The 130,017-nt window shown below is 37.4% G+C and overlaps 2 protein-coding genes, 3 long non-coding RNA genes and 1 other non-coding gene across 10 annotated transcripts; 4 read left to right on the top strand and 2 right to left on the bottom strand.

Annotated features, from left to right (window-relative positions):
• The first annotated feature begins 18,121 nt into the window (after nt 1-18,121).
• On the top strand, nt 18,122-20,132 carry LOC101744086 (carboxypeptidase Q). The gene is made up of 3 exons (XM_004927908.4): nt 18,122-18,491; nt 18,611-18,740; nt 19,000-20,132. Exons 1-3 carry the CDS (start codon nt 18,295-18,297, stop codon nt 20,089-20,091), a joined length of 1,419 nt encoding a protein of 472 aa, XP_004927965.1. The 5' UTR covers nt 18,122-18,294; the 3' UTR covers nt 20,092-20,132.
• Nucleotides 20,133-24,048: 3,916 nt separating this feature from the next.
• On the top strand, nt 24,049-27,994 carry LOC134199940 (uncharacterized). The gene is made up of 2 exons (XR_009974631.1): nt 24,049-24,234; nt 27,044-27,994. It is a non-coding gene; the product is annotated as an uncharacterized LOC134199940 (long non-coding RNA).
• Nucleotides 27,995-37,000: 9,006 nt separating this feature from the next.
• LOC134199955 (uncharacterized) lies at nt 37,001-37,516 on the bottom strand. Its single transcript, XR_009974651.1, has 3 exons — nt 37,378-37,516; nt 37,254-37,301; nt 37,001-37,137 (listed from the first exon to the last, which is right to left on the bottom strand). It is a non-coding gene; the product is annotated as an uncharacterized LOC134199955 (long non-coding RNA).
• Nucleotides 37,105-106,739, top strand: LOC101744227 (uncharacterized). Of its 4 annotated transcripts, none has more exons than XM_062671739.1 (7): nt 37,105-37,359; nt 57,964-58,062; nt 68,442-68,529; nt 86,620-86,705; nt 90,360-90,467; nt 104,387-104,446; nt 105,252-106,739. In XM_062671739.1, exons 2-7 carry the CDS (start codon nt 57,964-57,966, stop codon nt 105,336-105,338), a joined length of 528 nt encoding a protein of 175 aa, XP_062527723.1. In that variant the 5' UTR covers nt 37,105-37,359; the 3' UTR covers nt 105,339-106,739. The 4 variants fall into 4 exon arrangements, with proteins under 4 accessions (XP_062527723.1, XP_062527722.1, XP_004927966.1 ...); XM_004927909.5 differs by lacking the exon at nt 37,105-37,359 and adding an exon at nt 53,521-53,682; XM_062671738.1 differs by lacking the exons at nt 104,387-104,446; nt 105,252-106,739 and adding an exon at nt 99,547-100,202.
• LOC119629444 (U6 spliceosomal RNA) lies at nt 103,126-103,231 on the bottom strand. Its single transcript, XR_005245427.1, has one exon. It is a non-coding gene; the product is annotated as a U6 spliceosomal RNA (small nuclear RNA).
• Nucleotides 106,740-126,116: 19,377 nt separating the features above from the next.
• On the top strand, nt 126,117-127,592 carry LOC101744369 (uncharacterized). 2 transcript variants are annotated; one of them, XR_009974639.1, is made up of 3 exons: nt 126,128-126,329; nt 126,410-126,583; nt 127,335-127,592. It is a non-coding gene; the product is annotated as an uncharacterized LOC101744369 (long non-coding RNA). The 2 variants fall into 2 exon arrangements; XR_002430768.3 differs by having other exon boundaries at nt 126,117-126,583.
• The last annotated feature ends 2,425 nt before the right edge of the window (nt 127,593-130,017 follow it).

The following is a 130,017-nucleotide window of genomic DNA, read 5'->3' as shown; positions in this document are numbered from 1 at the left end:
GTGCACAATGCTAATATTTTTTTAAAATAATGCATTAAAGATACATTAAATCAATAAAAATAACATTACACACACTACATACCATGTATTTGACGCACACACCTATGCATACTATTTATTGTCAAACTTTTGTTCTTGACGTCTGTGGTCAAATTGAGAATAGATTAAAATTAAATATTGTTTGTCTTTATTAATATTTTTTTGTAGTGTAGCCTTGACGAAATTTGTGATTATAGAAGTATAAAATACAATCATAATACAGTGTACAAACTTACAATTCCAATTAATTATAGTCGAATTTCGACTACTGCAGGACCTCTAGTTTAGATAGATGTGTCAACTCTTTCGTTCGCAAAGAGATGTAAACTTTATTTCTGATTGATAAAAATAAATTAACGCATTGTTAAAATCTCGCCGTCTATTATCGCAAACACTATGAATTATTTGACAAGTTAGAAAATATTCTTCTCCTTTTTCTCCACCTTATCCCACTAGGTGGGGTCGGCACAGCGAATTTTTCTCTTACATTCTTTTATATCAACCGTCAACTCAACACTCACTCCTCTCTCTCTCATATCGTCATTCATACACTCCATCTATGTCTTCTTCTGTCGACCTCTTCGCCCTCTACCTTGCACTACCATTTCCATACATCCATCATACATCCATTCCATGCATGCAAAAGTCAGGAAATATTATAGATTATTATTAATATTCTTTAATGTGGGTAGGAGCAGACAAATCTGTCTACCGTATTTTTAATACTACCAAGGGAACTCGAAGGCTTGTCCCCACAAATGTACGCTAACAGCATCAACAGCTTTTTTTAGAGCACTGAAAATTCACTGTTTTTATTAGGTCTACGATTCAAGAAGACCAGTATACACTATGCACAATAAACAATGAACAATTCGATTGATTTTACTGATGATCCTAGACGTATTTTGTAAGCCAATTAAAGAACTTTTATTTTTTCTTTTTACTGGTGGTAGGTCCTCTTGTGAGTCCGCGTGGGTGGGTACCACCACCCTGCCTATTTCTGCCGTGAAGCAGTAATGCGTTTGGGTTTGAAGGGTGGGGCAGCCGTTGTAACTATACTTGAAACCTTAGAACTTGTATCTCAAGGTGGGTGGCGCATTTACGCTGTGGATGTCTATGGGCTCCAGTAACCACTTAACACCAGGTGGGCTGTGAGCTCGTCCACCCGTCTAAGTAATAAAAAAAAAATAAAAAAAATATTGCATGTATAGGTGGTGGAAGTCAGTCGAGAACATTTGTTAAGTACGTATTTCATTAGAAAAATTGGTACCCGCCTGCGGGATTCGAACACCGTTGCATCGCTCGATACGATTGCATCGGACGTCTTATCTTTTAGGCCACGACGACTTCTTTCTATTATCAAAGTAGCTTAGTTTTATAGCTACTCCATTGTTCGAAGGTAATGTATATTCACGGCTCGGTTAGTTAATTCTAATGAAGTCTGTTACAGGGCAAAGGTCCTTATCGATTACTTTGATTTATTCTGCATAAAATAATCTGGCCTAATGAATTTTGGTGAGTTATTACTAAATTAAATTATATATTCAAAGCTGGGGTCGTAGTTGGAGCGGTTTTTAATTCCATCAACTGAAAATCCGTGACATAGTTAACGTAACGAACATAGATTTAAAAGTTTCGTAGCGGTGTTGTGTTTTTACCACGAAGCTAACATGAATGAAAAAAAATCGGTTGTCTGTAAATTCGGTTTACTGACGATAGTTGAACGTGACAACGTCATAAGAAAATACTGATGGAATGGTTTCATTTTTCAATTATCGCAATTATCGTTGCTATAAACAATTGACACCACATTCACTTTTCACTGAACTTCATACTTGACGAAAACATGTGAATGTATTATTGCATAGCAGCTGTCCACGCGGATGCATCGCTCACTCAAGTAGGAGAGAGACAGATGTCTAACGCTGCCGAACGCGGAGACCGATTGTGCCTCTTTGTCGCTCGTTGCGCGCTCTCGCTTGCACTTCAAGCCATAAATGGAACGCCTCAGAGTGTGGTAACGCCGCATGAGTCATGTTTTTTCGTGCGTGCAGCCGGCTCCATCGAATTATAAGACGTTGTCACGTCAAAAAGCGTAGAATGCTTTTTAAGATATTATCAAAATGATCTATATCAATATTTTACGTATATCTGTCAATAAAATATTTAACTATTGACACCGCGCACGCTTTTTTTACAATAAATTAATTTTTTAATTTTTAGTTAGATTTTCTATAAAAGCGTGTTTCTCAGTTTTTCTATTAACTTTTTTTTTAAATTAATTTTACAGCACTACAAGAAAAAATCATCACATACTCATAGCTATAAAAATAAGCTACATGCTATGAAAACATCGTTATCTTTCGAACAATTTCATTGTAATAATAGGATAAAAAATTGATTCCCCTACTAATTTATTTAAAAAAATATTTACCGGTTTTTTTATTACAAAATCGTTTAATTAAATGAATACCATTAAATTGTTACAATACGTTGATTATAATTGGAGCAACACCAAAACCTTTATTATTATTTTCATTTCAAATTATAAGACGTTGTATATTTACTTTGGGAATTGTGTAACACACGCATGTAGATGTTAGCACAAACCAGGTGTGCGAAATCGCGGCCTTATGAATATATGGAATACGAAAGCAAATATTTGATTACTAAACCTTACATGTTAGGGGTGAATCGTCTTGTTTCCATAACCCTAAAGTACTTGAATGTTCGCAAATATAACAAGTCGCACAACTTGTGAAGCCTGTTCATAATATATTTCCGTCACTGGAGTAGAGTTCATCCGTACTACCTGGAGCCACTGCGGTCATCCATAGTGCGTTTCCAGAGATCTTTTTTGCCACGTAACATCCGGCTATGGAATGAGCTCCCCACCATGGTGTTTCCCGAGGGTTATGACATGTCCTTCTTCAAACGAGACTTGTGGAGATTATTAAGCGGTATGCAGCGGTTTGGCTCTGCCCCTGGCATTGCTGAAGTCCCTGGGCGACGGTAACCACTCACCATCATGTGGGCCGTATGCTCGTCTGCCTACATGGGCAATAAAAAAATAAATAATAATATATGTATGTATCTAGAATTTTTACTTTCTTATTTTCTTAAAACTATATAAATATGAAATTCAAGTAAAAGTTCTTAATTTTTATTTGTTCGCTTTTGCAAATCGGACTTGATTGATGACGCGACTAGGAAAGGGAACCAACCGGTGCATCTCATATTTTGCAAGTGTGGTGGTCTAGCAAGGATAAACGCGAACATTTCAAGGCAGCAGCTTTCAAACTTACAAGTCGTCGTGGTTTTAAGGATAAGACGCCCGGTGCATTCGTATCAAGCGATGTGGTTGTGCCGGTGTTCTAATTCATAAAAGATCCTTCATGGTCAAAATTTCGAGAAAGTAATCTATATATTAATACGTGAAGCAAAAACTTTATATCCCTTTTTATGAAAATTGCGCGGACGGAGAAGTATGAAATTTTCCACAGTTATATAGAATATAGAGAAGAAGTGCACAATACTAATATTTTTTTAAAATAATGCATTAAAGATACATTAAATCAATAAAGAAAACATTATACACACTACATACCATGTATTTGACGCACACACGCATGCATACTATTAACTGTCAAACTTTTGTTCTTGACGTCTGTTGTAAAATTGAGAATAGATTAAATACTGTTTGTCTTTGTTAATATTTTTTATAGTGTAGTCTTGGCGAAATTTGTGATTATAGAAGTATAAAATATAATCATAATAGTGTACAAACTTACAATTCCAATTAATTATAGTCGAATTTCGACTACTGCGGGACCACTAGTAGGGATTAAAGTATGAAATTGCCGTTTTATTGTAATAGGTACTTCGAATTGACATAGAACCATCATGGTTTGAAATTTTTAAGTGTAACTTTTTTCAAATTGTACCTATGAGGTTCTTCTTTTAAAAAATGTGCAACATTGACTATGTATCGACTTTCAGTTGTTATGTTTATTCAGCTTAGACTTAGAACGATGGATACTTCGAAAATTCGAGTGATTTTTTAATACGAATTCCGACGCGGAGCTAACGCTGCAGAAACAGCTCGCAATATCAAGGTTGCGTTTAGAGAGGGGACTGCTAATGAACACACCGTGCCATTTTGGTTTAAACGCTTTCGTGGTGGAAATTTTGATTTGAAGAACGAACCACGTGGAAGTCCGCTTACACATGTGAATAACAATGAATTGAAAGAGATGTTAGAAGTCGATCCTTCCAACCAACACCTTACCTTACCTTACCAACAATATAGAATCACTTGCGTCAAATCAATAAAAAAAATGTATAAAAAATGAGTGCTTCATGATTTGACTGATCTGCACAAAAAAAAAATGCGTGTTGAAACTTGTGATGCCTTGTTGAATCGATACAGAAATGAAGGAATATTGGATCGAATTGTGGCATGCGATGAAAAATAGATTCTTTACAATAACCGTAAGCGACAAATGCAATGGCTGACCCCAGGTCAAACGCCGCAACAGTGTCCTAAAGCAAAGCTTACCAATAAAAAGGTAATGGTATCTGTTTGGTGGTCTCAGCATGGTGTTATTCACTATAGCTTTCTCCGATCTGGTCAAGCAATAACGGTAGAGGTCTACTGTGCCGAACTCCGAACAATGATAGCAAAACTTGCAGTGAAGCAGCCCCTACTCATGAATCGATCTTCACCATTATTACTCCATGATAACGCGAGAGCTCATACAGCACGAGAAACCGTTTTAACTTTACTGGAACTGCAATTACAAACCATTCGTCACCCTCCATTTTCGTCAGACCTTGCTCCAACGGACTACCATTAATTTCGTGATTTGGACAATTTTCTCCGTGATAAAAAGTGTTCTTCCCAGGAGGCAGTACAAAATGCTTTCACACAGTTTGTAGAATCAAGATTACCGGAGTTCTATCGCAAAGACATAAATGACCTTCCTATTAGATAACAGCAATGTAAAGATAATAATGGTAGATATTTTGATGAAATTTGATAACCCACAGCAGTGTATGTAAACGGTATTTGAGCAAGCATTCAAGACTCTGGGTCAAACAAAGAGGAACTTATAAAGTTTTTGTTATTATAGTTACATGGTCTACATTATTTGAAAATACAGAAAAACGAATAAAATGTGATATTATCTTCTTTTTTTTTATTGCCCAGATGAGTGGACGAGCTCACAGCCCACCCGGTGCTAAGTGGTTACTGGAGCCCATAGACATCTACAACGTAAATGCGCCACCCACATTGAGATATAAGTTCTAAGGTCTCATGTTTTAGTTACAACGGCTACCCCACCCTTCAAACCGAAACGCATTACTGCTTCACGGCAGAAATAGGCAGGGCGGTGGTACCCACCCGCGCGGACTCACCAGAGGTCCTACCGCCAGTATGTTAAAGGTTTTTAATTTTCCAGTTCAAATCGGCCTTTTCATACTTTAATCCCTAATATCTGTTGAGTTCCACAAGTAGCAGGATAAAATACCATGACAAACGCAAAGTATGTCCAAATATACACATTTGTTTTTAAAGCTCGCGTGCCATATCGAAATTGCAATATATATTAGCACGATGAGATAATGTATTTATTGACACTAGTTATCCCACAGTAGTCGAAATTCGACTATAATTAATTGAAATTATAAGTTTGAACATTATTATGAATCTATTCTCAAAGATTATTATACTTCTATAATCACAGATTTCGACTACGCTATAGACAAATAAATATAAAGATAAACAATACCTATTAACCTATTCTCAATTTGACCACAGACTTTAAACAATATCAAACTTTGATAATAAACAAAGAGTATAATAATATATATTACATATGTGTGTGTATGTCAAATATATGGCAGTGTGTGTAATGTTTTCTTTATTGATTTAATGTATTATTAAAGTATAATTTAAAAAAAATAATAGCATTCTGCACTCCTCCTCTATATTCTCTATGAGTGTGGGAAATTTCATACTTCTCCGTGCGCGCAATTTTCATAAAAAGGGGTACAAAGTTTTTGCTTCACGTATTAATATATAGATAAAATAACAATTTATGTCTCTCTAAGTAAATGAAAGCAGTCTCAGCCGTAATTATAGTATCGTGTATTAATTACTGGCAATTAATTATGTAGCCAATATTATTACTATACGGGTGCTCCTAGCTATTATACTAATTGATTTATTGAAAATTTTACTGTCGTATGTAAATTGTTTTTCAATAATAAAAGTGAATAAAAAAACAGTGATAGAATTCTCATTGAACATTTTATATAGTAAATGACTAGGCGTTCTAAAAATCTAGTTAAGAAGACGCAATAAACAGTGTTATTTATGTTCTAGATGATTATTAAATGGTCACTGACCGTAATAATCGCGCGGTCGGTTGCAAAAGTACCCTGATGATTCAGAATTAAAAACGATAAATTGTAGTTAAATTATAACGAAATTAAATTAAAAAAATAGTCTTATCAGAAGCTTACTCACGATGGTCACAAATTGTTTGTCAAACAATATGATTCATTAAAATAATTTGTAATTCACATTAATGAAACGATATCATAAACAATGTGAGTAGCAAACATAGAGTTTGTGAATTAGTAATTGTACATACCTATATTTTATGTTTGAATAAGAATTACTCATGTTGTATAGTTATATAACAATTGCATGCGATGATAACTTTCATTTAATAATTATTTATTTGCTTAGATTGATGGACGAGCTCACAGCCCACCTGGTGTTAAGTGGTTACTGGAGCCCATAGACATCTACAACGGAATTGCGCCACCCTTCAAACCGAAACGCATTACTGGTTCACGGCAGAAATAGGCGGGGTGGTGGTACCTACCCGTGTGGACTCATTAGTGGTCCTTCCACCAGTAAAAAATAAATACATATTAAATAAATTGAAACACAAGTTATTACGTTTTTGCACGGTATTTAAAGTTTACTTGAAGTGTGTATTTGATACATTTCGCGGTAGCCATGATATTTATCTTGTGACTTGTGGGACTGAATAAATAGTTGTTCTAGATTTTGAACCTAGACGATCTTTCAGTGAGCGGTTACTCTTCAACTCTAAAACAAAGCTTGCAAAGACGTTCAGATATCCTTAGACTTAAACAGTGGCACTCAACCTTTTTTACTCGGTGACCCGCTGACGCTGACGCACTCTTTACAAATTCGCGACAACCATACTTACTTATATGCAACATCTTGATACCGAAAATGAAAATAGTTTAAACTACTTACTCTATTAAATAAATACGTGGATAGAGATACTACATACAGTACCTAAGCGTAATGATTAAACGATAGGGAACGATACGATATCCATTAAAATGAAAGGCCTCTAAATTTGCATGCAGATGTTACTCGACACTTTTAATGACTAATGCGAAATGAATGTCTTAAAGTATCGAGGCAGATCGTGATGAAATTAACATAGCATAGATGATTTCAAAAAACTTAATTGCGTTTGTTATTTTTTGTCTTCAGCCTTTTTATACCCACTGCTGGGCATAGGCCTCCCCTTTTTTTATGACATAATGTTCGATCGCCCATCATTCTCATCCACATCCACCCCACCGTCCTCAATATGTCATCGGTCTACCGTGCCATAGGTCTTCCGGCACCTCTACGATCTAATCTTGGCCTCTTCTGTTATCTTCTTTCGCTTCTATCGCTTTCTAATGGTCCAGTCCAACCCAATTTCAGTTTATTTTTTTATTTTTTATTACTTAGGTGGTCTACCCACCCGGCTCACCTGACCTTAAGTGGTCACCGGAGCCCATAGACATCTACGACGTAAATGCCGCGCCACCTATCTTGAGACATGAGATCAAAGGTCTTAGTTTTACAACAGTACAACGGCTTTTTTTTTTCGACTGCGGTCTCAAGGAATTTTAGGGCCTACCACACTAAACAACTCCCCTGCACACTTACACCCGACGTCGGATCTCCGTCCAGGGTCAGAACCCAGTCAGAGTAGGGGGTTCCCGCGGTCAACACTATAACCAGATACGCGGTGCCACCCCGAGGACGCCCGACCGACGGGTCGTCGAGGCGATAGTCGACGACCAATGACGCCGGTCACCGCGGTGCGGCAGCCCTGTGGGGCTGCTCGGGCGGTGCCGCTGGTGTTCCGGGATACCCTGCTGGGCCAGAAGCAGGCTGCCGGGTCGGAACGCGATACACCGCCGACCGGGTTGCTCTTTCAAAGTATGTTTGGCGACGACAGCGACGACGACAATGCGGAACGTAATGGCGATTCTTCTTCTTCTTTATGCTCTTATGCCACATTCTGGAGGATCGGCGCAGTATGTCTTCTATTTTCATTCAGGCCTAACATATGTAATCTGTGGTCTCCCACCCTTTTCTCTTATTTCTTCTTTCATACAATCCATCCAAGTCTTAAACTTAATCACGATTAAAGGTAAAATTAATAGCATCTCCAAGAAAACTTTCTCGGGATTTATCTCGTATTATTTCAACGCCCAAAAGTTTTCTTTTACAAAAATAACGAATACTTTAGTCCTCACGGCACCCACTCGACTGAGTTTATATTCGATTGTCTAAGAATAGCAGCCATTAAGAGGCTATTACAGAGCTTTTATTGCCAAATGTATTTACTACTTAACAAGGTAAGTTTTTTCGCATTAAAATATTCGTTTCTTTTTTTTTGTTTTATTGTTTAGACGAGTGAAGGGGCTCACGGCTTGAAGTCGTCGTGGCCTAAAGGATAAGACGTCCGGTGCATTCGTGTTAAAGCGATGCACCGGTGTTCGAATCTCAGGCGGGTACCTATTTTTCTAATGAAATACGTACTCAACAAATGTTCACGATTGACTTCCACGGTGAAGGAATAACATCGTGTAATAAAAATCAAACCCACAAAATTATAATTTGCGTAATTACTGGTGGTAGGACCTCTTGTGAGTCCGCGCGGGTAGGTACCACCACCCTGCCTATTTCTGCCGTGAAGAAGTAATGCGTTTCGGTTTGAAGGGTAGGGCAGCCGTTGTAACTATACTTGAGACCTTAGAGCTTATATCTCAAGGTGGGTGGCGCATTTACGTTGTAGATGTCTATGGGCTCCAGTAACCACTTAACACCAGGTGGGCTGTGAGCTCGACCACCCATCTAAGCAATAATTTTTTTTTAAAAAACTTTAGGTTTAGTTGTTCCCGAAGACCATAGATGCCAGCAATGTAAATGTCACTACCTCAAGACACGAGCTCTAAGTTTCAATTCTATAGCACATATAGCCTGCTCTTTAAGCCGCAACACTGGTTCGCGGCAGAACTAGGCAGTGCGGACTCGCGAGACGCCTTACCTCAAGTAATTTCATAGTTTAAACAAAAAAAAAACTTATTGCTTTCATGGGTAGACGAGCTCACAGCCCACCTGGTGTTAAGTGGTTACCGGAGCCCACAGGCATGTACAACGTAAATGCGCCACGCACCTTGAGATACAAGTTCTAAGGTCTCATTTTAGTTACAACGGCTGCCCCACCCTTCAAACCGAAACGCATAACTGCTTCACGGCAGAAACAGGCAGGGCGTTGGTACCTGACCTTTGCGGATTCACAAGAGGTCCTACCACCAGTAAAACTCACTTTTGTTTACTGAAATTAAAATAGGTACTATTTAAACTATTTCTCTTGTAGCGTGATGAAAAAAAGGGTCCGAATCTATGTTTAGCTTTTAGCAATGTTTTGCGAGTAAACAGTAAAACAGTTGACAGATTTAAATCTTATCAAGACTTTATCGACGTTTTGTAGATCAGTTGGTACGTGAACACGGAACACGGAACCAGCGAACAATGTCTTATTTATTACTGCAGACATATCCGACGTTGCTCTTTTCATATCGCCTCCAATGATAAAGTTTATCTTACTTTCACGTTTATAAACTATCTTTATACGAAATACGGTACCCATGCAGAAAGGAAATTCGTTGCTAACCTGTATTCAGGGTTGACTTTCAAGATAAAGGAAATATATCATGTAACTAGTTTTTGCCCGCGACTCCGTCCGTGTGGAACAGTCACTTTGGCATAACGCTAAATTTTATTCCCATTTTATTTACGTAGAAAGTGAAAATTCATTTAAATTATAGAATGTTAAGGAACTTTATTGGTGCTCCACTTGTCTTACCGTGATGTTATATAAGCCTATATAGCCTTCCTCTTTTTTTTTTTTTTTCTCCTACCTATGCTGATAGCCTTGTGAGGCTATTTCAGCTTCACCCTAACGTGTGTAGGTGAGCTCAGGGGCTCAAATCGGAGAGTTGCTAACACTGACCCTAGCAAGAGCAGTGCTTCGCAGAATCTACCGCCGGATCGGAAACGCGACCCACTGAGAAGATCCGGCGAGAAACTCAGTGGGCTGTGTCTATGGGTTAATTCGCTCGTCGAGCCCTTCGTCGCAAGCAACGGGTTCGACGAGGACGGTGACCGGTGGCCTTCCTCAATAAATGGGTTATCTAACACTGAAATAATTTTTCAAATCGCACCAGTATTTCCTGAGATTAGCGCATTCAAACAAACAAACTCTTCAGCTTTATAATATTAGTATAAGTAATATTAGATAATCAAACATAAATATAAGTTTATAACAATATAACAAATAAATGGTAAGTTTAGAGTGTTAACTATGACTGTGGAAGGCTATAGAGGAAAAGGTAGACCTAAAAAGAAATGGATGGATTGCGTGACAGAGCGTGTGTAAGAGAGGAGTGAGCGAAGAAATGGTATATGACAGAGGAGTATGGAAGGAGAAAACAATATGTTGCGCCGATCCTAGGTGACTGGGAGAAGGGCAGGAGAATGAACAATAAAATTATTAGACAAAAAAGTGACTAGTTAAAAACGTGAGATTAAATTCTTACAAAACCTATTTAAAATTACAATTAGATAACGACTTAAAAATAATCTTTGGAAGTCAATACAGTAATCATTTTTTAATTGACAGACAAATAAATAAAAAATTTAAACCTTTGCGAAAGTGACATAAAAAGTAAAGAAGAATAAATTTTACGACTAGAAAAAAAATAAAAGAATAAAAAATGTTACTTATTCGTTTAGTATTTCCATTCCAATTGCATTTCTCAAATACCGAAAGCAACTTATCCAAATACATCTGTTAGTTGAAATTGATTTGAAGAAATAAACAAGTTTATTCTGTTTCTTAAGCATCACATTTCTTTATTTCATTTATTGAGAACTTCTTATGAAATTTAAAGCAATTAAATTATTGTTTGCGACGTAGGTAGCTGGTGTTCGTTATATGCCACTCTTACTAGATTTTCAATGTCTTCAACTAACATTTTTAGAGTATTGACGCTTATTCAGGTATTGGTCTAAAATAAAAATTATAGTCAACTTCCTTTCTTATTAGATCTCCTATGTTATCTAAAAATTGTGTTTTTCTAATTTATATATACATTCAGTTCTCCTTGGGCAAAGCATGCTAATATATTAGTTAACAGAAAGAAAAAAGGCTAGCAATTGCGATGTATACGTGCTAAGTATTTTATAAAATTTTATAAAGTAGTTTTATCCTAAATGATTTCATTCTGAACTATCATCCATCGACTGTCTATGAATGTCATCTACATCGATATAAAAATCCTAGAGCTAGTCAGGCTTCAAAAGTATTAATCGACCCAATAAACGAATCAAAATAATCGACTTTTCTTACTTTCCTGATATATTTCCAAGCAAGTGAACTAGCTGATTACGACCGAACTTAGCTTTAAATGCGTCTTTAACACATTAACACGGCTCCCCGAAAAATTATGCCAAAAGTTTTTGTTACTTCAGAACAAACTTGTTAAAACAAGCGCCACTAATCTCCGAAACTAAGGGCTGCTACAAGCCTCATTAACCCTACACATGTATGATGTGAAGTACTATGAATTAAATTCAGTGAACATTTTACGTCTGTGAACATTATTGAATCTGACATTTCTCAGATAAACAAATCAATTGCTTATAGTAAATATTATAATAAAATGGACATTTTTTCAGTTCTTATAATAGTCATTTAACTATCCATAAATAAGCAGACGATCTGACTGCCCACCCAATGTTAAGCGTCTATCGCAGCTCATTGAGCCCAAGACAAATTTGTCGCACATTAAGTGAGATTAAAAAAAAAAGATTGGGTCTCAGTTTTTTGAAAAACGGTGATCGACTTAGATACGATGTTGAAGGTTTATCGATGCTCATCAGCAAAGTCATTATAATTGTGTTCTCTTAGAGTATATTATTACATTATCTCTTAAAATGATATCTGTTCTGATCTCCTCAGGTGTATATAAAATTCTCGCATTAGTGTTAAAAATAATATAATTATAAACATTCTAACAAAATTCAAAAGATTTAAAATAATGATTAAAATGAAGACTTCGTGGCCTAAAGGTTATGACGTCCGGTACATTCGTGTCTAGTGATGCACCGGTGTTCGAATCCCGCCGGCGGGTACCAATTTTTCTAATGAAATACGTACTTAACAAATGTTCACGATTGACTTTCACGGTGAAGGAATAACATCGTGTAATAAAAACCAAACCCGCAAAATTATAATTTGCGTAATTACTGATGGTAGGACCTCTTGGCGGGCATCATGGCGGGGTCGCTGCAGGACCTACAAGAAATGGTGCACAGCCTTAATACTGCATCCCAACGGGTTGGCCTCGGAATGAACTTGGATAAAACCAAGGTAATGTTTAACGGAAACGTCATTCCGAGACCAATCGATGTTGACGGTACACCTCTCGAAGTTGTTCAAGAGTATGTCTACCTGGGACAGACCCTACAACTAGGTAGAAACAACTTTGAGAAGGAAGTGACCAGAAGGATTCAGTTGGGCTGGGCAGCGTTCGGGAAGTTTCGTCAGGTCTTTTCGTCGCCCGTACCACAATTTCTGAAGACAAAGGTCTATAATCAGTGCGTCCTACCCGTGCTTACCTATGGAGCCGAAACGTGGACACTGACTGTGCGACTAGTCCACCAACTAAAAGTTACTCAGCGAGCTATGGAGCGAGCTATGCTTGGTTTGTCATTGCGAGACCGAATACACAATGAGGTCATTCGGGCAAAAACCAAAGTGATCGATATAGCTCGCAGGTAAGCTGAAGTGGCAGTGGGCTGGTCACATATGTCGCAGAACCGATAACCGTTGGGGTAGACGTGTTCTGGAGTGGAGACCGCGAACCGGCAAACTTAGTGTAGGATGCCCTTCTGCTAGATGGAGCGACGACCTGCGCAAGGCAGCTGGCAGTAACTGGATGCGTAGAACCGAAGATCGGGTTGAGTGGCGAGCTTTGGGGGAGGCCTATGTACAGCAGTGGACTGCCGCAGGCTGATGATGATGATGATGAGGACCTCTTGTGAGTCCGCACGGGTAGGTACCACCACCCTGCCTATTTCTGCCGTGAAGTAGTAATGCTTTTCGGTTTGAAAGGCGGAGCAGCCGTTGTAATCATACTGAGACCTAAGAACTTATATCTCAAGGTGGGTGGGGCATTTACGTTGTAGATGTCCATGGGCTCCGGTAACCACTTAACTCTAGGTGGGCCGTGAGCTCATCCACCCATCTATGCAATAGAAAAATAATGTTAAAGACACATTAGTAGGTAAATTTTAAATTATTAACAAAAGACCATATTTTGAATTGCACTATATCAACATCGGCTACATGAGATGTAGAATACATTAACACATTTATCATGAATCATGTTTTCGAATAATTAGCCATTTCGTTTGATTTTACTTTGCGACTCAGTTGGATCTTTCAAAGATTTGACACTACGAGTATTACAACTAGAACTATTTACCAAAAATGACAATCACCTAAATGTTTAAAAAGAGGCGTCTCTTAAAGCAAAATACAATTTTGTCAGTAAAACAAAATACAGCGTAAATATTTCAAATTAATTTCATAAAATGTTATGATTCACCGACCCACGTAATGTTCATAATAGCCGATTCTATCTCAGCTAACGGGTTAGATGACATATTATGGCAATTATACGGAAAATCTGACTAATGTAATAACATTATCGTCACTGTAATTAAAATAATTTTTAACCGATTTAGAAATAAGGCGGTTCACTGTTGTTGTGTGTTCACCTCAGAAGTTTTATTACCTCTACGTGAACTGATTTTGATCATTATTTTTGATATTCGAAAGCTGGTGTTTTTCATGTGGTCCCAATTACATTTCACGAAGATCTGACCACTATTTTTTGAACTATCTTTAATAATGCACATTTGTAGGCAGCGGCTTAGTTCTGTTCTTGCATTGCTGATGTCTATGGGCGATTGTAACCACTCACCATCACGTGCGTCGTGTGCTCGTCTGCCTACAAGGGAAATTAAAATATAAAAATAAAACTTGACACCGACTACATTAATGATATTTTCATTTTTATTTGTTGGAATTCGATTTTCTTTTGGGTTAACAGAAAAAACTGTATTTATGAACAGATGTATATTTTAGTACTAAATTGTTTTCGCGTATCACACAAATTAATTACACAGTTTCAAAATTTGCAGGATCCGCTTCGAGTTTACTTCCAGTTATTTGTTGTTTGTGGATTATGCTCGTAGCTTTGTTCTCGTTTAGCCGACATGTTTATATTGGGTCGTAAATTTAGTAATTACGACGAAAAATTTTCATTGAACCCGTGTTAATTTAATTACGGATTAAACTTAAAAATAACCTAACTAGAATATGTTTGATATAATGACCTAACTTAAAGTATTATCGAAATGATGCTCGAATCATCTTTCTTAACGACTTTTTACTTTTAATTAGATCACAATTTTTTGGAACTGTGCCGTAAGGGAAATTGGTATACAACAATGCGCTTCCTCTCGAGATCATGACCATTACTAACCGGTGCGCATTCCAGTTAAGGGTTCGGCGAATGCTCTTAGAAAAGTTAGCGGAATCGTCATGAACTTATTACGATGAAGTTATTTGTTAAGAGAATTTATTAATATATTCCTTTTAATATTGTATAAGCTATTATATGTATGTATATATATTGTGTATGTATTTGTAATTATTAATTTCATTGCACCTACCACTATTTACTCTGCACTACCTTTGGTTGACTGGTAGAGGATGCCTTAGGCATTAAGTCCGCCAATCTTAATTTTACACGAAATGTAATAAATAAATAAATGCTCGGTCTCATATATTATTTGACGTTTTTTATAGCCCTTTAATTATGCTGATGAACACGGGCGATAAGATGTTGAGCTATCATTGAAGCTTGTGGTATCAGGGGTACGGCTGAGGTGGAACTTGCGGCTTAAGTAAGTACGGCTGAGGCGTTTCGGTTTGAAGGGTGGGGCAGCCGTTGTAACTATACTTGAGACCTTAGAACTTGTATCTCAAGGTGGGTGGCGCATGTACGTCGTAGATGTCTATGGGCTCCAGTAACCACTTAACACCAGGTGGGCTGTGAGCTCGTCCACCCATCTAAGCAATAACTTTCAAACCTCGTTTGAAGACGAGCATTTCATTGCGCTCAAGTAACACGCACAAACAGTTCCTCAGAGAACTCCCAAACTATTTTCGTCGAACGATGTGTTCCTATTTGGAGTTGGAATGCTTGTTTTTAAATCTTCATGTTTCAAATTCGCTGATATTTATGGACTCTATTAATTATTAAGCTTGGATTTTGAATGATTGCTGGATCATTACAGTATTCCCACTACACTTCCTTGCGTAAGAGGAGAATGGCCATACCCTTTTTTCACTTGTAAAATGGATTGACAAGCACTTTTATCAGAACAAAAACCGTGAATACGCCTTATGATTATTAATTGCTATGAAATTATAAAACTTGCACCGCTAGATTCAAAGGTGAATAACTATTTCAAGCAGTCTTTAGAGTGACAATTCAAATAAACTTAGCGTCGAAGTAATATAAGCACATTAGTAAGAGTAACGTCATCTATCGCCGAATAGGCGAACGAATATCTAAGGTTCTAGTAGCACCTAGAACGCTCGAGAAGTATAACGCCATATATTGTCAGAGAGCGGAAACACAATACTAGAGATGTGTGGAATATTCTCGATAATTCTAGGGATATTACCCGAAGCGAAACAGCGAACGGATCGCGATGATTGGCACTTTGGGAAATTTTCTGCACATAATCATAATCAGAGAGCATGCGCGCGCGAATCCTTTCAATAATTATAATTTTATATTATGGCGATAGTCACCACGGTGAAAATAATTTGGGAAAATACGCAAAAAAAAGACGTGATTTATTTGATTTATTAAAACGTTTTTTACGATCACCAAAGATATCGTTACAAGAAACCCGATCACACAAAATACATAAAAAAAAGGAGGCGCTTAAAGTATGTACGCAAAAGTGAAAATAAAATAAATAACAAAGATAAGGGACATAATGGGTATTCTCTCTGAACGTAATAAAAAATACGAGCCGCAACTCGAAAGTTGATAAAGGAATTACATTATAAAAGGGAAACTTGACAAGAAAGCAAAAATTGGCCCCAAAATAGCTGATTAGCAGAATCATAACCTTTCCATTCAATATAATCGTTTAATATCTAATCTATAATATCTAAGCGCTTTCTCTATTTCCTTTCCTACGTCGTATACTTATATTTCCTGTACGCACGTGTGGCTCCACGACTAGGTGCCATAATTCTATAAACAATACAGTCAATCTATCTATCTATATCTATATATATTATATAAAAATGAATTTCTTTTCGTTAGTCTCGCTAAAACTCGAGAACGACTGGACCGATTTGGTCTTGATTTATTTGTGGAAGTCCAGAGAAGGTTTAAAAGGTAAATAAATATGAAAATGCTGGGAATTAAATAAAAATAACAATTTTGTTTTTCCTTTGATGTGTCCCCCGTCGGACGGATTCCTTTTGTTTGTTTTAAGTTTATTTTATACAAAAGTTTAGGTATTTTATTTATCGATTGAGGCACTAGTTGTTTGTTTGTTTGTGTTTAATTCTATTTTGTATTAATTTTATATTTTAGAATTTTGTTAGGACGTAACATCTTTTTTTTTTTTTTTTTTATTGCTTTGATGTGTGGACGAGCTCACAGCCCACCTGGTGTTAAATGGTTACTGGAGCCCATAGACATCTACAACGTAAATGCGCCACACACCTTGAGATATAGTTCTAAGGTCTCAGTATTGTCACAACGGCTGCCCCACCCTTCAAACCGAAACGCATTACTTCTTCACGGCAGAAATAGGCGGGGCGGTGGTACCTACCCGTGCGAACTCACAAGAGGTCCTACCACCAGTAATTACGCAAATTATAATTTTGCGGGTTTGATTTTTATTGCACGATGTTATTCCTTCACCGTGGAAGTCAATCGTGAACATTTGTTGAGTACGTATTTCATTAGAAAAATTGGTACCCGCCAAAAGCCAAAGGTGGCCATTTCGAATAGAATATTTTTTAATTTTTGCTGAGATTAGTAAATATGTAGGTATAAATTTTAATAATATTACATTACTTCATAAAAACAATGCATTTTCATTTGTAACAGAACTTATGGCTGGATTAGGTAGACGAACATTTGGGTAACGAATGGGGGATGTTGATCATTATCATCCCTCATTAGTTATCTTTATGGGGATGGTGAGACAAAGAACCGACTTTAAAATAATAATTTGGTATTGTGGTGTGTGACATTAAAATCATTAAAAAGACTGAACACGACTAAATAAGAAGTCAATTCTTTAATATGTTAAATATTAACATATTGTAAAAGTTTTGAATGTAAATTTTATTGCGGACCTAAATTGAATTTTTTACAAATTCAATTGTGAACTAACGAAAATCAATTTACTTGATTGCCGCTTGAACTTTAGAATTATACGCTTCGAAAACAGAGTTTATACTCATATTTATTCTCTTCAAAGATTTTATCGACTGTAAAAAGCCGTCAAGTGAAATAACAATTCAAATTTCACGAATGCTGATAAGATACGTCTAGTAATTCTATGCGCAATGTCCTCACCAAACTCTCACTATTATCAAACGTCTATCAAAACTTAAGTCGAGTATTGTAGACAAGCGTTTTAGAGATGCTGGTATTGTCACCGATCGATAAGATAGAAGCGCTATATAAAGATTGCAGATCATCGCAGCCTCTCAATGCCTCATAGGCATCTGACGGAAAATGAATTTCCTCTCAGTAATTCTATTCTCTTTGAGTTTAAGTGTGTGCTTAGCCAAACAACTACCGAAGCACGAAGATAAATGCCATAATTTACTGGGCGATGAATTGATCGCTGAGATATTGTCTTACGAGAAAGTTAAAGACGAAATTTTAAACTATGTCTTACAAGGTGATTTTAAAGGTCAAACCTATGATCAGTGAGTACTTACTAACATGATGATTTATTTGAATTTTTTTTACAATCCTATGAGCCTAATAATAAAACGAATTGAATACCATTTTTAAAGTTACAATATAGAAGTGTTTGTTTTTGCAGATTGGCCAAATTTGTTGATAAGTTCGGGGCCCGACCTTCGGGATCTGAAGTATTGGAACGTTCAATTGATTATATGATCGAGTTGACTCGGGAAGAAGATATAAATGATATTGTTACTGAAGAATTAGAAGTGAGTGAAAATTTATTTTCTTTATGCTTATACAGAACTGATTTTAATATTATTTCATTTCAATAAATAAATCTTAACTACATTTTACAATCTATCAAGCCATAGAGTAATTAGACAATGGACGGAAAGTTCCTTCTTATCTGTGAAAGCAATTCAATATTTTGAGACACCATTTTAAAAACAAAGCTTTTAGGATAAGAATAAAACAATATTGATGTTACGAAGGCTTGATTTTTTAAACTTCGTTTTGTATCAACAGGTTCCTCATTGGGTCAGAGGTGAAGAAAAAATAACAATGCTCGAACCTAGAGTCAAAGACATAAGTTTGCTGGGTTTAGGACGCAGTGCAAGTACTCCACCAGAAGGGATTACTGCCGAAGTTATAGTATTCGAGAATTACGATCAATTAGACAAAGCCCTCGATGAAGATGTCAGAGGAAAGATAGTTTTATACGACCCAATTTTCACAACGTACAGTGAAACAAATCAATACAGAACGCAGGGTGCTACTAAAGCTGCCGCCAAAGGGGCCGTTGCTTCGTTGGTGAGATCCATAGCGCCTTTTTCTATAAATTCCCCTCACACCGGATCGCAGACATACGGCGATGAAGCGAATAAAATTCCCACAGCAGCTATCACTTTAGAAGACGCCGATCTTATACGAAGAATGTACGATCGAGGCGAAAATATTGTATTGAACATCAAAATGAGTTCAACACTTGACACAAAAGTATCAAGAAATACTATAATTGATCTGAAAGGGAGTGTTCATCCTGAGAAATTAGTAATCGTCTCAGGTCATATTGATAGCTGGGATGTTGGACAAGGAGCCATGGATGACGGCGGTGGCCTATTCATTAGCTGGGCAGCTCCGGTCATTTTGAAACGATTGAACCTTATACCAAAAAGGACTGTTAGATCCATTTTCTGGACAGCAGAAGAATTAGGCTTGGTTGGCGCATACGCTTATGAAGAAGCTCACCGAAACGAAAGTCACAATATTAATTTTATTATGGAGTCTGATGAAGGTACTTTTGCTCCGTTAGGTTTGATCGTGGCAGGAACTGATAAAGCCAGGTGCATCGTTGCGGAAGTACTTAAGCTGTTCGAATCTATAAATGCTTCAACTTTAATTGAAGACGATAGCCCTGGTTCTGATATAAGTGTTATTATAAAAACAGGAATCCCTGGAGCAAGCCTTCACAATGAAAATGAAAAATATTTTTGGTTCCATCACACAGAAGGCGATACAATGAACGTAGAAAGCCCTGAAGAGCTCGATCTCGGAGCAGCTTTTTGGACAGCGGTAGCTTATATTATAGCTGATATTTCTGTAGACATCCCTCGCTAATCACTTTTGTAAAAAAAATATTAAAATATTCTTACACTTTACATTATATTTTTTTATACGTATGAGAATCTTTTATCCACGCTTCATTTTCTTCAAAAGACGCCCACGGGACATTGGATTTTTGATCACGATGGAAAATATTATACATATATTTTCAGCACTACGGGGACTAAAGGAGTCTAAATGATGCGATCCACCTTACGATAAGAGTCTTAAATTGTGTTATCGTCCCCAGCTATTATAATAAAAATAAAAGTTTAGCTCTCCGGAAAATGTTCCCTAGAGGGCGAGAAGTGAAGAAAAATCTATAAGTCGGCGTGAATCGCTAACAAAAAACAAAAGCCAATCAATTGATCACACAACAATGAGGTTGGCTATTCAAAGGCAACACCTTAATTTTAATGATTACGTAGAATTAGAATTTTTCCGATACCCGTGTTTTCTCACAATCGATTTAAATAGAAGCCCCGTTTTTATTAATATATCCGTAAAATAATAAGGTCTGCATTTCAATTTGAAGTTTGAAGAGTTCCAGTAAAATGTTATTATGATCTCTAAATCATTAAGATAATAAATATTCAACTCGTATGTTTTAATTAGAAACTACTTTTATTCTGTCCTGGTCACTTTGAGTCACTATTGCTATTTCCTTATAGCATCTAATCTCTTTTATGAACGTATAGGCTGACGATCATACCGCCCTGATATTGAATGATCACCGTCGCTCATGTACATCAGTAATGCCGCGAAGCAAATGACTACTATTCTTTAAAAAAATGCAATGGAATAGCGGGACTTAGATCTTTTAGAGAATTTCTTGTCAACACTTTCATACATAAGAGATACATATTTCATCCCCAATAGTACATTAATAGGGAAGGAAGACATCGATTTTCTTTTATTAGATTGTTCATTTTAGATATTGTTTTAAGCTTGAGCGCAAACTAAATGACACCAGCTCCTAATTAAATTATTTCAGAAACGATGTCCTCCATAAGTAGGATTTAAATGGAAATTAAAGGCCGTGGGTGAATTTTATATTTTTTCACTTATTTAAGATGCGAAAACGTGATCTCGAGTCCTTCCTGGTCTTGAGTGGTTAACATAGCCCCTAAATAGTAATGTGTTTCGGTTGGAAGGGTGGGGCAACGATTGGACTGTAAAAAATGAGACTGACCTATAATAACCGAATTAGTAGTATATTAAAGACAATAAAGAATAGGTACAAAACTTTTAGTTATCTTATTTTTAGACAATATGGAATCTTAAATATTTACAAAACCTAAAGAAGTCTTAGCACAGCATGTAAAGCAAATTAAATGAAAGACTCGAACTAAAGAATCCCAGTTTTTCTTATTAGCCAGGTGTATTTATTCGAAGATTTGCTGTATTTTCTTTGTTCAGAACACAAAAGCCACTTGTACAAAGGAAATGTCACAATGAGAAGCCCACGAATTTTAACAATACCAGTCCTGTTTCAATCATTGTTTCTTCTAAAAGCGGCAATTATATAATAAAATATAAGATTTTTCATAATGAAGATGAAAATGCTTTTAATTGGGAATCAATTTGATGTTTCGTCAAACGAAAACTAACTATTATCTTATCCAAGGAATTATCGCTATCCAAAGAATTACCATCTCCAATATTTTAAAATTTCCAAGATTATTATTGTAAAAATAGGTGTATTTAAAAACTGTAATGGGAGCAGAAATTTAGCTGAGAATTTTCTTAATAAATATTCCGTTATTCTTCTTATATTTTTTGTAGTGTCTCTTTTGAGGACTTCCAGCATTTTAGACGCCAACTTGTGTTCCCTCTTCGACGACTCCAGTTTTGGATGTCGCTGGAAACATCGACTACGAGAATCCCAATAGTCATGGAACCTTACTGGAATCATCATTATCATGATTTATATCCTATTTTGGTCCAATGTTGGATTTGCCTCTCCTTAGACAGGCTACGTGACCCAATCTTGCGCCTCTGCTCTTTCCATCCACCGCCCGCTATTCTGCGTAATTATTTAGTTTGCTACTGGGCGTCCTAAAACACTACGTTTATTGGACCGCGGTTCCCACTCCCTAGCTCGTCTACTCCGCGGGTTCTTCGACAGCTATGACTGGCCTATTGCCACTTCAGATTGCTTATTTATGTGTTGAGCTATCCCGGTAGCTTTGATTCTCTGACGAATGACTTCGTTCCGGATATGTATTCTTATTGAATGTTAGGCATTATTAAAATCCCTTGTCCGTTTATGTCAAATTGTATGACAGCCGAGTAAGATCAACACCAACATCAAATGAGCAAATTTTTTAACATATAAATCAGTATTATATTAACAACTAGCAACCGGCCCTCGCTTCGCTTCGGAAACATTAAATTTTATTATTGATAGCTGAGTCCCGCGATGTTACCCGCGGTTATTGTCGAACCGCGGGTGAAGCCGCGGGGTGAAGCTAGTCTAGTAAAAGTAGCCTAAGTTACTCCTTATATCATCAGCTACAGCTACCTATCAGTGAAAGTCCCGTCAAAATCAGTCCAGCCGTTCCAGAGATTAGCCGGAACAGACAGACAGACAGACAATAATTGTAAAAAAAATTATTTTGGTGTATGTACCGTATATACCTAGTCAGGTCATAAATTCTGTCACATGTTTAATGTAAAATAATTGAAACAAGTTTATTCATTATGTAACCATTCATATACCAAAATGAACTTAACAAAACATAGATTCTTATGACACTAAAGTTTATTCAAAATGACCTCCGTGATTTTGAATACAGGCCTTCAATCTGCGCGACCAGTCGTCTATCGCAGCACGAACGAGGTCCATGTCAATATCGGCGGCTGCCTTAATCAAGGATGTCTTGAGTGACTCCGAATTGGGATGAGGCTTTGAGCACGCCTTTTCCTCCAAGTGTTGCCATATCTTGTAATCTAACGGATTCAAATCTGGACTGGAGGAGGGCCAGTCTTCGTGTCGGATGAAGTCGATTGCACGCGCCGCCAGCCAGCCTTGTGTGCTCTTCGCTCTATGAGCCGGCGCCGAATCTTGTTGGAATACCCAGTGCCTGTTATTGAACATGGTATTAGAAACAGGTTTCACAAGGTTCATCAGGACTGTATTTTGATACACAACTGCATTCGTTTTTACACCTTTCTTACAAAAATGTACCTCTGTTAAGCCCCAATAAGAAACTCCCAACCATACCATGAGCAAGGATAGAAAATGACCTCGTTGGACACGCGGAATACGGTTGCTCGCTTCTTCACTATTGTGTGCGTACACCTTATCATTTTGTTTGTTGTAGCTCTCTTCTACGGTAAAAATTTTTTCATCCGAATAAAGAATTTCCCGATATTTTTTTCCCGCGTACCGCTTCAACAAAGCGCGGCATCTCTTCGGTCTCACGTCCATTAGACGAGTATTCAAACGATGTCCTGTTTTTCTTCGATATGCCTGAAGCCCTAAGTCTTCATTTAACACCCTTTTCACCGTGGTCCTGCTTAACCCCATCTGAAGGGCCAACAGTTTCTGCTTACGTTTGGGATTTCTTTGAATTCGCGCCTTCACAGCTTTTATCACTGCTGGAGTCCTAACAGACCGAGGGCGACCACTTCTTGACCTGTCATCTACACTAGAGTCTTCATTGTATCGTCCGATGGTACGATAAACGAATCTTTTGGTTATATTAAAATTTTTCAGTATGTTAAAAATTTGAATTGGCGCGTAACCGCAACGATGCAACGCAATAACTGCAACACGGTCTTCTTTAAGCGTCCACTCCATATTTAAAAACGAGTAAAATTCTAAAAGTATACATTTTTATTTTCATGAACAATTCGAAATTCGAATTCAATAAACTTTTTTGTGGCCAGCATTCTAAAAGAAAAGTTTTTACTCTGTGACAATACTTATGACCTGACTAGGTATATTCATATGCATGTAGTAAAAAGAGGCTATTTCAATATTACAAACAAACACTCCAATTTTATTTATATGTATAGATTAAGTTTTTACAGGAAAATCCGTGGTATCAAAATGATGATGATGATACAGGAAAACGTATATAATGATTTGTCATATTAAAGAATATCGCATTTGCGTTTGTTGGCGGTTATTGGCTTGTCGTATTTACCAAGGTGAGTATTCGATCTATATTATCCTAATCAACTATAAATGAGTCATAATTATTTAAAAATGTTGTGTTAGTGTTTTTTAAGGGAAAATTTTCATTGAAACCCCTTACGGGGAACTCCTATATCTATATCTTATCTGTCTATGTCGCAAAGCAACATGGCTTCCTAGTTTGAATGCAAGACTAGAGTTCCTTGCTGTATAATTTCATACTTTGACTTTTATGCTATATTAGTATCACAATGTCAAATGTTTTAATGTGTTTTAAGCATTTAAAGTCACCAGTGAAACCCAGGCACGTTCAACAGTGATCTCTGCTCTCAATCAGATACCTAACTTTTTTTTTTCTCGTTTCCATTGTACATAATTATATGACTGCACAAAAAAGTATTAATGACTTGTACATACAAAACGTTGTTTTTGAGATTTTATTTTTATTTTGTTGTTTATTTTGTTACACAGGGAAACCCCCCAAAGTTTTGCTTGTGTAAAATGCATCGAAATAATAAAATGAATCAATATCTAGTATCATGGCGAGTGGTGAATATGATTAAAACTACTTTTACTGTTTACCTCTTTTAGCGCTGAGCTTATTTTCATATATTTTGCGTAAATTGCTATAGGATTTTTGAGAAAAAGTATCTCGTAAAAAACTTTAACTTAAGAAAATACAAAAATCAATGATAAATTTTCACAGCAATTTTTTTTTAAATGTGTGTTTATTAATACTAGAGGTCCCGCAGTAGTCGAAATTCAACTATAATTAATTGGAATTGTAAGTTTGTACACTATTATGATTGTATTTTATACTTCTATAATCCCAAATTTCACCAAGAATAGACTATAAAAAATATTAACATAGACAAACAATAGTTAATCTCAATTTGACAACAGACGTCAAGCTTGACAATAAATAGTATGCATGCGTGTGTGCGTCAAATACATGGTAGTAGTGTGTGTAATGTTTTCTTTATTGATTTAATGTATCTGTTGCGTTGTAGTGAATAAGAGTGGACTGTATTATTAGTTTGATATTTTTATATATCTATAAGTGACAAGTTAAAGAATTTAAAATTAATGACTATAAGAAATAAGAAACAGATGTGTCGCCCTTGACGGCTGGAAATGGAAAGGGGTAAAGCGTAATAGCGGACGTCGCTCGTTGACACCTTTGACGTTCCGAATTCAAACAGTATCTTTCATGCATTATTTAAAAAAAAAATTAGCATTGTGCACTTCTTCTCTATATTCTCTATAAGTGTGGAAAATTTCATATTCCTCCGTCCGCGCAATTTTCGTAAAAAGGGATACAAAGTTTTTGCTTTACGTATTAATATATAGATATTAATAATGGTTATAATTAGTAACGTTATACAAGTACATACGCGCGCTTAGACACTTCCGTACAGGTTGATACCTAATACTTATAATCAAACTGCGCAAATAGTCGGTATTCCGACGTTCCGCATTTTATACGCATCAATAGAGAGTCGATATATCGACAGTTCGCGCTCAATGGGTTAATCTCGCGTTTTTATTGTAGTTTTATTATTTCTGAAGTTTCGAAGCTTCGTGGGAAAGAGTAGTCCGTGCCCACGAAGACTGTAATGTATTCGGAAAGAAGCTTCGTGTCTTTGAAGTCGTCGTGGCCTAACGGATAAGACGTCCGGTGCATTCGTACCTAGCGATGCACTAGTGTTCGAATCCCGCTGACGGGTACCAATTTTTCTAATGAAATACGTACTTAACAAATGTTCACGATTGACCTCCATGGTGATGGAATAACATCGTGTAATAAAAATCAAACCCGCAAAATTATAATTTGCGTAAGTAATTATCACCAGTAATGGTGGTAGTATCTCTTGTGAGTCCGCACGGGTAGGTACCACCACCCTGCCTATTTCTGCCGTGAAGCACTAATTAATCCAAGACTCTCTCTTTCCAACTTTAATAAAGAAATTGTCTTCTTCTTAGCCGCATACTTCGTTCTGAAGGTCGTGTCCTTGAAATGCCTTCGTAGCTCTTTGCACAATCATCTTCCATTTCATTCGGCTTTCGGATTCCCTCAGGGTGGTCCATCGGAGAGTCCAGTGAGTGTGGTTACTTGGTCTGACCAACGGCTTGGTGACCGACCGGGTGTCTTTTTCCTTCTACCTTGCTCACCGAAACCAATTTTTCAAGGTTGTCTGGTTGTCCGTCTAGCAATGTGATCAAAGTAATTTTGGTCAAGCCAACCAAACCAAAGACTAAAGGCTTTGGAATGAGCTCCCCTCCACGGTGTTTCCCCAGCACTATGACATGTCCTTCTTCAAACGAGGTTTGTGGAGAGAACTTAATGGTAGGTAGCGGCTTGGCTCTGCGACTGGTATTGCGGAAGTCCATGGGCGACGGTAACTACTCACCATCAGGTGGGCCGTGTAATCATATGTGTGCAAGGGCAATAAAAAAAAGTAGTTAAGACATTTTTTGGTAACAGATCGTAGACAGTCTAGTTTTTTTTATTTTTTTTATTGCTTCAATGTGTGGACGAGCTCACAGTCCACCTGGTGTGCAGTGGTTACTAGAGCCCATAGACATCTACAATGTAAATGCGCCACCCACCTTGAGATATAAGTTCTAAGATCTTAGTATAGTTACAACGGCTGCCCCACCCTTCAAACCGAAACGCATTACTGTTTCACGGCGGAAATAGGCAGGGTGGTGGTACCTACCTGCGCGGACTCACAAGAGGTCCTACCAACGTCTCAGTCTTGTTTTTACGTTCTTACGATCAGGAGATTACAACTGTACCTGTGTTTTTTTGTTTTGTTCCAGATGCAGTATGTAACCTTGTTGACATTATTTGGCGTAGCGCTTCAAGCGTCGCTGGGATGTGTACAAGATGAACAGGGAGTACTTAACGACAGCAATGACGGACAACCAAAAAACTTAATAGATTTTCTCGTAGCACCAGTAATACAGAGAGAAAAACGCGCCAGCATTCACGAATTAGTACAATGCCCGATAGGTTATGATATAATAATATCAAATGATACCTTAACTTGCATAGAAAATGACGGTCTTGTTTAGTACCGAAGTATTAAAATAGACCGTGTCCTGTAGAACAAATAAAAACGGTTAATGTAAGAAAATTTAAAGATTTGAAAAAAAAAGTATTATATTCGACTTCAATAGTGTTTTTTTTTATTGCTTAGATGGGTGGACGAGCTCACAGCCCACCTGATGTTAAGTGGTTACTGGAGCCCATAGACATCCACAACGCAAATGCGCCACCCACCTTGAGACATAAGTTCTAAGGTCTTAAGTATAGTTACAACGGCTGCCCTACCCTTCAAACCGAAACGCATTACTGCTTCACGGCAGAAATAGGCAGGTTGGTGGTACCTACCCGCTCGGACTCACAAATATATTAACTAGATTCCGATTTGAAATTCTAAAATATTTATTGGCATTTTAGTTGAGACGCATACCATAGAAAACGCATAGTTTAAAATAAGCGTTTTTCACGTATTTAGTAACACATCTACATTATAAAACAATCAAACCACGATAGTATTAGTAGTTTATCGAACAACAAACAAACTATGTTTTTTTTTATCGTATGTGTATATGCGCACAAAAACTACAAAAAAAAAAGAAATCGGTCAACGAGCACTACTGCAACTGCACCGACACTTCTCTCGCAGCAACCTTACGCACAACCCCTGTGTACCTGTATATTGTCACGGCCGTTATTTGAAATATAATTTAGAAGGAAAAATAAAATATTCATTTCGTTTGTACACCACTGCTTGCCTCCTCTTCCTCGCCAACAGTATGCTTACAATTTGTGACAACGTTAAAATAGCAACCGAAGAGCAACTCAGCTCGGATTTTAAGATTTACGTTTAAGGCTTTAAGATTTAAGTTTACGATTCAAGCCAAGTCCTCACGCCGCATAGTGTAAGTGCTCGTTAGTACGCTGTCCATTTACTTCTCGGTGTTTTAAGTTAGAAGGTAAATGGTCAGCAAAAATACGATTCAAATAAAGACGTAAAACTATTATAAATATAAATTCTGCCTCAGTGTTGGTTTTAATGTAATGTAATTGAATTTACACACATCAAAGTTTTTCTAGATATCAGGCAACAATGATATTTTATAATATGTAAAAAGAAGCAGATATGTTTCAAGCGCACGTCAAGTGAAGACTCGAAAACAGGCCAATTGGGACGTTTCGTCTTTAGTCGCGTCTAAACAAATGCAATAATAATATAACAAGTGCAATCGTTCCAATTATAGCTATCTCTTTTACTCACGCGCTTATCCCATCTTTTGTACTTTTCATTAATGCTACTTGTCAACATGTGTGTGCACTATATCGGCAGGTATGTAGATATATCCGTACACGGCGTGAATACATTGACAAGTCGAAAATGCATACTTTTCAGGGCAGCCATTTTTAAGTTTACATATTATTGGTAAATCTATTTTCTTATCCTTTTATATAATTTTTATGCGTATTTAAGTAATTTCATCGGAATTTTTACACAATGTAAATATAATAATCAATTTACGTTTTAATCAAGAAAAAAATGACATATCAAGTTGCTCACCGACGACTTGTCAATTTATTCACCTAAGCAATTTATTAAAATCCGAGAAAAGTAATAAGATTGTTTACATAAGAGATTTAAAAAAAATACATAAATATGTAATAGCCATTTGATGGTGGTTGGATGGTGAGATGGGATGGGATGTGATGGGATGGTATGGACATGTGAGACCTTAGAACTTATATCTCAAGGTGGGTGGCGCATTTACGATGTAGATGTCCATGGGCTCCAGTAACCACTTAACACCAGGTGGGCTGTGAGCTCGTCCACCCATCTTTTTTTTTTTTTTTTTTTATTTTTTTTTTTTTTTTTTTATGATTGACAGTTTACTGGTGGCCCGAAGGCCTTTCCAGTTTCACCAGGACAGGTGGGCGAGCAAAGGCTCAGCCAAGAGGGGTGGGATTTGCTAACAACTGCCCGAGCGCCTCCGAAGGAGACCTAACAACTCAAGAGCAATTGTTTCGCGAATGAATCTACTACCGGATCGGAATCGCGACCCGCTGAGAAGATCCGGCGAGAAACTCAGCGGGCTGATGCATGGGTTAGGTTGCACGTCGACCTCTTTGTCGAGTTCGACGAGTACGGTTACCGGGGTCCCTAAGCCTGCCCCTAGTATTAGAGCTGAAGGCATCTAATGCAAAGGTTATTGGATCTGATGGATCCGTAAGGACGTGTCTAGGGCGTCGACGGTGACTGGCTCCTGCATGATCAGGATTCGGGGAGTAGTCAGCGGCGGCAACGATAAGGCGATTATCATGACGCATAGCCTTATCGAAGTATCGTTCCGACGCTGACTTCATGTATTTCCGAATTGATTCGAGGCCCAGGTCGTCGTGTAGGTCAACGTTCCTCACGAACCACGGAGCCCCGACAGCTAACCTGCAAAAGCGGGATTGTAGGGATTGGAGGGTGTCTATGTGTGTGCGGGCCGCGTGAGCGAACACCACACTCGCGTAAGTCATGACGGGCCTTATGCAAGTTTTGTAAAGTGTCACCTTGTTCCGAAGGGACATTTTACTCCGCTTACAGATCATGGGGTAGAGTCTACCGAGAATAAACGCGGCACGGTCACGGACTGATTTTATATGCGGGCGGAATGTCATCGATGCATCCAGGGTAACGCCCAGGTACTTGACCTTCCTGGCCCAGGGTATGGGTTGTCTAAAGAGAGTAATCGGGGGTGTGAGATTCCTCCTCCTAATCCGGGAGGAAATCCGTGTGGAGCTTCCCCTCTGAAATAGCACCGCAGTACTCTTCGATGGGTTGATGTCTATGCGCCATTTTCGGAACCACTGTCCTAGGGCTAGGGCTGCGCTCTGAAGCTTCTTCGCGATTAGGGACTTATTTCTACTAGAATAGTAAACAGTCGTGTCGTCGGCGAATAAAGCTAAATGGGTCGGCGGCGACCGGGGAATATCGTTGACGAATAAGCTAAATAGGAGGGGTGAGAGGACAGAGCCTTGCGGGACTCCAGCTGTGAGAGGTCGTGGGGAGGAGCGGGTTCCCTCGACTCGATATCGAAAAGAGCGGTTCGACAAGAAGTCCCGTATGATGAGCACGAGACTATCCGGCACGCCCATGTTGAATAGTTTGAAAATCAAACCATTGTGCCAGACTTTGTCGAACGCTTTTGCGACGTCGAAGAAGAGAGCTCCTGTGTATAGCGGTTTTGGTCGATTAAGCCCCACAAGAATGTGCTCCGTGAGGCGGTGCACCTGTTGAACGCATGAGTGATTTGTACGGAATCCGAATTGTTCATCGATGAGAATGCCCTTAGATGAGACGAAGTCTCTGAGGCGTTTGTAGAGCAGACGCTCATACAGTTTGCCTAGAGACATGAGGAGGCTAATCGGGCGGTAGCTCGTCGGATGATTTTTTGGTTTACCGGGTTTATGTATGCCGATAACGTCCGCTTCTTTCCACACCGCGGGAAAGATACAGTTCGCCATAGCGGCATTGAAAATAGATGCCAACATCACGATGAGTTGGACGGGTAGAAGTTTAATAACGCGGTTAGATATACCGTCGGAACCGGGAGCCTTGCGAGGACGTAGGTCTTTGATCAAGTCTTTAACTTCCATCGGGGTGACGGGTGGTAACGCATCCGAGGGTGGCAAGGAGGCTCTGCGTTCTACCTCACTGTCTACTAATTCTACATGAACAGGGTCCACGGATTGAGTGCTGGGCGTGCACTGGGTTTGCAATGTATCGGCCAGCAGCTCTGCTTTTTCGTCATCATCGAACGCGGCGAGTCGGCCTGAGGGGCCTACGAGGGGGGGCATAGTTACTACCGTATCCGATTTGAGAGTACCAGCTAAGCGGTAGTAAGACCTTTGGGAGGGCGCGAGTCCTTCTAAGAAATCAGACCATCTGGCATCTCGGACTTCGGCGATGCGAGACTTTACGTCGCGTTGTAGGGCACGCATTCGAATACGATTTTCCGCGGTAGGATACCTGTCGTAGGCGCGTATCGAGGCGTTCTTAGCTCTAAGGAGTTCCCTAATATCGTCGGACAATTTGAAGCGGTGAAGGAAGTCCTCCGCTACAACTTGTTTCGATGACCTATCTAATGTCGACGTGATGTGTGACGTTAAGATGTCTATGGCTTCAGCGGTATCCTGAGGAGACGGGGTAGAGTCCGGGTTAAACGGGAGCGATGGTGGATCAGATTCAGCCAGGCTGATGCCCAGCGTGTGCCAATCCACCACAGTCCTCGTGACGGGAACGGAGTCGGGAGCGCGACCGAGCTTCATAACGACGGGACGGTGGTCTGAATCTAACTCTGAAACTACTTCGATCGAGTGTAAGCTCAGAGTTACGTTTTTTAATAACGCTATGTCGAGTATATCCGGGCGATGCGCGATATTTAGCGGGTAGTGAGTCGGTGTTAGCGGAGCGACGATATCGAAGACGAGATCATCGACTAACGCGTCAAGCCGCCTGCCATTCGGGGTTGTGGTGTGTGAGTTCCACCTGATGTGTTTACAATTTAGGTCGCCCGCCAGAATGACAGAGCTTCCCATGCCGAGCAGCGCCTCGATATCACTGCTTAGAACGATCTTATCCGGTGGAAGATAAACGGACGCGATAACGATCGGCGCGTGTCCCGTCAGTGAGATTCGGCACACTGATGCTTCGATATTAGCGAGTCCACCCATCTACGCAATAACAAAAATGTGCTGAGACGAAATGAAAATGAGGTTGGTGTTAACTATAAATGTGGAAGGATATAGAGGAAGAGGTAGACCTAAGATGAAATGGATGGATTGCGTGAAAGACAATATGTGTAAGGGTGAGCGAAGAAAAGCTATATGATAGAGGAGTATGGAAGGAGAAAACAAGTTGCGCCGACCCCAGGTGACTGGGAGAAGGGCAGAAGAATGATGATGTAATAATAAGCCATTTGAATTGATCAATCTCAAACTAAAACCCAAAACTTGTACTTAATTTTATTTTTTATTGATTAAAAGAAACTGAAATTATTCTGCTTCTGGAATTACTATTATATTATTCTTTCTGTTCTTTTCCGTTTCCGTCTAAATCAGGGTCTTCAGTATCTAAGTCGTGGCATTTTTTGGTGGGTTGTCAGTCTTTATGTTTTTATAAAAATCGGGAAATGCTGTGTCTATTAAAGGTAATAAATCCACCAAATTCTTCTCTTTTCTGTACTTATTGGCAAGATGTCTTTGGAGACAACTTCTATCTGGACGTTATATACGTTATGTCTATATTATATTTGCTCCTTTTCTGAAAGTTGATTACCTTAAAAGAGCTTTCACTGTCAAATCTATCTTGAAACGTATTTCTCCAATGGGTTTTTTGTATTGCAGCCATTTTACAGTTTGCCGCAAGAATTTATCTTCGGAACTGTCTTTTTTAAATCGTGAATGGCTCCATTTTCGAACTTAATATAGGAAATTTTCGCACTTAATTGGTACAATGGCATATGCGTTAATAATCTTACAAGATCTTATGAGTTGCACCCACTCATTAAAATAGATAGTTAATTTTAAGTCGCCTTTTCTGTTTGGTTCTCTCAATCAAGGCATGATCCAAATCACACATCATGTGAATCACAATCCAAGAAACTTGTGATTAATAGTTTCTAGCGTTGGATACACATGAAGTAAATATATGAACATCATTGCACCCGTATTATTTTTGTTTTGGCCTCCACATGTATCTGAATAAAATGTGACCTGTAAAACTTTTGAATCTGAAGAAAATGCCACAGACACGACGCGATTTCACGAGCACCGATGGTTTCGTCCTACATGTAACATGTAGCCTTATTAGTTGCTAAATCATGGATTGTGAGATTGTAGGACCATAGCGGTCGTTTATAAAAAGAAACAGAAATTTTAAGATAGGGGGTGGGTAAGCACTGCTGAAGATCATATGTATATGTTCGACTGGATAAGTTGCACTTTGCTTCATCTTTATCCTTTCTTTTTTCTGAATATTATTATGCTTTTTCATGCCGGTAATAACTTTACAACCGAATATGTATAGTCGCGAACACAATTATGGGCTATGTGAATAATTGATCATCTAAAGGTATTCTGTTAGTTCATTTAATTATGTGGCGTAAATAACTTAACGTGTTGAGTTAATTAAATAAATAACACTAATATGTTTAGATATATCTAAATGTCATTATGTTCTTGTTGGAAACAGAGTTGTTTAGTAATTCACAAGTGCGATATCCCAAAAATACGTGAGAGAATCGAGTTACTCATTTATTCCCCATATAAAACAAGTAATCTGGACGACAATTCTGCTATAACTTAAAATTTGATATTAGTCGACTTGTCAAGTTATTCACGCCGTGTACGGATATATGGCGCGATCAGATTTGAAGAGTCAGTTACTATGAAGATAACATATCTGTTGTATAAAAAATCATTGTCACACAAGAATCAAATTTAGTTACAAATGATGGCATTCAAATTCTATCTTTAAAATCCTAGTTAAACATTATTAGAGTAACATATTCTGTTGTTAAATAAATATAAAATAATTATGTCAATATTATTGTTAAGTTGTATCATTTTCTGACTATTAGCAAAATTATAAATGTACAATAAAGAAATATAGTTTCATTACAAATCTAAATTATATATATAAAAATGAATTGCTGTTCGTTAGCCTCGCTAAAACTCGAGAACGGCTGGACCGATTTAGCTTATTTTGGTCTTGAATTATTTGTGGAACTCCAGAGAAGGTTTAAAAAGTAGAAAAATATGAAAATGCTCGGAATTAAATAAAAATAACAATTTTGTTTTTCCTTTGATGTGTCCCCCGTCGGACGGATTCCTTTTGTTTGTTTTAAGTTTATTTTATACAAAAGTTTAGGTCTTTTATTTATCGATTGAGGCACTACGAAGTCTGCCGGGTCAGCTAGTATAGAAGTAAAAATTCGAATACTCATTATATCATAGTGATCATAATCAATATATTAAACTACACAACGCTCGAGAAGTACAACGCCATCTGTTGTCAGATAGCGGAAACACAATACTCGATTTGTGTGGAATGTTCTCGATAATTATAGGGATGTGGTATTGGCTATAAAAGCGTTGCAGAGATGGCACGCAGTGAGTCAGTAATCGAAACTACTCGAAGCGAAACAGCGAACGGATCACCTGAAGCGAAACGAAAGAAGTGAATTGAGAATTTTAAAGTGTTTGTTGAGTGTTTTAAGTGTTCTAAGTGATAATACAGTGTTAATTTGTACTTCGGTAGTTTTTTTTTTATTTACCCCGAACCCCAGCGCGTAACAGTACTTAACTGTAGGCAGTTGCTTGACTCTGCTCCTGACATTGCTGACGTGTATGGGCGACAGTCACCGCTCAGCAACGGGTGGGCCATATGCCTGTCCGCCTACAAGGGCATTAAAAATATATTTAGAAACGAATCAGACGCCTTGCCTTGTTGGTGAATATTACGTAGAAATATTGCAATACATTGATAAACACGAATCAAGCTAATAGACTCGTTTCAAAAATATTTATTGCTCTGTAAGACTTAGTTTTAGGATTAACTTATGTATACGGTTGTGTTACAGTATTTAGCTTGCACCGTTTCTATGAACAATATCTTACCCTTTATTTTACTCACCTTTAAAATCTTGCCGGCTTTTTATTAAGACAATAGGGATTAGAATTAAAACAAAACGAGAATCGGGCAATTGTCGACGAAAATAAAGATATTATCGGGCTTAGAAGTTTCGTTAGAACGAAATCGAGTGTAAAGTGGAGTAGATATAGAAGGGGACTATTGTTAGAGCAGCCGGCGTCCAGTGATAAGAAGTTATAGCCCCGTATAATTGGTATCTCCGAAGCGAGCACTGAACAATTGGTGCTTTAAGCATAATCTTTAAAAAAATCGCCGAATTGTGTGTTGAATGTTTTGAAGTACGACATTATCGCGTGGGCCTTTTATCTTGAATCCGTGCTTATTAATATGAATTATTTTACATGTCTGTATTAATACTTATTATTATATACAATATTACTGTATCTTTGATACTGGTGCCTTCTTATAAACTTACATAACGGTTAAAGGTAAAACAATGAAGGGTTGTCAGAACGCATTAACTTTACAATATAACTGCTGTCACCCACCTTAAAACATAAGGTCGAACACTCAATTAAATTGAAGATTTATCTACTCTACCTATGGTATCGGAGCTTGTTCACAACTAGAATTTCAGATGCTATACAACAAATATTCTTACCGGTAGGCGGTAGGACCTCTTGTGAGTCCGCATGGGTAGGCACAACCACCCCGCCGATTTCTGCCGTGAAGCAGTAATGCGTTTCGGTTTGAAGGGCGGGGCAGCCGTTTTAACTATGCTGAGTCCTTAGAACTTATATCTCAAGGTGGGCGGCGCATTTACGTTGTAGATGTCTATTGGCTCCAGTAACCACTTAACACCAGGTGGGCACATAAGCAATAAAAAAAAAAGATAGTGCTTACATCACTTCCTATCCTTATAAAACAAAGCGCGAATCGTTATCATCATTTGGCAATGCAAGGCTTACTGCTCGACTACTAAAAAACCTACAGTTGGCCAACATACATACGTCATTCTGAATACACGCCGCACCTAGTTTCAAACAAAAACTTTTTTTCTCAATTGGGACAATGACGGACAGATATTTTCTGAAGAAACTTGTTCAAGGTGCTCTTTTAGATCTTTTAGTAACTAGAATTTCAGAGCTTTATCGAGCTAGAGTCTAGTCAACCCCGAGACAGGCTTTATTTTCTCTTGAAGTATTAGAAATCTAAGATAGGCAATATGTTAAGAGTAAGTTTTCTTAGACAAATATTTTTAATTTGAAACTATTACCTACATAAAAATGCTACTTGCCGTAAGATCTATAAAATGTAACAAGCTTAAACTAGACAATAACATATTAAGGTACACAAAATTGTAACTAGGAACATAACTGAAAAATAAATAAATAAAACCTTGCAAAAATAATACAGCAAATATATGAACGGTATCAAAAGAAACAAGAACACGTTCAATGATGCTCCAACATGATAAAACTTGATCACATTTGAACCGTACCAACTTCAAACAAACCCGAGCTCAACCGAATACTTTATAAATATTTCATAACGTGTTTATTCGATTTTCATTGAATCGAAATTTTCCGACACTGGACAACATTCTCGACAAAGAACGTCCTTGGGGCTTATATTCAAGCTGAACATTAAGGAGAACGGATATTCTTGTTTAAAATTCTAGAGAATGAATAAAAGATTTAGGGTTTATTAAGCAGGGTGAACGATCGTTGTCAAGTCGTACTTTCAGCTATAGGCTGATACTTGATTCAGTAAAACTTCGTTCTGTTATAAATGGTTCCCGTATACAATAGTGCTAAGGAACCCCATTACAAATCACAAAGTCAGCAGTTTTATAATCTCTTTATAATTACTCGTATAATTCAAGTCAGTTTGAAACCATCATCCGCGCGCGTGACACTTGCCCTAAATTGAGCCCAATTTATTGTAATTTAATTAAATAAACCTATTTTTCCTTAATTTCATTTTTTAAAAAGGCCTTCGGCCAAATCCCTATAACAATTTGGTGGCAGCGGTGGGATACCGAAGGTTAAGGTATCCCTGGGACGTCTCCGTCCGGGCTCATTAATTAGTGAAAAACTAAAAGTGAAAACTAAAGTGACTTTGCCGCGAGTGTCAAGAAGTGCATCAAACTCATATCCATCTCAATTCCAATAATTAAGAAGAATTTCGTGCTCAAATACGCCGCATTATCCTGGCGAACACTTAGTCTCGACCCTGAAAAAATAAAATATACCAGTTTCCTGAAAAACGTATTATTTAAAAACGAAAGTAGCTTGCTTTCGTCTTGTTACGCGTTACGCTCCTGAAAAGAAAATAATTATCAAACCTACCTGTTGTTCCTGTGGAAAATCTGCGAGTCCTAAGGCGTGTGGCGTTTCCTGAAAGAAAACAAGGTGAACCAGTCATGTTCCTATACCTCTGTTGCTGCGTGATCCTGTAAGTGAATTTATTTACCAATTTACTCCATAGTGAAAGTGCATATCAATATCAGTTGAAAATAATCAAGTGCGTAATTAAAGTGAATCATCGTGACTGAAAATCTGTGTTTGACGAATTGAAGAATTAGAAATAATATAAAAGAAAATAATTTTAATAATATTAATCATAAGTTGCCAATATTGTTTTTAACATTATATTCTCACGGGTCAATTCTTAGAATTATACTTGTCACTCACCACACCTGCATTAACTACTCAACGCTATCTGTGTATCAAGTTACTTAGGTGGCTGCCTATTACACCGTATAGTATCATTGTTCACTATATTTTATTCTATTTCATTTGTGTGTATTAATTACTTTTAGCTATGTCTCAAAAAGAGTCTCAATTTAAACTAGAAAAAACCGATAACGTAACGATTGCTATATTATTTAAATTTATTAAACCATTTGACGGAACACGCGAGAAATTAAATTCGTTTCTTTCTAACTGTAGTAATGCCATTGAATTAGCGTCAGAACCACAACAAGAAATTCTTTTTAAATTTATATTATCACAACTAGAGGGAAAAGCCGAAATAGCCTGTTCAATAAAAGAATTCAGTAGCTGGGACCAGTTACGTGATTTTCTAAAGACACAATTTGGGGAAAGAAAGCATTACGCCCATTTATTAACCGATTTGCAAGAATGCCGTCAAGGCATTAGTGAACCCGTCAGCCAATTTTCTCTACGCCTAGAAACTTGCCTCTCAAAATTATTAACAGAAGTAACCTTATCCAATAAAAAGAAGTCTGAGTTTAGCGGCCGCGTAGCAGCCATGGAAGACTTAGCTCTTCATACATTTTTACTCGGCCTTAAGCCTGAAATTTCTAATTTAGTCAGAGGTAAAAATCCATTAAACCTCAACGAAGCTATTAATTTAGCAATTGCCGAGGAGAAAATATTAAATTTATTTAACAAACGTAACCCTTCCATGCCACAACGCCAGTCCCCAAAACCCTTCCAAATCTCCAAACCTCCCAACTTCAACGGAAATCCTAGGCCTCAACCTCAAATACAGAGACCTTACAATCAAAGCAACCAAGGTCTGTACTGTCGTTACTGCAAAACCCAAGGCCACACAATCGACACCTGTAAAAAACGTGAATACAATAATAATCGATTCAAAATACCTCAACCCTATTTTCAACAACGTCCAATTCAAGAAAACTTTAAACCTAATCCTGCTCGCGTAAACTGTTTAGTTGACGAAAATTATACCTACGATGATTTCGAGCCGCAACCATCATCTAGCACAGATTATGCACAAGATAATCTTAATCAGAATTTAAACGAATAAGGGACTCACGAAGGTGTCTCGTGAGGCCCAAACCGCAACTTCAAGCTAACTGTAACGATAAAGACACCTTTTCTATATCCAAGGACCACATGGGTAATCAGCCCCGAGCAAGTGTCCATAATTCAATTCCCAAGGACCACACGGGTAACCAGCCCCAAACAAGTGTCCATAATTCAATTTCCAAGGACCACACGGGTAACCAGCCCCAAACAAGTGTCCGTAATTCAATTTCCAAAGACCACACGGGTAACCAGCCCCAAACAAGTGTCCGTAATTCAATTTCCAAAGACCACACGGGTAACCAGCCCCAAGCAAGTGTCTACATTCATCCAATATCAAAACACAAACGCAATATCATTGAAAATACAATTACAAAACAAAACGAAAGTAAAATTTATGAACTATCTTGTATTTCTAGTAAAATATCCTTACCCCATGTACTTGTTTCGACATCTATATCCTTCAAGCCGCTTACTTTCCTTGTTGACACTGGATCCTCCGTATGCCTCATAAAAAAAACATCTATTCAATCATTTTCACACATAAATCTCATAAATAATATAATTAAATTAAAAGGTATAGATAGTACGGAAGACCCCGTACCTACTTTGGGTAGTTTTGATCTTAAACTTATATTTGGAAAAGAATCAATTCCTTTCACTTTTCACGTAATAGACAAAATAGATTTACCCTATGACGGAATAATAGGCACAGATTTACTCACCCGTTTTCAGTGCTCTATAGATTACAATCGCCAAATTCTCTACTTAAATAAAAATAAAATTAAACTCAATTTCACGGATCCCACTTACCAAATTCCGCCTCGCTCAGAGGTAACTGTTGAGTGCTCAGTTACAAATCCTGAGCTAAGAGAAGGTCTCATTCTTGATCAACACGTAAGTGATACACTTTATATTGCTAATTGCTTAGTGAAGGTAAAAAATAACAATCGCGTAAATCTTACTGTCTTAAATACCTCTGAAAAACCTGCTATTATAAATTCTAAACTTCAACTTACTCTACTTCCAGTTGACTATGAACTCTGTAAGTCGCAAATCACAACTAAAACCTGCTTAGATAGAACTAATGATGTCCTTAAATTATTACGCGTATCACACTTAAATAGCGAAGAAAGTGAAGCCCTTTACGATATGTGCTCTAAATATTCTGATATATTTCACCTCCCTGATGACTTACTCACCTCGACTGACGCCATCCAACATGAGATTAGAACTTCTTCCGATCAACCTATTAATGTCAAATCCTATCGATTTCCTGAGATTCATAAACAAGAAGTAAACTCACAAATACAAAAAATGCTCGACCAAAAAATCATACAACCTTCTCTATCTTCTTGGTCCTCGCCTATATGGATTGTCCCAAAAAAGACCGATGCCTCTGGTCAAAAGAAATGGCGGATTGTAATTGATTATAGGAAACTTAACGATATTACTATTGGTGAAACTTACCCCATACCTAACATTGTCGAAATTCTTGACCAATTAGGAAACTCAAAGTACTTCACAACATTAGATCTCGCTTCTGGCTTTCATCAGATAACAATGAATCAAAAAGACGCTTGCAAAACCGCGTTTAGTGTCCCTCAAGGACACTTTGAATTTACAAGGATGCCCTTTGGCCTAAAAAATGCCCCATCAACTTTTCAGCGCTTAATGAACAATGTGCTCACTGGCCTACAAGGTGAGCGCTGTTTTGTGTATTTAGACGATATTGTGTCTTATTCTCATGACCTTAAAACTCACATTGAAAACCTCGGTGCAATATTCGATAGACTACGTAAATTTAACCTAAAATTACAGCCAGACAAATGTGAATTTCTACGAAAAGAAGTCGGCTACCTAGGTCATATAATTAGCGAGGAAGGACTAAAACCAGACCCTAATAAAATAAAATCCGTTAAAGAGTTTCCAATCCCAAAATCCCCCAAGGACATTAAATCCTTTTTAGGACTAATATCATACTATAGACGCTTTATCCCAGAGTTCTCCAAACTATCAAAACCACTCACATCCCTCTTGAAAAAGGATGCATCTTTTCTTTGGACCAACGAACAACAATTAGCTTTCGAAACGCTCAAAGATAAACTCATTACCTCTCCTGTATTAATATACCCAGATTTTACTAAACCATTCAACCTTACTTGCGATGCATCGAACTATGCAATATCAGCTATCCTTTCGCAAGGTCCTATAGGTAAAGACCGCCCTGTAGCCTATGCATCCAGAACACTAAATAAATGTGAAATTAACTATAGCACAACCGAAAAGGAGTTGCTAGCTATAGTTTGGGGCTGCAATTCTTTTAGACCGTATTTATTTGGTCGTAAGTTCATCATAGTAACAGATCATCGTCCACTAAAATGGCTATTTAACCATACTGATCCAAGTAGCAAACTACAACGTTGGCGTCTCCAACTACAAGAATTTGAATACGAAATTATATATAGAAAAGGCAAATTAAATTCAGCAGCTGACGCTCTATCTCGTTATCCCGTTAATCCTGTCTATACCGAAAATCCTGAAAACTTAAATGAAAATGAACTGATTGATCTGGGTCCATTAGACATCAGTCCGTTTAATGACGAAGTCCCTGATTTTACGCCTCTAAGTCCAAGTCCTAACAATTTACCTGATACTCTGCTCCAACCAGAAATTGTACCTGAAATCACTGATCAAAATCCAATAATAGAAAATGAACCCCAACCTTCTAGTAGTCAAGCTCCTATTCTACAACAACCTAATACTTTAATAAGCCCCCATAACTTACCTGATCTCGACGACACCTATACTAAATTCTTAAAAACTCCTTCAAGCTTTAAATACGATACAGCCATTTTTGAACATAATGATAGTATAATAAAAAGCCAACACAAAACTATCGTAATACCTGCATCCCTTGATTTAGATGAGTCAATTCCCTATGTTCAAGAAATCTTATTAAATTCACCAGATTCAGAATCATTCACGAATTCAGAGAAAACCTTACTTTCCTACAAAAACCTTTTACTTAATGATAAAAACTATTACTTTCTATTTATAAAGGTACATCACTTTGATAATTGCACCTACAGTGACATTTTTGAGTCATTAAAAGCCCTTAGAAACCATTTAATAACCATGAATGAAACTATCGATAAAATAAGCATCACTGACTTCAAGAACCCGTTCGATAAACATATTTATATAAAAATCTACAACATACTTGCTCACTTATTCCATAATACCGGTATCCAAATACACATTTATAGGAATAAAATATACTATCCTTGCCCTACCGAAGTCCAAAAAATTCTCCGCGAAAATCATGACTTACCTGTCGCCGGACACCTCGGTTCTAGTAGAATGTTCAATAAAATCCGGGAACAATTCTATTGGAAGAACATGCGTAGTGAAATAGAAAATTATGTTAAAAACTGTAATCAATGTCAAACTAATAAAGCGCTCAGGAAAATCAACCGTGCACCAATGCAGATAACGACCACCTCAACAGCTCCCTTCGAAAGATTGTCCCTAGATATAGTTGGTCCTCTCCCCGAATCCGGTACAGCAAAAATTAAATACATCCTTACCCTTCAAGACGATCTGACTAAATATTCTGTAGCTTATCCCATTCGCAGTACTACCGCTGAAGAAACCAGCGATTGTCTGATTCACTTTATTTCCTTATTTGGCATTCCCAAAACCATCTTAACCGACCAGGGTTCAAATTTTACTTCTGAAATGTTTAAAGAAACATGCAAATTCTTAAAAATTAAACAGCTCTGGTCGTCTCCCTATCACCCACAGACGCAAGGTGCATTAGAAAGGAGCCACTCTACATTGAAAGAGTATTTGAAATCCTACGTATCCGAAAACCAGGACAACTGGCCAAGATATGTATATACAGCCATGTTGGCATATAATACTGCAACCCATTCAACAACAAATTATACGCCTTACGAGTTAATTTTCGGTCACAAACCCGTTCTTCCAAACTCCATTTATGAACCAGCTCCAAATGCAACTTACCCTGATTATATTCGAATGCTGCAACATCGCCTTAAAGTCACTAGAGAACAAGCTACTAAACATACACTGAAATCTAAAGAGTCTTCCAAGGCCCGCTACGACGCCCACACTCGCCCAGTAACTTGTCATATTGGCGACTACGTTTATTTGAAAAATCACCTCAGAATGCGCAAGGCTCTTTCACCTATCTGGAAGGGTCCTTATAAAATAATTAAATTAAACGGTAGGAATAGTTTAACCTTATTAATAAATAGGCGTCATGTAATTCATCACTATGATGAAATAAAACTAGCACGCCGATGTAATGCATGAAATTATTATTATATATGTTTAATAAGTGTTTAATAGATAACTAACTATATTTAATACATAACTATAGTAAGATACGTATATTAAGATTTAGTATAGTTATTATTCCTTTACAGTTCCTTGTCTTCAGCACACGAAACATTCATTGAACCCTCAATGAATACATCTGGTATATACTTTGACCCTATCGGGTCACTCAAAATAATAGACGGACATCTTAGTGTAATAGTTCCTGTAGATATTTCTTACATACAACCACACATTATAAATCTGAACGGTGTGATAGGCAGTTCAAAATTTCTGTGTAGGCAAAGTGCTCTCTACTCCAATGTCGAATGTTTAAACTTACACCAGCCGTTATCAATAAGATATAATGACATAGTTCGCGACTTTGAATCAATATCACACTTAATCGAAATTAGAACTAAAAGGTCGGCCTGGTTTGGTGGAGTCGGTACTTTGTCCAAACATCTGTTCGGTACAATGGACGAAAACGATGCCATACGTTATAGTAATGCCATTCAAGTTATAGAAAAAGACCAAACTAAATTATCTAAATTAATCAAACAAAATATTTTGGTAACTACATCAACCATCTCTTCTTTTAAAGATACTTTAAATAAAATCAATATCAATGAACAACAGCTAAACAGTGCAATTGATACTCTAATGCATGCACAACAAAATTCCACATTACTTTCCGACAATCTACTTCAAAGGTCAAAACTTAACGAAATATTGAACGTTCTAGAGAGCAGTTTGTTAACACTATCGTTTAAATTACAAGATATTATTAACGCAATTATGTTCAGCAAGTCAAATATTTTATATCCGTCTATAATAACCCCGAAACAATTGTTTTCAGAGCTTGTAGACAATTATAGATTTTTGGCTGATTATCACCAATTCCCCATAAGTTTGTCATTAGATAATATTTATACACTAATGAATGTATCTGAAATCGCTACCTATTATAATAACAATAAAATTGTATTTGTTCTAAAAGTACCACTTGTCGATTCAAAAGATTATCACTTATACCATAGTATTCCATATCCAGTCATTATTTCTAACAAAACATACGCAACTATCATTCCATCAACTAAATATATCGCCATCACTAGAAATAGAAATCATTATTGTAAGTTGAATAGTTTAATTAGTTGTAAGGTAATATATAATTTAAACTACATTTGTGAAAACATAGATGCCTATTCCAGTTCTAGATCCCCGATCTGCGAATCGGAAATTATTTCTAAAGCCTTAAACTCTGTACCTAATGTTTGTAAAACTAATTTTCTGGGAGGTCATTTAGATATTTTGCAACCACTGTCCAATAATAGGTGGGTCTTTGTAATTACAGAACCTTATAAACTCTCCATAGATTGTCAAGACCAACCCAGTACAGAGATAATAATAGTAGGTACAGGCATCATTAACCTTCCCATACATTGTGTAGCATTTTATAAAGATTCAAGGTTAATACCAAAATATTCAAAGATAATAAAATTTCAACCAATTATTGTAAATTTCAACCTTTTAAACGACTCTTGCTGTAATTCTGTAACTCTATACAAAACTAAATTGCCTTTATTAAATTTATCTAATTTTAACCTTGATTCTATCACCTCCCAACAACATACACAGATAAATAATATTATAAAAAGTTTAGATACGATTAATGAAAAGCCGCATATTGTTCTATACGGCGAATATTATTCATATACAACCATAATTATTTCTATTATAGTTATTATTTTTATTTTAGCTCTTTTTTATAATGTTGTAAAATCGGGCACTTGTCACCGTCTTTTAAAATTCAAAACTAAATTAAATATTGAAAAAACCGAAGAATTATCGGAAGTCGCCGCCGTCTCCCTTAGTGTGCCAAAACTCCGTACATCTTTTTCCTAAACTTAACCCTTTTGGGGTAAGTTTACTCTCGGCCCCGGGGCTGTTATAAATGGTTCCCGTATACAATAGTGCTAAGGAACCCCATTACAAATCACAAAGTCAGCAGTTTTATAATCTCTTTATAATTACTCGTATAATTCAAGTCAGTTTGAAACCATCATCCGCGCGCGTGACACTTGCCCTAAATTGAGCCCAATTTATTGTAATTTAATTAAATAAACCTATTTTTCCTTAATTTCATTTTTTAAAAAGGCCTTCGGCCAAATCCCTATAACAGTTCGTAATAAATTAAAAAACAAAATCCAAATTGTTTAATTGTTTTTTCATATACTTAGTCTGGTCATAAATACTGTTACAATTAAAAATAAACAAAATATTATATTTGAATTTGGAATCTGTCATTTTTATATCATTGCTCATTGAGTTTTCTCATTTTGGCGCCAATACATTGTACAATATTGGCAGTGAAAATTTTTCTCATGGAAAGAGTGCGTGCTTCTATTGATAACTGGCCTCAACGTTCAAAGGACTGTATTGCCGCCAATGGAGACCACTTCGAATAAACTTTTTATACTTTAAATTGTTTTATATTTATGTATTAAACTAACACACTGTAAAAGTAATAAATGTTATTTGCAATAGAATTTTTTTTTCCTTTGTCTCAGTATTTATGGCAAGACTAGGTATATATAATATATAACTATAGCTGAGTATAACCTCTTGTGAATCCGCACGAGTAGGGTGCGGACTATTTCTGCCGTGAAGCAGTAATGCGTTTCGGTTTGCAGGGTGGGGCGGCGGCTGTAAGACCTTAGAACTGATATCTCAAGGTGGGTGGCGGCATTTGCTTTGTAGATGTCTATAGGCTCCGGTAACTACTTAACACCAGATGGGCTGTGAGCTAATCCATCCATCTAAGCAATAAAAAATAGTATGTGAGCGGCTAGTGGAACAGAAAACCATTTAAATGGGCTTCAGGAAACTTTGCAAAAAACACGATAACCTTATCGCGTACACACTATTAGTCACTATTAGTTTGGGAGCTCATGCGATAAACTAGTTGGCGCTATACACGATCTCTACTGATTTTTGGGAAGTAAAAAGTTTTTCTATCAGGTAAATGGTCGTCCGAATGTAATATACTTAGAAATTTACGTCTTCACACGTTCGGGATTGGTGTGGTTAAACTCAACAAACAGATCAAGCGGCAGTCTTTCAGAGTCTTCGATTATTGATCGAAGTTCAGAGTCCGTATGTTGTCTGAAATTCATAAATTTTTGTCGTGTTTGGAAAAAATCTTCCGACTTACTTCGTCTATTTAGGAAAATGGAGATCCGAGATTTTCTTACAATGTTGCTATCTGTGACACCTGAAGCTCAGCAATATATTTCAGATGATACTTATTTATTGTATGACGTTTAAGAAATGTTTATGCAGTATAACTATTGATAAACTGTTCATTGGAATGTTTCAATATTAAATTGAAAAAGAGTTTTTAATTGCTTCTATAGGTGTGCGGTAGTAGCTTGTATTATAGAACACAAGATATTTAACATATATTTGAATCGCACTAATGGCATTTTCGAAATATCTTTGCATGCTCCCCTCCACGGTGTTTCCCGAGCGCTATGACATGTCCTTCTTCAAACGAGGCTTGTGGAGAGTATTAAGCGGTAAGCAGCGGCTTGGATCTGCCCCTGGCATTGCTGAAGTCCATGGGCGACGGTAACTACTCACCATCAGGTGGGCCGTATGCTCGTCTGCCTACAAGGGCAATAAAAAAAAAGCAATACCTAAATACAATCTTAAAGGAACTTAACAGCTCTCAAAGGTTGTCGTCAACAATGCGGTCCAGGACTATCCGATATTGTGGACACGTATCGTGATGGCCAGCAGAGTCTAACGAGAAACTTGTTGCTCAGGGTAGAGTCAGTGGTAAAAGACCTCGAACCCCATGCACCTGACCGATCATGTAAAAAACCTTATAAAAACCCCACATAACGAGTGCGTACGCCAAGCCTCAGTTTGTGAATTATGGAGAATAGCTGTGAAGGCTACAATAAACAAGGTTTCCTCATAACCACAATTGCTCTGCCAGGAGTAACTGACTATGATGATGATGATGATGATATAAATAAAAGTTCTGAAGAAAAACATTCTATCGATCAAACTCAAGTGCTAAGTGGAAGATCTTTCTTTGTCGATGACTCTAAAGGTGATGTTGGATTTACATAAAATGAAGAATCATGAAACAAAATGAAAAAGTTGAAAAATGAAAAAAGACGAAGTTCGTCAAAACGGGTAAACGTTCATTCAGAATCAAAAAAATCCAGTGTTTTTCTTGTCTCAGCAGACGAACCTACATTGCTCTTAAGGAAGGAGGATTCAATACAATATGAGTCCTGGGCTCCAGAGATATACGTCATCGTAAGACGAAGTTTTAATGAAATATTCAAAACATCCATCCCTTGAGTAAATGATTTCATTCATAAACCAAACTAATATATATTCAAATAATGTTCTCAGATTCAGATCGTGGACATAATTTTACTACGAGTTTGAATGCCAAGGTCGTGTTGTGGATGAGAATAAAAAAAAATGTATTCATATATTTGATTAGATTTTCGCGAGTCGTATGCCTGCGTCTAAGTAATATTTGTGGTTAATCTTGTTTATTCAGAGTCAGTATCTTTTTTAAAGATGTTTCTTATTCATGATCTCTAAGTAATTGTTCTTGTATCGTTTATGCATTTTCAATAAAAGCGAACTAAATTGCAGTTTGTTAGCGTTTTGAGCGTAAAATGTTAAAATATCGATCCATCCCAGAGTAGCAGGAGCGAATGAAGATATTGTACAAATGTGCTGAAAGTATTATACAGTAATTATATATCGACGCTTGAAAAGCAAACGTGACTAAGAGACAAGGATGTATATTAAATATATGTATGTGTATAATAAAAATCTTACATTTATTTCCGTTATCTGGTACCTGTAACACAAGTTCTTTACGAACTTACCACGGGACCAGTTAATGTGGCGTGATTGTTTTAAAAAAAAAAAATGCGTGAACTTTACAGTAGACTAATTTAAAGTTCAAATACCTGAAAAAAATTATATTTTAACGAATATAGCTGTGGATTGAATTGATTTTAATAGACCTAGAAATATATTTTTTTTGCGCATCGAATATGGTTATTACCTATCATTTATGTATAAAGCAGAGTTATTGTCGCTTAGTCACGTTTGCCTTTCACGCGTCGATATGTATAATATTACTGATAAGCCTAAGCCTTCCTAAGCTTTAAATGGGAAGCTTTAATATAAAACGTCGGGCTTCTTCCTTTAAAAACGACAAAATTCGAACACGTATACAAAATAAAATTACGTGTACGTTTTTTTTAAGCCATAAATTCCATTACAGGAAATGCTATTTCTCCCTTTGAGAATGAATGAAAATGATAACCATTTCATACAAGCGTTCATTCCTTATTTTACTTCCATTAGGGTAGAATTGCCAAAAGTCGTTGCTTATAATCACACACACACACACACACACACACATAATGACCTTAAATGATAACACCTAATGATCTCTCAACACTAGTCCGCAGCATCTGTTCACGACTTAACCTAACCTAATCTATCTTAAGAAGGAGGGAGCCTGGAGATCAGTAATACAGGTTTTTGAACCTAGTACAGACTTCAGCTCTTTCAAAGGCTTACAAAATAAATTATAAGGTAATTTCCATTTGTATTCGCACTATACCTCTAAGAGAGAAATAAATAAATTATTATTATTATTATTCTTGTATTGTGTTTCTCGAAATACTTAAGATATTTCGGTATAATGAAGATCACGGGCCTATGCCAAGTGAGCTTCATTTTCTACTTGCAGAATATTTAAGTCTTCCTGCATGAATTGACGGACTATACGGCATGTGTTTAATATTGCGGCTTTTTGTATGGTCATGTACGCGTTTTCTGCTATGTCTAATATTTTTAAAGATTGGAGTAGGTGTTTAGGTATAACGCCTGTACTGGATAGCACCAGAGGTACAATGTAGGCTTTGTTCATTTTCCAGATTCTTAAAATTTCTTCCTTTAATTCTGTATATTTATTTACTTTTTCAGCTATTGATTTCTGTATATTATTGGTGTTAGGAACTGCTATGTCTATTATATGCACTACTTTATTTATTTTATCAATTAGAGTTATATCTGGCCTATTATTGTGTATACTTTTGTCAGTTATTATGGCTCTGCCGAAGTACATCTTGTGCGTGGCGCCCTCCAGCACAGGTTTTGGGGTGTATTGGTAATATGGTTTCAGTGTGCTTTCTAATAATTTATATTTCAGAGCTAACCTTTGGTGAACTATGTGAGCTACCTGATTGTGCCTATGTGTGTAATCGGTTTGTGTGAGTGTTAGTATTATTATTATTATAATATATCCTTATAATATAAGATGTATCAATTTCCTTAATTTGAAGTCTGTAACCTCAGCGGCTTAGTCTCTGCTTCGATAAATCACTTAGTCTGTCTGGACAAGAATATTTATAGTATAGTTTTTTTCATTCCCTTCCTTTTCCGACATTTCCAATACTAAAGATTTTGTGATCATATCATTTCAAGAAAAAGTATAAAACTTCAGTGCTTAGCTTCCCTAGAAGGCGATCTCATGCATCACTCAGTTTAGAGGTAGCTTCTGTTATGCATGCAGTGAATTTTTTGTCAAAAACAAGAGGCCAAACAAATTAAACTTATTCACTAACCACGATATAATAAAACGCATTTGAAACCTGTGTTCCCCTCCATTTGGAAATAATGGTACACAGAGAAAAAAGTTTGAAGCTCTTTGAAGAACATTATGTGTATGTTTTTGGGGATTACTAATGACTAACAACAAAATCTGTAGTCCCTTTTATACTTATTGCTCGAAATATTTTTTTAAGTTCCAACAATTCCCGGGAGCTAAAGCACGGTTCGCGGTTTTGTTAGTGTATCTGATGATACAATGAAATTCCGTTCTTTTCTGTTACGAGGCTTTATTTTATATTTGTACAATAACTTGTTTAGAGATGTTTAGTTTTGTATTTTTGATAAATTAAATGAAGTATGTAAAGAAGCAAGAAAGTTGGTTAAATTGAATGAAGAAGGTAGGTAAAGAAGCGGAGATTACTCCCCCGTAAAAAATTTCAAGAGACAGATTATATTTAAATTACAGAGTAGTTAGCTTAATATGGATTATAGACGACATGAAGATACGACAAAGGCGTTAACAATTTGCATTAACCGTTCGAAAGAGACAAAATGATACAGTTGCGGTAAACATCAGACAAAGACAAAATTATGTGAACGAAATACGAAAGAATGGAAATCAGTATTGTCCGCCCACCCCAAAAATATATCAGTAATGTGTTTAAAAATATTGAAAGTTTAAAAATGTACCAAAAAATACCAGAATATGAAAGGATACAAAAAAAAACTAAATTAGTTTTACGGAGCTTAAATTATACCAATTTGGTACTGAATATCCTAAAAACGGTCACACTGGTGATATTGCTCGGTAGACCGACGGTCCGAATGTCGTTGTTCGAAACTTCTATATATGCAAGTTTATCTTGAAAATGCCGTGAACGAGATTCAGGCATCTGTCAAATATCTTGCGTTGCATGATAGCTACCCGCCACAGGGACTACCAAGTGAATAAAGCAGCTCATAGCGAGGAAATAGCTTTAGTAATAAGAACGCTTGTACCGCCCTGTATTCCGGAACGTTTAATGTCATTTATAAAAGTTTGTAGCTGGAGGTATTTAAAGAACCAAATGCTCCGGGAAGCTAAATTATATTGGACATCTTACGTCGCCACATCGCAACTGTACCATAATAATATTATTTATTGGGTTTTCCACAATTCTATCAAATATGAAGAGCTGCATAATTTTGTTGCATTACTGCATAAAGCGAATAATTAAAGACCAATCGTCATTACTAAATCAGTCGTAAGCTCATTTTAATTTTAATTTTTATGAACTGGATAAAACAAGTGACCGCCTCTTCGATCCTTGGAGTATTTTGTGTAATTTTCGTGTCATTTACACTTTATCTCTTATACAGCGCTAAGATGAATTTTGTAATTGTATTTTAAGGTAATGTATTTATCTAGATAATCATCACCGCCTATTGTACAAATGTATTTGCTTGTTGACTGTTTTCTGATGTTAATTGTGTTTTGGTGTGTAATAAAGTATTTTCTCTCTTCTCTCACTCTCTTTCTCATTTCCCATTATATAAGTTCTGGTCTTCGCTAAATCGTTACATTTAGAAAAACGTGTGAAGTCTATTTTGATACTTCTCCCGATACAGATACCATCTATCTATCTACAGATACCATCGTTAGCAAGGCTCTTTTGCGTATGTAATCGCCAATGTCGCCCACTCGTAAATTAGGATCCAACCCGCAGATGAGACACACCCGAGTCAAGCTACGGTCAAGGTGACAGGTTTGACGCGGAGCAAATATTTTCCAGCCACTCTACCTCACACTTAGAACTTATTGGTGTGTTCATTCCGAAGTACTAGGACCATAAATATTTATTATAGTTATACGTTTGAACATTATTATGGTTCTATTGTCAAAAACTATACTTCTTTAATCACAGTTTTAGCCACTATAGGCAAATAATATTAAAAACAAACGGTATTAATCTATTCTCAGTTAGACCACAGACTTTTACAATAAACAAAAGAGTATATATGCGTGTGTGTGTCAAATACATGGTAGCGTGCGTAATGTCTTTTTTATTGATGTAATTTGTATGCGTAATTAAAAAAAAAATTAACATTCTGCACTCCTTCTCTATATTCTCTATAAGTGTGAGAAATTTCATACTCCTCCGATCACGCGATTTTCGTAAAAATGTGTACAAAGTTTTGCTTCACGTATTAATATATAGATTACCGCAATTCGTAAACATGCAATATAGTTGCAATTCATCATCATCAGCCTTTATCTGCCCACTGTTGGACATAGGCCTTCCCCAATGCCTTCCACAAAATGCGGTCCTCCGCCTTCCGCATCCAACGACTTCCCGCCGTGCGCACTAAGTCGTCGGTCCACCTGGTTGGAGGACGCCCCACGCTCCTGTTCCTGGGTACGACGTTAAACTTCCTAGTTGCCAACCCGCATGCCCAGCGTAGTGACTTAAGGGCACAAACCTCCCAATGACAGGATACAGAATGGGTTGCAATTCACGAGGACTCCCAACGCACGCAAGCAAATTAGCTTCGGAATTTCATTGATTTACTAGAATTTTGTTCTAAAGTTCAGACTCGGCTCAACTAACTTCGAACGATTCATAAAGCAGATTCGAACGTTCCGAAAGATAAACGAATCAATGAATATTTTATTCACTGAATTTTAAAGTAATCCGAAGTCAATTTCGATATTCGATTTTATTACGACGGAGTTTTGACTAAGTCTCTAATGACAGAGAGAAGTTTTCGATTTTGTTGATTACCATAAACTAATACTTTAACCGACTTCGAATGAAAAAGAACTACTGGTGGTAGGACCTTTTGTGAGTCCGCACGGGTACCACCGCCCTGCCTATATCTGCCGTGAAGCAGCAATGCGTTTGGGTTTGAAGGGTAGGGCAGCCGTGGTAACTATACTGATACCTTAGAACTTATATCTCAAGGTGGGTGGCGCATTTACGTTGTAGATGTCCATGGGCTCCAATAACCACTTAACACCGGGTGGACTGTGAGCTCGTCCACCCATCTAAACAATAAAAAAAAAAGGCTTCTCAATTCGAGACCTTGGTTTTTCTGGATAAACGACAAAGGGAATAACTTCTACCGAGCGGATGAAATTGCTCGGTAGACCGACGCTCCGAATTTTATTATTGTTCGGAACTTGTATAAATGTAAGCTTATCATGAAAATATCGAGCTCACAGCCCACTTGGTGTTGTGGTTACTGGAGCCCATAGACATCCATAACGTAAATGCGCCACCCACCTTGAGATATAAGTTCTGAGGTCACAAATAAGTTACAATGGCTGCCCCACCCTTCAAACCGAAACGCATTATTGCTTCACGGCAGAAATAGGCAGGATGGTTGTACCCACTCGCGCGGACTCACAAGAGGTCCTAGCGCCAGTAATCTGATTGACTGTCCAGCATAAATAAGTTCTTCTGACTATCTACAACAATCTAATAGGCGTCTATCATAGCCAATTAATAACAATGAATCGATACTGAATTTACTCCAATTTACCGATGAAACTAGCAATTACTTCCGACATTAGATTATAATATGATATATCCGAGTATGAATGTGAAATATTAAATAATATATACTATTAAATATGACCAAGTCTAAGGCATTTATACCGTATGAACTTGAAATTTTCTAATAAGTGTAATATCTAGTAGCATCACTAGTAATTTCCAGTAATGAATACTTGACCTTTATGTCCGAATCATATTTCGTTCAAATAAGTATTCCGTAGTAGAATCTACGAACAATTCGCTACGGTCTTCGTAGTGGGCACATATTGAAAACTAGCTCAGTCTTCGCGCGTCGCCGCCTACGAGCGGACGTCTTTTCTTTCAAAAGAAAATTTAATGAAAAATTACGTCTCAAATGTTGTGTAAAACTTGTTTTTTTTTTAAAATCATGCAGTTTTATTCAAAATCGGTGGCTGGTGTAGAACACTAAATTAAAGGTGATATTTAAATAGAGTAATCTTTAGTTCCTAGTTTTAATTAGAAAAGTATGTATGCAGTTTTTAATAATAGAGAAATTGGTTTATTTGTTTTTCCGAGATTAGCTGACATTCATACAATTTAATAAGCCATAATGTTGACCAAACTCAAAGAAGGAGATCATGCTAACTTTTTTTTGTGAGACATCTTTTTCTAATTATTTATTTTTACGAATTAATTTAAAAACATTTAAAAATACCATGAATATAGTACTAGAATTGGAATCAATTATTGGAAAAAAATACAACTATCATAAGTCATGTCGAAGTCGCAATTACATTAGAATTGCTATTCTTACCGCATCGGATAATTGTTCCCTCATGAAATGAAAACAAAATTGTTTTTTTTGTGAAATCAAATGTCCTGTATTTTATTAATAAATGCAGTTTAAAGTATGCTAAGCTTTGTTTATACGTATTGAAAGAAATAAAAAATAAAAATACATAAATAAACATTTTATGTAACTATTTTATGTGCCTAAACAGAGGACGTTTAAGATATTCAATAGTTTTTTCACAGTGATTAGGTTTCACAGAGTATACATTTTTTTAACAGTATCTCTCTACTACACTATATTATATATAATTATAGTTTAATAGACATGTCCACTACAGTGTGTTTTGTTGGTTAAAAGAAAATATAAATAAATTCGCAGGCATTCATAATCGAAAAAAAAAAAAAAAACTGTGTTTTATTGCTATTCGAATTAAAATCTAGAATACAATATATCTCAAAGCTGACCAAGCCATATCCCTCACTGATTTCAGAGGGCTTTAAATAAAATGTGGCATTACAACAATCAAGTGTATAGTGAAATAAATTGAATATTTATTTCAGCTTCAATCTCATGTATACGAGTATAATAAAAGTTATTGAATGTCAAATTTATTTCAATTGGATTTTCCAAAAGAAAGTTAAAGTTTGTCTGACTAAACTGACTAACAAACTGACTAAACGAAAGGCTGTTTTAAATGAGTATCTTTTTTAAGCAGCAGAAGTCGTCGTGACCTAAAGGGTTAAAAGGTTGAGCGATGCACCGGTGTTCGAATCCCAGGCGGGTACCAATTTTTCTAATGAAATACGTACTCAACAAAAGTTCACTATTGACTTACACGGTGAAAGAATAACATCGTGTAATAAAAACCAAACCCGTAAAATTTAAATTTGCGTAATTACTGGTGGTAAGACCTCTTGTGAACCCGCATGGGTAGATACCACCAACCTGCCTATTTCTGGCGTGAAGCAGCAATGCGTTTCGATTTGAAGGGTGGGGCAACCGTTGCAACTATACTTGAGACCTTAGAACTTATGTCTCAAGGTGGGTGGCGCATTTACGTTATAGGTGTCTATGGGCTCCAGTAACCACAACACCAAGTGGGCTGTGAACTCGTCCACCCATGTAAGCAATAACAAAACACAAATGTATTATTAAAACTACAATAATCGAAATAATACGAAGAGACCGCGAAAGAGAGCTTCATACCCAAAAAGTATCATAAAATATACTATATAGGTAATCACTAACTTATTAACTTTACTACTTAATGAAAGAGTAACTGAACTTTTTCTCGGATCTTGTTGAAAGGCTAAAAAGGGTCCACAAAAAAAAAACATAATCGTTTATCGAAATTAAAAGCATTTGTAGACCAAAATATCTTTCATCGCAGTTCATATTTGAAAGTCACCCAGTAAGTTACAAAGTAAACACAGATATCAATCAATGATAATAGATAAGAGTTGTGATTAACTATGTATACTTTTTCTCGTAATCAGCTCGATACATCATTTCAGTAATCCTGACTTAGTTTGAATGCTCATTATTACGTTTCCTTTTTCGCGGCTCTGTACACTATCGACTATTATTAAATGAGTTCTGGCCTATCCTATATCCTATGCTATATAAACCAGAAATGTCAAATCTCTGATAATAACCCATAAGACAATTGTTTAAAAAATGTATACCACTTCCGAGTGATTGTACAGTTATGTGATTAATGATTGAAAAACAGAAATTAATGGCTAACACTCACGTGAGGCTTAACTGTACTATATGCGTGAATGTTATTTGGTAACTATTTCAACAAATAATGTATTTTTACGGCATATGCGGATCAATGTGCTTGCGGCCTATCTTGTGTGGTGGATTTATTGAAGTTATACATTAAAAGTATAGCTAAAATCTCAATTATTAATTGTGTATATTACGACCGACCCACTCATCAAAATGGAAAGCCTATTTGCCGGCCGAAATAGGCAGAATGTTGGTCTCTACGCTAACAAGATAGTACCAAATCGTCCGTGACCACGAAAATCTGTAAAGTAATCGACATTGGAAACAAAATGATGGCAATGAAAAACGCGAAATTAATCCTTTAAAAATTGTTTAATTCGTGTATTATATTAAACATTATTACAAGCCCCCATAAATCGATAGCTGTGCATATCTTCTCCCCAAGATTCAATATAATGACGAGTCCTGCGCTCCCGGCGCTGAGGATGCGCCTTGTTCTTTTAATTCTGATAAATAATGTACATAACTCCTACGAATAAATTATTTATTCCTAGCATAACTCTAATATTTATTCAGTACTAGCTGACCCGGCAGACTTCGAAGTGCTACAATCGATAAATAAAAGACCTAAACTTTTGTATAATATAAACTTAAAACAATTAAAAGGAATCCGTCCGACGGGGGACACATCAAAATAAAAACAAAATTGTTGTTTTTATTTAATTCAGAGCTTTTTCATATTTATCTACCTTTTAAACCTTCTCTGGACTTCCACAAATCATTGAAGACCAAAATTAGCCAAATCGGTCCAGCTGTTCTCGAGTTTTAGCGAGACTAACGAACAGCAATTCATTTATATATAGATGAATATCAGTTTATGTCATTCGTCGAAACAATCGTAACGTTTCAAAACACAATACTCATGGAAAACAGGTTGTTTGTGACACCACACGCTGTGCTCTTAAGCATCGGTCTGTCTCGTAAGCACACTATGAAATAATTCCATGTGTCTCTTGCCAACTCAATTCATCATAGTTGTAATTTCATTTGGGAGTGTAATTTTCGTCACGCGAACAGAAGTAGCGTTAGACGTTTATTGGAATTTTCTATATGATGTCGGAGCCCATGTAACTTTGACATTTTTTTTTATCGTAATCGCTATGGTTGAACTGAATAAAAAAGCGCCCCGAATTGAAATCTTTGAAGACGTCTAAATCGACACAATTTGACTTAATGCATGTTTTTTTTTTTTTTCGTTAACGTATACAAGAGGCAAAAATTGTCGTGGCCTAGATAGGACGACTGGTGTTGTCGTATCGAGCGGCTGTGCCGGCGTTATGTCACGCAGCTAAGTACCGATTTTTTTAAGGGGATATATGCTTGACTTCTTTTTTTATTGATTCGATGGGTGGACGAGCTCACGGTCCACCTGATGTTAAGTGGTTACCGGAGTACATATACATCTACAACGTAAATGCCGCCACCCACCTCGAGGCATGGTTTTAAGGTCTTATTTTTCATGGCACAACGGCTGCACAAACCGAAACACATTACAGCTTCATGGCAGAAATAGGCAGGGTGTCGATACCTACACGTGCGGATTCGCAAGACGTCCTACCATGAAAACATCGTGTTATCAAAAATAAAATTTCCATAATGATAATTTGTTAGGATTAGTTGTAAGCCCGCATCGCTAGGTACCAACATCTTGTCTATTTGTGCCGCGAAGCAGTCATGCGTTCCCGTTTAAAAGGTTTGGCAGCTTTTGAACTATATGTAGCGGAATTCACGTTGTGATATCAATGGCGTCCCCAAACAACTTTACACCAAGTGAGTCATAAGGTCGTTCACCCATCTAAACAAAAAAAATATACACCCTATATTTATAACACTACCCACGAAAAATTTGTGGCCAAAAATAGACAAGAAGGAGGATTTGGGGTTTCAAATATGCGCTACTCAACCATCTACATAATAATATTTTCTTTTTTGACTTTATTACACGTTTTTATTCCCCGTAATTAAAATTGGTCATTGCCGAGGGTACTCATAGAAAATTTCGATCGCCATTACAATACTTAATCCCTTTTAATAAAATTTCAATTAATACCGTTGTTGTGAGATCTGGATTCGTTCCATCGAATTCAAGTTTTTAATTAAAACAAAGCCGGTTACGATGTTTAAAACAATAAATGTATGTGCGGGTTGAATCAGTATTATTTTGTTTCAGATGAAAGCCTGGACTGCACACGAGCAGGACACAACGCTGTCATGCTGTCGCGCTCTACACGTCAAGCACGCGGCCTATGCCAGCGCTCTTTACACATTAGTGAGTATAATCACTATTCCATCTAGTACATTAGAAGAGAGAGAGTGAGAGAGAAAGAGAAGAGAGAGAGAGAGAGAGAGAGAGAGAGAGAGAGAGAGAGAGAGAGAGAGAGAGAGATTTCAAATCAACATTAACGCAAGCATTACGTCTATTTCCTCTAATTTAAATATAACAGTCTCTTAAAAGAAAAGAAGGGAAATGAAATCATATTACCTCAGTTCGAAGAATTTGAACTCTGAATTAATGAGCACAGATTGGAATTCTATGTACGCAGCCTGTATTCCCCGTGGGCACGCGTGAGTAAGCTTATCCAGCCTGTTGCTTTGGGAGTCGTATGATACAACATGTTTCAGATCTAGGAACATTACATTTGTGATAAGAATCACATCGAACACGAAGGCGTAAAGGTACATATATATATATATATATTATATGTTGGAGTATTTCCACTTTCGGGTAGCGACATGGTAAGCGGGCGGTCTTCGTAAGTCAATAAAACTAGAAAGCTCCCTGCCATATAGGGCAGGGGTGGTATAAATGCAGGACGAGACGGGGGAGGACTGTTCGCAGCGCGTATACGGTTGCATAGCATCGACAAAACATATATACTTATACATAATACGATGGGCTTGGTTCTGTTGGGCGGAGTGATGCCCGCGGAGGAGTCACCCCGGCGCCGGCTGCTGTCCTCTGCTTGATTTTTTTTTTTCTTCCTAACTACTAACTATAACTAACTAAAACTAAACTACTATACTAACTATTAACTACTCACTATTTACAATATATACAAAGCGGGACAACAGTCAGCACCGTGGGGCCCGCCACCGGCCCCATGCCGCGGCCCCACCTCTACACGTCAGAGGGGGAGCCGCGGCACTAGTTTGGCGCTCACCCGCTAAGGGCTCCCCAGAAGGGGAAAACCGTCGCGGGGAGGGACCGACGTAAAGTCACTCCCCTTAAGGGGGAGTGGTCCACCCAAACGGGCGGTAGAGTGGGTCCCCATAGGGGGGCACCCCAACAGTGTGGGGGGAAATGAAGAGTGTGGACAGCTCAGTCCCATGGGGGCACTCATTATGAGCACTCCCATATCACTCCGGTTAAGCCGACTATCTTACCATAGCCGGGGGTTCCAGTAGCTCCCTTGGTAGCGCCCGACCATCAGGTGGTCTGGCGTGCAAGGGAGCTATATTGTGGAGATGCTCGTGGGGTCCACCGTCAGCCCGCTCGTACATATTACGAGCTAGCCTCCGAATGAACTCCTCGAGCGACTCCACATCTAGATCCCGGGCGATTACGTCGTTTCTGACGTAACGCCCTGCTCCGACTATCGTGCGAAGAGCCAGATTCTGCTGGGCCTGTAACTTCACCCGCATGATCTGCGGGATGAGGTGATACCAGGCCGCAGCTGCGTACGTGATACGGGAACGAACATACGTCTTGTAAATGCCGAGTCTAGTCCTGGTCGGCAACCTGGAGGCCAACACCGGCCGGAGGAGAAACCTCGCATAGCGGGCGGCCGCCAACGCCGACTTGGCGTGGGCGGTCATCCTCAAACTCCGGTCGATACTGACTCCCAGGTATCGGACACTGGGCCTAAACTCGACATTGACTCCACGAAGACTGAGCTGTCCTGGGACGACTCTTGTGCGGACCGGACCGAAGAGAATAGCCGCGGTCTTCCCCACGTTGACCGCGACCCTCCATCGGTCCAGCCACTGGGGCAGTAAGTCCAACAGCCTCTGCATCCTCGTAATGGCCGCAGAAGGGAAATTTGAGGACGCGAAGTAGGCGCTGTCGTCGGCAAACAGCGCCAACTTCACGTCGGCTTCCCACGCTTGGAGGTTGCCCTCAAGCGTGGGAATGTCGTTGGTCTAGAGAGCGTAGAGGACTGGTGCCAGGACGCTTCCCTGGGGAAATCCGGCCGTGACTGGGCGCACCGACGACTTTGCGCCCTCGACCGCGACAAGGAAGGATCTTCCCTCCAGGTACGACCCCAGCAGTCGCACATAGGCGTGCTGGAGGTCCGTGTTCTGCAACAGCTTGTAGATCAGTCCCGCATGCCAGACACGGTCGAAGGCCTTCTCGATATCGAGAAAGACTGCGGCCGTGTACCGGCGCGCGTTGGACCGATCCGCCAAGTGGTGCATAACGCGGACCAATTGCAGCGTTGTCGAGTGACCGCTGCGAAACCCGAATTGCTCGGGTCTGAGAAGGATGTGCGGCGACACCCTTCTCAGCAGCAGCCGCTCGAACAACTTGCCCATATGCGACAGCAGAGTGATCGGACGATAACTGGAGGGATTTCTCCTATCCTTGCCGGGTTTGGGCAGGGCAATAACCTTGCCCAATTTCCAAATTCCCGGGAAGTGTCCTGTGGACAGAATGGAATTGAACAGTCGTGTCATGAATGACACGACCGTTTCGGGGAAGTGGAAAAATGCGAGGGAGGGAATACCGTCCTCGCCCGGCGCCTTGCGCCTCTTCATCCGCTTGATGGAGAGGCGCAATTCACTGGGAGTGATGAAATCACCATCTCCCAACGGTGGCACCGGGGAGGAGAGTAGGCTTGCTACGCTCTCTTCCACCGATTGGTGGAATGCGGCCTCTGAGGGTGCAGAGTTATTTGGAGCGAACTGCCGCTCCAGCATTACGGCCAGGATATCGGCGCGGGCCTGAGCCGAGAAGCGTCGGTTGCCCCTCTCGTCCACGAGTGGACAAGTCGGGGCAGGCCGATTTGAGAGCTGGCGACAAAGTCGGTGGAGGGACACGGACGAGGGGTCCTCACGGGCCTCCTCGATCCGTTCCTCCCACGCATAGCCCCGATAGGAGCTAATCTTCGCCTCCAACTCCGCTTCCAGCTCATTAAGCTCGCGCTTGATCCTGGGACAACGAGTTGTCGCCCAGAGCCTCCTCAGGCCCCTCTTCCGGCGAATAATCGCTTTCAGATGGGCCGGGAGTATACCTTTGGGCCCGCCGCTGGGCACAAGAGTCGTCACCTGGTCGATCGCTCCCCTGATGGAGTCGACAAGGCGGACTGCCGCGTCGTCGACACCCTCAGGGGTGTTGGGGTCCTGAATTACGGGAAGGTCGACTAGGCGTCTCTTAAAGAGCTCCCAGTCGACCCTCGGTCGTAGGGGCGAGGTCGCAACCCGGGTAAGCCCCATTCCCAGTGTGACCAGGATAGGGAGATGGGGGGTACCCAGGTCGTACAGTGCCTCAATAGTTAAGGGGCACCGTAGCCCCTTATGAACGCACACATCCAACACGTCGGGCTGGAGTTGCGCGGCGGTCGGAATGTGCGTGGGTTCGTCGGGGCCGACCACAGAGTAGTCGTCCATATCGGCATCTTCTAACAGCCGCCTGCCCACCGCTGAGTTCAGTCGGAAGCCCCACGCGACGTGCTTCGCGTTGAGGTCCCCGACCAGCAGAGCTGGGCGGCTGTCGCAATTCAGGACCCGTCTTATGTCCCCGGGGTGAAAATCAGGCCCCGGGGGTCTATACGCGGCATAAACCCGCATATCTCCCCCCGAGGTGTGGATCCTCACACCGATCGACCTTGTCGATGTGAAGGCCAGCAAATCCAACTGATCATGCACCACGTCTCGCCTGACGAGCGCCGCAGTGCCTCTGAACGGCGTCCCGGCAGGACTCACCTCGTCACGTCGGTACATGAAGTAGTTTGGAATCCTGAACACATCCCGAGGACGTAGCTTGGTCTCGCCCGGGAGTACAACCCTGAGGTTGTGAGAACCAAGAGATCGTTCTTGCGGGGTTTTACCCCGCCGGGGTTCCAATAAATGATGCGCAGTTCCTGGCTAGCCATTGAACTGCGCAATCATTCGGTAGAACCCCGACAAGAGAGCCCCGAAAGGGCTGGCTCCCGAGGCGATCTCGCGGATCACTCCGGAGACCACCTCGGACAATTTTTCCCAGAGCGCGAGAAGCCATGCAGCAAAGCCGGCAGGCTGTGAGGCCTGCCGACCGCTGCGCTGCTCGCGCTGAGGGCGGGGGGGAAGAGGGGGCAGAGTATTGCCCAACGGCTCAGATTGAGCTTGAGGCAATGTTTGTCCCTCCAGTTGTGGAGGGTTAGGGTCGGCAGTTACGTTGGCTTCCATGGCCTCATGAAGTTGTTGGTCCACTTCCATGTTTCTGGCGCTGCTCTCTCTCGCCATTTTCTTCAAGAGTTTCTTCCTCTCCTTCTTTTTTTTATTTTTAATTTTATTTTTTGTAGATTTAGGGGCTGAGCCGGCTGTCTGGCGAGTGTCGTGGGCTGTGGTGACAGCTATAATTTGGGCTCGGCCACGAGGAGTGGGGTTGGACGTTTTGGTCTGTCGCGGCGGGTTGGCCTGCGCCATCAGCGTGGTCGCTGACGGCGCTGCCTCCACTACCGAGACAGACGGAATGGTACTAGGAGGGGGAGGGGCTGGGGTTTGGGAAGATTTCCCTTTCCCCTTCCCCTTTCCCCTTCCCCTTTCCCTTAGGGATGGGAACAGGTGCGACTGGAGCCGGGACATTCCTGGGCCGAGGCACCGGTGGTGCAGGAGGGGGGATGGTTACTCCCATCATCCTGGCCCTCTTGCGGTAGACCACACACCGCCGATCGATGGCGGCGTGGTCCTTCCCGCAATTTGCACAGGATAATGGGCCATCCCTTGGCCTCGGGCAGTCCGCCACAATGTGCTCGCCGGCACATCGAACGCAGCGGACCGCACGGTGACAATTGGTGGACGCGTGACCGAAGGCCTGGCAGCGGTGACACTGCGCAGGTCCTCGGTTTGGACGCCATCCCTCAACCGTCACCCCCGGCAAGTACATCAGTTCATTCACTGAATACAGCTGGGCGAGGTCTGAGCTCGAGAGACAACAATGGAGCGTTTTTATAGCAAGGTATCGTGGTGGGACGATGTTGTTTACGATTCTTATCTTGCACGTGTTGTTTGTCGTCCCATCTTTATTAGTCATGAACTAATAGTTTATAAAAACACGCGCCGACTTATATACATACACTCGAAAATCGGATAATAACGGCCGTCTGGTGTAGTGGTAAGTGACATGGTCACTGCACAAGGGGGTCGCGGGTTCGAATCCCGCCAAGGGAAGATATTTGTGTGATAAATATAAATGTCTATCCAGGGTTATGGGTTTATATTAAATATATGTATGTGTATAATAAAAATATTATATTTATTTCCGTTATCTGGTAGTTCTTTACGAACTTAGCACGGAACCAGTTAGGGTGGCGTGAAAAAAAAAAAAAAAATTGTAAACAAAAATGGAACTGTAATGTAAAAAAAATTTACAGTCTTGTTTTTTTGCATATTATTATACTCTTTTAAACTAAAACCAATATTTGAAGATAATTCTCAAGGGGAAGTTAACGAATGCTCAGAGTTCTTGAGTTAGGACCTTTTTAACGCTTACTAAGTTAAATTAAAAAAATGTGAAGGAATAACATCGTGTAACAAAAATCAAACCCGCAAAATTATAATTTGCGTAATTACTGGTGGTAGGACCACTTGTGAGTCCGCGCGGATAGGTACCACCGCCCTGCTTATTTCTGCCGTGAAGCAGTAATGCGTTTCGGTTTGAAGGGTGGGGCAACCGTTCTAACTATACTGAGACTTTAGAACTTGTATCTCAAGGTGGGTGGCGCGTCTACGTTGTAGATGTCTATGGGCTCCAGTAACCACCTAACACCAAGTGGGCTGTGAGCTCGTCCACCCATTAAGCAATAAAAAAAAATGTAGTAAGCCCATGATTATGTAGTATTCTAAATTTATTTAAAACAATTAAGTCTCTTTAGTTTTATCCACGTTTTTATAAGCGTAGCTTTGATATGCCACTGGTTTTTCCGTTGTATATAAGCGGTATAAACATTATTATTTAAAAACTCATCGTCCTTCGACGGAAAAACACGGCTAATTGACTAAATCAAGTTTAGGGATTATTGGAGACCATAAATGTCATCCTCCCTGAGACATGAGGTATTTCTAAAAAAGTTTCACTTTTTATACGGATCAAAAACAAGCATCTACCCTTCAAATAGGAGCACATCATTCGGCGAAAATAATTTCGATTGCTCTGAGGGACTGTTTGATCCCGTCATCTATATGATTCCATCGCACCATCGGAGCAAAGTTTATTCATACATTCCTGAGCCTTTGCCTTGATTCAAGATGCATTTCCAGAGATCTTTTATACCACATACCATCCGACTTTGGAATGAACTCCCCTTCACAGTGGTTCCTGAGCGCTATGACATGCCTGTCTTAAATATAGGTCTACGGAGAGTAGTTCACGGTAGGTTTGGCTGTGTCCCCAACATTTCTGATGTCCAGAAACTACAGTAACTACTCACTATCAGGCGTGTCACATGGCCGTCTGCTTACAATGGCAATAAAAAAATTGAAGATGAAACTCACCCGTGCTTGCGATCCTCCTACCCTGATTACCTTACTAATAAAACACACAACGCTTTTATATATCTGTAATTATAATACGAAACTAATCAGAAACCATACCCTTATACATTCCGCCTCAGTGGATATTACCGCTAATGTGGATCGGGAATTTTCTTAAATACCCAATCCACATGTCTTCATGTACATAGTCTGTCGATTTAACTTAACCCTAATATCCCCAACTCCCCAAACGAGATAGTTCCATCAACCGAAACACAAGTTGGGAGGGTGACAAATCCCATAACTCAGGATTGTTCGGACTTAGGACACGTCATTAGTTTTGATGAACAGGAATTTGGTCGAGACAAATCATCGTTAGCGAGCGATTAGCCGACGGAGCGGCTGCGACGATAATTAAATTTCCCGCAGATTATGACGACTGCCTTTAATTAACATTTGTTAGGGAGATTTTAGTATGAACTTAATTATATTTTAATTTCACGGCTTAGAATTTCGTGGAATTGTATTCGTAACCGTTGTTTAGTGAGTTTAAAGCTGTGATATATCATTGTAACTCATTTCGCTTAGGCTGGTGTGGTTGTTCGTGATTCTGGATATTGCACTCCGGTGCTCGTGTTCCGCTTGGAATCAGCCACAACGCTGTTTACACCTGCCACGAAACAGTCATACTTTTCGGTTTAAAAGGCTGCCCCTTTTTTTTTAACGCCGGGGAATCTATTTTCGGATACCCGGTCGAGGGGGGTAACAGACCGGGTTATGTCGGACTCCAGCGCCTCCAGAGAAGAAGAGGAAGACCCCGGTCTTCCTCTTCTTCCAATTCCTGATGGCGTAGACTGCTTTGAAAAAGGCGCGCAAGACTAATATTTCAATGTATTATATTTGAAACGTCTTGAATAAGGCTTAGGGTGAACAACGTGATCCACATCGAAAATTGCCTCTAAATACAGATAACAATAAGCAATAAATCGAAACTAATAAATTCTTAATTTTGCGTGAGAATAAAAATAAAGATACGCTCAGTGAACCTGTTGATATAATCTCAACACCTAAAATGATTATAATCATTTTTAAAATATTAATAAATTAAGAAATGATTATAAATGATTACGAAAATGCAACCGAACATAATAATATATCGTATAGTATGTAGTTACCGGCATTAACCAGATATTAAGATTAAGTACGGACTATTTTACAATGAACAACTTCATTGTTCTTTCAATATCAAGTGTTTTTACTGGTGGTAGGACCTCTTATGAGTCCGCACGGGTAGGTACCACCTCCCTGCCTATTTCAGCCGTGAAGCGGTAATGCGTTTCGGTTTGAAGGGTGGGGCAGCCGTTGTAACTGTACTGAGACGTTAGAACTTATATCTCAAGGTGCGTGGCGCATTTACGTTGTAGATGTCTATGGGCTCCAGTTACCACTGAACACTAGGTGGGCTGTGAGATCGTCCACTTATCTAAGAAAAAAAAAAGTGTCCACTAACAAATCATTCGTTTATTTTATTAATCAATCCTATAGTAATTTTTTATTTTTAGTTGTATGTATCATTATTGTTTGTATGTGAATCTAAGCACGACTGCTCATCCACGTACATAGAAAATAGACCCAATTTTTGAATAATAAATTCTACCAAAATTAATTCAGCGAAAATTTTCGGCCGCGCGTTTGAAAAGCACAATTTACGGCACCGGTAATGATAAATGGTAAAATTACTTGTGGCAATTTCACGTTATTTAGCACGATGAATGAAATTTCCATAAATTATCATTGAATGTTAGTCGTTCGTGGGCCGGGCTTGCACATTAATGAAGCGCTTTCAATCTAATTTCAAATAAATGAAGCATTTTTGAGCGCTTCCAGCATTTTGTGTAGTAGCGAGTAAACCAATCATTTTATCTGTTTTTAAGATTCCAAAATTATTCGGAAGTATTAACTTCTAGTAGATATAGTGGATCATTCACATCCACTTAGCTCAATACCGAAACTATATAATATGTTTTATGGCTTATATATTTGATTTGTGTTTAACTAAATTTGCATTTTATATATAGGTAAGCATACACGTATATATGATGCTGTCAGTGCAAAAGTGGCCTAAGCTTACCACCATAGTTAGTATGGAGGCAATTAGGTTTGAATTTTCATGAATTTGAATTTGAGTCGACAAAAAAACAATACGCGCAAAAATAATGCTTACAGAGTTATTTGTTATCTATGGGTGAAACTATGGATAAGCCGGTTTTGCATTAAAATTTATTATATTTTAAATAAATTCCAATATAATATATGTCATAATAATATAAATTGTGGGCTAGGCCACTTTTGCACTGGCCTCATATGTATGTATGTAGATTTTTTATTTTATTTTAATTGGCGTATGTTATCTTATGTATCACCATCATCATCATCGTCATCATCATCAGCCCATTGTCGTCCACTGCTGTACATAGGCCTCTTCCAATCCACATCACCCTATTTCATCATATTATGTATAACTATATTGATATAAACTTTAGCTTTATTTAAAATCTTGTGTCACTCTGTTTTTTGCTTTCTACAAAAAGCTATTCAAGAGCAGGCAATACGAAGTTCTACTTATAAGTTGAGGTGACTAAGTCCAGAATTACATACATAATAGCCATGAGGTACTAGAAACGGTAAAAATAGCGACTCAACACGCAATTCCAATTGCGATTTGTCGCGGGTGACATAGTTTAATCTTTACTTTATCGGATCATATAGCACGGATAGCATTAGCGTCTATGGTCAATATGCTCGCAAATGGTTGACTTGTAGTATCCGAAAATAAATATGCACTGCATCATACCAACAATTTGCAACTTGGTTAATGAGCACAAAAATGCTTTCCTAATGCCTCTCTTCCTTTTAAGCAACGAGGTAGCAGCAGCGCAGACGCCATGACCTTGTGTTAATATTAGACTACCCAGCATTTCTGCGATTTCAAAATATTTCCTAATCCTCCATCCACCGTGTTTACGCATAAACTTTAATTTAAATATACTTTTATAATTGACAATTTTTCATTCTATTGAACTAGCAACAAAGTCCACGATACCCCAGTTAATTGGTAAAGAAAGCAAGCGCAGTTCACATCAGCTCAGCTAATATCGTATGAAATTCGCTAAATCCAATTAAGGTGGTTAATTAATTTATTGTGGACAAAGTTAATTAATGCTTAGCACCGATGTGGCTTGTGAAGGTTGATAAGCAAAACGTGCAAAATGAAATATAATATTTTCTGTTTGTTCAGCTATCTGATTGCTTTTCCTGAAATTCTACGATCATTAGCGTCCGCCGATACGAGAAATACATTCTTTTAAATTTATTACCAACCAGCGACCCGCCCTCGCTTCGCTTCGGAAACATTAAAACACACATGAAACCAAAAAAATAAAATAAAAATAAATGAAAAAAAAGTAGCCTATGTTCATCAGGGACAATGTCGGCTTCTAATGGAAAAAGAATTTTTCAAATCGGTCCAGTAGTTTCGGAGCCTATTCGAAACAAACAAACAAAAAATCTTTCCTCTTTATAATATTAGTATAGATATAGATCTCTTCTTCGTAAAACTTAGTTATGAATAAATAACATAGGTAGTTTAATAAAATGTAGTTACCACATTTCATATTGATAGATAGATACCACAGTTCATTTGTTACGCACCAGTTTAAAAATGAGCCCCATACCTTGCAATTGTAGTTGAAATAAATGCTACAATTGGCGTGCTTATCGCTTCTAGTGATAATTTCCAGACAATTCTGACGGTGTTTTTCATTACAGAAATACCAACAACGGCTCGTGATCGTCATACATAATATAGTGTGGTAGGGACTTGACGCGCCTTACGATGACACAAATATAATATTATACATACAACAAATATTTGATTGAAATAAAAATATAATACTCAATGGCTTTTTTTTGTTTCAGAATATCTCAATATTAGTGGTGCTGTTGTATAGTTGGAGGATCGGCGTCAACGCCAAGAGATATAAAGAACTGGACGACGTTTATTATGGTATGTACATATCTGTTGTCACTTACATTGCTAAATACAATTTTTATTTTTTATTGCTTAGAGCTTAGAGACGAGCTCACAGCCCTGGTGTTGAGTGGTTACTGGAGCCCATAGACGTTTACAACGTAAATGCGCCAGCCATCTTGTGATATAATAAGTTCTAAGATCTCAGTATAGTTACTACGGCCGCCCCACCCTTCAAACGGAAACGAATTACTGCTTCACGGCAGAAGTAGGCAGGTGGTACCTACCCATGCGGACTCATAAGAGATCCTACTACCATATAAAATATCTCAAATTTGCTGTGAGAGCTTTCATGGCAAAACGTTACATTCTTTCTTTTATTCAACGAATTCTCGCATACGTGGAAGCGGAATTGTATTTATTGTACGAGCACACTTCAAGCTGTTGTCGCCTACAATAAATCTTCCGACGTCGTTTCCCAAAGGCCACACCGACTTGGCAATTTCTGGTGCCCATTGGAACCTGTTCACTACTACATTAAATTGGACAATGGACGGTCGACTGAGTGTGCGTGTTCATCTGTCCAAAGTCTCGAGTTTGTTTTCCGGTACGTCTTACAATTTTGACTCAGAGAATTATTTATATTATTGGGAAACACTCGCTACCGTTAGCAGACGACATTCAACCTTCGAGTCGCGAAATTCATGAAAATAATTGCCCTTTTTGACGTGACAACGTCTTATAATTCGATGGAGCCGGCTGCACGCACGAAAAAATATGACTCATGCGGCGTTACCTCGCTCTGAGGCGTTCCATTTAAGGCTTGAAGTGCAAGCGAGAGCGAATTGTATAACGTCTGTTCTAAAAAAGGCTAGCCTTGATACTGGCTTGATACGCTTTACGATATCTGCATATTACTCACAGAATGCAATCGTAGCTTAAATTATCTCTGCGACTCGTCAAGGGCGCAGATAATCAATAGTGAAATAGATTACGTAAGCTAAGCCTTTATCAAAACTCACTTGCCTACGTAAAATATTGATATTTAATACTGAATTTCAATGAAACTCGAACTAGTTAACTTATCCCTCCTTACGGATCCATCAGATCCAATAACCTTTGCATTAGACGCCTTCAGCTCTAATACTAGAAGCAGGCTTAGGGACCCCGGTGACCGTACTCGTCGAGCTCGACAAAGAGGTCGACGTGCAACCTAACCCATGCATCAGCCCGCTGAGTTTCTCGCCGGATCTTCTCAGCGGGTCGCGATTCCGATCCGGTAGTAGATTCATTCGCGAAACAATTGCTCTTGAGTTGTTAGGTCTCCTTCGGAGGCGCTCGGGCAGTTGTTAGCAAATCCCACCCCTCTTGGCTGAGCCTTTGCTCGCCCACCTGTCCTGGTGAAACTGGAAAGGCCTTCGGGCCACCAGTAAACATTCAATCATAAAAAAAAAACTTATCCATAAAATTACAAAAGACAAATATGTATTTTGTAATACAAAATAATAATAATTTTTTTATACAATCAACGAACATGCACACCAAAAATGATTTTAATACATACCAAAAAAAACGGCTACGGTTTGGTGTTTTTACTCAATTATCGGGTGTCGGATGAAATGATTGATTGTACGAGGAAAGAACTCAATTTGTTACCAAGAAAACTCCTTCGGCCAATGATCACAATCTTAAATGTAAGTAAGTATATTTTTTTTTATTTATTGCTTATATGGGTGGACGAGCTCACAGCTCACCTGGTGTTAAGTGGTTACTGGAGCCCATAGACTAAGATATAAGTTCTAAAGTCTCAAGTATAGTTACAACGGCTGCCCCACCCTTCAAACCGAAACGCATTACTGCTTCAGAAGGGCAGGGCAGAAATAGGCAGAGTGGTGGTACCCACCCGCGCGGAATCACAAGAGGTCCTACCACCAGTAATTACGCAAATTATAATTTTGCGGGTTGACCGTAGGAAACCTTTATTATGACTGGGCTCTGACCCCGGGCGGAGATCGTACGATCGATTTTGGTAAATAAGGCCCTTCAACATCTTTAGGCCCACGGTCTGCTCCTAATATCTGCAGACTGTCAAGTCGCACACACCTCGCACGCTCACTGGGCGCGGACGCATAGTATGAGGTTCGGCCATTGGCCGAAAAAAAGAGAGTATGTTATCCCGTAAGAGTAGTAGCACTAACTAGCATATTTCTGCCGTAATGCAATCATGTGTTCCATTTTGTAAAAATGAGATTTAGACCTCATGACGCAAGGTAGGTTGCACACTTTTGTTGTTGATGTCTACATCTCGTGTAACTCCCGTATTTAACACCAGATTAGTCTTGAACTTGTTCATATCAATACACTATTATAAAAGCCAGCTACATCAAGTGGTACATAATCACATCTATATATTAATACGCGAAGCAAAAACTTTTTATCCCTTTTTACCAAAATTGCGCGGACGGAGGAGTATGAAATTTTAGAGACTATAGAGAGAATATAGAGAAAAAGTGCACAATGCTACTATTTTTAAAAAATAATGCCTAAAAGATACATTAAATCAACAAAGAAAACATTACACACACTACATACCATGTATTTGACGCATACACGCATGCATACCATTTATTGTCAAACTTTTGTTCTTGACGTCTGTGGTCAAATTGAGAATAGATTAAATATTGTTTGTCTTTATTAATATTTTTTTATAGTGTAGCCTTGGCGAAATTTGTTATTATAGAAGTATAAAATACAATCATAATAGTGTACAAACTTACAATTCCAATTAATTATAGTCGAATTTCGACTACTGCGGGACCTCTAGTATGTGTAAATATACATATAACCAAGTACTGAACGGACGGGACTACCAAATAAATTATCCCTCAATATTGACCGCAAATAGAGCCGACACTTTTAACGCTATAGCCAGAAATCCATAATTTATAAGCGGAGTACACGTGACCATGACTGCCTACATTGTACGTTTTCCGGTTCACTCGTTTGAAAAATAAAGGTGAGCAACGGCACATTCAGACAACTGGCCTGCTTTGCCGAGGAAATATTGCCGAAAAAGAATTCTTAGCGTTACTCTAACAAGTTTATCTTGTTATATTTTTATGGAACGTTAAAAGGAGCTTTTTTACTTGGTGCCTTTATTTTAAGACGATACTTTTCGTATGAAACAAGAATAATATTATAATATCAATTAGGTACAGTCTCGAGTTATTTTTGATGTACGGCGCCCTGAGTCCTTTTGAAGTATTGTTTTCGACATAGCGGGATGGTTGATAATTCAAAATGACGAATTTCAATTTTAAGTCAAGATGAGCAATTAATATCTGCTATCCGGAAAGTGTAGCGGATTAAGCACGAATTGGTTGAAGTTAATTTGGATTAGTTGTATAAGCAATTTTATAAAAAAGTTTCGTAACAGCTATGGTTTTACATTAACCGGATGTTAATAACAAAGAACTCTTATCAGGACTAATAGCAATAATAAACACATATATGGTTTTTATTGACAACCAACGTTGTTGAGTATCTAAAGGACATAATTCAACCATTTAAAACGCTGTCTATAATCATTTTAATTGTCAAAGGCGAAGGAAAGAACATGTTTTATATACACATCGAAACATAGGAGTTCATCCATACTACAACTCCAAGATGGACATTAAAAAAATAATTACTTAAACTATTTAACTAACATTCAACAAAATTAGGCTTAAAATGTAAAACAATGTTATTTTATCTAGTTTTACTAGCTGACCCGGCAAACGTTGTTTTGTATATACATTATTTGTAGGAAAGATAAATAACCTAGATACCGACTGCAGCGCCATCTGCCGGGCTGATTTGTGAATCTAAAACATCCAGGGTGCCACCCAAATGTATACAAAAAAAAAACGTGTGGCACTCGGGAAATGCAGCGGTAAAGCTATTGCATAGCATTTTTTATCAACTTATGCAATTATAATTAGACAATGCTAATTTAATATTAAAACAATAATAAAACAAGACCACGCTATATTAAACATTAATAAATACAAAACCTTAACTGTCCCCTTCACACTCATAAGCTAGACCGCGCGAGAGAGAGAGATGGGCAGACTTTTCATGATACGCATGCAGTGTGACGTCACGCCACGCGCTTATTCACAAACACTACACAAGCGCAACGTGTGAATGTGTTGAACGCGATCTACATGGTAGGCGGAGTGAGGGGTGTAAGGTTTTTTTCGTTACGGAATTTAGGAGGAGTTCAGTGACAAACACACGCACGGAACATATTATATATATAAAGATTAAATTACATTACTGATAATAAAATTCAGAGCGTTCCAAATTCAAAGTATTCTCGTGACTTCTACATCGAAATGATAAAGTAGAATATCAAAGATCTAAACTCTGTGAAACATATAAAACCCATGTCTGGATACATTGATCATACGAGCCGAGTGTAATACATACATATTATCTTTGGCGTTGCGTGTGGAAACGGCATTCCTACATGATATATAGGGGAAATATTTCTTTAATGATATTATGGCCTTGGCGTTTAGACTGAGATATCGGTTGTACTAGTTTTTATAGATACAGATTTGATTTAGCGTATAGTAATGAGCAATGTATTTGAATACAATCTAAATATAACGTGAATTTTTTAGGAAAGTAAATTGCAGATTACTTTAGAACCGTTTTCATTTAAATATTCCGCTACAAAAAATTTATGGGTAACAAAATAAAGCGCCAGCAAAAATGTTTCTTTAGTGAAATTGATAATAATCACGCAGTGCTTAAAAATTTATAACAGAACACTTATAAATCAAAATGTATATTGTAATCAATTACAACGACTCATCGAGTGTTGATTTAGTAATATTACGAGTATTATGTTTATTCGATATATTTATACTTTAACAGTTTTATACTGAATACTGAGTTAATGAGCCAAAATTGCATCGATGGCAGTAAATACATAGATTTGTTCAAGTTTCCCTACACTAATAATTAGCATAGTGTGACTGTGGTGAGTTAAGATGATTATTTTAACTACATATTTAATACTCCTTTATCTAAGTAGGGTATTTCAAAATAATGGATTACCCACTGTTGTCATTTATTTATCATTAAATAAATATTATGAAAGTCGTTAAATGTAACACATACTAGGTAAGTCAATAAAAATCAAATTACCTAGTATGTGTTAGATTTATATATAATAATATTTATACGGGTATAAAGATTTGTATCTACCTCAGGATTTAAACTTTGGTTTTGATCATTAAGGTCAGGTCACACATCGAAAAAAACTTTGTAGTACATGGCCGCTGCAGACTCAGTACCATAAAATGTCATAATACATATTATCCCATAAGATCCCAAATGTTAGATGAGGATTAGCCAGTTTATCTGTCAACATTTATCTTAATTCAATTTCTATAGGATTGATTATCGTGAAATTAACTCATTTCCTATAGCGAGTATTTAGATTTTGTAAAATCTTAAATAAACGCGTGTACAAAGCTTGAAATTGCCTTAATCGTGTCTAAGCTTCAGTAAATACAACACGAAATTGTTCCTAAATTGAGAAGCTAAAATCTAAAATTAAACAAATATTATCATGAATATTTACTCGCGAATTCACATCAGAGCACACATTAGGCACTTCACAAATATTACTTAATTTTATTGAGAGAAACATATTTCATAGCATACCAAAATACAACTAAAATTCAAATACTGTCAATAGGACAGTTATAATTGTACAATCGCCCCGGTAAAGGTCACGGTCACGGAAATCCTAGGCCCTGCTGTTTCATAGGGCCGCAAGAGAGCCCCCGTCTGAGGGCCATCTGGTGATTAGAGACGTTTGCATTGAGGTCTGGGTGACCGGGTTGCGGTATCTAGGCCTAATGATCGATGGTCGTTATAACTTTCGCGCTCACTTTGAGAAGTTGGGCCCCCGACTGATGGCGACGGCTGGCTCGTCGAGCCGGCTCATGCCAAACGGTGGGTGGGGACACGGTGGTGTGCTACCTATATATAAGGGTGGTGCGGCTATAGCACTGTACGGAATCTCTCTATGATTCCGCGCCCTGACGTGCAAAAACGTCGCGACGTACAGTCGTAGTCAGGGCGATACGAAGATATCGCACTGTCTCCTCGAAGGTGGCGTTTTCGCTCGCCGCCGATTATGCGTGACGATGCGACCTTTGCAAGAACCAACCAACGAACGATACGGCCGAGCACACGCTTGCGCACTGCCCCGCGTGGCTGTGTCAGCGCAGTGTCTTCTTGTTGCAAATAGGACTTCTCGCTCCCGATAATCGTGTCAACGATGCTCGGCAGCGACGAGCCCTGGGAGGCGATGCTCCACTTCTGCGAGTCCATCATCTCAGAGAAGGAGGCGAGGGATCGGAAGAGAGCGAACGTTGAGAAGAGCTCATCCACTCTGCAATGATCCGTCGTCACCGAGCCGGGGGTCGGAGAAAGGATTTCACCCAGCAGTCTCTGCAGGAGACGACTTTCTCCCTGGTAAAGGTTATGGAGCAACTAAGGGGAGCGAGACCATTTACGAAACTTCTACGGAGCAATACGTTGGTAGTATGTCGCGTTCCGAGCTGGCAGGTTGGTTCTGACCCAGCGGCGTATCCCCGGACACCAGTGACGTCGCCTGGGCAGCCTGACGGACCACTGTAACGAAGCAGCCGACGTTCCTGAGCCTTGATTTCGGCTCGAAGGCTCCTTTGTCGGTCTGCGTCCTTGGTTTGTGCCGCGTATATAGTGTGGACCACGAAAAATAAAGTATAATTGTCTAACAGGCGGTCTTATCGCTAAAAACTATCTCCCAGACAACCGTTTTATCAACAGAAATTCTGAAACACATAGAGCATGTATGTTGCGGTGTAGGGGCATCGCCCGAGCGGCCTGGTAGGGCCGCCGTACTGCGGAGACCGACGTCGTTGGTCGTCGACTTTTTACCTCGACGACCCGTCAGGCGTCCTCGAGGTGGCGCCGTGAGTCTCGTTATAATGTTGATCGCGGAAACACCCCTACTCTGACCGGGTTCAGACCCCGTGCGGAGATAGGACGTCGGGTGTAATAGTGCAGGGGAGTCGTTTAATGTGGTAGGGCCCTAAAAATATCGCAGACCAACCCCACATACCCCGCGCACCCCCTAGGCGCGGGGACCTCGTATAAGGTTCGGCAATGACCCTAAAAAAAGGTATGTGACGGTGCACTATTATTAACAATATTTAGAGTGGTCTATCAAGATGAAGACACTACATACCTACATAAAATATTCTATAAATATACATCTACCATATACACATAATATTAAATCACTATATTGATTATGAATACAGTTATGTACATACACATAAGAAATCGAAAGTATGGAAAAACAAGTACTAAAGGAGACGGAAAATCGTGGGCCAAAAATGCAATAACTTGGAATGTAGTCTAAAAAATTTGTCATATTTTTTTATATAAGAATATAAAAAATCACCTCAATCCTCTTTCTGGGACCGGAGAAAAATGAGAAAGTTAGTTTTTGTCGGTATAACGGTGTGATCGATTTAATTAATCGATTACAGGATTATAAAAAGAAAAACATTGCACTAGGTAATTAATGCAAAGTAATTAAATGAGCGTTTTATACTTGTTGTATACAAGTGCGGTATACGCCGGATTTAATTGCGATTATATACATAAATGAAGAAAAAGTCTATTATTACTTAACAAAGTAATATGATTATCGATTTCAAATCGATTAAAATCCATTGTATTTTTGATGACAGCTTTGGCAGTAAGCTGACAGGACGTTTGTTCATAGATTATACAATTATTTTTTGGCGCTTGTTGGTTTTTTCTGCTTTACTCGTTTTGTATCTTCGACGCATTTTGAGTGTGTATCTATCGGGCTGTTTTTATATTTTCAAGGATCACTGCTTTATTATTACGGATTCCAACTCTGCCAGCCTTGTACGACAATTGCTTCTACACTGGACACCGAAGATCGCTCACACGTTTGACTTGAAATTGTTGCATTGGATACTTTTGAAATTATGGATCGCTGTGTGAATTGTGGGATGGCAATTCCATATTCCATACCTGATATATATCATTGATATTCATTCTTATTATGACATTTAAAAGATTATCCAATGGATATAATAAACATTTACTTATGCTTAAATAAGTTATTATTCAGTTCTTTTAAAGAGATTGTAACATAACCTAACTTTTACTAAATCTTGATTAACTCGGCTCTCAGATTGAGAAAACTTTTATAATTTTCGCAAGGTACTGATAAATCTGAATCTATTAATTCATATTAGTTTCATCACGTTACATTCGGGCCCAAAAATGTATGTAATCGTTTCAGTCTCCTTTACCAGATAAATGGCTGACTATTTTACTTCTGTAAGTCGAGAAAAGCCGAAAAGCTACTTAATGAACTCGGATAGCTATGAAAGGTTTCTCATATTGAATTCATTATCATTTATTAGTTTCATATTCGGAATTCATTTTTATCTGAGAGCAATTAATGATAATAACAGTCACGCACGGTCTTCCGACCACAAAATTGGGTTTTCCTGTACTATGGAAACTAGAGACACTTTATTCTATTGCTTAGATTGTTGGACGAGCTCACGGCCCACCTGGTATTAAGTGATTACCGGAGCCCATAGACATCTACAAAGCAAATGCCACTACCCACTTTGAGACAAGAGTTCTAAGTTCTCAGTTGTAACAGTACGACAGCTGCCCCACCCTTCAAACCGAAACGCATTACTGTGTGGACTCGCAAGACATCCTGCCACCAGTAAAAAAAAATATATATAAATACAACAATAAAGACGACTTTTAAAGAAAATAGCATAATAAAAACCAGTTTAAGTTTATCTCTCGATTAATTACAAACATAAATAGGTTGGTATTCAATTGATCTGACATCTGTTAACACGATACGCTTAATTTACAACCGCGAACCGGTGTGATTTACACCGTCTACCTCTGTTCGCGTATTGTATTTTTCGTTATTATTTTTAGCATACATTGGTCGAAAACCACAAGCTCTTTCTTGTGCACAATCGAATACAAAGGTGCAACAATACAAGGGTACTCTTGGAGCAAGGACCTTAATATAATGAACCTCAATATACCGACGTCCTCAATTTAATAAAATTTTCGGTATCCCCTTGAACTGTCCATAAGAGTCAATGTAAAATATACCTTTACACTGTTGACTTTACACCTTGACACGTTTTAGTTGTAAAAATCAGTGTTTTGTATGATGGGACGTTCGTTGTTGATTTTGTACCTTTAGTTTATTTATACTTATTGTACACAAAAAGAAAATACAATAAAAACAGATTTAAAGAATGTCTAAATACTATGTACAAAGGCGAGCTTAACTCATTCATGAGTTTTCTTCCAGCAAACCATTAGCAGAGAGAAATACGATGTATAAGAGGGGAATAGTGTACAATATAAGAGCTATTAAAGCATGATTTTTAAACTAAGCTTAAAAAAAAAAAGATCTAATATGAAATGAAAAATACTTATAACTAAAAATATATAAAACAATAACTTAAATACAATTAAAGTGACAGGAAAGGTTTCTTCATTTGACTCTTAAAAACTTCTAGAGAGGAACTAGCACGAATAGGTTGAGGGAGAGAATTCCATAATCGCACTGCTTGTATTGTGTTAGTTCATGAGTTTTGTTGTGCGAATCTTTATAATTAACATTAAACTACTTAAATGATGTACGAACCCACCTTGATACCTACTTTTACAGACTTTACTGTATCTTATTTTGATTATTAATGTAAAGCAAAATGTTGTTACCTACATAATTGTTTTTGAATAGAAAATAAATACAGAGTAATTTGATAAAAATATGTTATCATTTATTAGTAGTTGTTCGCTATAACAAGATGAGTACGTAATGTTGAGGTGAATAAAACAATTTTTTTTTACCTTGTTATAACAAATGGTAGACCAACCTAACCTTAATATAACAAACCTCGGTTTACCGAATTACCTGATATAACGAATATTTATTTGCTCCCTTACGATTTGTTATATCGAGGTTGCACTGTATTAATAAATAAATTTTTAACTAAAAATCGACTTGATTGAGCACTGGGGATATTCATTTACATACATTCTGATAGAATCAAATCAAATCAAATCAAATAAAAAAGTATATTCAACATAATGCGGAGTTTACATTACGAAATTAGTGTCATGCATGTTGAACTCAGTTTCACGAAAGTAGTTTCGATATATGCGAAAGTAATTTCGTTAAAAAATTAGTGTCGCGAAATCCACAGTATCGCAGTAACCATGGCGCCTTTAGCATCAAAGCTATAATTTGCTTTATTCAATGTAGCTAAAGAAATGCTTATATACCTATAAACTTAAAAAAAGACTATCAAGAAAAAAAAAGTTGGTAGATTCGAGGATGGTCAACAAGAACGCATTTAGGTGCAATGAAGTTAGTCTCTGATTTAGCAGATGAAGATCCTGAGAGTTATAAAAACTATTTTCGAATGAGTGAAGATAATTTTGATTTTTTACTGTAGGTGTTTCGGGACCCTTGTCATTGATATTCATTAATAAGATCTATATTTTTTCTGTACTCCATCGTTGGTTTGCCATTTTCAACGCTTGAAGCGCGTCCGAACTAACAATACACACGTCCGCACAGCGCAGGCCCTTTCGCGACATTAGTTTCACGTCGCGTCTACACTATGAAATTGGTTGCATGACACTAATTTCACCAAAAAATCGCGCAGGGCACGAAACTAATTTGCATGCATGAAATTAATGCATGCATTACGAAAGTATTAAATTACACGTGAAACTGTTAGTAAAACTAATGTCCGAAATTAATTTCACGCCACTAATTTCGTAATGTAAATTCGGCTTAAATGAAAGTACTTACTTGTTGAACGTCAAAAAGAACTACCGCCAATTCACAAAGACATTCTCAACTCAGAATGCGAGACAGTTTTTTTTTTTAATCTCTTCATTATCATGCGCTGTACTGATCAAGTGAAAAACTTTACCCAAACCGCACTTAACGAGTGCGCCAAGCCTTAGTTCGCGAATTATGGAGAACAGCTGTCAAGGGTATAATAAACAAAAATTCCACATGACCACAATTGCTCGCCAATAGTAACCGACTATGATGATGATGATGATAATTTTCAATGTTATCCCTATCTATTTTTGTTCTCAAAGCAGCCACCATGATCTTGTTTATATCGTCGCGAACCAGTCAGCCAAGATGCCCAACGGAATTCACTTACTAACATCAATCAGTTTCATTAACCATTCGATACCAGGTGACCTGGTTAACCAATCTACAAAAAAAAATATACATTGGACCCGTGTGTACACAGCTACGTCGCAACACATAATCCAGATTGAAATTCAAATTTCTCCAATCAGAATTTCCATAATCTATACGCACGATGACTCTGCAGCCGAGTATTAAGTTAAAAGAGAAACTGTATACGCTTTAAATATTTCGTTACTAATTTTCTTGATTGCGGTCTGGTCAGCTCACAGCCGACTTGGTATTAAGTGATTACTAGAGCTTATGAACACTATTTTTTATCTTTATTGCTTAGATGGGTGGACGAGCTCACAGCCCACCTGGTTTTAAGTGGTTACTGGAGCCCATAGACATCTATAACGTAAATGCCGACACCCACCTTGAGATATAAGTTCTAAGATCTCAGTATAGTTACAACGGCTGCCCCACGCATTACTGCTTCACGGCAGAAATAGGCAGGGTGGTGCTACCTACCCGTGCGGACTCACAAGAAGTCCTAGCACATTAAAAACTAAGCAATTGATGTCTTGTAATTTTGTGTTTTTGTGTAGGTACCTGAAGTAAAGTTATTTTATTTTTTATACGAATCATTAATAAGTATTCAGATTTTTTTTACTTCTACTCTAAGACAGACGACTTAAAACGCAATTGACAGTAAGCTGTCACGGTCAACTTAGCAATGACCAGGAAGCAACGTGGAGGGATGTTCATGCTAAAGCAGGATGGTACGTGACAAAAAAGATCTATGGACTAAAATAGTGGTTCTAGGTGATATGTTGTTTGTATGGAACTCTGTTCAGATGGCGAGCGATGGGATGATAAAAAAGAGAATCCTCAGAACAAACGATACAAAACCCAAAGAGAGCTGAAATCCCTCCGTAGTTTCCAAGTGATGTGTTAGATTGGCATTATCGACAATCCGAAAAATCTTCTTCTGTAGTGCGTGAAATGGAAGTATCATATACTAAAAGAAAGATCGTAATCGTCATCTGACTGTATTTTCCACTAAATTATTTTTATGATATTACAGACAAAATTTTGCTACTCGACTATTATTTGTACATTTAAAACTTGGTAATTTAACACGATGTATTTCTAAACATAAGCATACATTTCTGTTCTTAAATTTGTTCTTGACTATATGACAGTCAACTTAGACTCTTGCGTAAAACGCGTACAGAGCAGCTTGCACGTCGTCTACAGACAAAGGTTATTTTTCTATGTTTTTATTTTATTTTATTATAATTCATAATACAATTTCTTAAAAGAAAATGTATTTTATTTTGAGCGCCATACTTCCGTTGTTATGCGGTGGCTTCCGACGACACTTGTGTTGAAGATTTATAATTCTATTAACTACTTCAGAGTTCCTTTGATTTATTACAACAACTTTGGTTTGAGAGTATAACAAAAACCTTGTTGGCTTATAATTGCTTTAATATTAATTTATCTATTCATAATTTGATTCTAATTTATCTTCCCTAACAGCTACAGCCGTAATTTTGTGATGGTTTTACTTGAGAGAAAATGTTGAAAGCTTTCGGTTGTTCTAATTCGGAAGAACGAATTTAATTTGGATAATTCATTGTTCATAATATAATAAAAAGAAAAAAAACATATATTTGTAGTTCAAACAGTTGTTCTGCTAAAGTCTGAGCTGAATAAATTATCAGATATTTAAATGTTATTGTCACACAAACATAAAAATGGCGTGACCGGTAAATTCGAATCAATGATCCGACATGTCCAAATACCCTTCCCTAATACACTACTACGATAAATCAATAACATTGTATAATTAACCAAGGCCTCAAAAATTACATATTTTGTGTAATATCTGGGTGATTGGGCTCATTGTCAGACATGCTGGGCACCGCTAAACTGCCGGGTTTGAAACAGCAGACCACTAATTATAATAAATAATGTGTTGTAAATAATAGAAAAAACAGCTTAAAAACATTTTTCTTTTCATTGAAATAAGCACCGTGGCCTCAAAGTAATTTCTGAAGGTATTTCCATAAATGAGAATGGTATGAAGAATCGTCATTATCGGATCGTTGGGGAAGGAATCTACGCCATTGTCTTAAAACGGTTAGTCCGTGGAATTCTCTGCAATTGATATGTGTGCAAGTTCTTCACAGCGTGAAACGAAACGCCTATCCTCATTTTTTATGTTATCTGTGCATTTTTTACTCAATTACGACTTTGGCGCCTTTTTTATAAATATTCAAATATTTTATCTAATCATCTAATTGTCGGACTAAAAATATATAACATCACTTCCACAAACTAGTTTATTATTTGTCCCGATCGTGGACAATATTTGTTTTGTGAAATGTAGCATACACAAACATTCATTACTGTTCAAAATAAAATGAAATATTCATGTAGTTAAGTCCCGAATTGTCCAAATCGACAAATGAATTACGAATTCTTTCTATAAAACATGTGGATGTGAATAGAATGAAAGTTTCTCGGACATAATACGACTTCGCACGAAAAAATAATTACATTAAGAAGTTTTCTTAGGAATCTATTGAAGCCGTAAGAAATAAATAGTTTCTCAGATTTTCTGAGTTTATAGAAAGAAATAGAAGGTATGTGTTAGTTGCCTCAAAGGTCTATTTTGGTTTCATATTGACTGGTGGGCGAATTCACAGTACCTAACCTAACAGATATCCCAACTTCTGCCCTAACAAAAGCAGTGCTTCGCTGTATCTACCACTGCATCGGGATCGCAACCTACTGGGAAGATGCGGCGAGAAGCTGAATGGGTTGTGTCTATGGGTTTTTACTCGATGACATCATAATCGACAGGTGAAAGCTAGAATCAAAAGACAAAGTATCTTCCAAGCAGATTTCAACGACAGTCCTAATACAAAAAAAGCATCTGCTAAATCGACTGACTGTCTGAAAAGCTATGGAAATAATGAAGACGCAGGATGAGTGACGTTATTGACAACGCAATGACATAGCTTTTGCAATTTTTCACGTAACAAAAAACTTTTTACCACGCAAATTGAGATTAGATTTCAAGACGCCGTCATCTATATACGTAAGCAATTCTAAAACGTCCCAGCGCCCCACAGATGTGAAATAAACGAAGAATTCTCATTATCAAGTCGTGGTGTGGACCGGAATGTACACCATTGTGTTAATAGGGGCGGATATCAAATACCTTTCAAGTCGCTTAAATCGAGAATCCCGAATGTGGAATTCGATTTACGCTCGAGTTCCTTTAAGGACCCCGAATTGTTTTAGGATAGCAATGTTTCCCTTTCGAAACGTTTGCGCGGTGTGCGGTTGTCCAAGAGAATTGCTTTTGGATAGTGATCCGTTAATTTGAAATCGTAAACGAAAATTACGAGTTTGAAGTCGTCTGATAAGGCTAAAAGATAAGATGAGCGGTGGTTTCGTGTCTAGCGACGTCACCGATATTTGAATAGTTTCGAAAATAATAATAATAATTTGCTAATTAATGGCGGTAGATCGTTTGTGAGCCCACACGGTTAAGTACCATCACCCTGTCTGTTTCTGCAGCCTGAAGTGGTGTTCAGCCGTGGTATTATAAAACAAAGACTTATCTTTTTCTTTTCTTAGATGGGTGGACGAGTTCACAGCCCACCTGGTGTTAAGTGGTTACTGGAGCCCATAGACATCACGCAAATGCGCCACCCACTTTGAGATATAAGTTTTAAGGTCTCAAGTATAGTTACAACGGCTGCCCCAACCTTCAAACTGAAACGCATTACTGCTTCACCGCAGAAATAGGCGGAGTGGTGGTACCCACCCTCGCGGACTCACAAGAGGTGACCACCAGTATCTCAAGATGGATGGTGGCATTTACGTTATTGATGCCTATGGGCTCCGATAATTATTTACAAAAGGTGGGTCGAGACCTCGCTCATCTATCTACGTAATAACTAAAAATAAGGAAACACACGCATCGAGTGAATCAAGCGAAAAAATCAGTGAAAAGCTTTTTCTAATTCCAAACATATTCGTAAGGCGATTCATTTTTGAAGTCAGAAAACTTGAAATTCCCACACACAGTTCACGTTCGTTCGTTTATCCCGACTATAGCGGACATTATCGAAAACGTTTCTTCGGAAACCACCTACGTGTTGTGTATGAGAAATTAAAACTGTACAAACAAAAACCAATCTTAATCGAAAACCTTTCGGAAGTTTACTGAAGAAGAAAAAAAGGATTGTGTGGTTTTATGAAACCATGGTAAAAGTGAAACTTTTTTTCACATTATAGATTTATTTAACTCTGACAAACAACAATTACATTAAGCACTGACAAAAACAAACAATATAGCGTGGAGCACTGGCACAAATGAGTAATAGTCTATACACTACACGGTCAGCTGCTGCGAACTATAGGCGCCGCCATATTGGCTTTGGCTGCTCTTATGAGCGCCTTTCACTTTATCCGTACTCCGCGGCCGACCGTCACGCGACATGCAACACACAGACGAAAAAGTTTCAGACGATCTAAATTAATCCAATCGATCGATTATTCTAAAATATCATTGAAAAATAAAATATTCTCATATTCAAAAATATACATACGTATAATAATTTTTTGGTCCTTTAAAATTTATAAATTTCAATCTAAGGTTAAGATTTGACATTTTTAATAAATAATGGGTAACTAGTAATAAGTCATAAATGATGGGTAACTAGTAAATAAGTACTAGGACAATATTCAAACTTCGCTTGGAACATCGTGGAAACACCGAACGGAGGAAATGGCTTTGAATCTTGATGATAGATAATTAATTATTCTTGTTGGAACTACTAAAAAAATTTCATAAGGCGATTCGAATCTAAGTTGGCTGATTTTATTCGTAAATAGACGCATTTACCAATCTTATATCTTTAAACGACCAATTCTTGTATATAAATGTACTTATATATATATAATCTGAATCTCGGAAATGGGTCCAACGATTTTTATAAAATTTAGTATACAGGAGATTTGGGGGGCGATAAATCTAGCTACGATCTATTTTCGATTTGTTTTATACGTGTTTTCAATAATCAAGTTTATCGATAATTTTGATTTTATCTTTAAACCAGTTCATATTTTTTTATTACTCTGTCAGTAAAATCGAAAAATATTATTCATATTTCATCATTTTATCAATATGTAAATTCGTATTTAAATATAATTTCTAAAAAACAGAATTTATCAAAAAAAAAGTCATTATCTAGTCATATATAGGTATATATGATGGGCAAGTTCCATTATTTACTGGCCAATATCTAAGGTTATATTGTATGATGGATGTACTGACAACATGATAATTACAAACCCTGGCTTGTTACAAGGCTGTGCGAGCCCGCAGCGCCCATCACATACCGTGTCGGTATAGCTTCGTTTTTACGGTATAGCTTATACAATAAATGTTTCGAGTTTTTTGAGATTAATCGCTCATTATCTGGTGGTAGGACCTCTTGTGACTCCACACGGGTAGGTACCGTGACTCTGTCTATTTCTGCCGTGAAGCAGTAATGCGTTTCGGTTTGAAGGATGTGGGACAGCCGTTGCAACTATACTCAGACCTTAGAAGTTATATCTCAAGGTGGGTGGCGCATTTACGTCGGAGATGTCTATGGGCTCCAGTAACCACTTAACACCAGGTAGGTTTTAAGCTCGTCCACCCATCAAATCAATAAAATAAAAAAATCCCCGTTGCTCCTACATGACAACGCTCGACCTTATAAGGTACAACAGACGGTCTCTAAGCTACATGAACTAATTGTTGTTGGTTGGAAGTTTTGAGTCATCCAACATACTCACCTTCTACTTATTCCAATTTTAGTATTCGTTTTTTTCGTTACTTCTTTTAAGCCTCTTAAAGAAGGGCATACAATAGCGCTCAGGAAAATAGTTGTGTGGAACCCATTCCTTCGTGTCTATTGATTATACTGTGCTTTCCTTCACCGTCGTGCCTTCATTTGTAGTATTCACTCCGTACATGTCATTAATGTTCTGAGCCATTTATGGGGCATTGCCACCGCGATGGAAGTCGTATTCTATAATTACTGTATTTTTATGCCATCCATATTCAAGAAAAAAACACAAAGGTAGTGAAAACAATAAACTAATCAATAAACAAATGACTGAATCAGAATTATAAAATTCATTTGAATTTAGAATTAATTGGCAGCCATACATAAATTACATTTCAAATGGGCTAATATTGTCAACGGACAACTTCACAGGTAGACTACCTACTATATTGTGTTTTTATTTATTACTAGCTGTACCCGTCCGCTTCGCTGGGCATTTAAAATTAACATTATTATTTCTTATCCCCGCAAATATTCTCATCATTAACGCCCCCGCAACTGGTGTAGAGAGTCCAACACTCATATAAATATTAGCCTATCCATTAAGATACCAAGTTTCAAGTCAATCGGATGCATGATTCAGTAGTTATAACGGAACATCCGTAAAAACCACTGTAGATTTATGTATTAGTATAGATTTGACCTTTATATTTTTATACTTTCACAGCTGCCATTTTACGGGTCGCTCTCGTGGATTATTTATAGAATTTACTACAATAACAGTTGGCGATAGAAAATTGACAACCTTATTCCAGGAACACAAGCGTCAAATTCTCCGTGGACCATTGAACAGATGGCCGATTGTAGCTAAAAAATCGCTCAATATCTGTCTTGTCACGTTCCCGTCTTATTTATCCCCGGGCGCTGTATTATTAGATTGATATTTATTACTTGTTTCAGGTGTACAGATAGCGTATTTCGCGATAATTGGAACGCAGATGTTCATGATCGTCTTAAGCATATTCCTGTTTTACGGGATTTATAAAGTGAGTATTGTTAATTTTTTAATAATTGTAGATAATTTTATTAATTATTTAATTATTTTAACGGCCATTATCCGCAGCGACCAATGAACTGAATAGATGCGATCTAGTGATAAATGTACTTAATAAAATTGTTATAAAACAGCACGTTACAGTTTTAAATCATTTAATCAACCAGTCTAGCGCAATAAATAAATAAATAGATTTATTGAGATGAGATACAAAAATAGTTTAAAAATACCGCACACTTCTTAATATAAATATGAACGTATTTACAATACCTAGTATGTAAATAATAGTAGATATTGATAAATACCATCTCATTTTTTATTCTTTGTACCGGACTGTAATTAATTACTGGGTTCTTACAGTATATACTAAGAGTACACCAAATTCTACAACGATGATGAATAATAATAAAAAACCTTTAAAACAAACATCAAGACAAACACGACCGTTTATATACATGTAGTCAATAAAAGTCAACAAGATTCAATAAAAACATCCTTCGTGGATCATTCATTTTAACAAGCCTTATTTTGTATACAAACACGCAGAATTAACGAACACTCCCTTGAACCTTAAACTCATTATTCAGAATCTTACAGGCAAACATCATTAATAAAAGAAAACCTCACATTAAAAAATTCAAATCGAAGTTAATATTTCGTTGAAAATACCTCAACGAGTCAAACGGATGAAAAGGCCTCCCTAATAGGACTTCCGTTTTCGCGGAACCCCAAAATGCGTACATCAAAGAACCTCAGAACCATACAACTCGAGATCCAGTGCTTAGTGGACTCCACTCGACAAGAGTGCGGAATCTATTTCATTCCTTCTTGAAAATTCCGAAGGGTATTTAATGTGTCCCAGAAAATTCTCGTGGCGTTGTCGTGAAAAGGGAAGCGTGTGTAACATAATATATTCGTGCCTTTTGTTCGCTCAGTATTATGACACGGCCCGTAATTAAATACGGGACATGTATTTCAAATTGAATAATTCAAAGGACTGGCCTGTATTTAAATTTGTCATTGTTATTTCGGATGAGTCATAACACATATGGAAATTGTTTTCAATATTAGACTATATTATCACTAATTAATTGGCTTAAAACAAACTTCCTATTTTGTCTCTTGTTTGTACGGCCAGTTCTACTGAGCCAATTTCATATCCACGATTCATTAAATTTGAAGAAAACTACAAGCCTTTTAGGTGACATTAAGTAATTTAAATAACATATTAGTAGTAATTCTACTACTAAACTATTTCTAAAATTCCAACAAGATTTTATTTAAAAAGTAATTGTGGAAGTATCAATTATTATAATGCAGGTAGAGCTCACGTGTGTAGAATTCAGTTACTTTTAGCACAATTTCCCAATACAAAAGACGGAATTCGGAAAAATAATAAATCGTAATAGTGATAGTTATTAAATCTTAAATGCCTCGTTTTTATTCCCCAAAAGAAAATTGCTAAATTATGTAATATGGTACAAATAAACTATACTTTCTTGCTCATTCAAAGCTCAGTGAATACAAAGACCTTATCAATCCTTTGTAACAAATTGAAGCTTTCACGTGAAACCAACACGATAATGGATCGGAAATTTCTTGTAAAAGGGTCGTTTAGTTGCGGCCCTCTAATCAGAGGTCCGCTGGGAAAAACAACAATAAACGTGAACATTACTGGTGGTAGGACCTCTTGTGAGTCCGCACGGGTAGGTACCACCGCCCCTCCTATTTCTGCCGTGAAGCAGTAATGCGTTTCGGTTTGAAGGGTGGGGCAGCCGTTGTGACTATACTGAGTGAGACCTTAGAACTATATCTCAAGGTGTGTGGCGCATTTACGTTGTAGGTGTCATGGGTTCCAGTAACCACTTAACACCAGGTGGGCTGTGAGCACGTCCACACATCTAAGCAATAAAAAAAAAAAAAAAAAAAAAAAAAAACAATAGTCAGCCAATCGGAGCTTGACGGACATTCACAGAAAATTTCGACTCTCATTGGTCCTCGTTGTCTTGAAATGAACCAAAATTATCTAAGATGATAAATGTTGTGAAAACTAATTTTTTTATTGCTTAGATAGGTGGATGAGCTCACAGCTGGTGTTAAGTGGTTACTGGAGCCCATAGACATCTACAACGTAAATGCGCCACCCACCTTGAGATATAAGTTCTAAGGTCTCAGTATATTTACAACGGCTGCCCCACCCTTCAAACGGAAACGCATTACTGCTTCTCGGCAGAAATAGGCAGGGTGGTGATACCTACCTGTCCGGACTCACAAGAGGTTCTACCATCCGTAATTACGCAAATTATAATGTTGCGGGTTTGATTTTTATTACACGATGTTATTCCTTCACCGTGGAAGTCAATCGTGGAATTTGTCAAGTACATATTTCATTAGAAAAATTGGTACCCGCCTGCGGGATTCGAACACCGGTGCATCGCTAGGTGCGAATGCACCGGACGTCTTATCGTTTAGGCCACTACGACTACAAGCAACTACAACGATGTGTCTATTGAAATTACAGATGTCTTTATAATATCACACAATAACATAAAATTTATAATAGTCCACGCCCTAAAAACTTCTTTACGTATCCAATTACTAACACATTACTCTTTATTTATTTATTTTAACATTATTATGGTTGTTAAATTAGATAGGCAACGTATCTTAAATTAAACGCGAACGTTCAATATTTATCTACAATATCACAGTGTTGGACTAAGTTAAAGTAGGAATGGAAAGTCGGGATAATGAAAACAGTTTCCCAACGTTGTCTGACATTAATGACGTCACAAATGCCTACAATTCCTCGTCCACTAACGTCAGCTGTTAACAGCTTCGAGAGCTTAAGCGGGAAATAGAAAAGCTTGCTGGAGTTAGGCTACTGTGAGCTCAAAGGGGTTAAATACAATTATAAAAAAAATATCAGCTTGATTTAGATACGCATTCTAAAAAGTTTTGATCAATATAATTGTGAGTTGAATGACATGACTCTACGTAGGTGGCAACATACACATTAAAGGGCTTATGGGCTGCGGTAACCAAAACACCATATAAATCAATATCTCATTTGTTGAACTACATATGTACATATCTATATATAAGAAAAAAAGATCAATTTACGTTTCAAAACGATAAATTATTTTGTTTTTAACAAACATAAATAAAAAGTACAATATTTTTTTTACCTTTTTTTAATGTAAGGACGTCACACATATTGTTGATATCTTTTAAAATATATTTAATTATAACTGAAATGCCAAGCATTAGTGTAATTTGATTAGGTTGAAACTTGTTAGAGAAACACAGTTTTGCTTAAAGTTAAAAATCTCTACTTATTAAAGAACCATTGAAAATATGACACAAGAATACAATATATTCTTAAACAGCCAATAACATTTTGAAAACATGATTGCAAGGTCACTAACCTAACTACGGGTTTCCAACCTAATTTCTGTAAAAAACGCGCAAAAGTTTATTATTTATAAACTTCTTTTTTTTAAGTAATTGGTAATATAACGTTCATTGCAGCAATAACACATTTTGCAAAAAAACAAAATACACTGGTTTAATAAAAATTCAATTTTAAAGAAACTCTGTTGATTGAACCTCAACTATATGTATATCATACTAAAGACTGTTTCAGGAAAACGTCGCGTTTCTGGTGCCGTGGGTGGTGGGCTGCATGACCTTCATGGCGCTCGAAGCTATGGCGATGGTCTACTCGAACATACTAAGAGATCATGTTAACAAGGTGCGTGGAAATGTTTTAAATATTTAAATTAAAATACACAAGAAATAATTTAAATGAATATAATGTATCATTTTATTCACATTAAAATAAAGTTTAGCCCGGTAAAACTATAGCGCAAACTGAGTTGCTCTATAAAGAGAAACAACATTTAAAGCTATTTCACTAAGCTTCACCAGCTTCTATGTTTCATCTAATATATAAAATTCTCGTGTCACAATGTTCGTTCCCATACTCCTCCGAAACCGCTTGACCGATTCTCATGAAATTTTTTGTGCATATTCAGTAAGCCTGAGAATCGGCTACTATCTATTTTTTATAACCCTAAGTGATTAGGGTTGTCCACCCCTAACTTTTTTTTTTATTTGGACTTTTTTTTTTTGTTACAATGAGGTATTATGTGGTTGAATGAGGTTTTGTTATTTTTATTATATATTCATCCCTCATCGTTCACAGCACTACATACCTCTTTCACTCATTTACCACATCCTTACACACTTACAATAAGTTAGTTTTTTTTTATACACTAGAAATTCCCTCGAAATCTTATATATGGCAAAACAATGTTTGCCGGGTCAGCTAGTATATTTCTATATTCAAAAATGTTTTAATATTTCTGTTGTTTCTTCTTCTAACGTTTCTATATTCAAAATACCATTTATGTCACCTGTATAACTTATTATAACCTATTTTAAGATTTATGTCATAAATGATGTAGAGGTTACATGAATCCTACGTACTTATCGTACCTAACATTGCGCAAAGAAATTTAGAGATGGTTTGTGATAATAGATATATATGTACACGTAATAGATATATATGTATCTAAGATCTAATGAAACTAAAATCTAATGAAGATCTAATGAACTAATTTTTTACTGGTGGTAGGACCACTTGTGAGTCCGCGCGGGTAGGTACCACCACCCCGCCTATTTCTGCCGTGAAGCAGTAATGCGTTTCGGTTTGAAGGGTGGGGTAGCCGTTGTAACTATACTGAGACCTTAGAACTTATATCTCAAGGTGGGTGGCGCATTTGCGTTGTAGATGACTATGGGCTCCAGTAACCACTTAACACCAGGTGAACTGTGAGGTCGTCCAACCATCTCAGCAATAAATAAAAAAACGGTAGTACACAACGTTAACTAATTTATTCGTGGTCTCTAGTGACATAAATACTATTGTATAATGTAGATTTTTAAATTAAAAAGACGATCTCAAGTCCCGTAACGTAAACATTACCAATTGCTTTATAATGCCATATCGGTAATATAATATGGTATTATGAGGATGGTAAATCTCAACGGGATTTAAAATATTATCATTAAAAAAAAAGCAAAAAATGATCACATATATAATGAGCCTAAATATCTATTTAATTGGCAGATCAATACTAACCAATCATTATACACTGATGAAAATACACGCAATTATAAGTGGACAAATACTTTATTGGAATATTATTTTACGTTCAGATATACAAACACGTAAAAAGATGGTTTTAAAAACTTCACAATATTATTTTTTTAAATTAGACTACTAAACTACTTTACTGGTGGTAGGACCACTTGTGAGTCCACACAGGTAGGTACCACCGCCCTGCCTATTTCTGCCGTGAAGCAGTAATGCGTTTCGGTTTGAAGGTTGGGGCAGCCGTTGTAACTATACTGAGACTTTAGAACTTATATCTCAAGGTGGGTGGCGCATCTACGTTGTAGATGTCTATGGGCTCAAGTAACCACTTAACACCAGGTGGGCTGTGAGCTCGTCTACCCAAAGAGTTGATTGGACTGTATTGAATAATTTAACTAGTGCTGCTTCTCTGAATTGTTTGTCTGTGATATCTCGAATAATACTCAAATCTATACCATTCATGTTTGATGTATTGAATTGAATACTTGTAGGTGTATGATTGGAAGCAACAATCAACAGTTGCTGTATGCGATGTGTGTTTAACAAACAGTAGAACAAAGGCCCTCATACGATGGCAATTTCTGTATTACAATGCACGCATTATCTCATCCAATGCATGTTTGAATTGTACTCCAGTGCTATTATATGAATGCGTATATCTGTATTTGTATCTGTGATAAATTTTATATTTTATTTATTGTTTTAAATGTCGGAGAAGCCACCTTTATTAACACCATCGTCAGGCATCGTAGGGGCGAATAGGGTGATCGATCTAAGAGAAATATTGAGTACACCAATCACGTTTGTTATCTTAGAACAATTTAGACTATCTTGAAGTTAGCAAACGAAAACGAATGACAGTTCTTAGGACGGCGGCACCGCTCTTCAAGGAGGCTGGTTGGTAAATGTGATGGCGTCTACGCGCCTCCATCAGCTAGGCTTTGTCGTAGCACGAAGTTAGCCGAGTTCCGACGATACCGCAATCGTGCTGCCATCTCTCAGGAATCGTGCTGCGTTTCGTTTAGCTACTAAACTAATGACCGTCTCGGACATATCTAGACTAATATTATAAAGAGGAAAGATTTGTTTGTTTGTATTTAATAGGCTCCGAAACTACTAAACCAATTTGAAAAATTCTTTCACTGTTTGGAAGCTACACTATCCCCGAGTGACATAGGCTATATTCTTTCTTTTTTTTAAATAGGGATCCTTGCTAAAACTCCATTAATGTAACCCAAGATTATTCAGAACTGTCTTTATATTTTTCTTTTTTTAGTATATTATAAGGAAGAGGGCTTCTGTAGAATGTAGAATCACATATGTATATTTCGTATTTAACATGAATTAATTTACTACTACTTTATTATTTTTCCCTTAAAAAACAAGTTTGGATTGGTAAAGTTATTTTTTTATTGCTTCGATGTCTGGACAAGATCACGACTTTGAGACAAAAGTTCTAAGTCTTAGTTTTCACAGCACAATCGCTACATCAGCGTTCAAAGCAAACCCCATTACTACTTCACAGTAGATATACAGTAGGTTGTGATACCTACCCGTGCGAACTCACAAGATACCCTACCACCAGTATGTATATTATTTCTCAAATCTCATAGAAATAATATCCGTTTCAATAACCATTTTAAACTTTATTATCGGTATAATTCTGGACTAAGCGTTAATAAATCAAAAAATATTAAACGTAAAAACAGTTTTTATAAAAGGGCCAAACATTCTGAAAACCATACTTGCGTCTGTATTTCGATATTCTGTGAGGACGGTGATGCCGGATTAAGATCAGTAACCGAAATTAAAATATAATAATCTCGATCATGTTACTAAGCAGATACTGGACTTAGAAATCACAAAGTGAATACCGCTGCCCGCGTTATCATAAAATTAAAATCTCAATCGCATTCTTCCAACCGAAACGCATGATTGCTTAGATGCTGGATAAAGCTCTGCGCGGTCGTGAAAAGTATAAAAAAGTTGAAGCTCATTTGCAACGCTACTAAAGAAAACGCTGTGTATTCTAGAAAGCTTCCCCTCTAAACTCAAACAAAAGAATTGTTCGGAGCGTTGAACAAAAAAGGTTATTTAAATCGGACCCGCTCGTCGCTAAGCAACAAAACACGACAAAGAGATTATATTCTTCTCTTTTTTGTACAAAATTCGAATGGAACCTCAAAGCAATAGTTTCAACATCAGTACATGTTACATTATACATGTCTAAGTAAATAGAGATGACCAGCGAAATACGTACAAACGAGCAGCCAGTCCCCTCTGGCGGTCATCCAAAAGCGCCCAGACAAAAACATTCATGTAAATGATAACCTATACAAATACTATACCGTAATGCTATTGAATATACAACGATGCTTGGAATTTATTGTGGTTTTTGGAGACCTTGGTCGTCTTAATAAACGTTGTATTTGAATATTCTTTAGTAACTTTTCACCGAAAGTTTTGCCTTTTTTTTAGCTTAGCTTTTATTAGCTTCAGACGTATGTATGTATGTATGTTTGTAACGGAGTCTTTGAACATGATTTTGAGTCCCTTCAAAACGTCCGATTAACTCGAAATTGGTATACTTATTAAGGACCGAAGACATAAAAGTTCATAAAATATTTCTATCTACTTATACCATGCACCCCACGCATTTTTACAATAAAATAATTTTTTCTTACACTATTTTTAATTCAAATTTATTAATTTTTTTTTTATTGCTTAGATAGGTGGACGAGCTCACAGCGCACCTGCTGTTAAGTGGTTACTGGAGCCTATAGACATCTACGACGTAAATGCGCCATCCACTTTGAGATATAAGTTCTAAGACCTCAAGTATAGTTACAACGGCTGCCTCACTCTTCAAACCGAAATGCATTACTGCTTCACTGCAGAAATAGGCAGGGTGGTGGTACCTACCCGCACGGACTCACAAAAAGTCCTACCACCAGTAAAAAGTGGATTACACTTTACATCGCGTGGGCTTAGACCCATGCACAGCAATGGGATGAAAGGTAACCTTTATTCTTTCCCAGAGTTCAAACTACGTATTTCCAAATTGAATTTTGTGCCTACCAGCTCAGTAATTTCCGTGTAAAAACTTAACAAATCGCGTTACTTTGGTATTTTATAATATTATTTGCTATGCAACTTCTAAAATCTAATTATTAATAAAAAAGCAAACACCAAAAGTATTAATGTAATATTAATCACACTGCATTTATTAATTCATTTTACGTACTTTCTCACTACTTTGTCTGAAGAAGTAGTCGTAAAATTAATATGGAAATATTTCCAATCAAAATCTCTGTCATATAATTGAAAAATATGAAATTGAATCTTGGTAAGGGCATCATTATCCAAACAGCATCATTAAATTGAGAACAGTAGTTGTGACGATAAAATATCATAACGAAACTAATTTCGCTGAGGAATAATCAACTTAATTGCATGAAATCAATATTCTCATTCTCAACCAGTAAAAAATAAAACTTTTTTTTTAATGGGAAAGAACTGAATATTATAGAAACAAGAAATCTACAAGTAGCAGTTGTACACTGGTATTGAAGTGAAAACTTCTTTAGCCGCGTTAAGCATTTTTTGTTAGGGGAAAATCTTATGAGTTCTCGTCATGACATGGTTCTTTACAGTACAATAGTTTTTATTTATACATATGTATGTTTGTATGTATGTATGTACATTCGTTGGGAACTTAATATAAATAATGTACTCATTACAAATAAACTAACAATATTAGGCCGGATTTAATATACTATCATTTCATTCTTCAAGCTTCCAAAATATTATAATAATATAATTTAATTTTAGATTTTTATCCATCGAGACTACTGGTCGAGGCTTTGTTAAAATTTGATGCCAAAATTTCCATAATAACGCCTGAATGGCGCCAAAATTAATGCTATTATCATAATAATACTAAAAGTGTACACTTCGTCATTGAAGAACGTAAAATATTATAATATCATTCGGCGTTCTGTTTTTAGCAAATTTTGATATTATGATTCTGTATTTTGGTTTTTTAATTGGACACATTTTTCATTCATAGTATTCGATAATGCTTTGCATGCCATTACGAAACCATTTAAAACAAGTTAAATAAATAGTTTCTAGCTTTCAGCTAGAAACAATCCTTTTGTCAAAAGATGCACTAATCTACATTCTTCTGTGTACTGATGTACTGTAATGATCGGATTACTTTTTATTATTGATAGAAACTGAGTTATCGTATTTAATTCTTTGTATTTTATTTATTGACTTAGTAATTCACTTAAAACATTTCTCAAAGTTTACTACTAGTTAGTCAATTTTTGTGACTTTTTGTCTCTTCTATCTATGTTTTTATTATGAAGAGATTTATCTCTCATATTCAAAATTAGTTCTATTGAGTTATACGAAGAGTGCTGAACTAATCGACACTTACTGTCATTGCTAAGAATATATCTGTAATTGCTTAATTGTTTTGGATAAAGTGGCATCACGAGAGAATTGTAAATCGTAAAAATTCATACCTCATTGTTCTCATTGGTCAAACAATCACAGGGTGATTGCATCGAGGCATTGTGCCTTAAAGTATTTCACATTCATTTCGACTGTTGTTGCGGACCTCTTTGCTCTTTTGATAGCTGATGTAGTTTTTTATTCTTGATTTTTGATGTTGTCTATTCTATTACCTATTTCTTTCTGTTTGCTTGATCTTCTGTTTTTATTAAAAAATCATTCTTCAACTTGTATCATCGTTTTATCATTGGCACAGATTAATTTGGTTTGTTCACTTCAATGGTATTGATATTAAAATCCAAAAGTGACTGCGGCATACATACATAACGAACCGCTCCAATACGTTTAAGCGCATTCAATATCGGATATTGTTTGTTGAATATTTATGCAGGGATCGCAAATATGTACTGGTATTCGAATGATATTTTTCGTCCGTTTGCTCCCGAACTTAAAGGGCAGAACAAAGAACATAAGCTGTGTGTTTGGAAATGACAAAAAGTACAAACGAATTCGATCTCTAAAAATAATTTATTAAGTATATATAAAAATGAATTGCTGTTCGTTAGTCTCGCTAAAACTCGAGAACGGCTGGACCGATTTGGCTAATTTTGGTCTTGAATTATTTGTGGAAGTCCAGAGAAGGTTTAAAAGGTAGATAAATATTATAAAGCTCAGAATTAAATAAAAATAACAATTTTGTTTTCCCTTGGATGTGTCCCCTGTCGCGTCGGGCGGATTCCTTTTGTTTCGGTCTTTTATTTATCGATTGATAGTCAGCTAGTATAACATCAATTTTAACAATAATACTTAGATTTCTTTAAGCACTTATTTAGATTTAAATAAAAATATTTGAATTTGAGAATGAGTTACATTAATATTATAAAAAATTGTACCTTTTTTACTTTCAATACATTAATTGAAAACTGTAAGCCAATTTTTCGAATTGAGGAGACTTTATGAAAATGGGTGAATGAACTCATGGACCATCTGGAGACCATAGACATCAACAGCGTAAATGCTGTTTGTTACCCACCTTGAGTACCGAAATGTTAAACAAATTTGTTTCCCGACTTTTATAATAATCTCCACCGACAACAAACTTCAGCGGAGAATAGTCGGAACATGATTCATGTAACAAATTACCCTTGCTCCAGAGTTCAAAGTAAATTCCTAGAAAAAGTTTTTTTTTAGAAAATTAAATGTGTATTTTTGTATAACCTCAACGTATGTAATCCTAGTCAATTGTTTAAATATAATAGTTAGAATGCTGAAAATGAAATGGGATATTCAATTAACTCTCTAGCGGAGTGCCCAGAGAAATTATTGTTGTCTGCGGTCCATTCATCAAAGGCTCTGGACTTAAGGCCGGTAATTATAACAATAGGCTTAATTCGTTTGAATAGGATGACCATGTTTCAACTAGTCAGGACGCTTTTGTGTCAGTAATTCGCAATATACATTTCAATTAATATTATGAATAGAAACTTCATTTTGTTTAATTCTGAGATCATCACAGAGCATTATTTATCACAGAATACTCACACCTATAAAGAAACAAAAAGGAATGCAGATCGTACTGTATTTACGACTATAATTAAGTTTATACACACATATATTATATTTTACGGAATACATAAACAGTTTTTCTAAATTACTGACTGGCTTGAAAACAATCAACTTTAAGCTATTTGTAAAGTTTCGTATTTTTAAAACCAAGTTTGAAAACAACGATTAATTATGCTAGCAATTCAATAGGGTTTTCAACGACCTACAAATTTTTTCAAATACATTAGTATACATTGCAGGCACTTGCAAGTATATACGAATATAAATCCACTAGAGCAATTAGATTCCTATCAATACAATTAATATCAGTATATTAATAATTATACTAGTAGTTATTAATTATATACTAGCTACAATAGTAGTCGTGACGCCCCTACTCTGACCGGGTTCTGAGCCCGGGCGGAGATCTGACGTCGGATGTGAGAGTGCAGGGAAGTCGCTTAGTGCGGTAGAGCCCTAAAATATCCTTGGGTTCGCGGTCTTTTTCCAACATTTGCAGATCGTGAAATCCCTCATACCCCGCGCGCCGCCGCGGACCTCGTAGGCGGTTTGGCCCCCTGCCCGAAAAAATAATAAGCAAAAGGTACAATTATTCTATTGTCATCAAAACGTCATACGTGTCCAAATTTCTTAATAGATCCATAGACCTTTAAAGTAGGGACGCGACATATTTTTCTATACGTACAATTGCTTATACAAATAGCAGCCATTTTGAAGGCACACACATAAACATATATCTATCTCGTTCTTACTCAGCACTGCAACTCCCAGGAAAACAATATAACAGTATTTCAGTGCGTATATAAAATTAAACATGAATATACGTAAATACCTAATGAGGCCGAAAATCCGCCATGTTTAGCACACCAAATGTCATTGTCACGTCAGTTCAGCCGTCTGTCTTGCGCACATCGGACGTCTTAAATTAGTTCAAAATGACGTTGAAAGATTTCGTTACACAGACAGATAGAACTCTTACATAATTTAAAAGAAAATATGATACTTCATTAATACCTATAGTCCAGCCATAAGTTATGTTACAAATGAAGATGCATTTTTTTGTTAATGAAGTAATGTAATATTATTAAAATGTATACCTACATATTCATTAACGTCTCAGCAAAAAAAGAAACTATTCGAAATGGCCACCTTTGAGTTTTATAAAGGCCTTTAATCTGTTTGGCCACGAATCTATCACTGTTTCCAAGGGAAATTTCGCCACTGTTTGCTCCAAAGATTTTTAAGAGACAATGCTACCGTGTCGCTTAGAGCAGGCCATGTCCTCTAAAACTGACCATAATTTGAAGTCTAAAGGGTTGAGCTCTGTGCTAGATGAGAGTCAGTCTTCAGCTCTTACAAAGTCCGGAACGTTGGTTTGAAACTTCAAGCCAGGCTTGGGTAGTTCGTGCCTTGTGACCAGGTGCAGAGTCCTGCTGAAATTTCCACGGTATATTTTTAAAAAGTCTATTGCTGAGAGGTTTTACAATACACTTTGGCTGAAGCTTTCACTCCTTTTTCATAAAATGTAGTTTTGGGATTCCTTGATAAGACACGTTTTTTTTTAAAAAAATTATTGCCTTTGTAGGCAGACGAGCATACGGACCACCTGATGGTAAGTGGTCACCGTCATTCATGGACGTCAGCAATGCCAGGGACAGAGCCAAGCCGCTGCCTACCAAGCCACGTCCACGTCTCACCAAACCATCACCGGCGTAGGATGATGACCATGTTGTACCTTTCCGACAACTTGAGCAGCTTCTTTAGAACGGTGAGCATACACTTTATAATTTTGCTTATTGTAGTGTTCTTCAATCGAGAAATTTTTTTCATCGGTAAAGAGGATATTCCTATGCCTTTCACCTGCGTATCGCGACAGAAGGCGTTTTGATCGATCCACTCTCTTTAATTGTAAAGGTCGATTTAGGGCATGTCCTACCGACGTATCGTCGTATCGACGAGAACCACCGAGCTTCAGGTCTTGTTTTATAAATCGCGACAGAGTCCTAGCAGGAATCTTCATTTCTTGCGATAAGATTCTTTGCTTCCTAATGAGGTTTCGACGAATTCTGGCTTTAACAGCATTAACAGCCTTTGTAGTTCTAACAGCAAGCAGCCGCCTCGATCTTTCTGGTCTTCGACAGAGGAAGTGTTGTTGTATCTGTTGATAGTAAGATATACGAACATACGGCTGATACCAAGCTTTTGAAGTGTCTGGAATATGACCGACGACTCCATACCCACTTTGTGTAAGGCGATCACTGCAATCCTAAATTCTTTAACATCCCATTCCATACTGTAATTTGATAATGAACACGACAAAATATGTGAAATAGGGCAAAATCGAAATAAGTTTTTATAATAATATACGGGTTCCAAATTCAAAATGAATAAAAAGTTTAAAAAAAAGAGAAGTTTTTATGTAACACTTCAATTTCTTGGTAATTCACAATAACTTATTATGAACTTAATTAACTAGACTGGATAATACAATATTACAGATTATGACCGTGCTGGTGACAGGTTTTCAATCATGGAGTGAATTTGTCAGAATTTTGATTGTGCTAAATTGATTGTGAATTGATTGTTTTTAATTAATTTGTACTCAAGAATAAAGTATTAACGTCATATTTCATAGTAAAAAGTATGTGCGTATATACCATATATACCAAAATTAAGTTTCCTATTGAAAAATATGAATATATTCTTTTTTAAATGTCGTGTCTTTAAATATATACTAGATGATGACCGAGCAAACATCTTGTTGTGTCTTTAAAGCGGTTAGTTGCCCTCAATTAAGAAAATTATTATTATTATTCGCCAATAGATGTCGGGAAGAGTTGATTATTGAAAACACGAATGAAACAACATTTTCTGAAAATAAATCGTAACTAGATCGATTTATCGCCCCCGAAATCCCCTGTATACTAAATTTTATGAAAATCGTTGGAGCCGTTTTCGGGATTCAGATTATATATATACAAGAATTACTCGTTTAAAGGTATAAGATAAGATAAGATATTTATTTTGCTCGTGACACAATTCACGAATGATAAAACATTCAACGTAGTTGATTTCAACAATGTTAATTTTTGAGATTCTTTTTCTTGTTCAAATTCTAAGGCAGATACCCATTTATTATGTGATCATGAAGCAGTGAATTATTACGTGTATTATATTATATTAATCAAACCCACTAACTGAAGAAATTAGTCATGTAGTTGTCAGTTCGCAAGAGTATGTACTACAATTTACCTTTTTGTGTCCCCGAGCAGTAACATACTATAGACTATAATTTACGATCAGCAACAACTCAATAGCAAGTGGAGCGTGAAATGGACTAACATTTATCAATACATTAAAAAGGTGGAGGTAGAAAATAAAAAGAAAAAGTAATTTCACGAAAATAGTAAAATAATATGTCCATAAAGAAACGAAACATTGTCACCCTATTACCCTAAACTATTTCCTGCCAAGACCGCTTGTTTCGTTATGCAAATAAAGATAATATCCTCCTTTGTTTATTTCCGCAACGTATAAAGTAGTGACGTAACTTTAAGCTCATCAGTCCCTCTCCGTAAATGATGCTGTTACTTGTTAATTGTAACCAAGGAACTCATTTGTTTGCGGTATAGAAAACATTAGTATTTGTTGGAGTAAAATATTTTCTCTAACTTCGTTCGCGAAGACATTTATCCATTTAATGACAAGACAAGACAAGAAGAATGAAGAAGAATGAGAAAATGACGAATACACCTTAATTTATGGTCTGCGTCTACTAAGAGATCGATTCTGTCTGTATTTCGTACGACATTTTTCACGGGGAGTTTTTCCCGAATTTTTATTTTAAGCTATTGCATAGATTTTATCGCGGGCTTTGAGCGTGGCGACTGAATCAAGAAATTCCGTAACGAAAATAACCTGACACCTACTATGTAGCTCGTTGCGCTTGTGTAGTGTTTGTGAATAAGCGCACGGCATGACGTCGCACTGCCGCGTGCACATCATGAAAAGTCTGCCTATCACTCCCTCGCGCGGTCTAGGTTATGAGTGTGAAGGGGACAGTTAATGTTTTGCTTTTGTTAATGTTTATAAATATAGCGTGGTCTTATTTTATTGTTGTTTTAATATTAAATTATTATTGTCGATTTATAATTGCATAAGTTGATAAAAAATGCTATGCAATAGCTTTACTGCGGCAGTCTCCGAGTGCCACACGTGTTTTTTTTTATTTTTGCTTAGATGTGTGCTTGATCATCTTGAGATATGAGTTCTAAGTTAGTTTTATAGTACAACGGCTGTCCCACACTTCAAAGAGAAACGCATTACTGCTTCACGGGAGAAATAGGTAGCAGGGTGGCGGTACCAACCCGTGCGAACTCACAAGACGCCCCATGGCCAGTAGCTACGAAAATTAAAATTTTTGCGGGTTTGATTTTTCGAAAATAATATGATTCCTTAACTGTTCAAGTGATCCGTGAAAATTTCTCAAGTACGTTTTTCATTAGCAAAATTGATAACTTGCGTATGAACTCCACCAGGAGTTCGATTTTTTAAACCATGAAAACTTTTAAAATTTCAAAGTTGGTGCGAATACGAAAAAAAAGTTGTATCATACGAACGGCCGATAGACGTAAACATTTTTAGGGGGTCAAAATCATGTTCAAAGATTCCGTTACAAACATACATACATACCTCTGAAGCTAATAAAAGCGTATTAAAAATAAAAAAAAGCATTTTATAGACAGTTGATATTTTCTAAAAATGTTTGCATGCTTATTTTAATTATTTTCTCTCTTTTGCTTTGTCCCATTACTGACAGTAATTTCTATTAGCGATTAAAGATTAACTTTGTTACTTTGCAAATAAACTTTATAAACTTGGATTTAGATCTCCACTAAAAACGTGCGTCATTTTGCTTTGACTAATGTTTAATTTTGGGATTTTCCTCTATTTGTTCGTTGGATTTTTTTCCTACCTAATCTGAGAGCCTTGAGAGGCTAGATCAGCGTAGCCTTAACTAGTAGGTGAGCTCACGGGGCTCAAACCTGACGACGTTGCTAACACAAACTCTAGCAAGAGCCGTGCTTCGCAGAATCTACCACCGGATCGGAAACGCGACCCACTGAGAAGATCCGGCGAGAAACTCTGTGAGCTGTGTCTGAGAAAAAATGTGGAACGCTTCACGATTTTGCGTGCATCCTTGCGCAGGGGCCATGCTAATATTCTCTGTATAGTTCCAATTTTAGTATATGTACTGCCGAAGCAAGTACATTAGTTGGAAGGAACACATGTTGAGTATTGAGAGTTTCTTCATAAATATTAAGAGCTCAGCAGAAACAGGAACCATATTATTTTGTCAAACCCCCATATAAGGACTTTTGCTAATGGCTACATCATAGAAGTTGAGATGAATCGCCACTAATGGTGCTGTTAGTTAATGAGTATAAAAAATTGATTAAAAATTCCTCCTTAAACATAATGGAAGACTGAAAAAAAATTACATAAAAGGATGTGTGCATTCTGTGGGTAGGTCGAACTTCAAAAACTTTGCGAGATTATATTATAATAACGGGAGCGCGACCGAGCTTCATAACGACGGGACGGTGGTCTGAATCTAACTCTGAAACTACTTCGATCTTTCGATTTCGAGATTATATTATAATAACTAGGTGATTGATATTTACAGATGTGTGATGTTATGGTATGGTATAGGTATGTTATGTTACGTAAGGTTATTTGTTTGTCTAATGTAATATGTTTATTTAAACAGTAAAATAAAGCTTTCTCAAACAGAAGGGAGCAAGTTTGATTTTTTTTATATAATATTCCTTTAAGAGTTCATGTTGAAATATACTTTTATTGCCTACCTTGAGACACCTTGAGACATGAGTTCGAAGTATCAATAGTATTATAAAACAGCTGTCCCACCCTTTAATCATAATTGCTTTGCGGTAAGAACAGGCAATAATTTTATCTAATACTAGCCGTACAGCTTCGCTGGGTATTTAAAATTAACATTATTATTTATTGTCATTATTATTAGGGAGTCCAATACTCATATAAATATAGCCTATCCGTTAAGTACATGTATTTTCTATATGGATACCAAGTTTCAAGTCAATCGGATCAATAGTTCAGTCAATAGTTCAGAAGTTATAACGGAACACCCGTAAAAACCAGTGTAGATTTATATATTAATATAGATTTAGCAGCTTTCGAACAAAATAATGTATGAAAATCAATCTTGTGGTTTTGGGTTATAGTCGAACAAAAAAACAGGAAGAGAAACAATATTAAATTGCAAAACATCGTATTCTAGTCTATTCTAGCTGTGTCTACTTCAACGTATATACACAATTCTGTTTATAGCTTCAAATTAGTAGATATTTAGTTATAATTTATATCATTTGTTGATTTTGTTTCAGCAATTTGACTCGATGTGCAAAGCCGAAATATCATTTTTAATACCGAGAATATTTCTAAATGTAAGTACTAAGAATAGATACTGGTTTCAACAAATTTACAATATCTGTATCTCTGTATCTCTGTTCTGATACAGACATTGTATGGTAAGTATGCTATGTAGACATCACATTATCATTCAGCATGTTGGTACAAAAAATAATCACACCAGAAAAAAAATATATCTATTTTTTGGGTTAGAATAAAAATTATCATCTGCATGCACTGTGTTCGCTTCTGTGAAAATAAAAATGGGAATTAATTTTTAAACAAATAAACCACACGGGCAATAATTAGTAATTAATTGTACGTACGAGCTGTTTTTTAATAATCATTTGACAATGATTCAATTTTCTTTATCTGGTTCTGGAATAAATCAATCAATGAAAGTCAATAAATTATTAACTCTCTCTCTCTCTTAACTCTACTCTGTCGATTGAGGCCTAAAAGCAATCATGCATTCCTTAAGAGCATTTTCTCTCAACAAATCAAGAGATAAACCTCATTATTAAAGGCTGCGCCCTAAGTGAACATAATAAATAATATTTAAAAAAAAAACTAACAAAATTCGCTTTTATAAAAAATTCAACTAAAAAATAGAAAATAAATTTTAATAAATTTGAATTAAAAATAGTGTAAGAAAAAATGATTTTATTGTAAAAAAAAGGGAGGTGCTTTTCAGGATATTTACCAAATTTCAAATTAATCCGACGTTTTGAAGGGGATCAAAATCATGTCCAAAGATTCCGTTACATACTAACATAGGTACATACATACGTCTGAAGCTAATAATAGCGTATTAAAAAATTAAAGTTTCTTTTCCCTCAGTGCCTTTGCATCTGGTGTGTCCTGCGGCTTTACCACTTGCTGCGAGCCGGCGTGACCTGGAAGGGTGCGGTGCCGATAGAGCTGTGACTACTGCCGCCCCTCCCCGCGGAGCCGGACTCTCGCCGCTCCCAGCCCTGTGAGACCTCCCTACTCCTGGGCGGCGTTGAAAGCGACACCGACGCAAGCTTACATGAACTATGACGTTTCTTGTACGTGCTTTTCTGTGACAGGTTTTATTGTTTATTGTCAGATTTTGGACGCGTTCGTCGTGACACATTAAGATGTCTCTTATTTTGTAAGTTTTCTAACCTCTTCAAGCAGATTGTAAGGGGATAGTGCTAGAAAACGAAGGCAGTTGTAGTGTTGGGTAAATCTGATTTGAAAATGTTATAAATCACTGTCGAAATTTTTGTCGATTTGTTTCGATGATTTTAGAATTAAAACCACTTTTACTGTTTAATCTAGCGTTCTTTGTTATCATTATGTTGTCTCCGAAGTTTTTAAGCTGTGTCCAAACGCAGTTTCATATTTTTTTATTTTTTTTTTATTGCTTAGATGGGTGGATGAGCTCTCAGCCCACCTGGTGTTAAGTGGTTACTGGAGCCCATATACATCTGCAACGTAAATGGGCCACCCACCTTAGATATAAGTTCTGATTTCTCAAGTATAGTTACAACGGTTGCCTCACCCTTTAAACCGAAACGCATTACTGCTTCACGGCAGAAATAGCCAGGGCGGTGATACCTACCCGCGCGGACTCACAAGAGGTCCTACCGCCAGGAAAAAAGCGGAAAGCGAAGAAAATATATTGTTTATTATTTTTTACCACTCTATATTATAAAGATCCACGCACACTAATTACATTGCGTTGAATGAACACTGTATATTATTATGTAGTTGTTGTAATATATATTATAATAAATTATTTATTGTTACAAGGATCTAAAAGTGTAATGTTGTTGGATTATTTTTTATAATTTATCATAAAGAATGATCGTTAATTAATTGCATTCTTGTTATCATCGATTCGCAGAAGCCTCGTTTGAAACAATAAAGTTTAAGCCTTTCAATTATTTCACTCAATATTATTATATGAACGACTTCAAAGTCTGATGATAAACGAATCTTAATTCGATTTTCCCTCATTTTACATTTTCATATCTACAATGAAATTCTTCGCCTTCTACCTTCTAAGACATTTAATTATCTAATAAGCACGTTTGAGGAAAGTATAAATTATGTAAATATATCAAAATTGTAATAACTATAGTAAGTAAAATATATATTATATTTATATGTATTAAAATAATATATTTATTAAAGCTTGTAAATAAAATTAGAATTGTTGTTTATACGACATTGCAATGACTTGCTGATTACAATGATGCCAATTTAAAAAGTAAATTAAAATTTAGGGGAAAGAAACTGTTAAACAAATATGTATTGTTAAGAAGATTGCGAACAGAAATAAAATACATTAAATGTTAATATGTGTTTTTCTAAACTTCCTAATTGTAAAGCTACAGAATATAAAATCATGATAAATCATGTTAAAATTTAATTGAAATATATTATAAAATTATATAATATATTATAAAATTTAATTGAAATATTAAACTGCAAAGTAGACTAAGCAGCTTAAACATATAACAGTACCTCAGTTCAAGAGTACAGCTCGCAACGTACTAATGAATATTTCAAATTGAGCCGACACATTTCAGACTGCAACAGTAAAGCCCGTACTAACAATATGTCGAGTCACGTGTAATATTATAGTGTTGAAGATTTCAATGGGAAAAACTTTATAATTTATATTCGAAATATCATGATGCGGTTTTCTATTATTTCTTAACGTTTTCAATGCATGTCCTTGTGTGGCAATTTCACACTAGGCATATCTTAATATTCAAATTTGGAATTTATCGCTATTGATAATATGAAACACCAGCAATGATATTATAATGATTGCAATACCGACAGTTTTTTTTTTCTCCAAAGTAAAAGAGGCCATAGATCACCTGATTTTAAGTTGGTAACTACTAGACTTATAGATATAGCGTTATAAGAGAAATACGTAGGTACTTAACACGTGTTCATTAACGAGTTCAAACCTGCGACAAATATATTGGCATAGTTACTGGAGTGGGCCCGTAAAGCTGGATACCAGCACTGTTTCCATTTTTGCCACAAGGTAGAACGCTTTCTTTTCTTCATAAAAAACAACTTATAAGAAACAACTCGTAAGAAAATTCGATTGAATAACAAAGTAGAGAATGAATAAAAAACTGTCATTGGTAACAAGTTTCGTCACGAGCAACAAAAACAAATGCAAACAGAGAAGAAACAGAAACAGAGAACAGAGAAGAAAATACTTTTCTTTTATCTATCCATAATCTAGATATTTCATGGAGGTTTCAAAATCTAGTTATACTATTTTTTGAGATCAAGTTTGGTTTAAATGTATCAGAAAAATTTCATGCTCGAAGGACCAAAAAACAAACACCAACCGCCAAACGGACCCTGAAATTTATTAATCATTGTTTTAAGTCACAACTAAATACTATTTTAGCTAGTAATATGGTTTTTTTATAATGTCCTAATAATAATTTCTAATTTTAAATATCATGGTAACGTAAAGTTTTCTTTATCTTTCTTCTTCTGTCTTTACAAAGATTATCCATGGCACATGTTTGGTTTACATAACGTCTCAGACTTTTCTTAACTCACATAGCTTGTCTTATTTATTTATTGCATTCAATACAAAGTCAGGCTTACAGTTTTCACCAAAACGCCTGACTCGTTAACACAAAAACATTATTGAAATTATTAAGTACTATTATAATATTATGCTAAAAATAAAATTATTTTCGAATAAAGTCTTACGGTCATATAGGCTTTTAGGAAATATCTGCTATTCAACGTCGATTGACATTTGACGATTGACACTTAAAAATCTGGAAATTACCTGATGGAACCGCAATTCACACTTGGTCCTTTGATATATATAGATTCTTTATCATAATTAGTATCTGAATGATTCCAAAAGTGCTAACAAATCAAATCAAATCAAATCAAATCAAAAAAAAAATATTCAACATGAATGAAAGTACATACTTGTTGAACGTCAAAAAGAACTACCGAAGAACATTAAATAACGTTACATCTCGTAAAAAACGAAACGTTTCTGAGCCCGTAAAAAAAGCCTTGATCGCGTGTTCAGAATTACAGGAAATTGTAAGCGTTTGTAACACAATGGTATTATTAGCAGAAGGTCCAGACAATGCCTCGACAAATATTTACTCGTGCGTCAAAACGGACGAGCTCGGCTAATGGCGCGAAAGTCAGTCGTCGACTCATTAGGCACACTTCACGGAGAAATTTTCCGTACTTCAAGCCCTTTACAAATCGAGATCGTCTTTAGCAAGAGCTGATTCTTAGAGTTCCATTCAAATCTCTTTCGACTTGGTCACGGCGATTATTGTTTTTTTTATATTTATTCTTTTTTTATTAACAAAAAGTCAAATCAAAATAATTTAACATAACTCAACCCACACAGTAGAACAGATCTTCCAACGCGCTTGAAGGAGGCACAGTCCCCAAGATACTGGCTACGTTGCCTCGTTGGACAGCCAGACTCACTCTCTGTGCAAAGTACCAGCCAGCCTTAGCATCATGTGTAACCTCCTTCAAGCGTTTGGAGATTTCTGTTAAAAATTTCTTTGCTTCAGGGCCCCAAGGGCCCATCGTCTCAACCGCGAAAGGCAAAAAAGAATAAGAAGACCCCAAACCCGAATACTTCCGCTTTTTTGTAATTTCTGCTGAAGCTGCAGCTGAACCGGGGCGGGACGAAGTACCATCTAAATGACAGGGAGCCACAGTATCGATTATTGTTATAAAGCAATTTATCTTGTTTTAATGAAGCTTTCATCACGAGAGTTCAAGACAAAGTATCAACCATATTGAACAACAATTGCTTTGAAGCAGAACACATAATTGTTTCGCTTCACAAATAGGCAGGTGATACAGACACATGCAGGCCTTCATCGCCCACCGTCTAACGCAAATTTTTTTGCAGACTTATTATTATTACGCGCATCCTTCATCAGCAGTTGTTCAAAAAACAGCTTTAGGCAGATATCTTAAAGATTGCAGATTGGAATTTGGAATCCCTTCACTCGATACGAATACACCGGGCTTATAGGTCATGAACGAAAAAAACGCAATGTTCTAGAAGCTTCCCTAGCAAGGCTAAGCCAATAATAAACTATAACTGCCTCCATTTAAATAACAACGTCATGGAAATAGTATTGGGAAAGTTCTTTTCTTTAGTAATACTATACTAAAAGAAAAGTTTGAAGTACTGTATCGAACTCTAGAGACAGTAATGCTTTATTTAAGACGCTCTAATGAAGCGACCGTGGTCGCCACTCGCATCATTAGTTAACTTCTTTCATGTTCTAAGTTTCTTGTGAAATATTGTACGTATTTCTGTGTTGTGTGGAGCCCATAGACATCTACAACGCAAATGCGCCACCCGCTTTGAGATATTAATTCTAAGATCTCAGTATAATTACAACGGCTGCCCCACTCTTCAAACTGAAACGCATTATTGCTTCACGGCAGAAATAAGCAGGATGGTGGTACCTACGCGCGCGGACTCACAAGAGGTCCTACCACCAGTGATTCAATTCTTCAACGTAATATTGCTGTAACTTTTATATCTTAGATTACTATGTCGTTGCGATTTAAATGATTTTATTAAATGTTGTTAAGCATCTATAAAAATTCATTTAATAAATAATTTAGAATGAGATTTCTTACTCTCTCTCATAAAATATAACTATAGGCAAAACGGTTCGCTTATAAATAATTTACGGGAAATAAAAAATTAACTAATTTAAGTTAACATAAGTTTGTTATTAATATTATAATACAAGTTTGGGGCTTGTTCACTCTCAATCCACTATTTCAGAATCTAATTAACACAATATCGCATCGCATTGTTTCAGAATTAATCTAAAACTGACTTTAATCTTACTTTGAAAGTTCAAATGATGTAAAACATTCGTGACATGTCGACTAATAATTCAAGTGACTTTAATATTATTCATCAACTTGTAGATTTATTAGGTACTAGCGACCCGCCCTCGCTTCGCTTCGGAAACATTAAAACACACATGAAACCAAAAAAATAAAATAAAAAAAATAAAAAAAAAGTAGCCTATGTTCATCAGGGACAATGTCGGCTTCTAATGGAAAAAGATTTTTTCAAATCGGTCCAGTAGTTTCGGAGCCTATTCGAAACAAACAAACAAACAAATCTTTCCTCTTTATAATATTAGTATAGAAAAAGTCTAATATAAACGATTAATTAATAAACCAATGCAAGTAAATAATAAATACATTGGTAAAGTGTTTCTTTTGTTTCTCATCAAATTATTATTCTTTTTCTTACAGATAAAATTTTATACATTGACCCTGGGGCATATTTTTGTGTATATATTGGAGTTTCCCCTTTTCCGTTTATTGTAAAGGTAAATTGTATGCATAGGTCGCTTTGTAAAGTAACGCGATCAGATTTCCCCTTTTTCGTTTACAAAAATTTGTTCCGAAGAAAAGTTTTTCATAAAATTACGCTTTCTCCGTGATGATTATCGTAAAAGAAAATTATTTTCCTACCGAAAGAAGGAAGTTTTCTTGAATATGTAATGTTACGGCTATATTTACAATATGTCCTGTTGATGGATGGTATGTATTGTGAGGGCAGGTCCCACAATTTCTAGGTCTGACTAGTTTTTATTGACAGGCTTGTTATGATATCTAGGCCGGTAGCAGCATTTACATTGCTACAATGTGTATGGGCTTCCCTAATTCTAGGTGGATCGTGAGTTCGTCCATACATCATGCCGTAGTTGGCCTCAACATTTATTTGAGTTCGAATTTTTTTGTTAATTTTTTCCTGCCTATTCGCTTGTAGCTTATGAGGCTATTTCAGCTACGCTACGTCGGGAATTTTTTGGTAGACATAGGGTACTTTCTATCGAACCGAAATTCGACCGTATAATAAATACTCTTTGGACGGATTTAAATTATATTTATTTGTATCGTTGATGAACTTTTGTTTACGCCAGGAATTACGCGTAATATTGAAATTGCGATCTTTGATCTATTTGTCTTTGGCAACGCATATTTACAGAAGATGGTAGGTATGTGACCACTGTAAATTATGGACGTCAATAATACCAGAAGTATATTCAAGTGGCTGAGGATATTGTCAAACCTCCTCTGAAGCAAAAGGTGGCAAACGCTCAGAGAACCAAATAGGAAAGTTATTTCCAGAGCATGGTACGTAGCAAAATTGCTCTCTAGAGACACAGTGGGATGAGTACAATTGTTTCTGGTAGTGGTAATGAACTCAACTCCTGTAACGAGCAGTTGGTAAGAAAGATAACGAGATCCTTTCAAGGACTATTTCAAGCTATCAAAGCCTCAAATTTTAGTTAGTTGCAAATATTATGTAACTATATGATTTTTTTAAATTCAAGTAACCAATCTGAAGCATATTGTTATACACTAACTGTATAAGTGTCGAATCCTTACTAGTCACGATGCGAACTCTAATATCTCACTGTTGACCGAAAGCCTCCAGCTTGCAACTAACTTCAATGAAGTAGTGACACTGAACAGTACATCAAAGTCATTTTAAGTGCCTATCTCGCAAGGTCTCAGCTAAGGCCAACTTTATGATTTATTACACAAAGTTTAACTCAAAATGGCTATCAGCAGCGTCCGCAACCAATCTCATTTCCTAAAGGGAAATTGTGAAAGTATGCTTTATTCATATTTCATCTCGAAACTAGTTTCAGAAGTTCGTTTTAATAATTGAATGATTAAGTTGAAATCGAAACATGCTTTAGATTACCATGAATTTGAATATAGTCTATAAAGAAATAAATAATTGAATCTCTTAGGCTGGGTAACATAAAATAAAATTTACAAGTTTGACATTTTACAAATTGTGACCTTCCATAACAAAACAGAATAAACAGTACACATTGTACTCGAAGTCAGATTCAATACAGAGTAGTTTGAAATCTATTTTGTAAGCAATACTAAAATCCCGGTCCGCCCTTAAGATCTTTCGATTTCAAAAGGATATAAACACGATATGATTTTACTCATAATAATCTTTTCGGGTGAAAATAGAGGCCCAGGTACGTTTGGAGTTGGACTTATAAAAACCTTTGCTATTTCTGAGATTTCTCCACTGAACCTTCGCGTAGATTCTGTTGGAACAGACTATAAAAGGTCTTCGAAGCTTCCTTTGTCACCGTTATCAATTTGACCGTGTAAATCCGTTTGTCTTGTATCGGCTTTACGACCGGCCCGAAAGGTAACCGGGCGAAATTGTAAATCGCATTGTTCGAGACAGATCCGAATCGCAAGGGCCCTGTCGAGCACGTTAGATATTTATTGCTCCTTTGTTCGTTTGAATCTTCTTTCCGTTTTGTTAAAGTAAAGTTCGAAGGTATTTTCAACAATTACACGACTTTCCGTCTAGGTAACAGACACCTGAAAACGCCCACTTAGATTTTAATTTAGATTGAAAATTGAGCTCCCCAGTCTTTCAAATTAGGACACTACTTTTATAAAAGAAAACGATTTAAATGACTCACTTTATTAAATGAATTAGGTTCTTTATTTTCGCATAAAATATTGAAGTCACAAGAGAATAAACTTTTGAAAAGAGTCCTGGACGCCAAACACCAGCAATGATAGGTACTTATTACTGATCAGGTAAGACATCTTTCCCTGGGCAGAAAATTTTAAAGTAAATATTGAGATATTTTCAAAAATATTATGTCATTCATTGATGGTAATTATTTTGTGGCTAATAGCACAGGGGGTGTGCGATATATTGTCTATCAGACTGTCGGAGCAACAGAGGAGACGAATTGAATTTAACGCAATTCCACACAATGAGATCACAGATTTACTGTGAAGAAGGACCCTTTTGTCATGGCGCCGCAGTCCCAATGTTGAACAATATTTAGTATTGGAGTCATTTGACGGGTAAATTGTTGGCGCTCATTAGACTGAAGCGGTATTTCAGGCCGGGACGGGAATTATGCTTTACGAAACCCAGATTCGCTCGTGTGTAAAGTACTGTTGTCATCTTTGGGCTGGACACCCAAATACCATCTAATTTCGATTCCAATTGACTCCTTAAAGAAGATAGTAGTTCGGATTATCTGCTTTGAAAAGGATTTCGATTTTTTTTTTTTTTTTTTTATTGCCTTTGTAGGCAGACGAGCATACGGCCCACCTGATGGTAAGTGGTCACCGTCGCTCATGGACGTCAGCAATGCCAGGGGCAGAGCCAAGCCGCTGCCTACCATAAAGAACTCTCCGCAAGCCTCGTTTGAAGAAGGACATGTCATAGCGCTCGGAAAACACCGTGGAGGGGAGTTCATTCCAAAGCCGGATGGTACGTGGCAAAAAAGATCTTAAATTCTCTTGGTGTTTTGTCCACAGTTTCGATGTTGTTGTTCGATGTTGTGTTTGATAGTTTGTTTGAGGATTTTTAGATGATCTCTTTTTCTCCATAGTAGTTGTTCGCCGTCTGCTACCATACTGTCTATCCATAGTCCGTACTATTTAAAATCACTTCGTTTATCCACAGTGCGTTGCTAGGGATCTTTTTGCCTGGCACCATCCATACGGCTCTGGAATAAAATTTCCTTCAAGATATTTTTTAAGTTCCATGAAACGTTGTTCTTCAAGCAAGGTTTGTGGAGAGTGCTCAAAGGCTTGGCTATGCCCCTGGCGTCGATGAAGTCCCTGAGCGACGGTAACCATTAACCATCAGATGAGCCGTATTTTCGTCTACCTACAAAGACAATAGAAAGCTTTTAGTTGTTTATTCATCCTCTGAGTTTCCTTTACAGAAACCTGTAGATTAATCAACAGAGTTTGTCAGTTCTCAACACACAGGCGTGTATTTTGTACATTACACATGAAAAGTACCCAATTTTAATTACATATATCTGTTAAGGCACGTTCTGTGACTTTGTCAACTTTCGGCAGCCTGTCTGTTATTTTACTGGCATGAATGATTGCTTTAACAATATTTAATAACTTTTAGGCAACAAAATACGTGAGACTTGATTTTTTGTAAAAACGGATCGTCGACCATCGACTATTAAAAGGCACTAGAAAAACACAAATGATCGTTACGAAATTCCAGTAGGCAGCGGCTTCATTGTGTTCTTGGCATTGCTAATGTCTATGACTGCTATAAATTAGATTTTTTTTTTTTTTTTTTATTGCTTAGATGGGTGGACGAGCTCACAGCCCACCTGGTGTTAAGTGGTTACTGGAGCCCATAGACATCTACAACGTAAATGCGCCACCCACCTCGAGATATAAGTTCTAAGGTCTCCGTATAGTTACAACCGGCTACCCCACCCTTCGAACCGAAACGCATTACTGCTTCACGGCGGAAATAGGCGGGATGGTGGTACCTACCCGTGCGGACTCACATAAGGTCCTATCACCAGTGATTACGCAAATTACAACTTTGCGGGTTCGATTTTTATTACACGATGTTATTCTTTCACCGTGGAAGTCAATCGTGAACATTTGTTGAGTACGTATTTCATTAGAAAAATTGGTACCCGCCTGCGGGATTCGAACACCGGTGCATCGCTACATACGAATGCACCGGACGTCTTATCCATTAGGCCACGGCGACGGTACCATTACCACGTTGAGGTACAAATGCAATAAAAAAATTGTCCATCAGTGTTGTATCTATAGGATCCGATTAGTTCAATCTTGGTCTACATATGTTTTGAAGAGTTATAACTTAAGTCACAATTTCAATCTTCATAATAGCAATGGGAAGTGTACACATTTTTAAGAAAATCTTATCTAGAATTGACAGGAATTATATTAGGAGATTTCTCGTTCCAATACAGCGCCTCTGTGCCAATTTTTCCGACAATCTGTCAAATATTAACTTACAGCAAAGCATTTTGAATTCCCCATCGACGAATATCTTTCGAACTAATCAAAAACCAATCTATACCTAGTTTGAATTTTGTACACTTAATTACGTTTTACATTTCAATAAGTTTGATCTGAATGGCATTCCTAAGATTTATCTAAAATCTGTTTTTGACATCGACTAAGTTCGCGAAGCGAGCCCGCGTAACTTGCTCGGACTGTTTTTCATTCAAAATCAGTTTACGGCTAATTTAGCTAATACTAAACTTTCGTTGGAGGCTGGAGAAAATAATGTGAATCTATGAACTCTATCGGACTCTCGGATCTATCTACAAAAATCACATCCACCTAAAAAATAATACAAAGTAATTTGCTTTGCAAAAAACATTGGCAGGAAATTTTGCGAAACTTATTGGAATACCATAACTTTGATTGGGCGCGCTAATTTCGTTTGAAAATAAAAGCATTCGATTATTATTTTTACTGCATATTCACTGCCTATTTCTGCCATGAAGGAGTAATGCGTTACGGTTTGAAGGGTGGGACAGCCGTTGTAATTATACTTGAGACCTTAGAATTTATATCTCAAGGTGGGTGGCGCATTTACGTTGTATATGTCTATGGGATCCAGCAACCACTTAACACCAGGTGGCCTGTGAGATGGTCCACCGATCTAAGCAATTAAAAAAAAATATCATTGGGTAAATAAGAACAAGTTTATTTTCATGAAACACTGCTATTTATTTATTTAAAAGTAGACATATAAGCGTTCTCTCTATTAAAGCGATTTGGAGACCATACACCTTGAAATATAAGGATGACGTCTTCATTGTTACAGAATGACGTCTTTTCTGCCCTTCGAACCAGAACGCATGGCTGTTTCGCGGCATATACAATAGCTAGCACAGCGATATCGACCCGTGCTGGCAAATAATGCGAGAGGGCCCGTACAAATATACCTTATAACTTTGTGGCTTTTGTCATAGAGAGAGGGAAATACACTTTATTGCACAATTTACATTAAAAAACAGTCAACAAGCAGATACATTTGTACAATAGGGGGTCTTATCGCTAAAAGCAATCTCTTCCAGACAACCGTTTAGTTTACAGAAATTCTGGAAAAGATATAGCAGATATGTTGCGGTATCATACGTTTTTTTTTCCCTACTTAAACTGATGGCCTTGAGAGGCTATTTCAGCGTAACCTTAACTAGTAGGTGAGCTCACGGAGCTCAAACCGGAGTGTTGCTAGCACTGGCCCTAGCAAGAGCAGTGCTTCGCAGAATCTACCTCCGAATCGGAAACGCGACCCACTGAGAAGATCCGGCGAGAAACTCAGTGGGCTGTGTCTATGGGTTAATTCGCTCGTCGAGCCCTTCGTCGCAAGCGACGGGTTCGACGAAGGTGGTGACCGGTGCTTGTGGTACCTAAAAGCACCGTAATGACGTGTTTTGGGTATCATACGTTATTGCTTCTTTATCGGGTATTGTTTTTATTTGGTTTCACCTGACTAAATCTGTAATTTAGTAACTATGAAACATGCTGTGTTTTTTATTTGTCACTCTGTGTTACATTTACTTGTGTCACTCTCTACATCCACACGGGTCGATTTGTATATAATAACTCGGCTCATGTCGTCGTGAAAAAAAGGACTCTGTGATAATTAATTCAGATTGTAAACTTCATCATTTCCTTCCAACTATATTCGTCACATAAATTTAATCTAAAACAGCTCAGTCATTTTTTAATTACAAACATTCAAACTTTCTCGTTTATAATATTAGTAGAGATTACGCGTATCTTTCATTTGTCATTTAATTGGATTTCGCACATCTGTCCATCATTTCTCTCATATATTTATTGTGATACTGTGCTTGGAGTTTACATTCAATTAAGCTCACCATTGTGTATTTTTTTATTAATATAAAACTGTATTTGTAGATTTCAATTTGTATGTTTCTGTAGAGTAATTTAAAAACAAATTGTTCGATAACCCTCGCTGGTTACTAAATATATGCTTAATTATACTATAATGCTAGGTGACCCGGCAAACTTCGTTATGCCTCAATCGATAAATAAAAGACCTAAACTTTTGTGTCAAATAAACTTAAAACAAACAAAAGGAATCCGTCAGACGGGGGAGACATCAAAGGGAAAACAATTTTTTTATTTTTATTCCGAGCATTTTCATATTTATCTACCTTTTAAACCTTCTCTGGACTTCTACAAATAATTCAAGACATTCAGAAAATTAGCCAAATCGGTCAAGTCCGTTCTCGAGTTTTAGCGAGACTAACGAACACCTATTCATTTTTATATATATAGATGAGTGGTTGGAGCTGTACTTAGCGCCTCTGACTTTTGGACTGGACCTAGGTTCGTGTGTTCGATTCTCATATTAGACAAACACAGATATTGCGGCAAATGTACACATTCTCCGGTAAATGTGAACATTTGCCTCCTCGTTTGGGTAATGTGCATTCAACTAACATTTACAATTTTAAAGAAAGGAAATATACATTGAATTCACAATCACCATTTCGTTTTGGTTTTTGAGTAGTAGATCCAAGTCTGCAGTTCGCTGTAGCACGTAGGTGGGCAGGGTCGACCGGTGAAACACTACCCTCTCACAGAAAATCAGCGTGAAGTGGGGGCCTCCTAGAGGCCACCGCGTTTCGACTGGTGAGTGAGAGTCCCGGCGCCCTTATCCCTCTACGTCGGGGCCCAAATAGCTACTGGCACTTTCATTATACTACACGTATCGCAACAGATTTTCTAGGGACTGTTGCGTTGCGTGTGGGAATGAGTATCAGTTGGCCCCTTCCTGTCTTTTTATTCCCTGTTCCACAATTCCTCACCCTCTGTGACCTTTCTCCTTCCCTTTCCTTCCCCACCCCTTATGCTCTTTTTGTGATGGCGACGAGTGATACAAATAAAATACCCAGGAGGGTACCAGTCTCTTAGAGACTGGAGAATCCCTCTCTGAGCGAGAGCGAGAGATGCTATCCTCTCGGTCTGGCTCAGGCTGCCCATCGTATTCTGGGGGGCGTCGGGGACATCAAGCGTCGTTTATCACAGCTGCTAGGTGCAAACTGAGCCCAATCACGAGGAAGTCCCCCTCCACTTTAGCAGTGGATTTTTCTAACATCAGGGGACTTCACTCGAACTTAAATGCCGTCCACCACCATCTCGAGACGGAAAGGCCAGATTTGCTTTTCCTGACGGAGTCGCAGATTTCCTCCCCGACGGACACTTCATATCTAAAGTACCCGGCCTATAGCCTGGAGCACTTTTTTGTGCCACGCGCCGGCGTGTGTGTGTCAGGGAGGGAATTTGTTACCGTAGGCTCGGCAGTCTTGAAGGCAGAGACCTGTCGATCCGAAAAAAAGCCCCCTTTGTCGCATCGCCACTCTTCGGAAAAACTCACCTTTGTGCCAAGCCAAACATTGGCATTCTGGGCGTCGACATTTCGAGTGTTGTCCGGTTTGGCGGTCATTTGGAGAGCAAGGCTAAAATGGCCTCCAAAAAACTCGGAGTACTCAACAGAGCCAAACAGTACTTCAAGCCGGCTCACCGCCTTAAACTGTATAAGGCGCAGGTGCGGCCTCACATGGAGTATTGTTGCCACCTTTGGGCCGGGGCTCCGGGTTATCAGCTATCTCCATTTGACGGAATCCAACGTAGGGCATCTCGGATTGTCGACGATCCTGAACTTGCCGATCGGCTAAATCCTTTGGCACTGCGTAGGGATCTATTTTCCCTATGCATACTTTACAGAATTTACAATGGGGAGTGTTTCGAGGAGTTGTTCAATTTAATAGAAGCCGCTGATTTTCGCAACCGATCGTCTCGCTGGAACTATCATCCGCACCATCTGGATGGTTGGCGTTCCACTACAATGCGTTTTAAAAATTTTTTTCTGCCACGCACAGTAAATCTCTGGAATTCGTTGCCATCGGCGGTCTTCCCCAACAACTGCGACATTGGGTTATTCAAGAAAAGTGCATATTCTTACCTGAAGGGTAGGCAACGCACTGGCGTCGCTGGTGACCGTGGGCGGCGGTGAATCACTTCACGCGAAAAGTATGTTTTGTTTGTCCTTTACATTTTTTAATTAAAAAAATTTTCATTGTTAAAACCTTTTGTATTATGTTTATTTAAATAAATATTTTTTTACTGCAACAACATTATTAATTTATTTGTATTCCAACTTTTCTTAAAACATGAAGGTAAGAGTATACATTTACCAAAACGTGAAGGCAAGAGTACACATTTGCCGGGAAATGTACATATACATTATATTCAATTCACGTATACCTTAGTTTTTGGCAAATGTGCACATTTACGGTTAAAGTGTACCTTTCCCAAGAGCACTTACATTTACCGTAACATATACATTCAGCCAGACCGCCTGTAATTAATACCCTATTTAAAATAAATTATAAATGTAAAATAATTTCGCTCGAACATTAGCATTAAAAAGCACGGAAGCTTTGACATATCATTACCGTTATATTTCGCGAGCCACAAAACGCTATGACAGCGTGAGGCAGGAAATAATTCCGGAGATGAGTTTCGGCTTTTTTGAGTCTACTAAATTAAGCGACCGTAAATGAGGCTCACATACCAAAAACCCGACAGAAATATTCATATCTACATTTGGTTTAAATATGCTAACATTACGGTCTATCAGAAATTGTCGTTACTCTTTCTATATATTATATATTAATACGTGAAACAAACACTTAGTATCCTTTTTACGAAAATTGTCTGGACGGAGGATTATGAAACTTCCCACACTTATAGAGAGGGAGCGCAGAATGCTATTTTTTTTAATAATCCATAAAAAAATACATTAAATCCATAAAAAAACATTACACACATTACTTGACACATACACGCATGTATACTCTTTTGTTTATTGTTAAAGTCAGTGGTCAAATTGAGAATAGATGAATATTGTTTGTCTTTAATATTACATATTTGTCTATAGTATCTGTGACGATTTGACAATAGAACCATGATAATGTTCAGACTTAAAATTTCAATTAATTATAATCGAATTTCAACTAGTTGGGGACCACTAGTATCTTTTAAAACGGAGCGCATTGTTGCTTGAGACATGATTGATGGAGTATCAAAGTAAATTTATGTCATAATCTCAGCAAAGAACGAACGATGGTACGCACTTAGTTTAGAAAAATGTGTCTATTTAATACATTTAGCTACAGTCACAACGTGACTAGGTTTTTTTTATATTATTGCTTAGATGGGTGGTCGAGCTCACAGCACACATGGTGTTAAGTGGTTACTGGAGCCCATAGACATCTACAAAGTAAATGGGCCACCCACCTTGAGATATAAGTTCTAAGGTCTCAAGTACAGCTACAACGGCTGCCCCACCCTTCAAAACGAAACGCATTACTGCTTCACGGAAGAAATAGGCGGGGTGGTGGTACACCCGTGCGGACTCACAAGAAGTCCTACCAGGCACTAGTAATTACGCAAATTATATATTTTGCGGGTTTGATTTTTATTACACGATGTTATTCCTTCACCGTGGAAGTCAATCGTGAACATTTGCTGAGTACGTATTTCATTAGAAAAATTGGTACCCGCCTGCGGGATTCGAACACCGGTGCATCGCTTCAACACGAATACACCGGACGTCTTTATCCTTTAGGCCACGACGACTACCAGGTTTCGCTAGTTATAATATAAATGCTTACTAATGAACCGGACACTCTAACTAAGTTAAGCAAAGCAAGAAGTACTCCAGGAGAGTGGCCATCAATCGATCGATCCCGTAATAAATACGAAACAAAAAAAAATCACGGGTCGGAACCATTAACACGGCCCGAACTCATCCCTTACCTAAGAGCCATTTTACCCTTGTCCAGGTAATAAAACGCTTTTTCAGAACCCCCACGCGGGCCGTCTCGATAGTTTCATTTCCGAGAAATATCCCAAAATGTATTAAGAAGTTAAATAGTCGGCCTTAAAATATCTTCATAACAAGTTTTTTTTTACCTATGCTGATAACCTTGAGAGGCTATTTCAGCTTCGCCCTAACGTTTGTAGGTGAACTCACGGGGCTCAAACCGGAGAGTTGCTAACACTGACCCTAGCAAGAGCAGTGCTTCGCAGAATCTACCGCCGGATCGGAAACGCAACCCGCTGCGAAGATCCGGCGAGAAACTCAGTGGGCTGGAAGATTTTAGTAAGTCATTCGTTGGTAATATAGTAAAGCGTTGTAAATTAATGTAAATGTAACAAAAATAAAGTCATGAGAAACGTTTGACTATACTAACACAAGAATGTTTAGTAAGTGACGTCACACGTGGATACAGGAATGAAATATTTATGTATTACAGCACTGCTATTAGTAAGTGTTACGAATTAATTTAAAAAAATGGCATTGTTAGTCTTTAGCTCTAGGCTTAAAATGTTCATCGGAAAATAGAGATGTAACAAAATCCAATTTTATTTTATTTTTTAATAATTATTTAATTTAATTATCTAATGTAACTGTCTAGTTTCCTTTTTATGTCCATAGTAAGATTAATTAGGCCGACCAATAAAAGTTTAAATGTTAAGCGCGCCTTTTGGTTGTGGTCGGACTACATTTTCACGCGAAGTCGAAATATGAGTACATTTGTCCCCTGTCATCTGCATTGAACCTTATACGGGTTTGCTGTGTGTTTCGGGCACTTCAACTATTTTGTTTGACCACTAACATAAATAAACATCTAAATTACGCTGGCTGAGAAACATTTGCTGAAACTAAGCCTGTTTCGTTACAGTGAGTACATTTATGTTTTTTTTTTGTTATTGCTTAGATGGGTGGACGAGCTCACAGCCCACCTGGAGCCTGGAGATCAAGTAATACAGGTTTTTGAACCTAGTACAGACTTCAGCTCTTTCAAAGGCTTACTAAATAAATTATAAGGTTAATTTCCATTTGTATTTGTACTATACCTTTAAAAGAGAAATAAATAAATTATTATTATTATTATTACCTGGTGTTAAAATGGTTACTGGACCCCATAGACATCTTCAACATAAATGCGCCACCCACCTTGAGATATAAGTTTTAAGGTCTCAGTATAGTTAGCTACAACGGCTGCCCCACCCTTCAAACCGAAACTGCTTCACGGCAGAAATAGGCAGAGTGTTGGTACCTACCCGTGCGGACTCACCAGAGGTCCTACCACCAGTAAAAATGCAAGTAGAAATAGAAGATTACTGGTTGTGGGATGTTTTGTAAATCTGCATGGTTAGGCACTATCGCCCTACTTATTTCTGCCGCGAATTAGTCATATATTTTGGTGTGAAAGTTGGACCGGCGGTTTTACTATACAACTGACACTTAGACCTCATGTCTCAAGATGGACAGCATTCAAGTTGTGACGCCGAAAGCCACTTAATTCCAGATGGACCGGGAATTTACTGGTGGTAGGACCTCTTGTGGGTCCACGCGGATGGATACCACCACCCTGCCTATTTCTGCCGTGAATCAGTAATGCGTTTCGGTTTGAAGGGTGGGGCAGCCGTTGTAACTATACTTGAGACCTTAGAACTGATATCTCAAGGTGGGTGGCGCATTTACGTTGTGGATGTCTATGGGCTCCAGTAACCACTGAAGACCAAGGTGGGCTGTGAGCTCGTCCACCCATCTAAGCAATAAAATAAAATAAAAAAGATACTTCATAAACCCTCAATAAGACCTTGCCATTGTTAAAAGAGACGTATTTATAAAAAGAAAATCTGTTAACGTAACTATTGGCTGAAAGCCAGCCTCCGTCGGATTATCGCTCCCTGAAATCACGATAAGCGCTAGGTATATTACGGAGAACTGCATGTCGGCAAAGAAAAATCGTAAATCTACGCTTCTCAACAACCTGCCAGAAAAGTGTTGAGCTGTCATGGAGTAATAGCATCGTCCCTCTAATTCTTTCCTATTCAATTCCTATTAGATTAAGCTGCTATTTACAGGAACGTAAAACTTCGACCACATATTCATCTGCAAAGGGTATTTAAATTAATGTAGTATTTTCTTCATTTTTCACGACTGACGAACATAATTAAATCTACTTATTTTGGCTCAAACATATTATGCACTTCAGAAATCACAAAACACTTAACATATTATTGGGCAAGTAAATAGTCCAAACATGGGATCCCAATTACAAAGCGCATTAACCTGTAATTCATTTTTATTAACCAATATTTTCTTGCTTGAGTTTTTTTATTTTCGCTCAAACTTGTATTTATTATATGCACTTCAGAAATCACAAAACACTTAACATGTTATTGGGCATGTAAATAGTCCAATCATGGGATCCCAATTACAAAGCGCATTAACCTGTAATTCATTTTTATTAACCAAAAAAAAAATATTTTATTGCTGTTGAAGGTACAACCCACCAGACGGTGAGCAGTTACAGATGTTCGCCATACCCCTACTAAGGTTTTTTCGAAGGCGTTCTGAAAGCGAAAAATATTGTAGTTTCACGATGATATTTTAAAGCTGATTTTTTTAATGGAGACGATAAATTGATTTTAAGTAGAAACGCGATTTCACACTTTGTTGGAAATGTGGAAAAGAATTGCGAAAACTTCTGGTAACTTTATACTTGTATGGAGGTTTCAATAAATCCTACTAACGAAGTATCAAAAGCATACACTATAAATTTAATTTATGTTGAAAAAAGAAAAATATAGAGATATACGCGCGTCTAATATTCATAAGCTTTAGGGTGGATTGTTACCAAAAAATTATGTTCTTTCACTTAGTAGCTAGCTCTCGCAACACAAACTCAATATCACGTATTTTATTAAGCTCAATTTTAATACAAAGTCACTTTGTTCGATGTTCGATGTGATTCCGAAACTATGCCCAAAAGTTACGTCTGAATTTTGAAACTTAGATTTAATTAATATGAACTTGGCGAATGCCGGTTTATTACATTTCTACGTGCTGCGTACACCACAAATTTTTTTATGAAAGTCAATATTATAATAGAGTAACAATACGATTTTAGACATATTCTTTTAATTAAACTCTCCACGAGATAGGCAGTGCCTAGTGTGGAGAGTTTTTAGCAAACTGTTATGTGTAAATGTTTTCAAGGTTAATAAATAAATTATTATTATATTATTATTATTAATTAAATCAAATCAAATAAAAAAAAATTATTCAACATAAATGAAAGTACATACTTATTGAACGTCAAAAGAACTACCGCCAATTAACAAGAACTAGCCTCCGTCCTGAGAAGAATTGGCAAGAAACTCAGCAGGCATGACTTTTTTTAAATATTAAATAATTTTTTTAATATTAGATTTTTTTTAAATATTCATTTTTACAATAAGTATTATAACATAGCAATTATTACAATATTGAAATGCTCGGAGCGAGCAACTCATTCCCAGTTCTAGTTCTACAAACTGAACTCAAAAGCTACAGTTTAATAACGCTAAGAAGAAGAAGAAAATCTCTCTCTCTCTCTCTCTCTCACTCACTCACTCACTCACTCACTCACTCACTCACTCACTCACTCACTCACTCACTCACTCACTCACTCACTCACTCACTCACTCACTCACTCCCTCACTCACTCACTCACTCACTCACTCACTCACTCACTCACTCACTCACTCACTCACTCACTCACTCACTCACTCACTCACTCACTCACTCACTCACTCACTCACTCACTCACTCACTCACTCACTCACTCACTCACTCACTCACTCACTCACTCACTCACTCACTCACTCACTCACTCACTCACTCACTCACTCACTCACTCCCTCACTCACTCACTCCCTCACTCACTCACTCACTCACTCACTCACTCACTCACTCACTCACTCACTCACTCCATCACTCACTCACTCACTCACTCACTCACTCACTCACTCACCCGCCCAAAGTTTCTAAATTCATCGCAAAACATACGCTTGTAAATTGAGTCAACACATATTTTTCGTAGCGCTTTTTTTCCAATACGAGTATAATTAGAACCTTTTCCTTATTACAAAAGCAAAAAACATCGAACTGCTCTATCGCAAATGCTTCTCGTTAATATCCTAAGCCCTTTGCGTGACTGCCTCATCATTACTGGTTCTCTGCTAATTACTATCGTTTGTAATAGGTATACGTAGTCTATTTACTTTATTATAATCTCGCTTAATAGTTTTATTGTTTTAGTGGTTAATCAACAAACTTTTATAATAAACCACTAATACTGAGTCCAAGATCAAACTGATATTTATATATTAATACGTGAAGCAAAAACTTTGTAACCCTTTAACCCTTTTTACGAAAATTGCGTTATCAGATCATTATAAAATTTCCCACACTTACAGAGAATACAGAGAAAGAGTACAGAACGCAATTTTTTTTAAAGTTGTGCATAACAATACATTAAATCAGTAAAACATTACACACATACATGTATTTGACACACACACGCATATAATATATTATATTCTATTGTTTATCGTTAAAGTGTGTAGTCAAATTAAGAATATTATATCGTTTGTCTTTAATATTATTTGTCTACAGTGTAGCTTTGGCAAAATCTATGATTAAAGAAGTATACTCGTAGTCTTTGATAATAGAATCATAATAATTGTCAAACTTATAATTTCAATTAATTGTGGTCTAATTTCGCCAACTGGGGGACGACTAGTCTATATTAAAGCACATGTATGTATGTAATTAAGTAGAATAAAAACTTGAAAAATCCTTCGTTAATAGCAAAGCAAATTAACCAATTTATTATTTTTATTTCTTGACAACCATAGTTTTGATATTAGTTATTCCACAAAAATAAATAAATTGAATTGTCATCTGTCCTTCAAAATTTAAAAGTTAATGAGATGTCTAAAATTTAATGAAAATTACATTGAAAGGTTATGTCACATAGATATACAGACACAGTTCCCTCTAACAAAAGCGTGTTAATAATAATTGTTATTTACATTCTGAGTACTGCTTAGCATTTTCGTAACATGAAACCCATGTTCACGTTGTGAAAGTAGACCAGTATATGAATACCGGTAAATTGTTCGAAAGAAATCGGTAATGTTCAATTCATTCATTTCAATCATTCATTCATCAATTCAATCATGTTCGAAAGGAGGATCACAACCTTGAACGGCTGATGGTGACGGGCAAGATACAGGCCCAACGTCTCAGAGGACGCCGTCCCACGAGATGGTCGGACCAAATTCGGTCTTGTCGGGATATCAAGCTCCACGATGCCCTCCACGAGGCCAAGGATCGCAGCAGATGGAGGACGATCTGTTATACGGTATTCTATAAATCCTTTTTTTTAAACTAAATTTTAATTTACACCGGATTTAATTAAAACTTATTCAATAATAATGAAATACAAAAGATTTAGTATTATATGGATACAGTGATAGGCGCGAACGCGGCGAAGGATGGAGACGAACTGATTGAGTGGAGCGGGAATGGTAATGATGTATGGTATGGATAAGGACATGGCAAAGCTGATGCGGCAGGAATACGGTAGGGACTGCATATCTACGGTACTGAAACCCGGATATAACAGATCGCACAAGAGAGGTTGATGTAGCGGGGGAGTCAAGACCCTCAGTAATGAGCAGAACGACGCAATGAGGAGGAATATTCAATTGAACAAATACGTAGTATTATTACGAAGATATTTTTTTCATTGAGAAACTATGACATATTTCACATGAAGGTATTTTTTTGTAAAAATCTATATCATATGTTCTAAGCACAACTGTCGGTATTGGAAACCTTACTGGTTGCGAAATATGGTAGTAAATTGAATTAATATTTAATTAATTGAGTATAATACGGGACGTGTCTATACGAAGGCCCTATTGAGTTACACAATAACGTAATAATCTCCCTAATTTATATAATCCAGCTTAATTCTATTGAGAATTGGTTTGAATTCTATAATTCGAATATCTATCTAGATAATCGAATTATATATTATAAGCCTATTTCAATTAAAATGTATGTTTCTGTTCAAGACAACACAATAATCCTTTTTTTTTTTTTGTCAGGAGGAAATCGCCGGACTTCCGCCTTCCACTGAGGTTTCACGCCTTCCACTCATTCGGACGCCGGACCGGCGGTCGTCGGCGCCACGACCACCAGCCCTCTCAGTCGGCAGGCTATGCGAATATAACACAATCCGAACCCGCTTATAACACAGTTTGATTTGAAAATTGTCAATTTCATTTATCAGTACTTTCAAACAATAATTTAGTTTTTTTTAAGTACAACTAACTGAAAATACATATTTATTATTTTTATGACAATTTTGAGAGACATCTGTTATACAATCAAATTTTATTTTGCGGTAGCATGTCTCATTACCCGCACAGGTATGTAGTGTATGTACCACTGCCTTGGCTATTTCTACCGTAAAACAAAAATGCGTTTCGCTTTGAAGGGTGGTGCAACCATTGCACTGTAAAACTGAGACTTAGAACTCATGTCTCAAAAAAGAAATCGGCATTTACGTTGTAGATGCCTATGAGCTCCGGTAACCACTTAACACCAGGTGGACTTGTAAACAAGAAAGAATTAAAAAAAAACACGTATGGCACTCGGGGACTGCCGCGGTAAAGCTATTGCATAGCATTTTTTATCAACTTATGAAATTATAATTAGACATTAATAATTTAATATTAAAACAATAATAAAATAAGATCACGCTATATTTATAAACATTAACAAAAGCAAAACATTAACTGTCTCCTTCACGCTCATAAACTAGACCTCGCGAGAGAGAGATGGGCAGACTTTTCATGATCCGCATGCAGTGTGACGTCACGCCGCGCACTTTGTCACAAACATTACATAAGCGCAACGTGTAAATGTGTTGAACGCGAGCTACATGGTAGGCGGAGTGGGGGTGTTAGGTTTTATTTTCGTTACGGAATTTCTTGATTCGGTCGCCGCGCTCAAAGCCCGCGATAAAAGCTAATATAGCTATTTTCTATTTTAATAAAAGAGTAAGTAGTAAGAGTATAGTGGAATTATTATTTCTCCGTCTCTCTTAGGAAAATAATATAGATAACTTAACAATAATTGAAAACCACCGCACTATCATTACTCAAAATTAATAACACAAAGTCATCATACAATCTAACAGTTAATTAAATAACAACATTAATCTTGAACACTGAGACGCTGTAGTAAATCTGTACCACGTTTAAACCAATTCACTGTAGAATATTCTAGAATCTCTGTAGTATTGGATTTATCTGTTTGTTGGCACACAAGCGTTACGTAAGATATCGTACACAATTTTAGCTTGAATCCAATGAAGTTTGACGGGAATTGAATGAATTTTGAAACAATGAATGTTGGATGTTCGATTGTTCTAATGCACGATACTTCCTCGTTATATGTATCACAAGATACGGGGTACTCACTGGCGTTATTAATAAGTTTCAAAATCCTCTAAGAAAAGTAAAGAATAGTCTTTTACTTTTACTACTTTTACAGTGTGTTAGTTTAATACATAAATATTAAACAATTTACAGTATAAAAAGCTTATTCGTAGTGGTCTCCATTGGCTGCAATACAGCCCTTTAAGCATTCAGGCCAGTTATCAATAGAAGCACGCACTCTTTCCATGGGAAAATTTTTCACTGCCAATCGTACGGATTGTTTTAGGGATTCCAAATTATCATGGCGTTTAGAGCAAGGCGTACTCTCTAAAACTGATCATAAATCATAATCCAACGGATTAAGATCGGGACTAGACGATGGCCAGTCTTCAGCTATGATGAAGTCCGAAACGTTCGTTTCCAACCAAGACTTCGTAGACCGAGCTTTATGACCTGGCGCCGAGTCTTGCTGGAAGGACCATTCTTGATTATTGAACATGGTGTTGTTAAGGGGCTTTATTACCTTCTCAAGAATGGTATCTTGCTACACTTGTGCCGATGTTTTGATACCTTTTTCACAAAAGTATTACCCCAGTCACTCCTTCATAGCTAATACCCCAGCAAACCATCACTGAAGTCGGATAGTGCCCACGTTGCGCTCTCGCGACTCATTGGGGAGCTTCCTTAGAGCTTTGAGCATAAATACGGTCATTTTGTTTGTTAAAATGTTGCTCAATTGTAAAAAAATTCTCATCCGTAAACAATATTTTTCTATGACCTCCCTTTGCGTACCGTTTCAGTAGTTGTTTCGATTTTACCACCCTATTCTCTTTTAAATTATCAGTTAAGAAATGACCAGTACGTCTCTTATAGGCTGCAAATCCTTTTTTTTTCGGGTAGAAGGCCGAACCTCCTACGAGGTCCTCGCGCAAAAGGGGCGCGCGGGGTATGTGAGACTCAACGGTCTGCATGGTGTTGTGAGCAGACTGCGGGCCCAAGGATTTTAGGGCCCACCCACTAAACGACTCCCCTGGACTCTTACACCCGACGTCCGATCTCCGTCCGGAGTCAGAACCCGGTCAGAGTAGGGGGGTTCCCGCGCTCAACACAGACACCCAGACACGCAGCGCCACCCCGAGGACACCCGACCGACGGGTCGTCGAGGCGATAGTCGACGACCAACGACGTCGGTCTCCGCGGTACGGCGGCCCTACCAGGCCCCCCGGGCGATGCCGCTGGTGTTCCGGGATACCCCGCTGGGCCAGAACCAGCATGCCGGGTCGGAACGCGATACACGTACGCAGGGACGCCGCGATACTCCAGCGCCCCCGCGATCACCGACCAG

Source organism: Bombyx mori, chromosome 13 (genome assembly GCF_030269925.1).
Source record: "Bombyx mori chromosome 13, ASM3026992v2".
Taxonomy (NCBI): domain Eukaryota; kingdom Metazoa; phylum Arthropoda; class Insecta; order Lepidoptera; family Bombycidae; genus Bombyx; species Bombyx mori.
Note: the sequence above shows the minus strand (reverse complement) of the source record. Positions and strands in the feature narration are given on the sequence as shown.

What these genes read in the sequence shown, in the direction of transcription:
- LOC101744227 (XM_062671738.1), top strand. Translation starts at nt 57,964, where the DNA reads ATGAAAGCCTGGACTGCACACGAGCAGGACACAACGCTGTCATGCTGT. An exon ending in CCAGCGCTCTTTACACATTA is followed by an intron (nt 58,063 to 68,441) that starts GTGAGTATAATC and finishes TTTTTGTTTCAG; the next exon opens with AATATCTCAATATTAGTGGT. An exon ending in TAAGAGATCATGTTAACAAG is followed by an intron (nt 90,468 to 99,546) that starts GTGCGTGGAAAT and finishes TTGCCTTTGTAG; the next exon opens with GCAGACGAGCATACGGACCA.
- LOC101744086 (XM_004927908.4), top strand. Translation starts at nt 18,295, where the DNA reads ATGAATTTCCTCTCAGTAATTCTATTCTCTTTGAGTTTAAGTGTGTGC. An exon ending in AAAGGTCAAACCTATGATCA is followed by an intron (nt 18,492 to 18,610) that starts GTGAGTACTTAC and finishes TTGTTTTTGCAG; the next exon opens with ATTGGCCAAATTTGTTGATA. An exon ending in TTGTTACTGAAGAATTAGAA is followed by an intron (nt 18,741 to 18,999) that starts GTGAGTGAAAAT and finishes TTGTATCAACAG; the next exon opens with GTTCCTCATTGGGTCAGAGG.